The following is a 135,034-nucleotide window of genomic DNA, read 5'->3' as shown; positions in this document are numbered from 1 at the left end:
TTTGCCGCTAATTATCCCAGAGGCAAACGCTCTGCCATTCTCCCATTTTATTCATTTTCCTTCTTATATTTTGGCAACAATCAGAGATGACACTTGGCAGAAAGAACTGGGGGAAAAAAAGGGTACGAAAATGAAGGGAAAATAAAATTAATGCGTGGAAATTCATAAGCCCCCGGGACAGGCTTTGACTCCGGGCGAGTTGGCAATTTGAGGCACATTAAGCGACTTAATTACATGCGGCCATTTAATTTTATTTTTCCTTGCAGCTTTCCTCCAACGAACGGCCATGTGGAATGGCAATGAAAATGGGTTTTTCATGCGTTTAACTCACAGATTGCATTTCCGTTGCTGTGTGACAGCTGCATCAAATGGACGTTTGGACGTTTGTGTTATATACATGCCAGGCCATTTGCTATAAATCAGGCTGGACAAGCGCGAAGTCCGACTCAGAATCAGCAGCAGAAACCATCTTCTTGGCCTGACAGTAAACGACACTTGCAGCCTCTCAGGACTCGCGTCGTATTTAAATATATGGCTGGGCATAAATAAAATGCGAGGGGGAGCTCGCCACAGCGGACTCTGTCAGTTAATTTCACGCTGCCAGGCTCCGTGAGTGGGCCTTGGATGATGGAGTGTGTGTAAAAGCTCCCTTGGCCTGGACCTTTGTGGCAGGACTATTGTGTGTGTTGTGCGCACAGATAAATAAAGCATATTGCGACATAGAACATAAACATAACTGCGGATTCAACCTTTTTCATATGAGTACACTCAGAGAGAGAGATAAAGGTGGAGCACTTGTTTGAGCATTAAATATTTAAACTGAACCCTGTGCAGCTTTAAAGACGATCCTTTGGATGAACAATCCCTTCCATAGGGGAGTGGCAGCGGCTACATTTAGTTTCTCCCAGTGTATGCTTTATGGCAGTCGTAGAGGCCAGGCCGCCCCAACAATTGACAGCAATATTTGCCTATCTTAATTCCATGTCACAACCAAAATTGACACTCAAATGCCGTCTGTGTGTGTGTGTGTATGTTGTGGCAGGGCTAAAGGTCTGTGCAAACGGAACAATTAAAAGCGGAAGTACTGTGTCTCCCCATGGCTGATAAGCGTGCAGCGAAAGTCACAGCTTTGATTGCCCTTCTGTGGATGCTTATCAAAAAGCACTTTGGCAACATGCGGCAGGCAGCGAGGGTGAGAGCGAGGGCCAGGGCAAGGGCGACTGTGTGTGGCCAGAGGGTGGAAGCTTCAAACTGAAAGGAAAGTTTTTGCCAAGGTTCCACCTGTGCACTGAGCTGGCAGTAAGACGTGAGTGGAGCGCACCTGATACGACCCAACGACATGGCATGGACGACCTTGAGCTGGTGCAAGGATTCCCAGAACAAGCACACCCACACACCCACACACACAGACACACACTCACACACGTGTGCTGCTGAATTCCGCAGGCAGCGCACACAAATTAGATACAATTGCCATTGAGGCTCATTAGCAACATTTGGATTGTTGCTTCTGCTCCTCAGCTCTTCCCTGCCATTGCTTTCCTTTGCGCTTTTGTCATCAGGCAAACAGTCGCTTTAATTGTGCGTGTGTATCTTGCTGCACTTGTCGCACCCGCATAGTTCTCACCATTCAGCGTAGTATTCAGCGGCAGCGCAGGCGCTCTCTTAGATGCCAAACTGTGCTCTTTAGCTTTGCTCTTAAGTGCTGACATGAGCCAAGTTTTTGTAGCACCGAGCTTTGGACTGACAGCAATTCAAACAGCTTTCGGCTGTTACCCATGGAGCCATATTCAAACAACTTTGTTAAAATCAATTTTTCTTGTTTTATTTAGCTTGAACACAATTCTAAGTACAACTAGCTGGTCAGATGTTGAACGCAGAATGACATTGTTTAGTGGGTAGCAAACATTTGATACAAACATTCGTTTGGGTGAATCGACCTCCTGCTCCTGCCAATTTTCATTATAAATAATTTACAGCAAGCGGTTACAGCACGCGGCATAAGGGTAGGGTATGGTTGCGTATGGCAGTTGTCTGGCTAGGGCTAGGGGGTGCGACGATAGTTGGTGTTGAATGGGGTTCAGAATCGATGATGGTGCTTCAGTGGCTTTCTAATGGCACTACATAGTAGCTATTAATGGTTGGGGGGGTGGAGTGGGGAGTGGGGAGGCGCGGGCCTAATACATTGTGCGGCATACGAGTGGGTGGGGCTATACTCTCCTCTCTCTGGCTGTCTTCAGCCACGCCACGTCAAGAGGCTCCAGCCGCGACTGGGCTTCCGTGTGCTGGCTGTCTGCTCCTGCGCTTGTGCCGCTGCCTGCGCCTGTGCCTGCGCCTCTGCTGCCTCCGTTTGCTGCTGATTCTGCTCTATGTAGGTGCGTAGTATGGTGTGCTTGTGTACGGACTTCTCGAACTCGGCCGCAGATGGGCGATACGCCTCAAGCTTGTGCTTGTAGCGGCCGGACTGGTACGCCGATGGCTCCGGCTGCCTCCGCTGATTGGCCTCAGTTGTGTAGGCGTCGCTGCCGCCGCGCGTTGCGCTGCCAAACGAGCTGCCGCCGGACGTCGCTGGTGCTGCTGGTGCCGCTGCCTGTGGGTGGTTGGGATAGTTGTTGGACAGGGGATGGGGTGGAGAGGAGGATGGGTTTTTGGGATTATTGTAGAATCGATTGTGATTGTAGTTGGATTGTTGTTGTTGCGGTTGTTGCAGTTGCTGTTGGTTCTTGTTAATGTTGTTAGTCTGCTGATTGTTATTGTATTTTTGGGTGTTGCTGTTGCCACTGCTGTACTCATACGTTTCAATGGTGTTGCCTCCGTAGACGCTGTTGCTGATCGCTGGCGATGCTCCGGGAGCGGCACACAGACCCTGGTACTTGGACGAGGGCTTCATGCCGTAGGTGGAGCAGGCGGGCTTGCCCACCTCATAAGGATTGAAGCCCACCACGTTGCCACTGCAAGGAAGGAAGGAAGGAAGGAGAAAGGAATAACATAAAAAGAGAGTTCTGGGTTGGATCTGGGGTGTCTGACCCCAAACACTCACCCCGGCCCGTAGTTGCACACGTAGAGCTTGTTGTATTTGCTGGCATCCTTGTACTCCGCATAGCCGCAGCCCACGAGGCTCGTCTCACCCCAGACCAGCTGCGAGTAGTGGCCCGTCTTGGGGGACCAAGCATCGCCGAAGGAATACTTTTGCACCTCGTTGAACCAGCTCTGGATGCGCGAGGGAAAGTCACCATCGTCAGCATCCAGCGGTGCTGTGCTCCAAATGATGGCCAAATTCTGGCCCATGGTGAAGCGATCTGCGGGTGGACAGGGACACAAATTAGTTTCAAGTTTGCCTTCTTGTGGCTGATAATGAGCGACATGCAGGTGCTGTGGCGCCTTTCGGGTTAGTTTTAGTGTTTTAAAAGCATAACGTGCAGGCAGTGTATGGTAAAAGATGAGGAAACTTAAGAGCTAGGACCCTTAGGGTGCTCAGGCAAACCACAAACCAAAGGATTGCGCGCCAAATGCCATGCGGGAGAGGGGAAACTTCAAGTCCTCGTGGATGGGAAATGAAGGGAGAGAGGGAATCTCCAACTTACTTATTGTACGATGCGGATCGTGTCGGAACTGACAATTGTCTGCCCACTTTTGGGCGCGTGCTGCCAGCTCCTCATCCCAGACGATCTCGCGCATATTCTCCGCTCCTGGCTGGCCGGGGTAGCGACCGGTGGCCACGAGCTGCCTCAGGCGGTTGTGTTCCTGCAAGATGATTGATCTCTCTTCCGTCGTGATGCCCGATGCTGAAATGATTAGGTCGAGATTTGCATAAATTAAGTGTGACAGCGAAGACGAAGACGAACACGAAGACGACGCTGATGAGCAGCGAACGGTCAGCGATCTGGTGGCCAATGGCAGAATGTTATCATTTCTATTTTTGTTTGCATTAAAATCGAGTTGAACTCTGTGGAGATTTCTACGAGGCAGGAGCCGGTTTGAATTGAGTTAATATTTGATTCGGTTTCAGCTGCAAGAAAACTCAAGTGGGGTTCCAAAATGTACATTTGCCGCTTTATGTTTTACATATTTTGATGGCTAAACATTTGCTTATGTACTTATTTCACTTATGTAATGAGCCGGATCACAAGACATTATTCGTGTCACTTTCCTTAAGGCAAATGCCCAACCGGTTTCCACAATGTTTGGCCACTCAAATAGATACACAGAACATCCAAAAACTCTCCACGACAACCACAAAATGAAATGCAAATAACCAAAAAAAAAAAAAAAAAACGACTCGGCGCGTGCTATTCAAAGGCGTCAATTAAAAAAGAGCCAACCGATTGCCATTAGCCAATTTTGTTGAGCTTTTTTTGTACGTTTGTTTATGGGAAATAGATATCTTCCATCTCTTGAAGTGTGTCAGCATTTGGGATCGCTGGACTCGAGCGGTGCCGGCCCCGCGGGTGCTAATTACTTTGGGTCCACACAGAGAGCGGGGTCCTTGCCAACCGAGGGGCGTTGCCGGTTGGTTGCCCCCCATTTCATTTAAATAATTACGCGCGCTTAATAATTTTTAATAATTATAATAATGGCTGAGCCGATGGGCGCTGATTGCCCACGAGGAGACGTGACAGCATTTAGCTATGCTCCACTCCAGACAGGAGCTCCACACTGCCGCTGTCTGTGTCTGTGTCTGGGTCCCTTCTCCAATTCGGAGTCGTAGGACCCAGCTTTGACCATGGCATCTCTGCCGACCGGTCAAGTGCCGGTACGTGTCTGTCTCGAACTCGAACTCAGACAACTTGACGCGCCCAGCGACTGATCGGCGGGGTAAATAATTTGCAGCTTCGCTTTGCTGCCGTTCGCACAAATATGGGTCTAGATGTCAATACAGCTGTTGGCCAACAAAAACAAAAAGCCGAGAAGTGTTTAAGGCAGAATGTTAAACACACGGCGTTTGCTTTAGCTTAATCTTAATACGCGCCCAAGGTTGGCTGCGAGTCTGGGAAAGAGACTGGGACTGGGACTGGCACTGGCACTGGGACTGGGACTGGGCACTGCGACTAAAAATAGCAGATGAGCGATCACAAGACTCAATAACGAAAGACTCTGACTTGACCGCAGCTGTCAAATTATGCTACATTTGTATCAATATGGAAATACAAGCTGTACACACACGTCGGGAGGCATCACGCCCGAGTGGCCGAGTGGCCGAGTGGTTTGCAACTTGAGGCGCTATGCAAATTTGTGAACTACCTTCGCTGACAAATTGCACATAAAGCTGTCGATCAGTTTCCGGCACAAGCAGTTGCCACATTTACATATTCTTGACGAGACAAAACAAAGTGCTGAAGCTGAAGCTGCTGATGCCTGATGCCTGATGCCTGATGCCTGAGATAATGTTGACAACGAAACGTCAACAGCTTGCAATCATTTTGAGCCGCCTCGAAAGATTCAGGCAACGAACTTGCTGTGAAAACAGACACAGAGAGCCGAGACTGGAGAGACACCACAGCCAAATGCCGACAATATGTTAACAAGTGCTTAACTGCATTTCGTTGTGGCTGAGACTCAGGCTCAGGGCAGGCTCAGGGCAGGCGTTGACTTCACCTTGAGCGCATGTCGCTGGCCCGGAACCAGGGGACAAGGACTGGGCCCAGACGTTGAAAAATCTGAGCCGCATTTAGCGCGAGTTAATTTTCATAGTTATGCTTTATGTTTCGTTTCAGTTTCATTTATCATTCACTGATTATCACTACAACTAGTTGCAGCCACTTGTCCGTTGTCCTTTTTCGTATCTACATATTTAATTACATTATTAGCACTGGCCGCCTTTTGATGGATGCCGCAGCAAAACGCTTAAGCCACAGATACCAGAGCGGAGTTGAGCGACTTTAGCCGTGAAATTGTATACCAAAGATACGCATCAGTGAAGAAATCAATGATTTGTATTGGTAGATAACCGAAGACAAAAGCCATAAAAGCAATCATCAATCAGCCACGCACACGCGCACGCGCACTATAAAAAACTTTTTTGTTTTCGTTTTTATGACTGGAATTTTGTTTTGGACTGGGCTCCGCCTAGCCTCTGCAGCACAAAGAACATTAAAATGTTGTTTTTTTGGTCATTTTGAGGCATTTCTATGCCTGATACGACGCTGCCCGCGGCAATGACCCATTAAAATCGAATAATTTGTGTTTAATTTTTAGCACATTTTGTTTTGCCTTGGGTGGCGCCTGCGTATTTATAAAAACAAATCTGATGCAAGTATCGGTTCAATGAGCTCTTCAATCATGCTTAAAGACAGATACTTGTTAGAACGAATTGATGGGCTGCCAAAAGGGTTCTTCTGATCTGAGAAGTTGATTGGCCTCTGCCTCACTTTCCGGACAGTGGACAGTGGACAGTTCAGCCACCCAAAATACATTTACTTCGGCATTTGAGCAGAGCATTTGATATTTAGTATTATATAAACTTGAAATTTGAACCGGTTTCCTCCCTCGTTTTGGCTCCCTCGAATAGCTCTTAAGTAATATGCCGCCCGTGAGTTTGTTGCTTTTTCTAAACTATTTTATTTTATTTATTATGCAATACTACAAGCCATTAAATCCAGGCAGGCAAATCAAAGAAAGGCGACTCGTCGCTGGTTGCTATTTTTGGATTTATAGCCAGCAAACGTGCTAGGCAGCATTTACATATGAATAAAGGACTGTCTGGGGCAACTGTGTTTTCAAGCGCACCTCGCTAAAGGCATTGATGATGTGGGCAAATATTTGCCCATTACCAGGTGGCTCTTCATTCACAAACCAAATGGCAAAAACGTGTACAAACTGAACTAGAAAAAAATGAACGAACAAAGAAAAAAACAAGAACAAGAACAAACTTTCGGCGCTCTATTTATGCATGCCAGACATGCACTCGAGTGTTCTATTCTCTGTGGAAGCTTTCCGAAAGCTCCTCAAATTCCTGTGAACTGGGTGGGTGGCTCCGAGCGTGTTGTTGCTTACCAATTATCTTTCCATGGCAGGCGAGTGCCGCTCCACAGGAGACGATCAGGATGGTGGACAAAATCAAAGCACTGTGCTGCATCATTTTGGTTTTGATTTTATGAATTTTATTTGATTTAACTTTTAGATTTTTAGCACTCGTTACGCACTAGTTGGACACTTTCTTAACGACTAAATATAACCTTTTCATGTACGACAGTGTTATATTTGGGATTCATACACTTGGCATTCAATTAGAAATTTGAATTTTGGTGGGGTAAATTTTTGTATCACAATTTTGAGGCAGAAAGTGTGCTGCCAGTAACCGAAAAAGCGCCACGAAATTTTGCCGACGACTCCAACTCCACTCTCGTGTACGTGTAGCTAGACTTGAAGGCGTCGTATGTTTGGTTAGCGGCTGTTCGTCGCCGAAGCTTTTATACCGATGCCGAAGCGGTGACTCCGAAGAAGCTGCTGATCGGCACCTGCTGATTGAGTGCGTGCAGAGAAGAGAAGAGAAGTCAACGGGGGAGAGAGCGAGGGAGTGCTGGCGGGAGAGCAGCAGCCGCTGCGCAGTCGCAGTGGCGGTGTGTCAACATGCTGCGGGCAACATGTTGCTGGGGCGCCGCTCGGTTCTTTGCATAATTGCGCCCTCCCAGAGTCAAAGAGAGAAGGCGGCGGCAGCGGGAGAGCAGATTGAAGCCCAATATCAATCATTGCTGCTGGTTCGGCAACAATCACTTGGCTGCGCACATGGGGCGTGGCATTGGAACATTGAGGGAGAGACTGGGACAGCAGCAGCAGCAGCAGCAGCAGGTGCCCTGAGGCCAGGAGCATCGGAGTCCAGTCGCAGCTTCGATCATTTCGCGTATCATTAAAAACCAATAAAAACACCCAATTAAATACACAGCGCTGAGCAGCAGAACAAATGCCGCCAAGATCCTTTCACCAGTCGGCTACCAGATAAAGTGGGGCCTGTGCACATTCACATTGGTATGAGTGCGAGTATATATATTCATGCTCGTATGAGTACACTCATACACCCGTTTATACGCACCATGACCATGTCCGCATTTCCGCCTCGGTTCGATTCGCGACCGTTCGGCAATCTGACTTCTTGCCAAAATAATTACGCGTACAAAGCCATTAACAAGTACAAACGATTGAGCCGGCAGCCGCAGCCGCAGCAGTCCCAGTCCCATCCCCAGGCAGCATGGACATAACCCAACCCAGGGAGATCTTTGCCTGGCAACTGGCAAACTGCTAACTGGTTCTGTTTATTTCACCTCGTTTTTACCCATTCGGATGCCACACATGACGTTTTGTACAAGGGAACCCATGTCCCAATCCCAGTTGCAGTTCCAATCCCAGGGTCCAGCGATCAGTGATCAAGCGAGGCAGTGACGTCTCTGCTGCTCCGCTGATTTATTTTATTTCACGAAGAAACTACATAAATATTAAAAATTATGCTTTACAGAAAATATGAAATAAACATATGCCCCAGCCGAAAACACGTTCTCGGTTGTTCATTTTGATGTTGCCTGCAGCCTGCCCCCTTCGATTTCGCATTGTGTTCTGAATGGTAGCGTACATTTCCTACTCACTGTTGGTTTTTGCAGCTAAAATTTAAACAAACATTATTGGCCTTCGATTTTCGTGTGCTTCTGCGTGTGCGGCTCCAATCACAGCCCAGCCACAGCCAAAAGCAACTCCAAGTCTGCGTCCATTCTCCTGCCAATAATTTGCATTTAAAATACGTACATACAATACGTATTGAAGGTGTATCTGTCGATATGTCTGCGTATAAGCTGCGTACATTTATGCGCATGTTAAGCAAAGTAAAAAATTCCCAACACCTCATTTAACTCAATTTAACAGAACTTGGCATCATCCGACTGATATCGAAGTGCTTGTAGCCGTTCTTCTGGTTGTTGTTGTTGTTGTTGTTGTTGTTGATGTTGGTTCTCCTCTTATTACTGTTGTTCCCTCTCTCTTTGTGGCTGCCTTTGCCATTGTGCGGATTTTATGACTCAATTTAATGTCTTTGTTGCGTTGCGCGTGCTGCTGATCAGCCGCCGCCGCCGCCGCCGCCACCCATGCTGTCTCCTTTTCCTTTTCCTCTTCCCATTGACATTTTCCCGTTATCTCTGCTGAGCAACACTTTTCACTGAAATTCCGCCAAATGTATTATTTACGTGGGATACACGTAACATTTAGCAGCGTGATTCATTCGTTACAGTTATGCTGCGAAAGTGAATCGTCGCCTGAATCATGCATTGAATCTGTGTGTGACTTGCAGGTGCTAGCCAGAAGCGTTCGGTTCGGTTTTATGATGATTCTTAAGTGCTGCTCAAAATAGTATATGTTAAAAATAACTAAGAAACAAGTTTCTCTTAAGCGCTGCGCATTCTAAATATACAACTGGATATTGAGATGAAGAAAGTAAAGCAAAGACGGCATAAATTTATTGCCCAAGTCCGAGCCATACATATTCATAAGAGACAGAAATAGCTATGGCCCCGCTCCCTCACAGTTAGAAAGCCCGAGCTGCTGTCAATAAGGTCAGTCATATCTGAGACAGATGCCAACACGGGTTTCCCATTTGCTGATGATACAATAACGCACTCCGCAAGGTCGCTGATAACTTTTCTAATCAGTCATTTCTAGTGCCAACATTTTGCTCGTTGTTCGTTCGAGTTTGTTTGCGCGTATCTCAGCGATCGCCAATTAGTCAGTTTTTCCTATCTAACTGCTGCTCATGGCCCAGCAATATTGTTATTATTAATACTCTCGACTTGGCAATGCAGTTGTCAAGTGGCCACATCAACGTCACTCAAGCACATCCTTGTTGTCGATACTGTTGCTTCCGTTGCCATTAATCTTAACGCATCAACGCTCCAAGCAGCAACGCCTCCACGCCAGCCGAGAGCTTGACCGAGAGCCAGGGCTGACCAGGGATGATCACTTGAGTAGCGGACTAAATAGTGGCACTACAAATAAGTGCTCGTAAATTTGCTTTGAAAACGAAGCAGAGGAAGGGGCTACGGCAGATTTATAGAGGGAGAATATTAAGCACTCAACCAATATTAGCTGCAAATGATGTTATGTGTTATGGTTTTTATCTTACTCAAAGCTTTCACTCTGCTCCACTGTCACCCCCACACCAGCAGTCACAGCAGAGAGAGAGAGAGAGAGAGAGAGGCCTCTCTCGCTGACTCATATTTGCGCTGCTCATCTCCAGAGCAACTTGAGTCTATGACAAAACATTTCCATTTCCATTTCCAACCACATTTCAATATTTTGTTTGCACTTGAAGGCGAGCACGGTTATTATTATTAAAATATTATTAAAATAGTATTATTAATTACAATTGAAAACTGGCCGCCAGACTGTCTGGCCGGCTGTCTGACTGACTGGCAGTTTGACAGCAACATAATTAAAATGTCGTGCCGTTGGCGTTTATGATGAAGTTGTGCGCGTGAGAGAACTCCATTAACAAACGGCGCAGTCGGAAACGGAATGGGAATCGGAATCGGAATCGGAATCGGACTGAAGCTAGAGCGGCACTTTCAGCTACCTTTGGTGAGGGTTTCTCAGTCATAATTGAAAATAAGTCAATAAGCCATGTCGAACACGTGTTTGGTTGAATGAATGAATGGGTTGAGCGTTGTAAAGCTATAAACAATTTTCATTAGAGAAACGTTTTCATTCTTATGCTAAAAAGCGATTCATATGCTGATCAATGCTGATCATGGCTACGCTTGTGTGACTTTTTTTTGGTTTCTTTTCTCGTTTTTTGAACTTTTGTCGGCACAGAAACGAGCTCAATAAAATGGTGTATACGAGCGGAGGGAGGGGAGAGAGCTTTATCTGGGATATATGTATATATGTATTTATGTATGCGCACACACCTTCATTAATTCGCTTTGGTAGGGAGCGATTTTCATTAAAAAGCCGTCAGCGTACAATAAATTTTGACCATTTTTTTGCTGAACTTTTTTTCACTTTGCCAGCGCCTGCTGAGCTGATTTCGCCCCGGCTCTTTATGGGCTTCATTATGGTCCCCAATCGGCTGTATGTATTTATTCTGCCCGGCCCGATCAGGCGACAGAACATAATTTTAACGCTCTTTATCGCGCCGCTCCGCTGCGCATGCGCCGCCGAGAATCGCTTGGATCGACACCCGATGCGAATATTGATTTATGTTTTTGGGTATTATTTTTTTTGCATCTCTTGTTTGCGATTCGAGTGGAGTTCTCAGTTTCAATTCGCTTGTTAACTATATCAGCACATCCATCGAACTTCATTTGCATAGAACAAAATGCGAAACCCAACCCAACCTCAGAAGCGACCCGTCGAACGACAACTTAATCAAAGCCAATCACTGATCATCATTTATCATTATCGCTAGGACGGGAAACCAGCACACGGAATGGAAATACAATACTCAAATTAACGTTTACTTTCCGTACTACGGATTACCAGGCGACTAACTGTTACAGCCTGTTCTTCTTTAAGATTCTTTCTGATTAGACAGCAGACTCCTTCCTATTGATATTCGCTGCTAAGCTGGCAAGGTTGGCAGTCGCTCGCCTTGAGCAACGTTCCATTTAATGGCATCATAATATAACATATTTAAGCTCAGATCTGTCTAGTATTCGAATATCTTCCACGGAAGTTCAAGCAGCAAAAGCCAGAACGGGATCGGGGAATAAATACAATAGAATCAGCAGAAGAAGTGCCAAAGGTGCAGCGACTCTACCAAGCAGGCGAAAGGGTAGAACGATACACTCTGAAAGGGTGTTACGATGGTCAAACAGAAGCAGCTCTAAGACCCACGCAAACTGCACCAAAGTGCCACAATGCCCCTCCTTGGGTGAGGGTAGCGCTCAGAATCATAATTCTTAATTAGCTTTTAAACTCTGAACTAGAAGCGGTCCGCGTCTGTCCCGAATGGGGAAACTCGTTTGTCCGATCTGCAATCTGCGATCAGCTATGCTGCCCCCTGTCCGGTGAGAATGACAAATTATGCATAATCCGACGGCCAGACGTGGTAGATGTTGTAGTTTAAGTCCGAGATTCACACAATTAACGGGCAAATTTATATATTTTTCACTCAGATATCTAACAAAATAATACTGGGCATGCCTTATGCATATGCATGAGTTTTTTCTCGACACGCTGGTAAAAAAGATTGTTGGAAGATGGCAGTTGACACAGCCACAGCCACAGCCACAGCCCGGTCTGGTGGGTGGTCTCTCCTAGAAGTATGACCACATGAGATCCAAAGAGCTATTTGCCACACTAGGGGATTGCTCATTCTGCCTGGAGCTCTTTTGGGGTGCTGCAGACTTCCAGGTATGCTCACGCCACACCTTGAGGGAGCTCAGGATGAGCAATCCACTGACCAGGCTGAAGCCCGTGCAGCACAAATTTAACCTCCAATTGAATCTGACTGGAGCAGGTGACTCCCAGCCGGGTTTAGTGTTTAGCACTGCATTTTTCTCTGGCAGCCAGGTGGTCAAGGCAGTCGTTGGCCTCCACACTGCCAGTCCATTGCAGAAGGATCGCTTTTGCTTATTCCGCATCTGTGTGTGAAACTTCTGCCAGACACTGGCCACGTTCTGCTGGCATCTGTGCAGCTGGGGTTCCACTTGCTGCTTGAAGTTCATGCTGTTGTCGTAGTGCTGCCGCGAGCTGGGCCTGTGCAGCGTGTTGTATGCCTCCCACAGCCTGGAGAAACGCTCGGAGTCGCAGCTCTGACTGTTGGCATCCGGATGGTACTTCTTGGACAGCTCAAAGAAGGCGCTCTTGATCTCCTGATCGCTGGAGTTGACGGGCACATTTAGCACTTGGTAAAAGTTCTCCGACTGACGGCGCTGCATGGTTCCTCAAGTTCTACTACAAATTTTGGCAAGTCCGAAAACGATACTCAAAGAGCATAATAAATCTACAAGAGATACGCTCGCAGTTACACAGAAATTTCTAATGACATTTTAAGCTATGGCAACGGGATATTTCGGTTGGAAAATCTATGGACAAAAGGCTAGGAAAGTGTCAGCAGTGGAAGGGCATGCCAAATGGTAAATAAACCCTGACTATTGTCACTTTTTTCCTTATCTTCAGCGTTGCCCTGCCCAAAATGTGCCTGACAAGGGAGCGACAAACTTTTTGTGTCAACCTCCGAGTGCGATAAAAGATTGACCCTGGACTCGCGCTTATGTGCAGGCATGGCCAATTCTGTAAACAGTCACACAATTGTGTTATGATTTGTGGGCCATTATCTCTTTGTTTGACCTTACGGAAGTGCCAACGAACTTGGCAATGAATCTTCCACGCATGGAACAACGCGGCGACGCGTGTGCTCTGAATAAAGGCAGCGCCGGCAGCAGCAGCTTACACGGCGAATTTAACCCAGAAATGGTTTGTGTGGGTGTCAAGTCGAGGACGAGAGTGAGAGCGAGAGCGAGATAGCGGCAGGGCGGAAGAGTGGCGAGGGCGAGAGCGCGGCGAGTTGTGACGCGGCGAGAGCGAGGGCGAGGGCGAGGCTAGTGGGTCATTTCTCTTCCATTGAACTCGGCTTTTGGCTGCTGCGTCAGCGTCAGCGGATTGTTCAAAATATTTGCACAGCGAATTATCGTAATTGCAATCCTCCAATTTCGCGCGAACTTCCATGACATACAGCACAATATTTGTCCCATTGAATTACTCATGAGAGTCACTCTTAGTGGGGGTCAAAACAAATCTACGAATTAGTGCGGCCATAAATTAAATTATAAATAAAGATGCGGCCGTTTTATTGTTAGCTGGTAGTGCTCATTGAGGCAGAGAGAAGTGTCGTTGGGCAAACCCACACCTTGAGCTTGACATCAGACTCCTCTCCTGGAAGATCTGCTAATTCGTTTCAGATGAGTGCGGCCCGCTTGACACCTTCTTACAGGTCTCTCTCCCTCTTGCCGGTGACTGCCAGTGGGCCAGGAACAGTGACAGTGACAGTGACAGTGACCTCGGAGTGAAGTGGAGTCAAAGCTGCTTCCACTATCGCAAAAAGCTGTGAAAATTTAATTGGAATTGACTAAGTCGCCGGGCCGGTTATTGATGGGACTGTCATTAGTATTTTTAAATGGTTTCAAGCAGTTTCGGTGCGGATTCCCCTTCTATTGTTACTAGTTCAGAGACCCAGCAAATGCCCTCCCATCCCATTACCAACGATTGTGCGTCACTGTGCCACTGTGGATGAGCATCGGAGCATCATTCTGGCCACAGCCCATATGTTAATTGACACACACAAGCCATCGACAGGTTCTCTACACGTTTCAGCCAGAATTACCATACATAAGGTGGGTATCGGGTGGAGGTTGGTGATGCCCGTGCCTGTGCCCGTGCCCGTGGCTGTGCCTGGACCTCTTGGCGAAAGCAAAACGATAATTGGAAACAGGTTCTATTTCTATTGAAGAATTAGCTGGGTCTGCTGGGTCTGCCTTTTGTGCCGTACCAAACCAGAGATTTACGACAAGTGGTGACTGGTTGTCTCCGCCGTACGCTGGCTCATTTGTCTGCTGTGGTCTGGCCAAATAAAATTTGCGAGCTGCGACTCTTTCTTTTAACATCTCTGGCTCTGCCTGCTGGAGTTTTTCATTGGCATGTCTGATGGCCAAGTTTATGAGTGGTTCTTCTGCGGCGGGCGGCATGCTGGGTCAATGGACATGAACGCCAAGAAGTCTGCGAGTGCCATGCCTCATCGATTCGCGTTGCTTGGTTTATCGAGTCACAGCACGGCATGCCCCATACATCGAATTTTTAAATTATTCACATGCCAAGTTGAAGGTCCATTCGATTGCCAGATTAAATCCACTTGGAGATTGTCCGGTGGATCAATTAAATCTAAGTAATAGTTGCCGGAGAACCGGCTGAAAACGGAAACACTCGGCAACTTAATCAAGTGAAATATATTTATTTAGTACGTAAAATACGTATTTAACATTTGCGATTTGCTCTTTAAGGTTCAAAGTGGAAAACAAATAACGAATTTGAGTGTGTGTGTGTGAGTTGTGAGGGTCTCCAGCACACTCGCTCTCATCGAAGCACTTGGATTTGCATTCATAAACTCATTTCAAATTCAGATCCTGCAGCCTTGGGCCACGTTCTCCGCCTTATTGTCGCTCCTTTCATCACTTTAGTCATACTATTTCCAGTCCTTAGCCTTATCCTACCTATCATTCAATCAGACTTTCCGTTGCTTTTCTTGGTTTCTTGTGGAAGTGAGTATTTGGAAGGTGCATTCGGTTAACTCTTAAGTCGTAAAGGGCACAGGGTACCAACTCCATTTTAGGCACTGATCAGCCAGGTCCGCAAATAGACAAATGTTGAGGCTGCCACACGGGTTATCTGCTGCGCAAATGCTGCAAGAGAAGAGCGAGCATAAAGTTTATTAGATATGCCGGCATAAAAAGTGATTTAACGAGCGGTGTACTCAAATAAAGTTCCTGCCGAGTGCGGCGACTGCGATGACTGCAATGCTAATTTGCATTTACAGAATTGCTTTTATGCTAAGCGGCCCGCCGTGCCCCACCCCATAAGCCGCGCGTTCTGGGGTCACAACCCCCCTTAATGAAAATGAAACGTATTCATGCCAAATACTCTTACTGGAATGGAGTAAACCATGCGGCTTTGGGTAGCGAATAAAGTAAATTAAAACCAAATCCATTAAATAGGAAACAAAAACCTTTTTACTCGCTTTCTGTTAAATAAATTGCTCAAAATGTGCACAAAACTTCAGCTATTTATAGAGCATGCTTGCGTCGGTTTGCTGTAGTCCTCAGGTGTACCAAGGCTCAGCTCCCAGCTTATTACGAGCAGCGGCAGACAGTGCGGGTCCTCGTAAAACCCAACCCTGAGCCCGTGAGCCCTGACAAATTGACAAATGGACTTGTTCACGTGAAAGAGGGAAAACTATGCTGGGGCATTTGTGGGGCATCTTTCGTTTTAATATGCCTTGATTAATTTACATTTTGGCCGGCAGTCGACAAACGGCATGCGGAAGCAGCAGCACCAGCAGCGAGAGCTTACGGGCATAATTGTAAATTTATTTGCATCATAAATTAAGTTTTCTTCACTTGAGTCCATTAAATATGCGATTTTATTTGGTGTTTTTCATCTAGGTTTTTATTGATTCAATGTAGCAGCCAGTGAAGCCCGCAATTAGTAGTCACTAAAACAGAAAGTGGTAGAGCTTGTAGTCACTTAACAGAGAGTAATATAAGTTGTTGTCTCACTCTGGCGCTTCCTGAAATTGATGAACGGCAAACCAACTTAACGGTGAATACGTATGAGATGGGGTTGAGTGACGTACATATTGTACAGTTGATTGATGGTCTATCGCAGGTACTCACATGTACTCACAACAGACACGAAGTCAAAAACGTTTCTTGCTTCTCTGCCGCTGCTGCGTGAGCCGAGCAATTGTACATGGGCTTGTTGTTGCTGTGACGCTGCGGCTGATCTCTGCGCATGGGCACGAAGCTACACGAAACTTTTGCGCTGTGCAAGGGCCAAAGCCACCAGAACTTTTTACGCTGCTCTTGTGGCGACTGCGCTGCCCGAGATCTTTGCCTATGCGCAGTGCACAAATATTCACCGTTATAAAAGTTAGGTTTCGACTATTTACTGCAAATCTTTTAGGCACCATGGCCTCGTACAGACTTCACTTTGAAAGAATTTGCTGTCATATGCAGTTTTAAGTTTAGAAAGCTGAAATGGCTGAATGTCCCCACTGTACGACGCTGCCGACCTCTGCTCTATGGAAATAAAAACGGTCACGGGTTTTGTTTAGTACATGATACATGAGTTTTATTTGTATTTTTCTTATATTCATCTTGTACCGATATACAATATATTTTTCGTAATATAATTTCACTTAAATTTTGGGTTTTCTTTATGTTTGCTTTAATGCTGGTTACACATTACATTTGTTTTTGTTTTTTGTTTGGTAGTTCCTCACTTTCTCTTGAGTTTAGCAATCGTATTACATTTAGCATTTAATTTGTGTTATATTTTTGTTTTACGGCTTTCTGTTTCTTGGTTTTTAGCAGAATTTTTGGGGTTTCGATTACGAGTATATGTAGTTATAGTATGTATATATATATATATATATATATATGTATGTATATATATTCAGTAAAATGATCCCTACATTTTGTATGCTCATGTCATAATTATCAATCTATATGTATCTATATTCATACATATATGTATAGTAATATCTTAAACAGCAATTATACTCTTGCGTATGCAGCTCCGCATAACTGCATTTCCTTTAGTTTTAAAGTAAGTTCTGCGACAATAATAATTATAATTAAATTGTTAACAACGGCTCTGACAACGTACTGGTACACACATAATACATAGAACTCTGCTTTTTGCCTTTTGCCTTATGCTTTTGCTTTTGCTTTGGTTCCGCTTTTGCTGTGTTTTTGCCTTGTCGTTAAGCCGATATTCAAATTCAAAACAGAGAATGAGGACCAAAACACTGAGCTGCCATTTAAGCCGTTTAGCCAGCTGGCCATTTGGCTACGTGTGTGTATGTGTGTGTGCTTTTGTGTTTGTTAAACTTTATGAGTCTCGATTTATTAATTTTTTGTCGAACTGCTCTTGACTTTTGCTCTTTTGCGTGGGCAAAAGCTGTCGTGTCGCATATGTTATTAATATTTATTTTTATTTTTAGTTGCTCTTAACTCTGTTTAGTTGTCTGATTTGCTGGACACACTACTGGTCTTGGTTAAATACATATTACTCACTTGTTGTGTGTGTGTGTGTGTGTGTGTGTGTGTGTGAAGGCAACTACAAGCAAAAAATGAATAAATCAAAAATGGGTACGAACAAAGTCAACGCAAAATGCTTGGCATGGTTAAAAGCTAACAGCTTAATTACAGTTGGTTTACTTATGTCTTGTAATGTATTGTATGTGTTTTTTTTTTTTGTGTTTTTACAGATACGTTTACGCTTTTAAGTTTTAACTTTTGTTTTTTATTACCACTAACAAGTAAGAACACATATTTAGCCACAATTTCGTTTTGGTTTCCCCGCCATTTCGGTGCGGTTCGGTTCTGCTCGGTTTTGCCGGGTTTTAGTGTGTGGTTTTTTTTTGCTGCTTAATTTTATACAAATTTCCTACTTAAAAAGTCATAAATCAGAGCCCTCTGGTGTCCGCTAGCCCACTATCCATTATCCTCTATCCGTTTATCCATTATCCGTTAACTGCTAGCCGTAGTATATAATTAAACTAAATAAACAATAGGCCATATATTGATATGTATTTGATTTTATACATAAAAAACTTGTATTCAATTTTGCTAAATCTTCCTCTAAGGTTTTATTATTATTATTATTATTCACTTATTTGTAATGCTAAGTGTGAGAATTGGTTTTTGGTTTCAAATGCATTTCTGTGCCTGGTATTCCTTATGTTTCTTGTGTTCTTCGTATTTGGTTTCTGCTTTCGGGATATTGTATTGGTATTGTTTAGCAATCAACATATTACATTGTACAGAGAGAGGGTTTTCTTTGTCTACCACCTATATTCGATTTTATTATCAGATGTCGTAGCTGATATAATTTTTTAACTTGTTTCTTAATACACAACAAACAAAAAACTTGAACTATGTTTTGGTTTTTCTTTGCTTTTTTATGCCTATTTCTGTTTGTTTCTATACAAAAACACAAACCCGATGCTGCTCGGATACTTAATGTGTGTGTGTGTGTGTGTGTGCAGTATATAAAGTCTGATAGTGTGTGTGTGTGTGTGTGTTTCAGTGTGACCAGCATGCTTTCATTATTATCATAGATTGGAATATGTTGTGTTATATTTTTACTCGTATAAATTCTTTTACAATTGGCAGACTACTACAGCAAAAGCACACTGCAACGTGTATGTGTGTGTGTGTGTGTGTGTGTGTGTGCGTGTGTAGGTACTATGCATGTATATGTAGATGGCTTTGGAAGAACCGCAACGAAGAGTACAAATCTGTATAAATCATACGAGTGGCATTTTGGTGGCGCCTGCTTTTGCGGAATGTCCAACCATGTCCCATACAATATAAAAAATTTTAGATCTATAAGCATAACACTTGGAATTTTGTTTGTCTTTCATTCGTTTTGCTCCTTTTTTGCTTCTAAGGCGAAATATTATATTGTCAATTCTTTGGCTTGAGCCGAAAACCATGCAAAATGACAACAAAAATATTCCTATTTTTCGGTTGAGGCGAAAGGAATTGGAAAAATATGTTTTTAGTCGTAGAATGAATATAGGTTCACTTTTCTTTATCGTTTTTTTCGTTTGCTCTTGTCAAAGGCAGAAGGCATAATACACACTAAATTCATATATATCTTGCTTACTACAACATTAACCCTAGGTCTGGGCCCGAGTGGACCCAAAGCCACGACTGTCGATCGGCGACCTGCCACCCAGCCTGGCCTGGAGGTTGGGCCAAAAACTGAGTGTGGTCCAGGGCAGCCTTGGCCTGGGGCCCACTCCTCGCTACAAAATGGATTAACTATCAAAGTCTAGTCTTGGGTTTTTTTAATCGTTTAGTTTTTAGTTTTTAGTTGTTTCTTTTCTTACTTTCTTTTGAGGCGAACGTGGTGCAATCATTTGGGGAGGGTAGAGGGATTAAAGCTAGTTTTTTTGTTGGATTTTGTTCACATTTTTATTCCGGGGTGGGACTTAAACAGTCCAGTCCCAAGTTTTAGACAAAGTTTTCTCATTTTGTAGTAAAAAAAGTTAAAGTTAATTCTCGTTCATTCTTTTGTTAAATATTTGTTTAATGCAATTTCTCATATTCATATTCATATTCATATTCATATTCGTTTTTTCGTTTTCATTTCACTTCTTTGCATGGTATAAAAATATAAATGTCCACATTATACTCGTACATAAAAAATCCCATTTTTTGTTTAAGTTTTTCTTTTCTCCTCATAATAAAGTGTTTGTCGTATTTGCTGTCTATGCTTTATCGAGGGTATTTTTAGGGTAGATTGTAACTTAGGAATGCCCGTGTGGATGCTGTGGAACTACAATTCGTTTTTCGCGGTGCATTTTCGAGAGTTCTGATCGAATGTGGGAGTGTTGGCTATCGGTGCGTGGGGGTTGCGGGATTGTGTCGAGTAGTTTCGGAGACCCTGCCATTTGACCCCTACAGTGTCCTAAGTGTCATTTAATTTTTGTTTTCGTAGTGGCTACCAGTGGAAAGCGAACATCGCTCAACAATTCTTCATTCCTAATACAATTACAACATTTTAATTGTTTTTTAGATTTTAGACTTTAGTTTTGCTGTTGTTGTGTTTGGTTTTAAAACGTTTTAAATGTTTAGCAGACATTTGTTAATGTTGTTCATAAGTCTAATACTTTGTTGTTTCTAGGGTGTGGTATTTCATTTATTTATTATAATAATAGTTTGATAAAAATAACTTAATTAATATCAGTGTGGCTTACCTTAGTTTAATATCGAAAGGTTTGTTTTTCGTTTCATAGTTTTAATACATATTGATATGCCTTTAATACGATTACAGATTACACTTTACGGTTTACTTTTTACGGTTATTACATTATTACATTATTACATTTACGATTACGCATTTTGCTCTCCATTAGCTATCTCTCTCTCTCTCGGTCTCTCCTTAGTCTGCGACACACACTGAACTCTAGGGTTTTGTTGACAAATGATCTATCATTACTTTTGCTTAGCTTTCTTGGGTTTACTCTTGAACAATATATTTTATTTATTTATAGATATAGACATACCAAGTACACGCTGTTTTTTCTCATTATACAATAGTTTTCTTCTTGGATCCAATTTCACTAAGTGTATAAAATTTCTAATTACCATTACGCTTCCAGCTCCATTTTCGCTCCAATTTATTTTATTTTACTTTTTTGTTTTAGTTTTTTTTTTTTTAAATTTTCCTCTTGTCACTAAGCCAATTTGTAAAACGTTTAGTACAAATACAATATTCCGTGTATATATATTTTTTGGTTTTTGTTTTTGTATGTATATGTATATAGATATATATATATAATATACTGATATGTTTTGCCATATAAATATTTCCATCCGTAAGCTAAACTTGCTCTCTAGCCCGCGTTCGATTCTTTATTACAATTTTATCAATTTGCTTCGGTTGTTAATTTTCGCAAACAATTTGTTTTTGGGTTGTGCTGGACTTGGGTTGGGTCTTCACATTTATCTCATAATTCATTTCATTTTCAATTTGTTCCAACGCCAAGGGTTTTTGTACAATACAAATGTCTGTCTGTTCTCTTCTTTTTTGTTCGAAAAATTTCCACTTGGTTGTGCATACAATTTGTTGTTGTTGTGTGGTTTTCCCTGGGAAAGCAAATCGAAATCAAGTAAACACCTCAACCTAGTATGAAACCAATGCAATTGTTGGCCAAATATCGTTAGGCGACAAGGACGACTCCTTCGAACTGAAAACGCAACAAAAATTTGTGCCATTAAATGCGCTCAAGATGTGGCGTGGCTGGCCCCTGGCCCTCTGGCAAAAAGGTGTCTGGTTTTTAGCGAATGGAACGCAAGTCCATTCGGGTCTACAAACATTTTCAATTATCAAAAGTTCTGTGTTGGGAGACTGGTCGCGCGTCTCTGGGGGCCAGGTTCCTACAAAATCAAGCGTCCTAATACACAAAAACAATTTCTTGGTTGGGTTTTGGTTTTGGTTTTGGTTTTGGGCCCGGCCTCGCCACGGGTCCGCAGACGCTCGTGTGATATGCAAAAATTTTGTTAGCTGGCTCTAATTTCAATTTACAAATTTGTTCAGCAAATAGCAATCGTTCAGCATGTCATCAATCCATTGGATCGGCACTAGCCGATGCCACTAGGTTCCGTTTTTAACAAATTTGCTGCACCGTCTGCTGCGTGCTGCATAAACATTTTTCTGCGTTTTTCTTGCCGCTTGCTACATTTTCTTTTTTATTATTATTTAACTTTAGGTGTGTGTGTGTGTGTGTGTGTTGAGTGTGTCTTTGTGGTTTTCTTTTAGAAAACTCCTTTGGTTCCCAAGGCGGCACCAATGTAGAGCAGTCCAGCGAGCAACAGCAGCTGCAGCGTGGGTGAAATGGAAGCACTGCCCGAGTCGCCATCGCAACCTGTACCTGCCAACAGAGTGGAGAGAAATGAGTTTAGAACTGGTTGAAGATCTCCGCTCTGTCTGAATGATTGGAAACAGATGGGCAAAATGGGTTGAGAGTATGTGTTGGGGGGTTCTCCTCCAGCAGCTGCTACTTCGGCAACCGATCACAAAGCCTGCAGCCTACTGCAGTACAAAGCCAAATAAAATTACGAGTATTTATTTATGTTTACAATTGAGTAAGTAAAAGCATAAGCAGTTGGTTTTTGGTGCGTTTGTTGGTGCATTCGAAACGAAAAGGAAAAAGAAACAAAAACGAAAGAACTTTACTTTACGCGAACTTACCTTGACCAAAAATCTCCTACAAAACGTTCTGCTATGCATTAATTTTTTTGTTTGTTTTATTTTAGATATTCTGTCAAAAGCTTGAAAGTTGTTTGGCCACAACAACTTCGGATAACCCGACAATGGATACTTAACGGCAACACCTTCGAATGGGCACGGCCCGAGTGGCGGATCGGATCGGGTCGGATCGGGTCGGGTCGGATCGGATTTCAGCAAACGAAAGCCGGCCGGCAAGTGCAGCATTTGCGCACAGGCATGACTCGCTCAACGACTTAATTTCTAAACCTCACTCTAAGGGGGGGGAGGGCGGTACAAAACGTGGTGCAAAGTGTGCAAAAAGCGTCTCAACAAAAATATAAACGAAAACAAAAGCAAACGCAAGTCAATTTCAAAATCAATCTTCCAACAGTTGGGCCATAAATTGGGTATATAATGTACAAAAATTGATCATATTTATCGCTCGCGTGAATTTAATTTTTGCTAATTTGAATTTAAATGGCTGAAACAAAAGCAAAGAAATAAATTGCCACAGCGCAAACAGACTGGTGGATACACAAAACATTTGAAACACGTGTCGCTAAACACACACAAGAAAACACTCAAACGAAACGAATCGAAACCGCAGGCCCCAAGAGAAAAGGCCAACACAAAATCATACAAAAAAGATATTGTATCTGCAGCGTTTTGTATCTGTACACGCGGGCACGCTGGCACGCGGGCACGCGGGCACGCGTGCGCCTGAGTTATGACACGGCAATCGCTTATTTATCTCACACTCCCTCGGAACCCCGTTCCATTCCCCCTGCCAGCTGGTGACATTTCGCTGGCTATGCGACTCTGCGGCTGGCGGTGCCAGCGTGTCTGGTATCACAGCAGCAGCAGGACGAGAGCGACCAGTTCCAGTTCCCATTGTATAAGATTAATACAAACTAGATCGGTGAGCGGCCGGCACTCAGTGAAATTTTAAATGGCCATTAAGCCAAAATGGGAAGCATTGTTGGCAAGCGCTCTCCATAAAGTCCATAAAGAATAAACCGCTACATATAGAGATGCAAATTAATGAATACTGCCAAATCCCGAACCGGTTCGTGGCCAAACCGCTGCCAGAAAAGGGGGAGCGCCGGGGTGCTAAGTGGAAACTTTTACCTCAACCAAAAGAGCTTCAAAAGTGGAGCTTGTCATATACGAAAAGCCATCCCGGGGTGGAATGATCGATTGGAGAGATATTTTAACCCTCTCCTGCTGCTGCTTCCCCCTGGGCTCATTTGCATGCCCGTTCGCTGGGGATCAGTCGGATTTATGTAAAAACCAAAATTAGCTCGAAACCCAATAGAAAGAAACAACAAAGCAAATACAACGCAGCAAATTAACATAAATTAAGTTTTTATTAATTGGTGTGCCAGTAATTTTCTTTTGTGCTCGCTACACGCACGAGTCATCAGTGGTGCCGCTCCGGACTAGACCACACCAGACCAGACATTGTGGCGCGGTGCGAAGCGATTGCGATCTTTCACCCAAAAACCCATAAACTGTACCACTGTCCACTCATTTGAATGGCCGCAGCAAGCTTTTAGTAAGTTAAGTGCAAAACATAAAAGTCAAACGCCCAGCCCGCGCTCTGCATGCAAATTATGTATGAATGATGTACAAATGTATGTAAATATGTATCTGGCGTAGCCCTTGGACTTATCATTGATCATTGTCAGTGGGCATGTATGCATATTCACATTTCTTTCTCGGTCAGTCGTCCGAATCTCTCTAGAAGCTCATTTCGCCTGATTGATGCGCACATTTTGGGCAACTGACAGGGCCGTAAATAAAGGCCTCGGGCCGAATGCTGATGCGCATAAATGTCATAAATTAAAAAGCAAAACTATTCAATCTTTCACCGGAATGAAGCTCTGACTCATGGCATAAATCTCGTGTCCAGCTCGAATGTAACTGTAACGCAAGCTCTGCTCAAACATCAATCTTTTCGGGCAGCATGTTGCAATCGGCTTACGGCTTGTCATGCTAATTAGCAAAGAAAAAGCTGAGTATGTGGTGTGAAATGTAAAATGGGCTGGGCTGTACGGGAGATATGATCAATAACCGTTTTCCATTTCATATTTTTAAATGCTTCGCTTGACCACAGTGAACTGCAGGCCGGAGAACGCGGGAGAGCTCATCGCAGCGCACATTGAGGTGTGGCCGGCACTGTCAGACGACAGACGACAGCCATTAGCGTGGCTTAATGCCACCTTTTTTACGATATATCGTGGCGAATACGAAATTTATGTTAATGGATGGATGCTACATGGCAGAACTTACACAAACACGAAAACAACACAAAAATAACAACGAAAGAAAGATAAAAGAAACAGCAAGCAAAGTGGAAGTGGAAGTAGAAACAGCAACCACGCGCCGCTGACTGTACTTTGGATTTTGTGCCTTTGTGCCACAATCTGTCCCATCAATCTGGTGGTATCCATATGGTCGACCACTCACCTGCCCAACTCCTGACTTTCGGTAAGTAATCGTTCCAGAAGGAACAGCGTGCGGCCAGGGGGCCACGTGCCAGTTTCTCGATCTTGTCATCCGTGCTGAATATGTAGTAGACGGGATCCTCCTTGGAGAAGTTTGGCCACTCCTCACCATCTTGTGCGGGATTGCTGTAAGCAAAGAGAAAGCTTTTATTATAGCAGGCTGTGCGCTGGTTGCGGCACTCGCTGAGCGAACTCTCACGCAGGCAAAAGCTTTCGGAGCCACAAAAAGCTCTTGCTATACTCACCCGGACTTGGCAAACTCGATGACCGCACTGAGCATACGCTTGCCCAGCTCACGCTCCACAGGTCGATACTGCAGAGAGTTGTTCAGCGGCTGGCCGAAGAAGTACTCAATCTCATCGCCATGCAGCACGCCCATCCACTCACCCCACAGCGAGGTGCTTGTGCGCTGCAAAAGAGAGAGGAAGAAAATAAACAGAAAGAAACGTAAGGAAACGTAAGTCAAAGTCGCAATAAGAGTGGGAGACAGGGAAGTCGACAGTTAGACCCGGTTACCCAGTCGTCGTAAATTCGGCCAAAAATTATGCAGATAAACATCCTACCCTTTTTATTTATTTATTTGATTTTGCTCCGCTCGCTGACTGTTGGCTGTTGGCTGCTGGCTCGCTGGCAAATATTGTCGCAGCATGCCGGAGAGCGCGCGCCGCGGAAAAAAACAACCAACGAACGAACGAATGAATAAATAAATGCCTGGTTGACTGCCAGTCAGCTGAAGCTGGAAACGCTGTCGCCCTTGACAGGCACAACACGGCAGAAAATGAACTCCCTGTTCGGCCTGAATGTTTACTGTTATCCTGAATGCAGTTGCATTTCGGCGTGCAAAGAGGGCCACAACAGCACGTAAATGTATGACGGGATGCAGAAGTTAATTTGTAGCATTGGGACATGCCACTTAATACCTAACAGCTGACGCGACAACAAATGCAATTATGCCTAGCAGGCAAAGACTTATTTTGCTTTGAAATATTAACCATTACCGGGAGAAGCCTTAATTATTGCTTATTTTCACATTAATTAAATATGATTCAGCATTCAGTCTCAAACAGTCCAATGAGATTCAGCTGACCGTAAGTCTGTTCTTAGGGTGAACGTAAGCCCAGCTCCAGGTCCACTTAGCCATTCAGCCCAAGTTGGCCGCAATCGGGTTTTGCATGAGCTGCACCTTGACAGGCCGGCTGGCAAGTGGCCATTGCCGTAGCTGCCAAGTCGCATAATGAATAGTGTCAGGGATCCGAGCAAGGCTGGAAGGCTGGAAGGCTGATAATGTGGAAGCCGTGGAGCTCGAAGTTGCTCGAAAATGTATGCAACTGTTGGCACACACACGTCGGCACATGCAAGTCCTACTGCTCCTTCCGCCATTTCGTACAAATAATGAAAAACTGTACGCAGCCATGGCGGAGAAAAGAAACTTTTTTGATTTAAGCGCAGAGCAAGTTGGACACTGAGGTCATAATGGGAAACGCCACGGTCGAGACGAGTCGAGACGAGTTGGCAGAGAGAAGAGGAGAGCAAAGTGAAGTGGCGGCGAATGGAGTGGGGAGTAAAGAGTGGAGAGTGGAGAGTGGAGAGTACAGCGGAGTGGAATATGAAAACTTATTTAAGTGCCAGGCACGTTGCACGCTGCAGTAGTCAGGCGAAGAAGGAGCTACAGCCGGAGTAGCTCTGGCTGGTCACTCGGGCAGCCAAGCAGATAGACAATCTGGCAGGCACTTTAGCAGCTGGCGACCCCATTTGCCATGCTTCGTCGCCCCATCGTGGCCGCCGTCAGTCTTATTGGACCCCGGGTCAGATCCCCTCTCTTCGTCTCGTTTATGGGCAAAGTGAGTTACGAGTTTTGTTGCGGCAACTTGACTTGGTTGTAATTAAAACTAATTTCATTTGCTTTCATTTCCATTCAGGAGCCAGCAGCTACCAAATTTCTCTGCATCTCCTGCTGCTGCTCCTGGCCAATGGATTATTAACAGACGATTGGATTTAAACAATGCAACGGACACACACACACACCCGGCAGCGCCAATCAGTACGGCTTATTGTGACATCAATTGGAAAGAGCAGCGAGGGAGCAGCAGCCCAGCACTGTACACTATTGATTTTATTTTCGTAATTTCCTGTTTTGTGTTGGCCAAAATTGCATTCAAATGGCCATTTATCAGCAGCCAATATCGACTAATTATATTCATACGTACGAGAAATCAATAATCGTACGCATTGTGTGTGTGTCGCTGCGTATTGGTTAATCATTAGGAAAGTTCAATCGGGAATCGGGACAAACCGCAGGGCAAAGTCGTTTAAACAAATAACTGAGGGAAATTATGCCCCACACGTGCAGGCCATGCCGGGCCGTGACCTCGTAAATTGAAGTTTCATTAGTCGACACGGACTAGTCCTCCTCCGCTTCTGGTACTGTTCCCTCTCCGCTGTCCCGTCCCTTAGCTTGTTGTTTCTGTTTCTTGCCCCACTGTCTGCCTTCTTGGCACAGGCAGTGCGTGTAGTTTAATTGGCGCTAGGCGACCGAGAGTGTGTGAGTGGCCCGGAGTGGCAGGGTGGCAGGTGGCAGGTCTGTTTGTATACATTTTGTGGGTGTGTATTGCGTGAAACTTTTGGTTACCATAATTATGGCGGCCAAGGTTGCCGCAGGAAAGGACACTCTTGCCCCACCCACCCTCCGCCTAGCTGGAGACACCCAATGAAGTCCAATCAAATGGATTGCACGCGTTCTGTGGCTGTCTTCAGCAAATTGCTTGATTAATTGAAAATGCCGCACGGACAGGACAGGTGGCATGGCAGAGTTGCAACCGGACAGCACGCGCTGTCCGTGGGCCCAATATCTTCATCAAATGGCGGTGATTTTTCAATCATAACAATCAAACAAAATACTATAATTTAAGGGTAAATACACACGAGCAGACTGCAGCATTATCGTAATCCAAGCGCTTGACGGTTTAATTGGATAATCAAATTGTTTCGCGGCTTGACTGGAGATCACGCAACATTCAGTTAGGGATTATTAAGTGGAAACCTAAGGCACTGTGGAAAATCGAGCATTAACTGTCTATTTCCCCTTTAAATTGCTTTTTTCAAGTGCCTCCGATAGTTCATCAAAAGCTTTAAAAGTTAAACTTTAACCTTAGCGCTGGCCAAAGGTTCCAGAACTTTTGCCCAAACAATTTTACAATAATTATGTAGCGGCGGGGCGGGGGGGTGTTGGCCATAAATAACACGAATCGTCTTCTATGCTTGAGCTATTCTTAGCCAGTGGCTCACACTCGACTGTGTGACATGCACCTGACCCCATTTGCGGGGCTAGAGAAACTTTCGCTTTCTGTGCTGCAGATTAACCGCAACGTGGCCCTCCCCCTGCGGCAGCCCTGTCCCGACATTAATAATTAAGGCAGACACACAGTCACGTTGACATTTTGCTCTGCCGCTGCTGCGTAGGCAACTCTCACTGGTACGTGGAACCTGCTGCGGGAGGCATGTTCTGCCATTAGCCTTGTGTGCAATTTTAATGACAAACAAATTGCAGTCGGCCAGGCCCAGCCCAGCCCAGCATTTCGTTTCGTTTCGTTTCGAGCATTTTTGCCTTTCGCGCCACTTGCGCCCCATTTGACCGCATTTCGATTGGACGAACGCAGGCGCTTCAACGCCATCTCACGTGTCAGAGCCTGAGAAATATTTAATGATTTGCCGGCAGTCTACAGTGGGCAGCAAAGGGAGAAAAGCACTGTGCAGTGCAGTTTGGTTCGTCGTAATCTTTTCTTTATGCTGGACAATGTTTGCCAATTGCGATCTGTAGAGAACGTAAAAATGAGCACGGACGAACTTGCTTTAACGCGAATGGCACGCACGACAGCAGAGCGCAAAGCAAAAACGACCGAGAGCGAATTCAGGCGGCAGCGAATTCAGAAGGGAGCGAATTTAAACGAGAGCGAAGAGCAGATCGCCGATAGAGAGTCCGGGAGAGATTCACTCCAGATAAAAGCTTTTGATGAGAGAATGCATTTACTTTGCATTTCAACACTTATTAACTGTTACTTGTAACAATGTCCCAAGCCACCACATAAATACATTTTGTTTGATAAAAATCAATATTTTCTAGGCAATATATGCAACGGTACTTACATGTGTAAAGTAATAGTAGTGCACGGAGGCGCCTCGCTCGGCTAGCGCCTGGGCATACTCGTTGGTGGGGCAGGTGAAGAAGTGATCGCCCACAGCGCGTCCGATTTGCTGCTGGTTCTGATAGCCCGGATTGCCCTCCCAGCTGGTGTACTGCAAAATAGAGAGCGCGAAGAGAGAGAGAGAGGTGGAGAGAGGAGAGGTTAGTTACTCAATCATGGGAATTAAGTTAGCTGTCAGTTTTGTCAACTTCCGCTCGATTAATCTCAGCTCTCTACGATGCGGACAGCTAATCCTGGATGCTGTCAAATCCATAGCTACAAGTGACGCATGGAATCGCAAAATTAGCTTTTCTGCTGAAGGCACAGACTAAATGGATAAAGCAACCAATCCCCCACCCTCCCTGAATGCAATTCAATCAGGCTGCCAGCGTTGCAGTCGCAGCAGTCGCAGCAGTCGTCAATGGAGTCCACACGTCAAACCGGCTCTGCGATTTGCATATGAATTTCGTTGGAATTGCAGTTTTCGGGCTGCTGCTCCATTGCACTTCTTACCTGGAATATGATGGCCTCTCGCTCCGCCTGCGTTGCCTTGCCGAAAATGTTGTTCATAATCTCCAGATACTTGTCGCGTGGCAGGGCTGTGGCATCGTCCTTATCGAAGTAATCGATGAAATCGTACAGCAAGAAGTAGGTACCTGCAACGACAACGGGATGCAGCTAGTGAGCAAAAGCGAGGTCATGCCACCACAATGTGCAGCCTGTGTGGCATGGATGTGTGTGTGTTTGTGCGTATGGGGGCACTGTTACTGCCACTGGAGCTCGATGAGGGTTCTGCTGGCGAATTCTAAAAAACAATTACCACTGCAGGCCGCTGAGGGCGCGGCAGTGGAAGCGGCTGCGGCGGCAGCGGCGGCGGCGGCGCTTCAAGATTCCGACTCACAATAGACGGGTCGTGCCAAGGACGTTGAGTGCAGCATTAACCCCACGACCTGCCAGCAGCCACAACAGCAATCACAGAATGGGCATGGGTGAAATACGAGTATGGAAAACAAAAACAAGAGGAACAAGCACACACTCGGAGACTCGGAGACACAACAACAGCAGCAGCGTAGAACCACAGCGAGAACAAAGCGTCTCCTTTGCGGCCTTTTATTAAGTTAATTTTTATGGGGCACTTGTTGTTGCACTGTCGCTGTCGTCAGGCCTTGTCTTTGTGCCACACTTCAAATATGAACACACTAACGAACCATAATTGCTCAACAGCCACAGCAGCAGCTGCAGAATCCATAAGGACATGCACACGTGTGTGTGTGTTTTTATTTGTGTGTTTGTTCGTTTCCATATGTTGATTTTTGCTGGCATTCAAGTAAATCCCAAACATTATGCAACAATTTGGCATTTGGCTAAATCTTACTCAAAATGTGCCCAAGTCACGTTCAAAATTGTATTCTTTTGTGCATTAGTTTCTCGGGGAATGATTTCTAGATATTCTAAATATCCATCGGGATCATCAGAGAGAAAAGTTGGAAGTCAAAATGTCCTGAGTCTCACTTAAATGATTACTAAAGGCAACAAACTGCTGTGGTTTCATGCTCCCACTTTTAATTAAATTGCCAGAAACACACACTCTGTGGCCACAAATTGTTCGACTCTCCCCAAACGAGTACACACAGACAGCCATGTAAATATGCTTTTAATGAGTGTATAATTGAGTTAGAAGCAGCAGCAGCAGCAGCAGCAGCAGCAACAGCAACATGAATATAAGCGGAAACATCGGGCTGATTCGATGGAGCACAGCAATGGCCAGGCCCGAGGCAGCTGCGACGACTCCGCAACGCGAAGCAATTAACAGGCAGACAAGCGATGGCTGGCAGAGGCATTTCCACAGCCGAGCAACAGAGACAACCAGAATAGGAAGTAGAAACCAAATTTAAATTATTTAAAACGCCAAGAAATCGTCGAGCTGCAGTGGATACATTTTTCATGCCATACTTGTGTGTACAATATGTATTTCTGGTTGGCACTCGGCGGTTCAGCGGGAAATGCTAGGAAATTTGCTTTATTTGGGGCCTCAACTTTAGGTTCCAGCAGCAACTATATTTTGGATTTACTTCGAACAAATTAATAAAAAAAAGTGGCAAAAATGTAACTTTTAGAATTTTAGATTCTGCTCTACTAGACCTTCTTGAATAAATCTCAGGACAATGCTTAAAATTTGAAATTTATACCAAAAATCATTTTTATTTTTGTTTTTTTCTGAAAAAAAAGTTATTTTACCTACAATTTGCCATTACTTCCCAATCCTAAATTTCACTACCATCACAAAGTTTCGTAGCACTTCCCGGTCAATACATACTTAGCTCGTCGTAAATTTAGCTGAGCAAATATTTTATTTAGAATAAAAATTAAGGACATACACACCACAGGCACACAAACACACACACAAATGCACGTACATGTGGCAGTAAATGTGAAGTCTGAAGGGGGAGAGGCAACCGAATTTGTCAAACACAAACAGAAAAGGATGCTTTCATGTGCGCGGCATAGCGCAATGTATTTGAGTTTGTATTCGTATTGTTGCAAATGCTAGATGACCTTGAACTCACAAACACAAACACAAACACAAACCCAAACCCAACACTCACACAAATACCAAAGCAAAGCTGCCAGGCCAGGCACGGTATCCCCTCATCGTGGTGGCAGTCGCCTGGCGGGCACGCACGCACACCTTTGGCCAAGAGAACGGCGGAGAAACAGGCAACGAACGTATAAAAATGTAAGCTGCAACAGGAATACAAAAAGAGCGACAGAGAGAATGAACGAAAGACAGAAAGAGAGAGAGAGAGAGAGGAGAGAGAGAGAGCGAGAGAGCGAGTGAGCGAGTGAGGGCAGAATAACAGCAGCTGTGAGCAATGAGTGAAAGTGAGCAGAAAGCACACGTGCCTGTTGGCAAGACGGCGACGGTGACAGGAACAAGAAATCGAAAGCGGACCAAAAGCACGAAGTAAACCAACGGACACAAAAGCACCGAGAATCTTCTTCAATCTGTTATACGAGAATAACAAAAGCAACACATAATACCCACTCCCCACCCCCACCACGTTCTGTGGTGGCTCGCGAAATAATAAGAAAAGGAAACACGCAAAAACCCAAAAGTTGTTCCAAGTGCGCCATTTTTCTCTGACCTGGGAGGGGAAGAAGCAGCAGCAGCCACGCAAATGTCCAGAAAGAAAGAAGGAGGGGGTAAGGGGAAGCCAAACAGATATTATATGAAGAGGGATTCTCATTGAATTGTACAACGAATCTTCACTTCATATTTATGTAGTTTAAACTAAATTTAGTGCCGGGTATGCTCTCTACGACTTTCTCTCTCCGCTCCGTGGATTTATCTAAACCTAAAAGAGTGCGCTGCAATGCTAAAAATATAGTTAACGTGCTTAAGGAAAGTCTATGAACATATTATGGACTGAACACATAACGATAACAAGTTTGCAGAGTTTCAGCAGAATCTTCGAAGATTCCTCTTTAAACTGCATGAAAACATTTAAATATTAACATAGGATCTTAAGCACATAAAACGCTAAACAGTGTCCTGCAAAAGTGTATTACTTTGCGGACTGCAAATATTTCGTGTTTCCTGCGTGTTTCAAGCTTCTGCGCTAAATCGGAAACCCTTTCTGCAAGGGTAAAATAATTACGACCAAACTTTAAGTCTGCTTGAAATAATACACGTAGCTGCCACAGTCCCCTTCCCTGTCCCAGGATGGTAACCCCTTAATAATAAGGCCATGGACGTAAAACCCCCTGCCAGTCTCTCTGTGTGTACGACAATGCTGCGGCACGTGTGGCACTCACGCGTCCCGTTCCGCCCATCAAGATGGAGGCCTCGCTTTTTGCTGCCTGCTGCCTGCTACCTGCTGCTTTCTGCTTGCCAGCCCCAGCCTGGCCAGCCCCTTGTCACCTGAGCGAAATATATTTAAATAATTTATGATGCCGTCCTGCACAGCTGAGCGCTCTCCGCCTCCCTCTCTGTCACTCTCTCTCTCTCTCTCTTCCACTGACGAACCGCATGCTTGACTTGGACTGTGTGTGTGTACCTGTGCCTGTACCTGTGTGTTGGTGTGCTGGTTTGTGCGTTCGTTGCTCGATTTTTGTTCTCTATTTTGTACTTTTTTCTTTCCCGTTATTTACGTGGGCAAGTCTGGCGCGTTCAGCTAGCGGCGCTTCAGGGTCTGCCCCTGGCTGTGGGTCTAGCTTTGGCTCTGCTTCTTATTCTGACTCTGCTCCGCTTACAATATTAAGACATAAGACCAACGACACTGCGGAGCTTTGACACGCACCACAATTGGAGTTTAAAGTTTGTATAATTCGTTTGCGTAGACAAAAGCCTCAAAAGCTGCAGCTACAGCTAGAGCCGGAGCGAAAGCCGCAGTCACAGTTAGAGGCAGAGCGGGAGCCACAGCCAGAGATAGAGCTACAGTTAGAGTCAGAGCGAGAGAGCGAGAGCCAAAGCCAGAGTCAGTGCGAGAGCCACAGCCACAGTTACAGTTAGAGCGAGAGCCAAAGCCGCAGTCACAATAAGAATAGGAGAGAGAGGGAGAGCGAGAGCCACAGTCAGAGACAGAGACCGAAGCCCAAAGCCGGGCAGAGCCAGCAGTGCCGAAACATTATACAAAGTGCAGTTTTGTGACAGCAGCAGCAGTTGGACGGGGGGAACCACAATAGTTGCTGGAACAGCATCCCAAGCAACTAAGCCCCCACCACAGTGTCATGCAATAAACCATAAAAATTAAGCACTCGAGCCAACAGCAAAAGCAGCAAAATGCATTACGAGCAACGGTACTCAGCAGTGTACAGAGAAAAATTTTCTAGGGGGGGTGGGAGGGGAGCACGGTTAAGCCGCACCTCCAAAGCGTGTACGAGTGTAGCCATGGCAACCGCCATAAAACGACAAGAACAAGAATAAAATGCAGGCAACAACTATTGTGCACAGCAGAAAATATAGATATGTACGAGTATAATGCCAGTGTACAGTAGTGGCAGAAAAGTAATAAAATCACAACAACAAAATAAAGGATGAAGAGCGAACTGCAGCAAAAAGTTTGCAGCAAAGTGCAGGAGGAAGGGCATGGGGCGATGGCTGAGGGCTGAGAGCTTGGCAAACAACATTGGCAATGGGTAGTACTTTGTTTCGGATAAAGTTTAGCGCTGACGTCAGCCGCAGAGGATGCAACAATGGCGGATGCGACAAGGATAACAGCAGCAAGAGAGATAGAGCGGTGGACAGGATGGGAGCGAAATGAGGCTGCTGCTCTTGATAAAGTCGCGACCCAAAAGGAAAAATTGAAGCAAAGTCTTTGGCCAACCCAAGAGAGATTCATTGCCTCGGGGGAGTGGGAGCAGGGACTGAGACTTACCCTCATCCCTGACATTTCCCATTAGTATGTCGTAGTCCTTGAGATCCGCCGTCTTCATCAGTGTCATGGGATCCGCGGGCAGAAAGGCACCATCAATGGTCGGTGCCGATGGGAAGCTGAGGATGCCGGAGTACGAGTTCCATTGCTGCACCGAAATGGTTTTGGCATCGACGCCACGCATGCAGCTCATCACATGAGCGGGATTGGTCTGCAGGAGAAGAAAAAGTTGCCAAAAATCGAAGCAGATAAAATGCAAGGACTCCTAACTCACCTTCAGCATGGAGGCATTGCAGTTGCAATCATTAATCAGCGCCTTGCCAATCTCCACAGCCTTCTCGCTGGTCATGTGACTCCAGGGTGCATTCATGGTGCCGGACTGCATCATGCCACGCTTGACCACGCCCCGCGTCACCGGCGACATTAGCTGAGCATTCACCGAACTGGACCCGGCCGACTCCCCAAACAGCGTCAGCCACTCGGGATTGCCGCCAAAGGCGTGCGCATTATCCTTGATCCAGCGTATGGCCAGCGCCTGATCCCACAGGCCCACATTGCCGGGTGCCTCCTCGGCAAAGTCTGCGGGCATTTCCGGGGCCAAATGCAGAAAGCCAAACGCACCCACGCGATACTGAAAGGACGCGACTATCACATTGCCCACCGCTGCCATAATATCAGCATTGTAGATCTCCAGGGTGGCCGAGCCGGTCATGAATCCGCCGCCATAGATCCAAATCAAAATGGGCAAGCCATTGGTCGTGTTCTGTGGATTACCATTGTGGATGAGATGATCCGTGTCCGCTGGCTTGGCGCCCGAGTGCTGTGGGATTGTCAAAGTTACGCTCTGTGGGGAAAGTCCTGGAACACTCACCTCTGCCCCATTGGCGCCTCTGCCATGTCGTAGACGCGCCTTGGCCGGCGCCCAAACATTGATGTACAGACAATCTTCAGAGACATTTGTGTTGGGATTCCAAATCTCCTCACCGGAGAAGCCCGGAAAGTATTCGTAGCTAAAGAGGGGAAGAGGAAGTTGCTTGATTACTGACTGACCCATATGCAAATCAAAGCTTCGTTGGTCTCTCTCTCTCTCTCTCTCACTCTCTGCCGTCACCCCACAGCTGGAATTCGGTCACGCCAATTACGACAAAAGCGAACCCAGCTGTGTGTTATTTATTTTACGAGTATTTGCTCATCCCCCTCTGGCCACACTGTCGCTTCTCACTGCCCCCCCCCCCCCCCCCCCCCCCCCCCCCCCCCCCCCCCCTCTGGCCACACTGGCCTGGCCTACCATTTGACATAGTTTTTTGCGCCTTATAAATGTTTGAAATGCCTCGGAATCGATATCCTCTCTACGCATTCGTACAAAGCTCAGCATTTGTCTGTGCGTTTCTATAGATACCTTTTGTGCAGATACACACACACACACACACACACACACACACACAGATGTATGTCTAGGTGTGTTTGGCTTCGTGTCCATTAAAATTAACTTTTGCCCGTTTCGCATAAAAGTAATTTATCACAGAGAGAGCGAGAGAGAGAGAGAGAGCGAGAGCGAGAGCTGCCTTTATCTCTTTATTTTTCTAATTTCCTTTTGCCACACACACACATCGATGACTGTGTGTGTGTGTGTGTGTGTGTGTGAGGCAATTATTTCAAGAGCAGAAACCGGCAGAGACCTGCCAAGCTCGGACTGATTGAAAGCGGCAGCGAAAACAGGAAGCTGCCAGCCCCAGGGGCAGCAGCACAACCCCCCAAGAATGTCTCTACACTTCCTTCCATCTGCCGTAGATGTTTTATTAAATATTTATAGCTGCTAATTGCAACATTAAAGAAGAAAGTTGAAGCCAGACAATGGAAAATAGGGCATACAAACAAACGGAACACATTTAATGCGTGAATTTGGAACATTTGAGAGATATTTCTGCCAAGAAGGAAGTAGTGATAGAAGCTCTCATCTGGGTATTTATGTATACCTTCAGTGTCATAATTTACTCTTCTGAAAGCTATAACTAAAATCTAAAACATCGCTGACTCGTATCTCCAAAAGAATCCCTTATGATAGTCCCCCAAGTTCATAGAAGTTCAACTATGTTAACAATGGAAAACTGAAGGCTCTTTTTTCACCACTCTTGGGACTCTTCGATGAGTCTACTCTCTCCACTTTGAGACCTCCTCAAAGGCAATCTTTCTACTCATTAACAGTTTTCTTCTACAATTTTCTAGCCCAACCAACGGACAACAAAGAGATAATTAAATGCAATTGCAGAGCTGGCTGGTGCTGACTTCTGGTTCTGTTTCGGTTTCTGTTTGACCGGCATTTTAGCATGCGGCATGACGTCACTAGCAACAGTTAGGTCAACAGCGTGAACAGTTGCAAAAGTGCAGCCGGGCTCCAGCTTGGTTTCTGGGTCAACTGCAGAAGTGGAACGACCCCCCGCTCGACTTACCGCTCTTGGACGCAGGTTGCCGATAGACGTGTGGCGTCTAGGACGCCGTGCCAGGGCTCCGCCGGTACCGGTTTGCGAAAGCGCAGGTCCTCCACCGGCGGCTTGGCATAGGGGATGCCCGTGTAGACATGCACCTCGCGGCCCTGCACTGTGACGGAGCGGCCGCGCACCGGGCCGGATGATGTCTGCACCACCAGGCGATCGATGACGCCGCAGACGCCGGAGAGCTGCAGCGAAAGTATGAGCAGCAGCGCCGCGGGGAGCGCATTGAGGAGGCTGCTGTGCTGTGTGGAGGATGCCATGACGCGGATGCGCGACAGCGCCGGAAGCGTATGCGCCGTGCGGTGTCCTACTTGACGCTGTGACGTCACACCAAAGTGGCCAGCAGCTGGCAGCTGGCAGCAGATTTGGCTCTGATTACGTCTGCGGCGTAAGGGCTTAAGGCTTCGGTTTCTCCTTGCGGCTTGCTGTGGTTTTTGGTGAATTTTTCTTATGCTTTGACGCGACTGTTGCTCTCTGCTACAACTGCAACCAGCAACCATCGGCGCAGGAATACTACAATTGCCGCAGGACTATTATCCAGTTGTGCTTGCTGCTGCTGTTGCTGCTGCTGCTGCCACAGTTGCCACTTGAAGCTGCCGTATGTGTCTTGCACTGAACATTCTTCCACAGCCTCAGCTCGGTCTCGCCTGGGCCTGGCCTGGGACTCGGCACTGGCTGTTGCACTTTTTGCAGCTGCAATTTGTCTCTACGCTTCCTGCTCGGGTTGCCTTTTGCCTTTTGCCTTTTGCCTTTTTCTTTCCTTTTCCGTTCCGGTGTGGTCTGCCTTCTGCCTTCTGCCTTCTGGCTGCTGCTGCTGCTGCTGTTCCTCCTCCTCGCTGTGTTTAAACTGCAAATAGAAAGGACAGGCATTAGGGTATTTGTCTTAGTTTCCTGCCAGTGTGCTTTGAGCTTTGTTTAATTTTTGTTTTTGCTGCCTCTATCACAAGTTGACTTCTCCTCTGCTGCTGCCCCCATTTCTATGCTACAATATTTAAGTGTGTTTGCATTTGTGTCGGTCGTATGTCTCTGCAACAGTGTGTGTGTGTGTGTGTGTGTGTTTACCACTTCAACAGAGATGCAAAGGCACAGAGAAAGTCACCTGCCTCGGTTTCGCATTCACAAGTTTCCCCCCACATGCACATTGGGGCCGGGGCCACTCACATCTGCTCTCGAGTTGTCGCTCTCTCATATCGTTTGCCAAGTCTCCTTAGTCTTCACATAATTTCTCAGATTTCTCATACATTTATGGCTGTCGTTAAAGTCACTTGACCGATTTATGCAGAATATATATTTGCAAACATGCAGAACTCCATTCAGCAATCGTAAGTTGCGGGTTCTTAGCGTAATTGGAACTCTTTGAGATACACCTAAACATGGGTAACTAATTGGCAACTAAATGTTACTTTTTCCTGCCGGTTTCTTAATGCATTTTCTACAATTTTTCTGCCATTTTTCTTTACTTTTTCTACAATTTTTGTCTAATATTTCTACAATCTAAAATTGTTCTGCAACAGAAATAGACAGAATTTTGAATACTTCTACCAACCACTTCTAATTCCCCAAAGTTCTAGACATATGTCCTTGAGTTTAAGTTTATTTTGCACATTTTAATATCACTTTTTGTACTGGTTTATTCGGGCTACAATAAATGGCGATACTTCCTTGAAAACTTTACATTTTGAAGTGAGTTTTCCCTGTGGAGTGTATGCACTGCTAATGGAAAGTTAACAGACAACACTTGTGCCACAAATATCATTCGAAAGAGCCCAACTATCTGTCCCACACACACACACACACACAAATTAGGCGATGCCATTTCATTGGTTGGCAAAAGTTTTCTGTGTGTGTGTTTTGCTCTATAAATATGGCATTTGATGCCAGCTGTCGTCCTGGGGAGGCTGCAGCTTGATGGGAAACAAGACAAACAAAAGAATGAGCAAACATTTTGCCGCAGCAAATAGCTTAACCCTGTCCTGTCCTTGATGCGCTGCCAGCTCCGCGTTGCAGCGGAACTTTCGATGCCAAATTGAGCCGCGACCCGGACATGCCCGATCCGGCCCCGTGCCAGTGGCTTGCATGCTGGAGGCCCATTAAACGGGGCCCGTATAATAAACTCCAAAGCTGCCACACCCCCCACACTACGTGCGCCCAACTGCACTGCACCTTATGCTAAGCAGCTCTCTCTCTCTCTCTCTCTCTCTCTCATTGCTGGCGCCGCAGTAATTTAAATGTTATTTTGTGGCACAATTAAAGTGGCATTAAGACGCCACCGAAATGCGGCTTACAGGCTGCCAATTTAATTCCCTGCTCCTGCTCCTGCTCCTGCGGCCCCTCTGCACATTTCAAGCTAAATTAGCTCAATTTTCTACATGTTCTTTGCATTTTCATTTCTCCTCTTTGTTGCTCACACTTTTCCCTTCTGCTGTGGCAGTCTTTGCACAGTTCTCTCCCATCCCCCGTCCAGGCTCTGTCAACAGCGCCTGCTGCTGTGCAGATAAGACCCGAGTCCGGACCTAAGTGAATATTTTCTTAATTTTTTGCGGCTGCAGCAGTTTACTGCCAGCCCCAGCCCCAACCCCAGGCCGCTTTTACTGGAAACTTTCCATGGAAACGAGTCAGTTTTTAATGCGACATGGAGGCGGAGTGGGCGTGGCACACTCTTCTTTCGTCTTTTCGCTTAGTTTCAGCTGACACGGCGACATTTTTCCTTTGCCAACTGTTTTCATAAAGTGCCAGCTTCAAAGTTGTCTGAAGGAGCAGCTAAAAGCTTCCAAAGTATAAGTACTCCATGGAGTTCTGTCAGAGCTTAGGTCAGAAATTGTCCACAATTTTCCTGACTCAAATCTGAATTCATCTGCCGGGAATGTCAAAATTCGAGCTCGTAATTATTTTTGCAGCTTTTATCTAGTCACAAAGTGAATCAAACCTCAAAAATAATTTAAATATTGCAAATAATTTAAATTGATTTTTGTTTTTTTTTTTAATTCAATTTTTAGTGTTTTTAATGTGATTTTTAGTCTTTTTTTAATATAATTTCTAGTTTTTTTGCTGTGATTTTTTAATTAAAATTCTGTTGACGCTGTGGCAGGATTTTCCTCATAAACATTTCATAGTTTTTCTTGTGGCTTTTTGGTTTTCTGTGCTTTTCCATGGAAATCACATGAATACCCCGTTTGGCGAGCGACACCCTCAGCAATGGTGTCATGGATATGATAACAGACAAAGAAAAACAGAGACAGAGCAAGTGGGAGACAGAGAGGGGCAGAGAGAGAGCTAGAAGGATAAGCGCGAACAATTTTAATGACATTCAAATGAAATTATAATTTCAAAAGTTTCGCCAGCGCGCCATGAGAACGTTTGTGATGACGATGATGACAAGGACATGACCAGCACCAGGTGAAAAGCGAGCGGGCGACACTAGTGCCCCTCCAACACCCTCTCAACACTCCACCCTCTCTGTCTTTCTCTTTTAGCGCCCTGCCTGGGTCAGTATTCGTTGGCCAAAGGTCAAAAGGGGGAACACAGAAACAACGATAAAGGTTTGGCTGCCTTCCACGACCTCGGCGCTGCTCCCATTCAACTCTCTCTGGCTCTCTCCATCTCCTCCCCCGCACCTTCTTTTGTTTTCAAAATTTGGCGAATGCTAAAAAACTTTGCTAACGACAAAACGAACGGTAAAAGCCAAAGGGTAAACAACACAAAGGCAAAACGAAACAAAAACAAAGATGAGAGACACCAGAGGGTGAGCGAGGTTGCTGGCTGAGGAGAGCAACGTAACGGGATGGGACGGCACGGAACGGAACGGTACGAAACGAAACGAAACGAAGCTTACGGGTTTTTGATGTTTGCCGTGAATGTTGTTTCTACCACACATACACATAGGAAATATTGTACGTGCCTATTAGAGATGGGAAGTGGGAGGACGACAACGAACGACATCACGCACGATTATTGGATATAATACATATTTGTAGTTGAGCAAAGTCAGGCAGGAATAAGTGCGAATATCTCGAGAATTTCTGTAAGTTCTCCTCGTTCTTTATTAATATTGAAACATTTTGCAAAGAGATCTCTTTGGCTGGCTTAAACCAGCTCGAAAGCGATGTGCACGAAGTGTCACGTGTCACGCACCCTATCAACGTATACCTCCAACCTGATACATATCCGTCTATGTCGATGTAAAAATGTGCTGTTTAATTGGTAGGTTGAAGAGGGTAGTGGCAGGCAGTTTGGAAAGAGCAGGGCTGAGGGCAAAGCAGGCTGAAGGCAGCGCAGTGGCAGAGGGCAGAGCAGTCGAAGGGCTGGCAATCGGATGGCAGTTGGCGACGCTTAATTGATACCCAAAACGGCAGAGGTGTGCGAGACAGGTGTCTATTATGGTGCTGAATACCTAAAGGACTATTGGCTAATAGTGTGACAGGCACAGTTGACTGGGAACTTAATGGTGGTGTGGCATCCAAGGAGCAGCTTCAAATCATCTAAAGATTCAAATATCTCGTTGAACACATTCTGTTTAATCTTTTCCAGGCCATTTCCCTGTGCTCGCTCCCTTCCGGTTAATAAACTTCCGCACAATCATTAAACCTCGCCTCGCCATGGGCCCCCTAAAAATATGACCATCTGCTTTAATGGGGGGCACAATCTTCGTCAACTTGCCACTGACCGTTTGACCTTTTGGGGCCACAGCAAGTGTCGGCAGTCCGATCACAGGCATCAGCGCCATTAGGCGAATGTCTGGCGCCAGCCAAACTATAAAATAAATGCACAGGCGTGGCGCCAAATCGTAGCCAGGGGTGCCGGACCACACGACAAGCAAATGACCCAAACAACGACTAGCAGAACAGAGAAGAGACGGAGAATGTGACAAGAAGTTTCGCCTCTGACAGAAGCTGAAGCTGAAATCAGAAGCTGATTTTATTTTCTAGTTGGATTTTGAGTTGATAAAAGTGCAACGCAGCGGGAGGAGTTTTCATGAATTTTACGCTAATATTGTTGAGGTATAAAAACTTTTTAAAAGTGCAAGCACATGGAGTATTGAACTCAGATTTCTTGATTCTGCTCTGTGTAATTATTCTCCCATCAAAAATGCTTTAACTTCATTTAACACAACCAATAAACTGCATCACCGACTTGCACTTCAAGCTGCTGAGTGTGAGTCAGACGCTGACTTTTAGTGGAGGTTTGTAACGGTAAAACTTATATGAAGACCAAAAGAAAATGCAAACTACGCACCGCTGCAGCGCTGGCCGAAAGGGAGAATGGTGCAGCGAGAGAAAAATAACAGTGCACGCAGCAGAGGCGCAGAGTGCGGAGCTCGTAGCAGACGAGCAGAGAGCAGAGCTCGCAGCAGAGGAGTTGGGAGCAGAGATCACAAGAGAGGAGTGGGGAGCAGAGATCACAACAAAGCAGAGCAGAGCCCGAAGAGGAGAGCAGAGCAGAGGATAACAGAGCAAAGCAGGTAGCAGAAAATGTCATCGCAGCGCAGCCCGTGAAGAGAAGACTGCGCTTAGTTTTTGTTTTATTGCACGTCGCTGCATGTGGTGGCTCTCGGGGGGTGAGTGCCGGTACAGCCCCACCCCCACAACATTAAACAAGTGCCGCGTGGCCACGTCCGGTGCACGACTTTGGTTTTTAGTGGCGGCATTCGCCCGTCAGCGGGTACGTCGTTAACGCGGAGACGCTCAATTTGGCGCTACGCTTGCCTGCGCCTCGGTCGGTGCGACTGACCTTGATGATATCACCGGCAGTCCTCCCTCCCCCCTGTCCACACACTTTCAGTTCCTGTTTCGGGCCAAGAACTAGTCGAAGACATGTGCGAATCTCTCGCTCAAAACTCACACGTGCCACCCTGCCTGCACCCACACTTACACACACACACAGCCCGACACTCCTCTTCTCCGCTCCCCTTCTGTGCTGCCCTTGGTGTCGATGTCTTGGGGTTCTCGGGTTACCCCATGGGTGTGCTGCACTTAAAGCCCAAATAAAAATCAATAATCGGGCAAATGACAAGTCAACCAGCTGAGCTGAGCCGAGCTAAACGGGCGGAGCCGACAATTCTGAATCGTCTTGCGGCCCAAAAAAAAAAAAACCTTATACATATATGTACCTACATACATAAGTACATACTCTCTCTGTGTGTGTGTGTGTTGGCATGTTTGTCAGGAAAAAAGTTGTATATTAAGTAACCTGACTGCGAGATTTCCCGTGTTGCTGGCATGCACCGAAAGTCTCCTTGTCGACTTGACTCGAATTTATGGCATTTTCACTTTTTATTTATGTATTTTTTTCTGGGTTTTTGGCTGCATTTGGTGGTACGAAATACATAGAGTCATTAACCCACAGAGAATGCCAGAATTTGCAAAAGAAAATGGCACACGAGAAGGCGGCATAAAAGTGGGAGATCGTAGATTATTTGGTCTTGTGTGCATGGTTTTTGGAAAAGAGTTTAGCACATGATTTAAACAAACAAACAAGAGAAAGACCGCAAAATGAATTATACATTTTCTGCAACGTAGACACATTAAAAACCGAGGAAGAGTCGAACAAATTTCAAAAGTTTAACTATTAAAACGCTGTTGAAGTTGTCGTTGCCCGGTCAGAGATTGCATATACGAATATATCTTATGCCACACATCTGAATCCTGAGATTCCCACTTAAATTCTCCTATTGCCCACTCCCCTGCGGATGCTGTATAAAATGTCAAACGTGAATGCTTTGTTTTCGCATGAAATGACGCAAGAAAGGAAATCATTTGCCCTAAGGGCGCCGCTGCCAAAGGGCATCCAACACAGACACGATACCCAGCAAGTGACGTCACAATAAGTACATACATTTACATACATATGTACATACATATATGTACGTAGAAATGTACTCGAATAGTGTGTGCTGTGTGCTGAGTCCTGGCCCTGTGCTGACCACAAAATCTACACAAAAGGCCGCAGGCTGGTTAATTATATGAAACAATAACATCATCATCGATGACAACAACCAGGGTTGGGGCCAGGGCACCTGGCACATGTGCAACATTGCCTCGGCATAATGAAGACTGTGCAACAGCAACAAGGGGGCCACAATCAATATTGATGCTTTTGCGAGGCTCTGATGCTAATATACGATAGTCGACGCCAATAATTAAGTTCATAACAGCGTAAGAGTTTTAATTGGGCTGCTTATTACAATAATCAGTGCGCAGGGAGCAGTTGGGTTGGTTGGGGGTTCACTGGGGCTGTGTGCGCTCGTGTGCACTTTCCTGAGTTATTCAATTTGTGGCAGCAACCAAATTGCAGCCAGCCACCACAACAGCAACAATGACTGCAATCACGGTATGTATGACAGCAGCGAAAAATTAAGTGGAAAACGCGCTGGAACTTAAATGGAAATTTAATTGGCATACGCATCGATAATTTTGTGTACAACTTTTTCTACAACAATAATTGCCAACGTTTTATTATGTATGCGGAGTCGGGGCTTGTCAATTAGTCAGACTGCTATAATTATGCTTGATTATGCATAAATACTGCGCACATTCCATAGATAATTCAGCAGCATCAAAACTTAGCGATTTAAAACGCATTTGCTATCAGCTCATTAGTACTGATCATTATCAGAATTAAGCGGCCGCAGCGGAATGCATTTTTGGTTAAATTTTGTAAATATTAAACGAGCAATTGGTAAGGTAATCGATGAATAAAGGTGTACGTAAAATAAATATATATTAGCAGACATCTAAGGACTCTCGCGATCCCAATAGTGCTCGCTGGTTTATGGCGGGTTTTTGCTCATTCAAAGAGCCCACCAATATGGCGAATGGTTAGCTTTAATCTTTGCATGGTTAAAGCAAAGATCAAACGGGCGAACAGCGAGCGATTTACAGTCAAAGTCTGAGCATTGTACAATCACACTAAAATCGCGCATACGCCGCGTATTCCCAGAGACGCAGCAGAACCTCGCATTTGTTTGCCTTTGAGTGGCACATGCGCCGCGCCAGTGCCCAAGCCCGTGCCACACTTGGCACTTGCTTTTATTTTACCCTGGGTTACTTTTAATGCCCGGCCATGGAGGACAAGGCGGCAACACACATCGAGCGGCTTATTCCCAGTGCACGTTCCGGGTACTGTGTGTGTGTGTGTGTGTGTGTGCTTGTAAGTGATTATCTACCTGTAAAAATGGCGCAGAAAACAAGAGCCTATATTCACATATGCGATGCTCATTTGAAGGGGCCCAAAAGGCTTGCCACTAATCAGAGAGAAACAATTTGTGCGTTAAGGCAATCTCGGGGCAGGCCAGAACTATTCTTTTCTGAAAGAAATTTACTGAAAGTTTAACACAAACATCGGAAACTATCAAAACACATTCTCCACCTTTAAAGACAACTTCTGCCAGAGCTTTAAGTGCAGCTGCCTGGCTATCCCCAGTAAAATCTAATGAGACTGCAGCAGACAACAAATCGCGTTATTATCGCCCGGCAATGACCAGAGGGGCGAAGGTACACACACAAAACAGCAGCAAACGGCAACCAAGAACCAATAAAAGTAGCCAAAGTACAGACAAATAAAAACCAACCGCATAAAACTAATGTTAAACAATTCCCTTTTTGCTTTCCGTTTTTGTGTTGCGTGAGTTTTGCTTTGGTTTTGGCTCCACAGCTCTACGATTGGCAGGGGCTGTCATCGCCCATCGCCCATCGCCCCATCGTCATCGCAGGGCCCCTTATAGACACAATGATGGCTGCCCCAGGGCCCCCGAGGGTATGCAATAAAATTGCGTTTTAATGCTGCTCAAACGGTCGAGCAAGAACACATTTACAATGCTCCTCGAGTGGCTGTCTGTTCGGAGTCGGGTGTTGGCACTTGGCTGAGGCTGAGGCTGAGTCAAGAATGAGAAAGAAGAGAAAATCGTGAAATTAAAAAGAAGACAACTCAGATAGATTTAATTTCAACGTTGAAATCTGTTGTTGAAATATCTGTGGCAAGCCCGACTGGGACCTAGCTGTCTGCAAATCTCAAACGAACTGTGGATGTAAATCCTTCAGCTCGACATTCAATATTCATATTAGCCCAGGGTATAACACTGTCCCCGCTTTTCTTTCAATTTTATAGCTCATTTTTTATGCGCTTTTCTGTTTGTCCTTCGCATTGTTTTATGGCATTTTATTTGCATATTTTGCGTGTTTCCTGCTGAGAGTTCGTGTGTGTGTGTGTGTGTGTGTGTGTATCGCATGATTTTCGATTCCTTAGCGAGAGCGGCAGAGTGCAAGGCGCAAAGAATGATACTCCCAACGGACCCACTGTGGCCATGATCGCAGAGCGAACTCCTTGGTGGCTTTCATTTTGCATTCAGAAGTTGCTGCCCTGCCCCCCCACCGAAAAATAAAGGAAATTCTCAAGTGCTTCACGCTTTAAGCTCTTGCTGTGTTTCCTTTGTGTGTGTTCCGTGGATTCCGTTTGTTCCGCGATGTTCACACACACAAAACACGGCGAGAGTTCACGGCTCCGTGCTTGAGCTGCAGGCCGGAGTTCCCACGCCACACGGCTTCCTTTGTAAGTTAATCATATATTTTGTATTTTGTTGTTGAAACTGATTCAATTAACTCCAGTCCCCACCATGCCCCCCACTCCCAACCCAGTCATGCTCTCACTTTATCCCAGTGGCAGAGTCTACCGTGCCCTATGCAGTGGACACAAAATTGCATTCGAGTGCTGATTGGATGCATTGTGTGTGCGAAATTGATGGATATGGATGGATGAATGCGCTGTTGGATGGATGGTTGGCTGGATAAGCTGGTGCTAACCGGAAGCTACATGCCGCCGCATTCGTTTTCAATTAATTTTAATTTTCAATGCCCAAAGGCAATCAACTGTCACATTAGCTTGAGTCTGGAATAGTTTTGGTGGCATTTAAAGCTGCCTTTTGCCCAGGAAATATGCGAAATGAGTAAAAATATTAAGCAGGATTCATTATTTGTACGTTCAATTCAGAATAATTAGTAAGTATTCAGAGCGCATAAAATCCTACGCAGGCTTTTATTTAATTATTCAAATGCAAAGCATAAATCTCTTCGATCTTTTGGGCACCAAAAAAAATAGTTAAAAAAAATTAAACTGCAATCAAAATATGCCAAATTTTTAAGGCAATAAAATTAAAATATATTTGACAAATTCTATTTGCATATTTAGGCCCAAAATACATGCCTTTTATGAGCACAGAAACATTTTTAATTCTATTTTCAAACATTTTGTTTTTACACGGAAAAGGAAAAGCAACAAAAAGGGTTATTAAATGTGCAATGTATACAGATGTGTGTATGTGTGTGTGTGTGTGTGTGTGTGTTGCATATGCAACATAAATCTCAATCTAAAATGCAGTGCACAGAAAAAAAGAGCAGAAACAAAAGCCGTATCGGCGGGCATCAAAATAGTTGAACACATTTAAGCGCGCTCATAGATACAGCACTAGATACAACTGCGAGATACAAATGTATCTATGATGTGCGAGTTATCTGGGTATGTGAAAATAATCCCCCATGATTGAAGCCGCACCGAAGCGAACTGAACTCAAACTGCACTGAGCCGGGAGCCGAGAGCCAGTGGTCGGTGGTCGGTGGTCGGTGGCCGGTGGCCGGGTCCGGCACGCAATCTCATGAATCTGGGCAACTAATCAGCGTTTGTATCTAATAAGCCGCTTGTGGAGGAGGGCGATGATCGTCGTGTGTGCTGATGATGCTATACACTATGATGCTATGAATGTTTGGGGCAGGGGCGGCGGGTCTATGCATGGGTTAAGTGTGATAAATCGACAGTTGAGTTAAGCGAGAGCTCCCCAGCATGGGATGGCATGGCATCTGGCATCTGGCATGTGGACTGGACTGAGGGAATGTGTCACAGCAAATCTAGAAAAATATTTATACGCAGCACTGCTGCAAATTAAGCAAAAGTGATGCCACACACACACACAGACATAAGCTTATGTGTGTATTCGTGCCCCACTTGGGGACACCATAATCAGGAGAAATGAAAGTGGAAGCAAAGAAAGAGGAGCGCCATGCAGACAGACAGAGGCCAGAGACAGGGAAATAAAATAAAAGTGTCTTTTCATCAGAATTTTAAATGTGTTCCAGCTCTCAGGGCCAGAGTTCTCTCAGTGTGGGTTGCCAAAAAGAATGTGTGTGTGTGTGTGTGTGAGAGTGGGTACAGGTGTGCGCGTGAGCCGACCGAGCGGAAGTTATGGAGCCTACGTGCCCCACAAAATACATTTTCGCCGCCGCTCGATGGATGGTGCCTCAAAAAAATATATGGGCCAAGCGGGCAGACATTGAGGCAGCGCCAGAAAACAGCAAAAGAGCTCAACAGGGGGGAGAGGACGATAAACCACCAATACCAATGACCAGACCCATATGTGTGTGTGTTTGTGTCAACACACAAGTTATGAATTTTGCAAGACACTCCTGGCCCACCCAGCTTTTTTCGCGCTGTTGTTGCTGAAGACTTTACGGATCACGGCGCTCATCAAAAATCGTTAAATGCGAAAATCGAACAACAAAAACAACAACAACAACAAAATATGGTGAAAAGGAGCAAAAAGTTTGAGGCAGCAAAACAATGCTGAAAGTCTCCTCAACTCACCTTTTGTGCGCTGCTCGCAGCTGTAGGATGCTGAAGATAATTTCACCTCCCCCACACTCTCACCACAATTCACTGCTTCTTTTTTTTTTTCTCAAATATATCCAATATTTTGCTCAGCTTGTTTTTCGAAAACTGCAAGTGATTAGTAGAGATTCATTTTGGGAACACTTCACTTGGGTTCAAATTTCAGCTAATGAATGTCTTTCCTCTGCCTATGTTATGCCATATGCATGCAGGCAACTACTTATACATATGCACATACATATAAGTAGTTGTGTATATGTGTGTGTGTGTGTGTTTGAGAGCTGGCCAACACAAAGGCAGAAAGAGAAACACTCTGGTGTGCTGGTGCTAGTGCTGATTCGGATGCCTGTGGCTCTCCTTTGAAATGGAATTGTTGTAGTCTTCGTTTTGCTTTACTTTATGTTGTTGCTGCCTGCTTTCTTCTTGCTTTCTGCGTTCTCCTTTGCCTTATCTGAAATTCGTTTGCTTGTATTTTGCGCACTGAAAACTACTGCCGCCGCGCTACGTGGCTTGAAGCTTGAAGCATCATGGCTAGCATCATTGAATATCAATTCATGTCAAGATTTGCATAAGATATTTTAAGTTTATTTTTTTCTTCGCGAAAGTATTCAATGATTGTTAGTTTTTGTGCCGAACTTCAATCAGAATTCAGTGGAAACGCCAACCGCCTAGATTCAAGCAAAACTTATGTTGTGTCGTTTTCCGCGGCCGAGAAAATATTGAAAGATTGAGGCGAGCCCACCAATATACCCACTGTCGGAGCCGAGCGAAAACGAAGCCTAGAGAGCTGAGTCGTTTCGTTGAGTGATTTCGTTTGTGATTCCTATTTCGGTTGAGTGTGATTTTTAAGGGACGAAACTCAAGCCCGATTGGGATGGAACAAAAGAGAGCGGCGCCAAGAGCGAGAGCGAGCTAAATATATTAAAATGGAATGGACTGAATGGAATAATATAACGGAGATAAAAATCTACTGCGACTGTTACACGGTAACGCTCGCTCTCTCTCTCTCTCTCTCTCTTTACATTTTTGGCAAAAAGCTCATGGCGTAAGCTTGGAGCTTGGGTACGCGCTCTCGGCGCCCCTCTTCGACGCTTTGCGGCATTTACTGTTGGTTGTTGTTGTTGTTGCTGCTGTTGGTGTTGTTTTTCTGCCCCACGAAATTTCATTATCTCGAGTGGTCGTTTGTTTATTTATTTGTCAAGCACGCTCTCGTCTCGGTAAATGTTATTAATGCCCTATTGTTCTATTGGTTTGTCAATGGGCAGGCTCTAATGATGTTTAAACAATTGAATTCGCACTACTTCTACTCGAAGACTGCTACATCTCCTTCTCCATCCACTTGTGCGAGTACAACTGGATCTAAGATTACAGTCTGTGGATTAAACACGTATTATCATGCAAACACAGGTGCACAGGTCTTATCAGCAATTGTTTGTTTTTGGGGCTGTAACACAGTAAGAGCCCCCAAAAATCGATCACGATGTTCTGTAAATATTCAATCCGTACCCATGCCAGCTCTCTCCCACACACGTAAACAAGCAGACACACACAGACGCAAGCACAAACACAATCCTTCAGCTTCAGCTGTTTTGTGCCGCAAAGTATGCCATACCCACAACATGTACAAGTATTTACCGTATTTATTTTGCAAGCACTTGCCACTGAACTGATCTGCTCGATTCGAAGCTAACCGTCACTGAAAATGTCACTGGCAATCACCTCCTTTTCTCTACAACGGCTCTACTCTGCACTTTTCGGAGAGGACCGTACAGACCGCCAGCTAGGAATCAGAGCCCCCAATCGGAATTACCGTTCTCTGTGCGGTGCGACAACGAAATGCGGAGAAAGTAAGCGTCGGCGTCCGGGATGAAACTTTTTTTCGTTTTGTTGTACATGGAGGAAATTTGATATGAAAACATTGAGAAGCACCGCAATGAGCTTTCAGCCTTCAGCTGTGTGCAAAAGTTGCCAGTAACGAAGCGCTCCGCTCTCTTTCTGTGTTCTCTCTTTCACTCTGGCATTCTGTTATATGCAGCAAACGAAAGCTTACACGATTTAAGTACAATCAAGTTTTGTATTCAGACTCGACTAAAGAAACGTTATGCCAGAATTCTCAAAATAAGTCACTAGGGAGTTAACGAAAGAAATGATAAGAGACATGAGTGTGTATTTGAACTGATAAAAAATCTTTATGCACACGTAATACATACTGATATTTAATGGCCTTTTTATCTTACAACCTATAAACGTGTTGATCAACTCTCGGTATCTGGCTGAAAGCTCTTCGAGAGAGAGCAATCTCATGAGCTGTATAACGGTCGAAGAGACCGGGAGACAGGTTGCAGCTGGAAAATGCTTGAACTTTGGTGTCTGGGCTTTTATTTCAATAGAGTTTATTAATATTAATCATTAGTAAACAATGAAAAGAACTATAAAAATGTAATGCTCAAAATTTAATGTTTTTCGATTAAAAACTTAATGCTAGCAAAACTGTAAGATTAATTAATAAATTCGCTTTTCAGAATTACACCGCTGAAAAAAACCCTGAAAGTAACAAAAAAAATATTTTGTGTGCTTAAGAAAAAGTTTACAATTGAATCAGTTAGTTTCTTGAGCACCCTAAATATTTATACCATGCGATCGCTTGCAGTTATTTACACATATTGTACATATGTACATATTTACATACATACTATGTACAAACGTATGCATGTACAGTTTGAGTTACTTGTTGCGCCGGTTTGTGTTGACTCTGCCCAAAACATTCTCTCAGTTGCTGTTGAATCTTTTGGTTGGTTGGTTTGATTTGATCTTGCCGTGCTCTTGGCTGTGTTGTATTGCATTGTTTTTGATTGCCTTACGTGGGTGCGCAGCGGTAGATTATTTATAAATTTCACGCATATTTGGGCGTACAGCGATTAATTGCCTGAATAACAGCACATGTGCGATCCTCCAAATACGCACTGGCGTTTGCCTGATTAATTGAAATATACGTATAGAATCACTCCAAGTGTTAATTGTGCCAACCGGTTTGTTGTTGTTGCTCCACAATTGTTCCACTGATGACTTAAGTCGGACTGGGAAGACACACCCCACCAACTACATAAAATATGAGTACTATTTGCATAATGACGACATCTAATTGGAGGGGATCAGCATGTAATCAGCAACGAAAAACAAAACGCTGGAATGTCGCCCTGACCTCAGAGCTCCCTCCTGGGGGAGACCTTCCCCACTTTCAAGCTGCCTTCTTTGGGCAGAATCAAAATCAGCTCTGACGCTCGAAAGCGATACCCAAATAGGTCGCTCGAATGCTTGTCACGAACTCGAAGCATACAAAAGTGAAATCTAACTGATAGAAAGCAGCCATTCAAATGCAGTTGCGTGGAGAAAAAAAAAACATTAAGAAATGCATTCCAGGAATGCCAGACAAGTGGAAGAATAACAGAAGTTCCATTCAGAGTCTTGCATTTTGATGTGTTGTGTGTGGATCTCTGATAAGAATCGCAATATGTTCAGAAACATCTGTTTCATTTATCGTATCTTGCAGCTTGAATTGCGCCGAAGAAGCAAACTTTACACATCAAGATGCCCAATCCATTGTGGTTTATTTTCTGGCTGCTGGTCTTCTGGTTCGTCTCCTTCTTCGTGGCCTTCTTCTGTGCCTTCTTCTACATTTGGGTGTATGCATTTGCCTCCTGCATACCCGCACTGTCGGTGAGTATGAGTATGGGGCCAGAATTATCTGGGGTAGGGTCTCGGTCTCGGTCTCGGGTGAGGTCATCGCCACTGAACAGGTGCTGCATGCGGCCTGTTGCTTATCGCAGACAAGTAGATTTCTTCACAATTACTCATGTGCCATAACTGTGTGGGGGCCTTACGGAAAATGTGTGATAACATTTAGGGGAGATATGCTCCTACACTCCACTCCTACACGCCGCTTACTCAGCAAGGAATTTGTTTATCATTCGCAGGGCATAGCGGATATGCTGCTCCAGGGCGTGCAGTTTCCGTTTTTCTGCGGCAAGGCCATGCTGGAGGGAAAGCCCGCCTTCTAGAGACGATTACTTATTTATAAATAAATACATTTTACGACTAAGTGAATAATAATAATTTATAACACTTGCTTTGGACAATATTTTACGATTAAATGTAATTAATTACTGTTTATAAAAACCGAAAGAACATTCACTCTATGTTCTATGTAGAAAATTCATTTGCGGATTAAAATAACAATTAATAAATAAATTTATTAATGAAAATCGATTAACAAACTTATAAAATGTAACCTGATGAAAGCACCAGAAAGCAAGCAGCTGCTCGACTTGAGCCTTGTTTTGAACTGATTCCATGGGTTGAGTGTGGTCGCTGGCGCGCTACTTTGTCGTGGATGCCACTGTTGCATTTTGCTGGCTGCTGCCGGGCGTATCAGGCGTAGCCACTGCACTGGCGGCGAGATCGAGACTAGATTGAGCGGCAAGCGAGCATTCCTGGTCGCTGAATGCGCGAAGCTCCAGCTCTCCGATCAACTGCATGACACGGATCTTGCCCTCGGTGGCTAGCTTTGGCGGTAGCGACTTGACGGTGGCGCAGACGCTGTCGAAAAACAGCTCCAGGGAGTCGCGCGGCGGGGTAGGGGTGGAGAAATGCTGCAGCTGGTACGACTGCGGCTGCCGGGATGCGTACGACTGCGGCAGACGCGTGGCTGGTGTGAAGCAGCTGCCGGAGGCTGCTATGGGCGTGATGGTAGCCTTGGACGTAATCTCATTCGCCTGAGCCATGTTTGGTGGCGTGGACTGTGCAGCCATTTGCGCCACGAGCGCCGGCACCTGCTTGATGGTGATGCGGCATGGCTGCGGCACCGTGGCAGCTGGAGGGTGCGGAGCGCCGGGCTCATTGATGGTCACGTGGAGTGGCAAGTAGTCCAGCATGCCGGAATGTTGCGAATCACTTTCGGATATGTGGCGCTGCTTCTTGGATGCTGGCTCTGTCTCGTTATCGTTCTGGGCACCTGCATCTGCATCGCCATCTCCATTTGGGTCGGTTTCATCATCCTCGACCTCTGCATCGGCATCGCCATCTCCATCGGCATCGGCATCGCGAATCTCGGCGTCGGCGTCTTCATCATCATTCTCTTCCTTTTCTTGGCCTGTACCATACGACGTCGGACCCTCCTCGAAGTCGGAATAATCCCACTTTATGGCCCCGGACGACTCCTCTGCATATGTCTCAGTATTTTGCACCAGGGACTTGCGGGTCGCGTTCTCCGAGTGCTTGATGCTGCCCTCGTGCTTGCCCAGATCGGAGCGCTTGCAACTGAGGCGGCACTCGCACACCGCGCAGAACACAAAGTGTGGATCCGTCTCGTCCGGCAGCAGCCATGGATATATCGCTTGGTATTCCGGTTTTGTTTTCGGTCTCGGGTACTTCAGAAGGGCGCACGGTCTGCGCGGTCTGTACTCTGAGCGCAGTGCATCGCTGTGGAGAAATGTGGACACGGATTAGCGACAATCGAGTGGCGGCTGGTTATGAGTACTCACAGTTTTTCCTGAGTTAACTGTAGGTTGGCCATTAATGCAGTTTTTGCAAAATATAAACAAATTTGAGTGCAGTATTAGGGTTGCAAAACCAATGATGGCACTATCGATCAAATATGGTGTCGCAAATAAATATGCGATTAATTGATTGACAGAAAACGTAGTTTTTAGAAATACACAAAACTTATACAATTAGAGAACAGCCTTGCCCAAGCGGGATATCAGAGACAACTATTATTAACAAAATTACTTTAGATATTTTCGATAAAAATTTACATATATCGATGGCATTCGCAGCCCTGCTCAGTATGACCGTGCGTGGTATACAGCCAAAATACCGCAACGTGGTTTTTTTTCGAAAATTAAACTTCTTTTAGCGAGCTGTTGCTAAAATGATTTCTATAACATTAGAAGTATAGCCATCCTAAAATGCATCTTTTGCACGCACATTTTTCGTACAAAATAACTATACATGCATGCGTTCAAATTAAGCGCGAAGAGTGGAAGCCAAATATCGATGCATATGCGATTTGGCAGAGTGACCATATCGATGGTTACTGTTTTTCCCCCCTCTACCCAAACGGATTCGCGAGTGCAAAAAGTTTGATTTTTTGTTTGTTTGTTTGTTTGTTGAAGACGACTTGCTGTGATTTAAGAATTATTTAATTATACAACTGCGAGTGCCTGCAGGCTTCTCTGAATTCTAATGGATGAGCAAAGTGCACTGGATGTAAAAATTTACCCGGCGTCAGACCCAGGCAACAAAATGGCGTCGACGGATGCCGACTTAAAGACGATGCGACACGAGCTGAAAATCATGGATGTCGAAGGACCGACGAACACAGTCGCTCCTATTATTATTGAGGTGGAAGACTCAGATATGGAGGACACGGACAGCCATGCGCCCGTGGCTGGAGAACAGCCGACGGCGCTAAACAATTGCGCGCCAGATGAGAAGCTACTTCACGATCCACTGCTGGATGACAAAGACAATGTGTCCGCCAAAACGGAGCTCAGCAGCGATGTGGAGAGCAACAACTCGTACGTCGACCCCATGGGGCTGCTCGAGCGCCTGGATAATTATGGAGACGCAGACAGCCAGGAAGAGGAGGATGACTTCAGTGTGGACGAGGGCACGCCTGTCAGCACGTCCCACAAGCGTTCGAGAGCAGGCCGCTGGATCATTTGGATGAAGCGCTGGCCCTGGCTGCTGCACGAGGACAGGGACAAGGACTACGCCTACTGCCTCTACTGCAACATCAAACTAAACGTGAACAAGCGCTCCAAGTACATTCAGCAGCACAACTTATCGCTCTACCATCAAGAGCGGGAGACCAACTATCTCGCCTTCATGGCGAGCCAGAAGCTGAACGCGTGAGTATTCCCCCAGAGCATTTTTGTGGCGCCAAAATGTTTGACTTGTTGACTTTCCCACAGCACCGGCGAGCATAGCACCGAAATAAAGCACGAGATCGGCACCAGCAGCTATGTGGCGGCCATGAAAAAGAAGCGAGTCAGGGAGAAAGATGCATTCAGCGAGTTCAATTGGTCGCGTTGGCTGGTCATGCACAGCTGGCTGGAGCGCACGGGGCAGCAGGGTACAATTGGCTTGTGTAAACTGTGCAACGTGAAGATGAATGTGGAGTTTGAGTATCTGCGCAGGCGGCACGAGGGCACCAAAGGCCATCTGGAGGCTATGCGATCGCACGGAATAACAGCCTCGGGGCAGCAGGCACTTAAGCGCAAGCGCAGGGCCAGCACGTACCAGGCACCTGTCCCTGTGGAGGAAGAGATCGACGACGAGGAGGAGCAAGCGCCTGCGTCTCGGCGAGCCAGCACCGTTGGGACTGTCGTTGGCGGGGATGTCGATGCCAGTAAATGGTGCGAACTCATTGCCGACACGAGTCCCCAGCAATGTCGCTGCACCCTGTGCAACAGCCAGATGGTATTAACTAGCTTCCTGCGCCACAGCAAGACGAATGCTCACTGCCAGAATCTCCATCTCCATCTCCATCAGAATTTAAAGGGGTGAGTCCTTTGCCTTGAATTATGCATGCCCCAGCCCCAACTTTACACCCGTTTTTGTTGTCTTTTTAGCTCTGGGACTGATCGCGGAGCTTGGTCGCGTTTTTCCGAGCTGCATCCCTGGCTGGTGGCGGATCCTGAAGACCCCAACTTTGCTTATTGCAGCATCTGCTTAAAGCGCTTCATGTACGGACACTCGGAGATCAAGCGCAAGAACCACGAAAACTCTGAGAAGCATCTGGCAGCAGCTGCCGCCAATAGAGCGGCACTTGTTACAGTCACCAACAATGCGGTGGAGGGGGAGAATCAGGAGGAGCAGCAGCAGCAGCCCAGCGAGCCAGCACCATCGTTGGCACTCACCGAAAGCGAGCGCAGCTATGGGCAGTCCCAAATTGATGAAGATGATGATGATAATTGGTCCGAAGCGCCTAATCGGTGAGTTTTGCGCCATCAATAACACCAAAAGCGTCTCTGTCTAACCCTTTTGGTGTACCCTCAGACACGATGCAGAGCCATCGCACCCGTGGAAGCACACAACCACCAGACCCGCGCCTCGATTTTATTCGTGGCTGCGCCTCTCCAAAGATCGCAAGACACAGCTGTGCCGTTACTGTCGCGTGCGCTTCCATAACGAGTCGGGCAAGGCGCGACACGAGCTCAGTGCGCGCCACAACAGGCTGGTTATGCAGCAAAAGCTGAGCCAGGGAATGCTGCGGGAGGCGAAAAAGCAGCAGCACCGACTGCAGCAGGCCGAAGGCTCCGAGGAGCAGAGCAACACGGACTCTGGCACCGTGGCGGAAAAGTCAGCGGAACCAGCTATTAGGAGTGTCAGCGCCATTCCGGCCACAATGAAGGGCAAGGTGATGGTGTGGAAGGAGCGTTATCCCTGGCTCTCGTACAAGCGCAGCGAGAAGCGCAGAAACTACGGATGGTGCAAGCTCTGCGAAGTGTCCGTCTTCCTGCCCACCTCCAAGTACGCATCGAAACATCAGCGCTCCACGCGCCACGTGCGGCTGCGCATTGAGAGGAAACGAACGGGTGGCAAACCGCCAGCCGCAGCGGTCATGTCCGCGGCAGTCTCTGCGGCAGCGCTGACGAGTGCCGAGGCCAGGCAGAAGGCTGCCATGACCGAGCTGCAGGCGAAGTACGATTGGTTGGATCCCGATGGCACCGATGAGAATCACTGCCACTGCCGCATCTGCGACACGCGGCTGCCCATCAAAGTGTTCTTTCTGCGCCAGCACGACGGCTCGCGCAAGCATGCCGATAATCTCGAGAAATACAAAATCAGCGATGCGGCCGCGAGCCTCTCCTCCAGCGGGCCTGTGGCCGAGGTGCAGGCGGATGCCTTGGATCTGGACAGCGATGGGGCGTTGAGCGTCAAGTAAGTGAATTGAAAATGCTACAAAGGAAAACCTCACTCATCGGTTGGCTCTCTTCTTCCCAGATCTGAGGGCAGCACAACGGGTGAGCCACCGTCTAAGCGTTCACGCCGCTCGACGGAGATGCGGCACATCTTGCGCGCCCTGCGCGACTCCGTGGGCAAACGTTCGGACGAGCGCAGACAAATGGACATGGCCAAGGACATGATCTGCTCCTCCTTCGACATTGTGACGCGCCTGCGCAACCTCGAGCGTGGTGCGGGACAGCCGCAGCAGGATTCCACGGCGCTGGCGCCGGTTTCGCCCAATGTTTCGATAACCTCCGTGCCACCTGGGCCACGGCATGTAATGGATCTTTTCTTTGACAGTATTTCGCCGACAATGAAAGCGCTGCCTGCCGATCTGGCTGCGGAAGGCAAAGCTAAAATCATGCAGCTCGTCTGTGGGCTGGAAGTGCGCGCCATGCAGCGCATTGTGGGTCCTCCAGCTCCTGCGGCAGCCAACGGTGTCGCCAGCAACACGGAGACAGTGAGCTCTGATGCTTCGCCCAACAGCGGGGCTGACTCTTCGTCGCCAGCGCACTCCAACTCCACCACCATAACCATAAGCGATCAAATCGATGAGCACACTGCACAGCAGAACAGCAACGAAGTGGAGAAGGCTAGCCAGCAGGCCAGCCCCATGGCGTGTCAGACGACAGTCAGTGTCAATGGATCCACCAAGGAACTGTTGAGCAATGTGCGCCGCTTTTTGCCCAACTCGCTGCAGGTGTCCACCCGCCCCGAAGACGCCGACGCTTTGCGCTGTGTGCCACTCAACAAGCTGACCACAACGAACAGCCTCAATGGCGGCGCAGAGACCACCTGCACGTACACGCCAGTGAGGTCAAACTCTCCACACCAAACGGATGTCAATCCCCTGGCTATGATGCGTCAGATACGTGTGAACAATGGCAATCAGTCCAAGATGATAACCATTTCAAAGACACCGACACCACTAGTGCGACATTCCGCAGCCAACAGCAGCAGCATCATCAATGGTGGGGCGCCGATACAGTACTACAAGGCGGTCCACAGCGGCAGCAGCAGCACCAGCAGCAGCAATAGCAACCATAATCGGAAGAGTCAGCCGCTGGCAATGAGTAGACCATCGCAGTAGGACATCACACACACTCCTTAGTGTACTCCCCCCATTCATCATAGTCTTAGCTTACTGTGTACTACCCCCCCACGACTAGATGTTGCCTTCATTGGTCACGTCTCCTCCCCCACGTATTTCATATTCATGTATAATTATTGCAGTTTAAAGAACTTATGTGTTAAAGTTTTAATGCTGATGCCGAGAGTGAGCCTTCACCCAGGCATGATTATGATTAGTTTATTTCAAATGCAGTGAGTTGATACCAGTTACATCCCCTTTAAAGTGAATGAATGTCAGCTGAGACAGAATTTACAGAACATTATTTAAGCACTTCAAAATCATTTCTTTTTATTTCTCCAAGATTACAGTTCAGCAGAGCCACTTCGTGGTTGTTGTTTCATCTTAATTAAGTTCTTGTTCAGTCGATGGGTTGCTCCTTTCAGCGCAGATCATTGATTGGGGTGTGGTGATGCGGCTGCTGCGGCTCGGCCGCTGGCAAACCATTCTGGACAACTGCACCCGGCTTCTCGTCGCTCGTTATCGTTGACAACTCAATTTCGCGCAATTCACCCAACAGACGACGCATCGAGCTGTGCATGAACGCATTCTCGGGCATCTCATAGCCACTGGAGACGGCTGCCGCAGGCGTGGGAGTGTATGAGGGCGATGGCGTTACTCTGTTTACTTCCTGTTTTGCCTTGGTTCCACTCCTGTTTAGTTGCTTTTGCTCGTTAGCCTCCAGTGCCTCATCGATGGGCGCCGAGCGCGTGTGCAGCGGAAACATGAACTTCACGTCGAGGAAACTGCACAGCTCCTCAATGCCATCCAGCGTGCGGCTGAGCTCCTCATTGCACTGCCTGGGCGCCACATGCTGACGCACAGTTTGCAGGTAATTGTGCAGCTTGCTGCGGGCGATTTTGATGACAGTTTGGGCATTCTTCAGCTCCAGGCGCAGCAGCTCGGGGCTCTGTAAAAAACATCAAGCAGCGTTAGATGGAAACGATGGGGATTTATTTACATTTTCCAGATAGCCATCCATGGCAACACGATGGGCATCCTGCAGCTTGGCCAGAGCAGAGGAATCAGCAGCATTGCGCTCCTGCATGTAGGTGATTTGTCGATCGATTTGACTGCCACTCGATGACGTTTCTGAGTTGGTGCGTAGGCGTTGCGGCGGGGCTGTCGCAGACGTTGAGGATGAGGCTGGAAGATTGTTGGCAAAGGAGACACACGTGAAGGCATTCGCTGGGTAATCAAACTGTTTGGGGTTGAGCATGAAGAGCGCATGGCGCAGCACCAAATTAACGTCAACGTTGCCCGGGTATCGCATGAGATAAGTCAGCGTCGTTGTGTAGTCACTGAGCAGCACTGCAATCGAAGAGGGTGAATTACAAAGAGAAGCAGACGCTGGGGAAATACCCACGCTTATCTCGTATGTGCACCAGCATGGCCACCAGAATGTAGTTGGGCAAGTCAAATCGATCGCTGTCCGCGAAAATGGCATCCCAAAGCAGCAGCAGATCCAGCAGCATGAACTCACGTCCAAACAGAAGGCGTAGCCAGCGACTGCAAAGCGAAATATTAAAATTTCTATAGATGGAAATGACTCGCGCACGTACATGCCAAATATGTGCAGCGGGATCTCCATTTTGAGCAGATAATGGTGCAAGTGTTGATCCTGCTTGGCCAGTATTTTGTCCCGTATGCGATTCAGCTGGCTGATAACCTCCACCTCAGTTTGCTGCTCCGTATCGCTGCAGGCCTGAAAAGGGAGAGACACAGCGATAAGATTCTTTGTCTGCTGTCTTTTGTCGCTTGCAGACTGCACCTCGTTTAGCTGCTCGATGTGGCCGCCAGGAGTGGAGACAAGATTCGATACGCGATAGTACGACTCCACGGAGGCCATGAGACGCGAGAAAATGGAGCTGCAACATGGAAACAGATTAAAACGAATAGTGGGCGGGCAATAGATGGACCTACTATGTGTCCGCCTCCAGATAGGCGGGATCGAGCACGTTCAACAGAGTCTCGTTTATGTCAGTCTTGGCAATCTCGCTGAAGTGCAGCAGCGACTGATGATCGCTGTAGATCACAAAGATAATGGGCGCCAATATCTCGTGCATGCCCTGGCGATAGCACATGTAGGGATGCTCCCTGGCGTAGTAGAACAAAATGTTGACCATTGCATTCTGAATCAGCTCCTTGCGGAAGAAGTCAACGCCGGGAAAGGTGCGCACCACGTCCTGCCGTATGACAGCGAACAGCTCCTGGTCACTGAAGTACTGATTCCACACGCTCTTCGTGGACTGCGACAGGGGATCGTCGTCGGGCACTGCCAGCTCGTGGGGATTGCGCACATAGTCCAAGCGGAATTTGTCGTATCTGCTGCGCTGCTGCTGCCGCTGGGTGTGCCAGCTCCTGTGCTCCGCATTGAGAACGCGCAACAAGAGCGCCCAGTAGACGCTGCGGAACTTGGACATCTTCAGGTCGCCATTGAAGGCGGCCAGTCGCAGTGACTCCGGATTCTCATCCAGATTGGACAGCAGCTGCGTCCACTCCAGTCTATAACGCTCCACGGACGTCATTGTGCTGCCACTTGCTGCTGCGTGGGGTCCAGGTTCAATGGCTTGACCCCGCTCCTCACGAATGTTTGTTTTGATCTCTGATGCGTCGCCCTTTGCCTTTGGCATATACAATTTGATTGCCTCTATGCCGCGCACTGTCATCGCTTGTTGCTTCTCTCTGACACTAAATTGATGTGCACGCCCTTCTGGTTGCCATATCAACGCCACCAACACATGCGAACTTCAAAATAAACTTATTAAATCAAAAAATTATTTATTTAATAATTGTTCTACGCGGTAATTACACATTGGCGACGTATCAACTACATATTTACGTAATTAGCAACAGAGCCATCTGGCGAGGAAATGTGTACAGTTGTTTGTTGTCAAGTTTGTCCGTTATATTTTCATACAACGCTGGTGAAAGCGCCAGATAACATCCGTTATTCACTTTCGACATATTCTTTGTACTGAAATTGTTTAAATAATAGAGATGTTGATGGCAAACAATCAGACACTAATTTGTATTCGATGTGGCTCTAAATGGCATTTCCACACGTTTTCTACATTGCTGCATTGGCCCAGCGGTGGTGCATAACGCGTCTTTTAAAATACTGCAATAAGAAAATACTTTAAAATACTTCGAAAATATTTGTTGATCATGAAAAGTACACGGTCACCCTGAATCTAGTAGGAAAAAAATACTGTAACTCGCACTCAAACGGTACCACCAAAAGGGGCTTGCATATTTTTTGCAGATGTGGCAGCCACAAATCAACAGCCGGCCAAATGGCCTTTGCACAGTGGGGCAGATGTCAGAAAGCTGCCATTAAATTCATTATTAATATTTTACTGGAAAACCTTTAACACTGAGATATTTGTGTGCATAAAAATAGATGAAGGGACATGCACAAATCAATGCTTTAAACTTCCGCACCGCAGATTCTAATTGAATGTATGTAAATATGTACGCACTTCCTTGCATGCCGAGCCTTGCTCATGAATTGTTCACAATTGTCATAATTTCTGATTTCACCAAACACATTTCAAAGGATCTGTTGGCGGAAAACGAAAAAGTTTAATTCATTTGATTTCACATTTAGCTGCGGGAAAAACTGAATCTTGCGATCCCCTCCCTCTTACACATACTGACATGTTACGATTTTTTGAACTTGTGAGATTTTCGTAACACATTTTTATAAATTTCATACAATTAGATTTAGGAGTTGAAAAGATTACTTGGAAGTACTGACTGATAACGAACTGGAAAAAGTCGGGTGGGAATCGCTGGGAATGTGAAATTAATCAAATGAACAAATTCACCAGGAAAAAATTACGCCAAGTTTTAAATATGGTTATAAAGAGGCTGTACTTCCCTGGATCCATGTGGTACTTAATTATGCATTCACTTCATACAGAAATAAGTATAAAAAGTTCTGCAAACATTGATGTTTTGTTCTGAAAATAAATTTCTCCGCGTTGCTCGATATGTGCTCTGCTTCACGTAGTTTCCGAAATATCAATATTTTGTGGGTCTCGATAAACCCATTATACAGTCGCGCACACACACACTGTCTTATTGAGGTCAAGTCGCTGAGTATAATATGCAACAATTAATTCATGATAATGCCAAATCAACCCCAACCAGGAAGTAGAAGACAAAACGACAAACAAAACGAGAAGACGCGTTGCCGCATTAGCTCCATCCGATCCAATCCGCTCTGTCCGTCTGATTCGGTTTGGTGTCGGGCCGGGCCGGGCCGGGCCGACACTGAGTGGCGCTCTGCTATCAGCGGCAGAAGTTTTGACCCTATGCTATGCTAAAAATTGCAAATAAACCAACCGACTTTTTGCTAATGGCTATAAAGTTTTCTATTTTGATTGTGTTTATGCCTTGGTAATGCCATGACATGCCGGTCAATGCCGTTTTTTGATCTAGTCTTGAGTAATTTTTCTAATATTCGGCATTTTGCCATTTCTGTTTTTGAACTTGAGCGCGCTCTTTGGCTTTGACCCAATGACTGAGCTACAGCCAGTCGAATGTCGAGTTTCGAATGCCGATCGTCGACTTTGGTGGGTGGCGGTGACCAATCGTGTGTGTCCAGCGTAATAATTGCAGCAGCATTCGGTCAGCCATCCATCCATCCATCCATCATCCATGATGTATTGTCGCCAGAGTTTGCTCAATGCATTCCGCATAAAACCATATAAATTCGATAAACAGCAATTGCACTTTCTTGCATGCAAATGCTGGAACCCGGTGCAGTCCCTACAGCAAACACACGTAAACATTTCCCCCCATTCTGCACCAATGTCCCAGTACAAGGTGAATTNGGTTATAAAGAGGCTGTACTTCCCTGGATCCATGTGGTACTTAATTATGCATTCACTTCATACAGAAATAAGTATAAAAAGTTCTGCAAACATTGATGTTTTGTTCTGAAAATAAATTTCTCCGCGTTGCTCGATATGTGCTCTGCTTCACGTAGTTTCCGAAATATCAATATTTTGTGGGTCTCGATAAACCCATTATACAGTCGCGCACACACACACTGTCTTATTGAGGTCAAGTCGCTGAGTATAATATGCAACAATTAATTCATGATAATGCCAAATCAACCCCAACCAGGAAGTAGAAGACAAAACGACAAACAAAACGAGAAGACGCGTTGCCGCATTAGCTCCATCCGATCCAATCCGCTCTGTCCGTCTGATTCGGTTTGGTGTCGGGCCGGGCCGGGCCGGGCCGACACTGAGTGGCGCTCTGCTATCAGCGGCAGAAGTTTTGACCCTATGCTATGCTAAAAATTGCAAATAAACCAACCGACTTTTTGCTAATGGCTATAAAGTTTTCTATTTTGATTGTGTTTATGCCTTGGTAATGCCATGACATGCCGGTCAATGCCGTTTTTTGATCTAGTCTTGAGTAATTTTTCTAATATTCGGCATTTTGCCATTTCTGTTTTTGAACTTGAGCGCGCTCTTTGGCTTTGACCCAATGACTGAGCTACAGCCAGTCGAATGTCGAGTTTCGAATGCCGATCGTCGACTTTGGTGGGTGGCGGTGACCAATCGTGTGTGTCCAGCGTAATAATTGCAGCAGCATTCGGTCAGCCATCCATCCATCCATCCATCATCCATGATGTATTGCATATTGCATAAAACCATATAAATTCGATAAACAGCAATTGCACTTTCTTGCATGCAAATGCTGGAACCCGCTGCAGTCCCTACAGCAAACACACGTAAACATTTCCGCCCTTCTGCACCAATGTCCCAGTACAAGGTGAATTTACTTACAAGGTTCTGTTTTGCTCTGTGGGGAGTACCAACAACATATTCACCACAAAGCGCTAGAAAGGGATAGAGATGGAGAAACAGATTTCCCTGTAGTGAAGACGTCACCTTGTAAGTAAAGTACCGTACTAGCGTACAGTGTGTCGAATAAGTGTTTTTACATGGTTACAGTTCGCCCAAGCGAAGAAGCCATTTCGTCACGAAAAAAACCCTAAAGAGTTAGTGGCGCATTTTACACGTGCTGAATAGCTTTCAGGAAATCTGACGGTAGTTTCGTTACACAGTCAAATCTTTCAAAATTTCTGCTGGTACATAAAACTTACATAAATGTGTACATATGTGTACTGCAATTTGGCAAAGTTACATCCAGAGTGTTTATCCCTTATCCCACCTTAGAGTGATACGACCCACCCGCTGACAAGCCTTGAAATTTTGTGTCAATCGCCTCCACCGATGTTTACAAGTAAAACACTTCTTTGACATACTGTATACACGCAATCGCCTGCATGCATGTATAATACACACGTTGTATGTACGTGTATGCGTCACGTTGGCTTCGATTTATAATTTCTCGGTCAAAGTCAATGTCAATGCAAATGGCAAAAACCAGCGGGCAGGCAGGCAGGCAGCGTCCGTATTCGCAATCGTTGCGCTGCGTCGCCAGCCAGCCAGCCAGCCAGCCAGCATCGCATTATTAACGATAATCAGTCAATGGGGCTATCTGGCCCAGTACCAGCGTCCCGCAGACTGGGCAGCCATGGGCCGTGCAACGGTTCGAATGCGAACAAGTTTTGGCCACACTCGGAACGCTTATCAATATGCGTCTGCCTGCCTTTGGGACAAGAACTCGTTTGCTGGTGGGGCCCTGTTACAAATTTGCTTTTGGGCTGCTTAGCATTTTGTATTTCCTGAAATTCAATCAGCCAGCCGAGACAGCAACTTGTTTTCGGGGTTCCCTTTTTTTTCGTACCCTACACGGAGGGTACCACGATTGCGGTGCAAGCTCTGGAACATATCAAGATGCCAAAAGAATCAGGAACCATTAGAATAAAATTAGTATGCGGATGCAACAAACTCGTTCAGCAAAGCTTAAGCTTTGTTTATTCGTAATTAATTATACTTTTTGGCCACAAGGGTGTTTGCAGCTTCGCAGAGTTCCTTTCCTTCGAGCTACACTTTGGCTTTTGGTTTTGATTTTAATTTTGGTTTTGGTTTTGGTTATGGTTTCGGTTTCTTCTGCCACTCGAGGTTAGGCTTGGAGTTTGGGTGGTGTTGTCTTTGTTTGGCGTTTTCTTTTTTTCGCGCAACATTGGCCTTTTTTTGTGTTTGTGTTTTTGTTTGACTTTGTTTTCCATTTACATATTTTAATTGAGTCGGCTGGTCGGAACTGGTTTACTGTTACATCTATGCGGAAGTCTGACAAGCGGAAGTCCAAAAATCACTGACCAGACAGTCTGCAATGAGCCGTGATAAATTAAATATCCAATTTTAATTACATTGGCATCTAACTTCAAAGTCAAAGGTCGAGAGGTTAAATGTAAATGGAAGTTTGGTTTAGCTCTCCCAATATTTCATGTTTGCTGGGTCCGACCGCGTGTATTAATACAGTCTGAGCTCAGATTGGGCCAGTCTCGTGTTGGCCAAAAACTTGTTCTCCACCCAAAAGAATTTATTCTAAAGAATTATCTTATGCTATAAATAAATTGAATTTGTATTAAAAGCCTTCTTCTATCATGCCGCTAGCTAGTATTAGAAGTTCTACGTGTGGCGTGTGGGGACAGGAAAATATATATTTACATTTTCCCTTTTAAAATTACCAAAATTTAATGTGCATTTTCGCTGTTGATCTCTTAAACGAGCTCAGGTTATAGCGCCTAGGCCTAGATCTATCTCTCGTGTTAGCCTTGACTGATTATCATAGCCCTCATGAAGTTTATGAAGCTGACCAACTGGTTTTCAATCGGTAAGGGCTGCCCCCCCCCCCCTCGAGAATCTATTTTCAGACTGGGAATGAATTCAAAATTAGCGTGTACATTGAAGACCGATCTGTGGCTGGACCAATAGAAATATGTACATGCATATTTATGCAAATTTCTTACACACAGTAACAGAAAGCTGAAGAATAGAAAACCAAAAAAAAAAAAAACAAAAAAGATTTATATAAAAACTTACAATATATCTGCGACCTGGTCGAAGGCATTTTTTAAAACGCGAAGCAGGTTTGTGATCCCCACACGGAATTCTAAGCAGGCTGCTCTCGGTTCTTATCGATGCCGATCATGATCGAGTTGTTAATGAAAAAATGAAGCGAGCATTTTGGTGACGAGTTCTTAGTCCAGCCAACTTCCCCGGGGACACGCCGAGAATCTGCCAGAAATCGAACTTCTCCCCAGGCATACGGAAATGCCAAAATAGAAAATCTGAAAAATTTCGGGTGTGGGCGTACAGAGAAAACAAGTGACTGTGAGGCACGTGAGCAATTTTGCTAATTTCTACAGCAACAATTTGGTTCCATTTCGGTTCCATTTCGGCTTATGGCTTATCAATGTTTTTGCATTGTTTTACAGAATGATAAGTTACCCGACTTGGGCTAACGAATGGGTAATGCTCTGTAGGTTCCTGCCACTAATTTCGTTACTTTGTCGTTTTCGTTTTGCAATTGGGCAACTTCGTTGGTGTGCTAACTAGTTGTAATGGGCCATAAACTTTGTGTTTATGTGCAGGCAGCAACATAAGTCATTCTAAGGCTGGACAACACTCAACCTTCAACGTTCAGACAGTAGTACGTTTTGTTTTCTTTTTGGTAATTATAATATTTACATAATATACATAATATTAAATATTTAAATGAAGAGATTTGAACACGCTTCCTCTTCTCCTCAGCAACGCCTCTTATTAATCACCTAAAAAGTTAACTAAATGAATCTCCAACAGCTTCAATTACCCAAGTAAATATGCTTAAAATATGCTTTAAATAATTATGCTATTAAATGCCACAAAGATCAGCAATAAACACAAACATTTGCCCCCAAAGCTCCCGCCAAATAGTCGCCAACCCATTGAGTTAGTTTGAATGCCGCAAGAATTGTTAATAAATAGCTGTACAGTTTTATTATCTTGCGTTGAGCACTAATGGATTTGGGTTGTACGAGTACTCGGATACTGGCCAACAAGCACCTCAAAGTCGTAAAAGCAATGTTTGATGAATTGGACAAAACGAACGGCCTGAGAATCGCAAAGAGCGGCCAATGGCCAGAGCTACAAAAAAAAAAGAACATAAAAAAAGAACAAAACAAAAGAGAAGAACAAAACTCCAATGGACGCGTGTGCTGGAGTGAAATGTGGATTTGAAAACAGATTTATACGATTATATTTTATGCCGATTCTCGTTGTTGGGGTTTTGTGACAAGTGACAATGAGATTGCCGATAGCTTTGGGTATTCCAAAGTCTATATATCTGCCCTGAGAATCCATTTAGGCCGTGCTCCTTATCCGTACAGCAATCTTTATCGGTGTGCCAGTTGCTGTATCTGTATCTGAGACCGTGTACGCTTTAACGGACATGTAATGAGGCTTTTGTTTGTGTTTATTTTTCTATTTTTTTCATGGCACATTTGATGCGAATGTTGACTTGACATTGCCTTCTTCCTGTGGCATGTTTGCATAAATATTTGGTTAAAGCTGTGTGGAGACCGCACCTGGAGGAGCGTAGCCACGAAATGTTTCCATTTTTCACGCACTTTGCACTTGAAATCTTTTGACTTTGCCTCCGCCTCAGCCAGCCTGTCACTTGACTTGAGTTACTTCGACAACAAAATGTCGAAAGACTCGCCAGGCATGCATTTCAATTAGCTGCAATTAGTTCGGGCATCACATATCACATCACAACAGCGCAGAGTGAGAAATTTTATTTAAGTTAGTTGAGGCAAAAGTTTCGTTAACCACGGGCCAAAAGGTTGGGGCCGAAAGGCTGGGCCATGCTCGGTTAGTCAGTGAGCCAACAAAACTGCTCGAGACCCTGGCACTTAATTGTGTAATTTGTGGTTACTCAAGATTCTGCCAAGAACACGGCATGGCCTTGACTGCAGCACGACACACAATCCCTGTGTCATTCCGAGATGCCACTGCCTGTCTGCCACTTTGCAAGTCATGTGTGTCATTTTAGTCTCAATGCAGAAACCCCTCAATGACAATCATTTAGCCACAATGTTTTTATTTTTCCCACAATTACACAGAAGAGATTTTCGATTACAGGTAACTTATCGTTCTGCATTCTGACACTTGGCTGTCCACATTTGAAAACTGCAGTGCACAGTGGGCCAAGAACATGGGGAATTCCTCTAGCTGAATCAGAAGAAATACCTCTGATTCAGTATGCAAATAAATATCAATAATGTCACACTAGGTGCACTTCGCCGGATGTTACTTTTGCAGTAAAGGAAATGTTTATAAGTTCCGAGAAAATTGCATGTTTTTATTTTTTTTGCACTATTATCTTGCCTTCCCATAAACAAACCTAAATTTACTTTGCTAAATTCTGTCTCAAAGCTAAATCTTTTCAGCATTATCCATAAAATATTTATGGTATTTCTATTGCATAAACATCACGTACACTTGAGGCGTTTCGTCAAAATGCCATTCATGATTTTTGCAGCTAAATCGTACTCGGAAATGAGTAAAATTCATTTTGAAATTATAACAATTAATCGTGTTGAGTTCTCGCGCTGAATGGCACATTTGGGGGTGTGTGTAGCCTGTGATTAAAATGTTCCCATTCAGCAAATGGCTCGACAGATATTGCAATTTTACGACCATTTAGTGGGGCACGTGTTGAAAATAAACTCTCGGGTTATGTTGATTTATATTGAAAGCAATCAAATCATCACATTCACGTAGTATGCGAAGTCTAGTGCTAGTGCAAGTGGACTTGGATTTGGATTTGTCTTCAGGCAAAACGTGATACAAATCGAATTGAAAAATCATCTTTGAATCGTATTTCAGTGCGGAAACTTCTTAAAATCTCTGTTAAAACTCCCAGCCAAAGAGATCCACAGTTCCATTAGCATTACATTCAAATATAATTATATTTTCACTGCTACTTTCCATATGACTGGAAAAACCTGACTTTGGGCCCGCTATCATTAAATATTTATATCCAAAATCCTATTACATCAAAAGGTTGAAAAATATTCTAATAGTATAGGAAATTCCGACCTATCCTAAACATGTTTGACCTTTGCTGACATTGAGGTAATTTTTAGTAATTTTTAACACAACAAATTATAGAATTTTAATAATTAATCAGAATTTCTGGTTCTGGCGTTCAAGGCAACTGAGTCCGTTTGCTTATGGAACCTTTGTGCAGCGATATGGGAATATTTCGAGCTAGTAATTCTTACTTAGCGATGGTAGTTTTTCGATACATTGTAGCCACAACACTTGTCACTTTGTGGTTAGCTGATTCAACCACAAAGCAATGATGCATGATGGCCCGGTTTGACCTTCAGGCCATGTTGCCACAAGTGGCCAAGATATGAAGCCTTCGCTGCGAGGTTTTTGACATCGCAACGCCGAGTTGTCTGTCGGCCAAAAGATGGCAAACAATTTTAGTTGCCGCCACTAAAAACGAAACAAGAAATTAGACACAACTCATTTCAACTTTACGTTGGGTGTGAACATCCAATAACAGCAACAGCAACAGCAACAACAAAAACGCAAAACTGTAAACATATTTTCGGGTTGCTGGGCCACACAGGTCTTGGTCGGTATGCGGTAATTGCTGTTTGTCCACAAACCTCTGAGAACTGAGGGCGACTAAGCCAATTATTGGCCTATTTTTAATCGTGTGTGTCACTTCGCTAGCCAAATATTGGTGCGGACTAAACAGCAATTAAAAGTTTGTAGGAAAAATAAGCCATTTAGAATCTGTTTATGATGGTGATGAGGCATGACGCTTTGAACGTCAGGGTGGATGGAATATGCATGGAGCATGGCAAGGTCAAAGTGTGCAAAAACTGGTTAAACTTTTGCTTTTGGCATCTGACACACATCGGAGTTATATATGGCCCAGATACGGAGCGAATTAAGAACATTATATAATGCGGATAATGCGACTGATAACATGTTTTCATAGAAACAGTAGTATGCAGTGGATAACTTCATTAGTAAGCAGCACGAACAAAAAAAGAAATCACCGCCGAAATGCGCAAGACGTGCTCGCTTGACCGACAGTTTGATCTGCTTGACCCGAGCGACTGTCTGCGTTGAGCAAGTACGAAGAAGCGCACGAAAAGCAGGCCAAAAAGTTGCAGGGCAAGTTCAGTTCGCGAAAGAGAGGGAGAGGGAGAGGTAGAGGGAGAGAGAACGGTCTACGTGAACTTGTGCGCGGCTCCCTGTTGGTATTTCCCCTTTCCTCTTGGTGAAAAGTGTAAGTGATCTGAAAACGGCAACTAGATTATTCTCGGACAGAGCCACGCGCCGCTCATCGCCAAAAAATTACACAAACACACACACACACACACAGCCGCAGCCGCAGCCGCAGAAGCACATGCTGCAGCAAAGGCGACCCCGTCTTAACGAAACGAACCGAACCGAACGTCACAGCAAAAGAATCGCAAGCGACGAGAGACAGAGAGAGACGGCTTTAAATTTCGGTGTTGGTAAACTTTGGAGACACTGTACAACCAGCCGAGTGCTCTCTCATCTCAGCTCAGCTCAGCTCAGCGGCGGCGCGTCTAACAACTCGGCTGTGGCCTGTGTGCGAATTCTTTGAACTAGGCGCTTAAAAAGCACTGCCACTCGATCCGTACCCTCATACGCCGTGCATTCATCGCGCCTCGTGGACGTGCCGTGTGCGTGTGGCCGAAAGCAGACTTAAACTTGACTAATTATAAAGAACCCCCCAAGACACCCTCTCTAACCAAACCGAACGAGCCTGAGTATCCTTAGTGACTGGATACGGAACGAACTCTTGTGTGCCCCCACCCCGTGTGCATTTCGGTGTAGTGCCAAAAACGAACCCAAAAGTGCGTCAATTTTTTCATTCGCTTCATCTTGGATTTCCCCCAGTTGTTGCTACACAATCCTTAAAGGTGAGTGTGAGGTGTGAGAGTACTCCCAACTAATGTAGGAGGTCGTCTCTGCGTTCACTTTGCGGAAGTCAATCGAGTCAGGAAACCAAAATCGAAACTATCGTAAAAGTTTGAGCCGAAATTCAACAGAAAACCCGCTCAAAACCACTTCAAACAAACAGACAATTAATCCGAGGGGGTCTTTGTGATTCATCTATAGTATAGGAATAAGTATTTATGAAAGAACCATTTTGGTTGGGTGCTTACGCAAATCCAAATCCAAATCGAAACTCAAGCAGAAGCACGTACTCCTCATAATACAATAATTATGCTATCCTTAAAAAGTTCGAGTGGAATTTGCTGGATAAATACTTAGAATGGTCCAAGGCGAGTAGGCATTGTGTTTCTATGGGGGAGAATTCCCCGGAGAATCTCTCTTTTTGCCGCACGCGCTAATTGCGAATGCGGCAGAAGTAACCAAGAATGAATATGGATGCCACGCATAATGCGAACTGCTATTGCCATGAGCGTATTGAAGCTCCCAACCGCATATAGAACAGTAACCACCAGGCCAAAGTCACGTTCCCAATCCCAATACCCCCAGTCTAAGTCTGACTCCGAGCACAGATTCTGAGTCCCAATGATTGGGGTTTTTGTTATGCGACAGGCGTCGCGGGTTGCGTGCGCAGAACGAATCGATCAATGGAAGCTTTCTCGGTATCGAATCACTACAGAGCCACCGTAGCGAGTCACAGTAGACGGCATTAGATTTGAGTCAGGTTCCATAACAATTCAATTTTTGTATTATATTTATTACTATTGGTTATCGTCTCCGGCTACGGCTCAGTCTCCCTCGATGTCTGCGTTTTGTCCGCCTATGACGTGGTTCGTGTCGCACAGCCAAAGTTCGTCACAAGATATGTTGGAGTCAGAACAGCAAACCCTGAAAAGATTGCTCAGAGAATCTAGAACCGCAAAAACCAAAACCAAAACCAAAAGCAACACCCAAAACCCCCCAGAACTTGTTGTAGAAACCTTGGCCGTCGGAGACGTCGGAGAACCCGAAACAAAAGCAGTTCTATACATAAATTTATCGTGGTTACTTAACTATGCTAATATTCCGGTAAGGATGATTAGACGTCGTGCCTGATCCGAGCAAAAGTTAAATACAATACGAATAGGTTCTTCTGCCTCTCGTGGGGCCCGTGGCGAAACAAGTTTGCTTATGGCAGCGCGTGGCTGCTGCATGAAATTATCCATGGCTCGACTTGAACTAAGGCCACTACGTATTCCTCAATGGATGACGATGCTGAATTCAGTACCTCCTTCCCGTCGATCGAACTGTAATCAGCAGTTTATTCTAATTCTAATAAGCTGGAAAAATTATTCAATGGTATAGCTGGATGCACAGCCACAGCCTATTCACGAATCTTGAATTGAACGGCGGCCCCAGCCAGTGCCGTCAGCGAATAAATTCAAGGCACGCTACTTGACATTGAACCATGGCAACAAGTTATTGGCTCGAAATCTATGCGCAAAGCTTGACGAACAGCCACAACCACAGCCAATAAGAATACTTTTGTTTGGTTCAATAAAAACATGCACAGGCAGAGAGGTCAACCGGTTGTCTATTCTAGAGATTCTAGAGATTCTAGAGATTCTAGAGGAGGTGAAGATCAGCCATTTAGGCAGCTGGCAACTGAAACTGGCTTCTCGCAAAGTCGGTTATTTATGTTGCACTCGCAAAAAGATACAAAATTGCATGGCATGGAGACAAATGACAAATGCAGAGGCAGCAACTTAAGTGGCTGCTGGTGTGTTGCCTTTCAAAGTGCGCAAAGGGCGCATGAGGCCCGAGGTGCAAGTATCACAGGTATTAACGAAACCTCAAGGGTATAGCTGTATAGCTTGAACCCTGTGGCATGAGTCCATTCCTGAATTAATTCACCGTCTCATTAACTTCAAAGAAATTCAAATGTGTGTTTATCAGACTACACCAATGGCTTATGTTTTGAGCACGCTTTCCGTAAATGTTTAATCCATTTTTGCACTTTGATTTCGATTCGTACTTCCATTATTTTCCACTTGTCTTTCCTTTGTTCTTGCGAGGCGCTTTCTAGATCTTTTCGAAACAGACCAAACGGACTCATAGAGGAAGACGATCGTAGAAGAATGGTTATGCAAATACAAGTTCAAGCGAATTATTGATGGTTTTTTTGGGGGGGATTTTGTTTTTGACTTTTCGTATTTTTCGGCATTCTCTTTGCGCTTCCGGCTTGTTATCTTTGTATCAGCTTCAAGTATCATTGAAGCTGGCTGGCTAACGGCGAAGGTCGCGCTGATGAGGCAGCCGTCACCTCAATATGGTCCATAATTAGTCGTGTGCTATGCGATGCGGTGTGGTGCAGCTGGGGATGCCTTTTACGTATCTGTGGAAAGCCAAAGGAACCTGCCTCGCATACCAAATGAGTTTGGTGCTGAGTTGTAGCAACACCCATACGTTCGACACAATGATTTGCATCTCTAAGGTGCCCAGATTGAGACGACAAAGGCGGCAGCCGGCGGTGACAGGCCATAAATCAGGAAGCAACCTCTGGGAATGTCAATACTAATGGGTGCGTGCTTTCCGATTGCTTTGCAGATGACGCCCAACATAATAGGCAGCACCTTCATACTGGCCGAAACGGCCATTGCTGATGGCAACAACAACAAGAGGGCCGCCGCGCCCGCTGCCTCAGCCACGAAGACGACAACCCCAAAGGCGCCCGTCAAACAGGCGCTGGCCAAGAAGGCGGCGGCCGAGGCTGGTGCCACCAAGCCCTTCCAAATGGAGATTGTCTGGCGCAACGTGGGACTCTTCGTTGTCCTGCACTCGATGGCGCTTTATGGTCTCTATCTGGTCTTTGCCGAGAACGCCTACCTGGAGCTCCTGCCCGGTGAGTACAGCCAGAATTGTGGTAGAAATTGTGTGACTTTTACTGATTTCTGGCGATGTCTTCTTTGCAGTGTACGCGACTATGTTCCTGGGCGGTCTGGGCATCACGGCCGGTGTGCATCGTCTGTGGTCCCACAAGGCCTACAAGGCTAAGCTGCCGCTGCGCATCTTCTTGATGCTGTGCCAGTCGCTGGCCTTCCAGAACAGCATCTGGGAGTGGACCCGTGACCATCGTGTGCACCACAAGTTCACGGACACACACGCCGATCCCCACAACTCGCGACGTGGCTTCTTCTTCGCCCACATGGGCTGGCTGATGTGCAAGAAGCATCCCGATGTGACCAGCAAGGGCAAGCAGATCTCGATGGGCGATATTGAACAGGATCCCGTGGTGATGTTCCAGAAGAAGTAAGTTCAGGAACTTTACACCGATCCTTCATAAATCCTTGCTAAGCTTACGATCCTTTTTACCATTGCAGATTCTACTTTGTGGTTATGCCCATCTGCTGCTTCGTTGTGCCCATGCTCTTCCCCTACTATTTTATGGGCAGCTCTCTGCGCGTTTGCTTCTTCACGTGTTCGATGCTCCGATTCTGTCTGTCGCTGCACTTCACCTGGCTGGTGAACAGCGCCGCCCACTTCTACGGCATGAAGGCCTACGACGTGAATTTTAGTGCGCGAAACAACAAGCTGGTGTCGACTCTGACCATCGGCGAGGGTTGGCACAACTATCACCACGTCTTCCCCTGGGACTACAAAGCAGCCGAGCTGGGCACCTACAGCTTCAACTGGACCACTGCCTTCATTGATGTGATGGCCAGAATCGGTACGTACTCGCCAATCTCCCCCTCAAATCAGGGGTCGGCACGCAGGTAGTCAAATTTCGCAATGCACGAACAGAAACGAAGTTACAAATAGTTTCTTGCTTCTCTGTCGCTGCAGCAGCCGATCAATTGTGAATAGGCTACATACGAAGTGGCTTCTCTGCCGCTGCGGCTGTTCGCTTTTACGCTGCGCGTGTGCTGACTGCGCTGCCCGTGACCTTTTCGCATGCACATTGCACAGGAACAGTAAACAGAAACAGTTATTTTAATGTTGTCCCTCTCTTCTCACTGCTTTCAACAGGTCAAGCATATGATCTGAAGTTCGTCTCGCAGGAGATGGTGTACAAGCGTGCGCTGCGCACTGGCGATGGCTCTCATATTGCCGCTCTGTTGGATGCCAACAACAACAATGCCATACCCACCAGCGAGCTGGTGGCCCATTTGGATCACGAGAAGGAGGAGCACGCCATCTGGGGCTGGGACGACAACGACATTAGCGAGGAGGATCGCAAGGGCGCCACCGTTGTGAACAAGGAGTCCGACCTCAAGCGAGACTAGGCGAGGGCGCAGCGGTCGACCCATCGAGTGGGTTACCCAATTACCAAGCAGTTACCAGTCCTAACTAAGCGAGCGAACGAACGAAATTTCTTATTTCACAATCGGGTAATAGTAGCAATTAATGAATGCTCTGCCCATGCTGCCTACTCATAAGTGGTGTGTGTGTCAGTCTGTTAATACGAGTGTGTATGGGGAAAGTCCGAGCAGGGGAGCGACGGGAGACCCGATGGCCAAGCAGCGTCTTACAAATCAATGGCTTCAATTCCAAATACAAAAACAAACTACAAGAAGAAAACTATTCGAGATTAGTCAAAACAAAACAACACAAAAAGTGCACACACGAAATTGGTAACACAAAATCTGTTGCACATTTATTAATTCTTTACACAACCTTATCTCGCACTTGTCGTTCAAGGACGAACGCATCTGCCAACCCCCCCTTTCTCTCTATCACTATATCTACATATTTTTAATTGTATATTTACGCAAGAGGTTCTAGCATTAAGTGTACCCCCTAAGATCTACTCTAAGCATCGACTTTTATGCGTTTGTACATTGTGTTAGTCATATAGGTCCAAACTGTACATTCCAGTCCAACGAATTCAGTTGCGAAACTCTCTTCCAACAACAATATATAAAAACTTACAAAAACCCACCCAATTGTGTTGTATTTCTTTTGTATAAATTATAAATTTCGCAGGTAAATCATTTTAAAAAATTAACAAATAGAACTGAAATGTACAGCACTCAGAAGCAACAATATATTTTGAAAATCTTTCAATCAACAAGTGTTTCCGATGGAACCTTCAACTGGTATTCGTATTCCATAATTTGCATTGTGTATTCAGAAAGTTAATGTTCGAAAGTTACCAAAACTCGCAGAAGTAACAGATGCAGAAGGATAACTTTGAAGAAATCGATTAAATGACCCAAGCTTAGGCCACTTTTAGATGCTTTAGGAAAGAACAAAACATTATTAAAATATGTAGCACTCAGCAACATATTTATCTCTGCTAAGTCCATCAATCATCAAGTGTTTTTGGGGGAGACAGTAACTGGTATTCGTTTTCAATAATTTGTATTGTGCATATAGGAAGTATTTCTCTCGCCAACAACTCAACCTTCTAATTGTTCCAAAAATACCATCAAAAAGAGTCAAATAGAGGTCATGTATTCCTTTCCCTTTCTCGTAGAAAGCCACCCACATAATTTAAGTTTCTAAGTTTTTCTTTAATCATTTTCTAATCTATAAAAATCTATAAAGATCTATAAAAATGAAACCATAACACAAGAGACAGTCTTTATTGCAGGAAAGTGAGAAGAACAGTGAAAAGAGATGGAGTGAATAAGTGAAAAAGTGCATGAAGTTTCTTCCACATCTGTTCATAGCTAACTGTAGCTAATGTGCTGCTGCTGTTCCTCATGTGTGTTGAACTGTGTGCGTGCGGCGTAGAGCAGGGCGGCCATGAAGGCGCCATTGTTCATCAGCAGCGACATAATGGTGGCCATCTTTAGGGCGGGCAGTATAAAGGGCAGCAGGCTGCCCAGCAGTACAACGGGCAGGATCAGCATGGGCACGGCCACCTGCATGATGGTCAGCTTGTTGGAGCTGTGCTTCTTCTTGCGACGCCTCAAGAGTCCACCGACGCCGATGCCGCCGCCACCATCCTCCGAAGCACCACCACCACCACCACCGAGAAGACCCTGCTTGGAGTCACCCTCCGCCTCGGGTTCATAGTTCTCCACGCTGCCGCTGTTGCCGCCCACACCGCCCATCGCAGGGATGTTCATCAGATTTAGCTCCAGGTCCTCCGTTTCGCGGCGTCTGGCACGGCCCACGCGAGACTTGCCAGCTGCAAGGGGTGAAGCATCAATCATCAATCGGTGCTGGGCAGGACAGGGCTCACTACTTACCCTTCTTGAGGGAGAACCTCAGCTTGTTGTCCTTGCTGGGCACAATCTTCAACAGCATTCCTGACAGAAAGTGCAGCTTGAGATCGCGATGCTTGAAGAATCTTTGAAAGTTCACGACCAGCCGCTGATTCAGCTCCTTCTCGGACATTTGCTGATACTTCTGTGAGATGAGGCTGCCCATTTGGGTCTCCTCGCCGAAGAACTGATCGAGAAAGTCTCTGGTCAGGTTGCCCGAGCTGGCCATGTGGCGGCGTTCCTCCATTTTTTGCAGCACATACAACTTGGTGCAGTGCAGCATGCTGGACTCGCGCAGGCACTCGTAGATACGCATTGGAATCGACGCCCTAAAGTATGACACACTATTCGCCGAGTGCCCACGGGGCTGCTGCTCCGATGGGTTCGTGTCTTCGCTAGCCGCTGCCTGAAGCTGCGCTGAGGCCCGATTGAGGCTCAGGCAGAGGCAAAGTCCGAGCAGGACACTCAAGGCTCTGTTGCTCGTGGAGTTGGCATGCATTTTCCTGCAGTTTATTTTTCACGGCTTAACAACACAACTGCACCTGAGCAGTGACAGTGCAGAACTGAATTCAATGCCAAGATCGTACCAGCAGCAATCCTTAGCCAGTGGATTTCTTGGCCGCTTTCCTCTGGCCAACTGGTTTCGACCAACTCGCCAACGCTCGCACAGACATTCGAGATTTAGTTTAGCGGGTCAAGTTGCAGTTTTGCTTTTGCTTTTGCTTTTGCCGCATGTCGCTCGCCGCCTTGCCCCATTTGCCTGACTTATGGCCAGCCAATCCGTTTGTTTACCGCCGTAGTCAAAACATTTATCCATTTACACCTGGCTACAGCATCCATTTCATTGGATCGCTAATCCCATTTGTTCTGGGAGCAATTCGGCGGTGCATCAAGCCGGGTTAACTGTGTCACCAGCAAGTAAGAGTAAACCGCTTCTCTTTCTAAACATTAGAAATTTGTGTACACTATCTAAGAGAGGAATATTTGCGGGAGTGGATATGAAGGGAACCCCTTTTAGAACACAATTTCCATTAACACAATTTTAATTTTACACTTAAACTTCAGTTTTCAATACAGCAAAAAATGTTTAAGAACCATTTTTAATTGGTTTTAAAAACTTAAATTTTTCCCCTTAAACTTATTTTTCTTATTGCAGCTGACAATCCCAATTGGAATTTACTTCTGAGGTGCCGTTGTCCGCTGTGGTGAGGAGCTAGCACTAATTCACCACGCTCTCTCGATGCACAGAGAGACAAGCGCTAGAAAGAGAGACAGCAGCTTTCGTTTGTTGTTGTTTGCATGTGCACTGAGGGATGAACCCCGAAAGCGCCTTGTCTGCTTTGTCTCTCTGCTTTGACACTTATTCCAGCTCTCTCGATAATTACTAAGAGTATCCAATAGTCTGTGCAGGATCACCGTCCCGCTATTCTTCGCTGACAGCGCACAAAGTTGTTCAATTGGCGCACAAAGTGGAACAATTGAAGCCGGATTCGAGATGATTGAGTGGCTAGAAAAGTGATGTGTCTGTCTCTTTTCAATTAAGTGACTGTCGCACTGATTAAGTGAGAGTCTAATTAATTAGTCTTTAACCATAATGAGACAAAAGTGATATTCATCACATCAGCAAGGAGAGAAATTCAATCCAATCCCAGCTAGATGACCCATTTCCACAGCGCTGGAGGAACTCTTTACTTTGCCTTGCTTTCTATGCCTGAGTGTGGGTGCGCACGTCCAAGTCGGGGGAACTGGCACTGCGGAAGGGCAGTTAAAAGAACCGTAAATCAGCGACGCCCTCAGCTGCATAGGCAATGAGGCGCAGGTTTCACTTTCTATGGGCACAGTGACAGAAATCAATGCTTTCCATTCTTTACTTTGTAATAAATAAATAAATAATTTAAACTAAACTTAAATTATTATTTGGTTGCATGCTCGCTGAGGTTGTGGTATTATAACATGGCCTGCTATCAGCTAGCTCTCTCGCCCCGAACTCTGATCCACTTCTACCACTCCTTCTCCAGCCACACGGGCTGCTGGGTGTGCGAATGCGAGTAGACGACGGGCACGGGAGCTGCCACGGGTGCGGCGGCATAAGCAGCTGCCTGCACTGGCAGCGCACGCGACAGCATTTGTCCGATGGCCAGCACCAGCAGAATGACGCCCACGCCCAGTCCCTTCATGGAGACGACAGTCAAAGCTGCCAGCAGCGTGGTGATGACGCCCACCACGAAGGCTCCAGGCACCAGAGCGAAGCTTATGCGGCGCAGAAAATGATGCCCAAAGGTGCGACTCTCTGCAAAAGAACAAAGAGCTGATTAGCTGCTGAAGATTCTTTGTGTTCCTTTTCTTCCGTACTAACCAGCTACATCCGTGGCGTTGTCCGAGCTATTGGCGGGCTGCTGCTGGCCCAAGACCACATTGAAGCCCAGACACAGGCAGACGAGGGCGAAGACAATTTTCTGATTGGCGGCCATTTCGAGTTGGTTCGTTTTTAGTCCTTTTGGTAATCCGTTGGGCACTGCTCTGCTCTGCTCAGCTCAGCTCTGGCACCGATCGACAATTGAATGCTTGGCCCACACAGACATTGGCTTTTATCGAAGTGATACGTGGGCCAGCCCTCTCTGGGGCGGCTACTTGACATGCGACAGTCGGACAGACAACGGCACGAACGTGCGCCAAAACAAGCAAATCGTGCCACAGTCTGTGGCTGGCTGACTGATGCCGAATCTGATGGGGCACTGCCGACATGTCGTTGGCCCTTTTTTGGGAGCGCAACGCAAACGCAAACGCATTTGGTGGCACATAGGAACACTCGCAGCTGGACTTGGACTTGGACTTGGGACATGGGACATGGGACTTGGGCATTCTTTCACGACGCGTGTCTATATTGAGGGCAGGCCAGCCCAGCCGATCGAAACGCTTTCATTTTTCGTCGATAATGATTTATCAGCTAATTAATAAACAGGCAATGCATTTTAATTTTTAATCTACGCCTGTGCCTAAAGAAAGAGACAACGGAAAATGCTTTACTCCACGGCATAGTAACGGTCGTCCATTGATGAGTGTCCGGCAACTCAACCTGACGATTCACTTTCATTCACGGCCTAGCCAAAAATGATAATAGTACGAGTTCATTTCTGGCTTTCAGGTTTACGCTGCACAGCAGAAGGTTCTTTATCTGATAGGCAATAAATAATGGCAGTGCAGAGATAAAGGAAATAAGTTTTCACTTTAGAAGAGAGTGAAAAATTAGCCAGGAATGCAGTGGAAGTGATTACAATTCTGCTTAGAACTTGTTGCATCTTTGGGTCATATTATATCATAGATAGAACTATCGTGGAACTTCCTTTAACGCCGATGAATCATTCTCTGTGTTTAAGTTTGTAGCTCCCAGTAGTTCCCCGATGGATCCAATATTTATTGTTGATTATCTGCACTTTTTACGGATAAGATTGGGCTGAAAACGTTGTGTTTATAGGAACATAAATAAATTTGTAACTTTGTTTCTTTTATTGTATTTGCTAATTGGCTGCTAATTGTGCGAAAGTAAATGAAGCTGCCTAATATGTGTTGCGGATTTTTCAAGGCGACCAGCGATAGAATTTACTTTCTACTCTGGATTTTCAGTCGCCAGAAGATCAGCTCTCTGTGCGCCAGTTTTGTCAACAACTTTCTCATGCAATTGCCGTCAGAGTTAATTGAAGGCGTCTCTGTCTCTGTCTCTGGCAGTGTCTCCTCCGCTGTCCCTGTGTCCAGAACCAAGTCATGAACCGTTAGCAGGCTACTTAAAGATTCGGTATTATTTATGGCTAATGCTGGCGATGCTCTGGTGTTGGCGGTGGGGCCAGCAGCGGCAATTACAGCTAAAAGAAATCAATGAGCGAGATCAGTGAGAAATTGCGGGCCAGGCCTACTCTAGATATTTTCCTCTTTCGAACTAACACTCGCAGCGGTTCAAGACACAGACTAAGACATCGACATCGACGTGGACATGGACTGGCAATTTAATTGAAGAGGATTCTGTTGTGCAAAATCCAGCACAAGAATCGTGTTCTATCGGTGGTTGGGGGCAGGCAACCTGTTGGCAGCTGTGTCCCCGGCTGGCTGGCTGCTTGTTGTTGCTGCCGTTTCTTGGCTTGGCTGTGCTCAATTCCAATGCCAATTCCAGCAAACAGAATGCACACTCGTCTGGCAGCCACCAGGCTCCGTCCGCTGCTCCAGCCGCTGCTCTTTCTGCTTTCTTCTTAGTTGATAAAACGCTTGGCCACCGCTGTTCGTGCCACATTTTGTGGCTGTCCAGTGCAGCGTGCACACATCGAGCGGAGCAGCAAAATCAACACAGCAGCAGCAGCCGAGATGAGCAGCCTAGTGAGATTCCTTTTGTTGAGTGTACTCTGCACCGCTCTGAGCTGGGCGCAGGAGACCAGCAGCGAGGCGGGGCCTGGCACGGAAGCGGCTCGTGGGCTGGCCAGCAGCTACGAGCCAGAGGATAAGCAGCAGTCACTGCGGAAGAACTCGCACATCTTCATGGGCATCTACAAGAACTACAAGAGCACCTATCTGGGCAACAAGACGACCAGTGAGTACAAGAAGCGACTGAGGGATCGCGTGAGTGCTTCGCAGTTGCCCAACAATGAGGCTGGGGCCGAGGGCCAACAGGAGCAACTGGAGGCTGCAGATGTTCTCGCACAGGAGCTGCGCCAGGAGGCCAATGCGGAGGCCTTGCTGGAGGCACAAACTGGAACGCCCATCTATGATGACAATGAGACGGCGGCGGGCAAGAAGCGACGCAAACGCAAGCGCAAGGATCGCAACAAGAGGCGCGAGGACACGGGCTCAGCAGAGGCGGCAACAGAGAGAGAAAGAGAGACAGAGACGGGGACGGGGACGGGGACAGAGCAGCCAGAGCTGCAGTCGGCGAATGAGAATGAGACCATCAAACGGTACTTTGTGGGACCCGGCCTCAATGTCAGCCTGGACATGAGCAACGACATTATACACGTGAAGCTGGATGGCGAGAATCTCAAGGAGATTATGGCAGCTCGTTGGATGAACACGGATGACAGCGAAGAGGGTGAGTCCGCTGCTAGTCTGGGAGCCAAAGCTCAACCCACTTAAAACCCAATTGACACCTTCTAGGTCGCGGCAAGAAGTACGATATGATTACCAAAGTGCTGCCCCTCTTCATACTGCCGTTCCTCATTCAGTCCGCCATTGTGCCGTTTCTGGTGACGAAGCTTAAGCTGTTGCTGGTCAAGTCAATTTTGGTGGGCAAGCTGGCCATTTTCCTGCTCATTATCTCGGCCATCAAGAACGGCAACAAGATGGTGCAGAGCTACGAGGTTCCATCGTACTGGGCCGGCGAGCCGAGCCGAAGATCCGAGCTGGCAGCTGCCGCCTCCTCAGCAGCGGCCGCCTACAATGGATATCGGGTGGAGGGCAAGCCAGCCGCTTGGATTAGCTAAAAAAGCACAGCTGCTCAGTTAGTACAACCAACTCAAAATGCATTAAGTTTCAGTTATAGGTTCTAAGTCCATTGGAATAAACATATAGACATCGGGGTTGATTGCGTGTTTTTTGCGTTGATTGATTGGTGCGTGGGGGTTTAAAGCAGTGCAAGAAAACAATTCCGGGCAGCGCAGTCGGCGTAAGCACAGCGTAAAAGCTTCGTGTGGTAGTCAAATATTTTAGTGCGTTTGCATGCACACACAACAGACACGAAGTCAAAAACATTTCTTGCTGCTCTGCCGCTGCGGCAGCAGTGCAATTGTGAATGGGCCACATGCGCAGTTGTTTTTGTGCAGCTGCGTCGGTTCGCTGTACATGTGCCGAAAGTACACGAAGTTTTTAAGCTGCGCTGCGCTGCACGACTGCGCTGACTGAAAACTTTTTCTATGCACGCGCAAATTTGCTGCTTAGCTCAGATGAAAGCTCTGCCAGCGCTCAAGCATGCTTGTTTTTGTCAACAAGCTTTGAGCTAGTAAATCGTAATCGAAACCCAGTGGGTGATTCTATTTCTTTCGGAGTCCATGAAATATTCTAATTTATGGCGTCGCAAGTGCTTCTTTCTTTAGTTTTTAGAAAGGCACAAATAGTTTTCAAATTTAAATCTTCTTCGTGTACAGGCACTTTGGCAATCAGCTGAAATGACTTTCACGTGCAGCAAATCAGAAACCATTACAAATGCTCCTATCTGACTAAATAAATCATTCCGACTGACTGTAAAAAGTTTTGTCAAAGAAGTGGTAAATGCAGTTGCACAGTTTCAAGTATGTTTAAATCGTAAATTATGTATTTTTATTGTTGGTATTTTAGGTGGAAATAAATAAACGTTGCAAACAAATAAATTAATTTAAATCTAAGTTTTTCGTGAGGCTTGACCAGCGCCCCAGTCCACAGTCTGCTGCTTGGCTCTAGTAGCAGGTGTACTGACGTTCCAGCTGGACACAAACTTCGCACTGGAGACGGAATCCCCAGACCAGTTTGCAGTTGCAGCGACGCTCGCTGCGCACGTGCTGGGTGCGCACGCGGTAGCCGCAGACGCGGCAGAGCTGCTGGCAGGAGAGGCGCTCCTCCACGGATCCGCTGCCATCCCTAGAGCACTGGCGGCCTCGTGTGCCTGTCCAGCGGCCGCTGGCCTCGGGCTCGCAGTAGTTCGGCGAGTCCTGCATGAAGACGAGCGAGTCGAGGGGAATGTTCTGCCACATGATCTTCAGATTGCTGGCAGTGCTGTCCAGCTGAATGGCATCGTCGTACATCTGCAGCAGATCCTGGGCCACCGCTTCGAATGGTTTCAGCACCTTGACGCACTCCTCCTCGAGGCACTTGCCCTGCGGTCCGGGTTGCTTGCAGCGGCACTCCTGCACCAGGGACTGCTGCAGTAGCGAGCCAATCACCCGCTGATTGTGTGCAGCGGCATCCGAGCCGGCACCAAAGCGCTTCTCATACAGCTCCACGGACTTAGCTGGCTCATGGGCACAGGGCACATTGAGAGCGTTTCCCGTGCAGCCGCAGCCAGCGATGATTCCATTGGCGCAATCTTTGGTCAGCTTGTGCACGATGGAGGCCATGGAGATGGCTGCCACATAGACATCCTCTCGCTCCGGCGTTTCCGTAGCCGGTGCCGTGTGCCGCTTGACAAAGTCCGTGCTGGGGCAGTTCCAACGCTGCCACTTGAAGCTATCCTGGCAGCTGGAGAGCGCCTGCTTCAGTCCCGCACCGGTGATGGCCTCCCACGAGAGCGGCGCCTGGAACTGTGTGTACTGGTAGTAGTTCATGTTCATGGGCTCAATGACACCCGCCGAGGAGCCGGCAATGGCCAGGAATAAATTCAGTATGAAGAACATTTTTTGTGTAGATTCTGTGTTCTGTGTGTGATTTTGTGTGTTGTCTCCGTTGTGTCTCTGGATTGACTGAATGGTTGAGGTTCATGGCTGTTCGCATTTATACCAGGAGCCAATGACAATCCTGGGCCGTACCCGTGGGAAATTCGGGCCTGGCCGAAAAACCGGAAATTTGTCTTGGGTTGGGATTTTGTGGAGAGACAAAAAGTCCCAGCGGCCGGCGCGCACACAAATAACCCACTGGTGGTCCCAAATTGCGGAGCAGCCCAACAGCTCTCATCCGGACAGCTAGCTACCTGCTGCGCTTTGGATCTTTGCTCTCTCGCTCTCTTTGCGACGCTCTCTCAACTTTCCCACGCTTAAGCAGGTAGACGTCATGTGGCGCCCTGACGTGCGCTCATGAATGAAATGTGCCCGAACTCATTCAGTCCGTTCGGTAATTCCCGTTACCCACTGGACAATATCAATGCCCCGATGCGCGCTGCTCGTTGCGCGCTGCCCTGATGATTCGTTAGATCGGGTTTGTTTGGGTTTTGTTTCGGGGATATTTGATCGCACGTTGTTGATCCTGGCCAAGCCAATTATATAACAAAACATATGACAAATAGTTTTTAGTGCTGCTGCTGCTGCTGCTGCTGCTCTCGAGCATATACATATAATTTGGGAAATTAATTGCGCTTTGTGGTAAGCTGTTTTGGGCAGAAGAATACCCCAGGGAAAGGGACAGTACAGAAAAGGACTGTGGCTGTGTTTGGTTTGGTTTGGTTTGGTTTGGTATTTACGCGCAAAAGTTAATACGCACGGATTAGGCCAAATGGCGCTTAATGCCAAAGATAAGAAGTGAAGCGAGATAAGAGGAAAAATAAGATAATTCTGTGAGATAAGAAATGTACTTTGAGGCATGTACCAGCAAAAGCAATGAATAATGAATGGAATTATAATGTAATAAAAATCAATCGAAACCTATCAATTCACTTGTCATATTCGCGGCACTCTAAAGATAATTGCGATAATTATGTTAAAGGAGACAACAACTTTGAGCGTCGATTGCGATGTACTTAGCAGGGAACTGTGCACAGGCAAAGTCATTATAAATATAGTTCCATGAGGTACTTGGGCCAGGCGTTTACGTTTTGCAACAAAATGTGTTGCGGAAATTTGCTTGATTGGGTTTTAACACAATGAAAATACCGTTTGCGCGTCTCTAATTAGGTCGAAAATCGTTTGCGGCACCGGAAAAGGGTTTTTTAGGCCTAAGCGCCGGATAATACAGGGAGAAACAGCACCGCGTAGGTAGGTAGGCTTCAAAATTGCTCAATTGGTCTTCACACATGGACGGGCATTTGTTGGAAACTTTCGGAGCTGAGCACTGGGACTTTCTGGTCTCGGCTCGTCTCGGCTCGGCTCGGCTCAGTAGCCCAGATTGGAAATTCGACTGGAAGCAGGAAAAACGCAACCGATCTTTTTTGGCATTTCTAACTTTAATCAAAGCGATGCCCAGCGCCATGACAGGCCCATAAATTTGTTAACGATCCTCAGCCGACTAATACCCAGTCGATGAGCCGTGCCCGCGATTAGATTAGCAATCAGCAACACACGCGGTATCACACATCACACATGTCCAATTAAGATATAGTGGAGCCACTTGAGGCTCGCCTGCCTGCCAGTTTACCTCGCTCCCAGCCCCATGGGACAAGGCTTAGTAGCGCATTGGATGCGGCCCGTGTTGGATTAGCTTTAGAAAGATCGAGCATGATTGTCACCGCCAAATTGGTGGCCATTGGGCTGAGCCTTGCCCTGACCGCGTTTACCGTTTCCACCATTGTGCTGGCCGTGCAAAAGTCCAGTTTGACGAATGATTTGCGCGAGGCACAGGAGAAACTTGATATGCTGGAGGCGGGTCTGCAAACGACGAGCACGAGCACGGTAGCGCCGCCTGCGAGCCCTACAGCAGCGCCAGGCACCACAGCAGAACCAGAACCCTCAGCAGCGCCAGGCACCACGGCAGCTCCTGCCACCACGGCAGCTCCTGAGCAAAAGATTGACTATCGTCTGCCCAGCCACCTGGAGCCCACACACTACGATTTGTACCTCTTTCCAAACGTGGAGACGGGCGTGTTTGATGGCCAGGAAACGATTAAACTGAACGTGCACGAGGCCACCGATACGATTGTGCTGCACTCGCTCAACCTCAACATTTCCGGCGTGTCCGTGCTGAAGCCGGACTCTTCCAGCGTGGAGGTCTCCGAGATCAGCTTCGATGCGGTGCGAGAGTTTCTGGTGCTGCAGCTGGCCGAGCAGCTGACAGCGGGCACTGAGGTGGAGCTCCATTTGGGCTTCGGTGGCTCCATGGCCAACAAGATTGTGGGCCTGTACAGTTCGTCGTATGTGAAGGCGGATGAGAGTCGCAAGTGGATTGCCACCTCCAAATTCGAGCCCACCTATGCCCGCCAGGCCTTTCCCTGCTTCGATGAGCCAGCGCTGAAGGCCACCTTCCAGATAACCCTCGTGCATCCCGTGGATGGGGATTACCATGCGCTGTCCAACATGAACATCGAGTCGCAGGCCAATCAGGGCGCCTACACGGAGGTCACCTTCGCCAAGAGTGTGCCCATGAGCACGTATCTGGCCTGCTTCATTGTCTCTGACTTTACGGCAAAGTTTGTGGAGGTGGACACCAGGGGCATTGGCGAGACCTTCACCATGGGCGTCTATGCCACGCCCGAGCAGATTGGCAAAGTGGACTTCGCCGTGGAGGTGGGCAAGGGTGTGATTGAGTACTACATCGATTACTTCCAAATTGAGTATCCGCTGCCCAAGCTGGACATGGCAGCCATACCCGACTTTGTCTCCGGCGCCATGGAGCACTGGGGTTTGGTCACCTACCGCGAGACCAGTCTGCTCTACGATGCAGAGACAAGTTCGGCCGCGAACAAGCAGCGCATTGCCTCGGTCATTGCTCACGAGTTTGCTCACATGTGGTTCGGCAATTTGGGTGAGTAAAGTTCAAACTTTGACCCCAACCACAAGCTCATCAGCTTTCGACTCTTTCCAGTAACCATGAATTGGTGGAACGATTTGTGGCTAAACGAGGGCTTTGCCAGCTTTATCGAGTACCTGGGCGTGGACTCTGTCTTTCCCGAGTGGAAAATGGCAAGTTGGCAGGGGAACAACTGGGGGAGTTCCAGTCCAGCTAATGTTTTACCTTTACCTTTCCACAGCGCGATCAATTCATTGTGAGCACTTTGCATGGCGTGTTAACCTTAGACGGCACCTTGGGCTCCCATCCCATCATCCAGACCGTGGAGAATCCAGATCAGATTACGGAAATCTTTGACACCATCACCTACTCGAAGGGTTCCTCGCTGGTGCGCATGGTGGAGGATTTTCTGGGCGAGGCCCTCTTCCGGGAAGCGGTGACCAATTACTTGAATGAATACAAATACACGACGGCGGAGACTTCCAATTTCTTTACGGAAATTGATAAGCTGGGACTGGACCACAATGTGACGGCCATTATGCTGACATGGACAGTGCAGGTGAAGAGCTCAAGGCGCTGCCCAAGGCAAAAATATTTCTAAATATTTGCATGAAACTCACTTTCCAGATGGGTCTGCCAGTTGTCACGGTGGAGCAGCTATCCGACACTGAATACAAATTGACGCAAAAGCGCTTCTTGTCCAATCCCAACGACTATGACGCAGAGCACGAGAGTTCGGAATACAAGTGAGTGCCAGCATAATGAACTTCCAACTGGTATCTGATTGAATTATTTCGCACATACATTACCCACAGCTACCGCTGGACAATACCCATCACATACACCACCAGCGCGGAGTCCAGTGTGCAGCGGGTTTGGTTTTACCATGACCAAAGCGAAGGTAAGTCGAGGCATCTGTATGCGCGGCAGACAGTGCTCCATTTAACGATCTTCTATTCCGTTTGCAGTCATCATAACTCTGCCCGCTGCTGTGCAGTGGATCAAATTGAACGCGGAGCAAGTGGGCTACTATCGGGTCAACTATGCTGCGGCGTTGTGGGAATCGCTGGCCACGCAGCTGGTGGCCACGCCGGGCACCTTCAGCTCGGGCGACCGCGCCTCCCTGCTCAACGATGCCTTTGCGCTGGCTGACTCCACGCAGCTGCCGTACGAGATTGCCTTTGACATGACCAAGTATCTGGACAAGGAGCAGGACTATGTGCCCTGGAGTGTGGCTGCCTCAAAGCTGACATCGCTGAAGCGCACGCTCTACTACACGTCCAGCTACGTGAAGTACAAGAAGTATGCCACGGCGCTGATCGAGCCCATCTACACGGCACTCACGTGGACAGTGGGCGAGGATCACTTGGACAAGTGAGTGGCAAGGGACGATCCCTCTCTGGTGCCTCCATTTACATTCCTCCTTTCTTTTCAGTCGCCTGCGTGTCACTGCCCTGAGTGCCGCCTGTTCGTTGGGCCTCGAGTCCTGCCTCAGCGAGGTGGGCGCACAGTTCAACAGTTGGCTGGCCCAGCCCAATGAGCGACCCAAGCCGGATGTCCGCGAAACCATCTACTACTACGGCATGTTGTCCGTGGGCGATCAGCAGATCTGGGAGCAGGTCTGGCAGCTGTTCGTCGACGAGGCGGATGCCAGCGAGAAGTCCAAGCTGATGTACGGCCTGTCCGCTGTGCAGGAGCCGTGGATACTCCAGCGCTACATTGACCTCGCCTGGAATGAGGATTACGTGCGCGGTCAGGATTACTTCACGTGCCTGACTTACATTGCCTCGAATCCCGTGGGTGAGCCGCTGGTCTGGGAATATGTGCGCGAGAACTGGCAGAAGCTGGTCGACCGCTTCGGACTGAATGAACGTTATTTGGGCAATCTGATACCCTCGATCACGGCTCGCTTCAACACCCAAACGAAGCTCGAGGAGATGGAGTACTTCTTTGAGAAGTATCCCGAGGCAGGAGCTGGCACTGCGGCACGTGTACGTGCCCTCGAAACGGTGAAGAACAATATTGTGTGGCTGGCCGAGAATCTCGAGAGCGTCGACGCCTGGCTGGACGAGCAGCAACTGTAGCTGGCCATTCCCTTGGGTTTTTTTCCTTATGTTTATTAAGTTTTTGGCCATAAAGAACGACCAATGGGAATAAAGATAAGCTCAACATTACAGCTCCATAAATGAGCGCAATTATCCATTTGCCACGATAAGGTGGGGTTTTGTGTGGGGATACGATTTGATTTAATGGCAAAAGTACGAATGCAGATCCACTGACGTGCCCCGTCATGTGGTGGCCATAATCGAACTTATTTTGCCAATTATCGCTGCCTGTACTGAACATAAACTTTGAGGGCAAACCACAATCGGCATTAGTTTTTATAACAGCTAATCGCTGAAGTTGGCGTTGGCGTTGGCTCGGACCGGGGCCGGGGCCGGTATTCTTGGCTGGTAGTTTCAGTCGCTAACGATTGTTGGCATTGCGAGGATGTTCTGGACGCATAATTTGCTGCAAGTGGCACTGGCCTGGGCGGTGGCGGCTTTTGCCACAGCCACTGTGGTGGTGGCCGTGCAAAACGCAAAGTTGGAGGCAAATCTGAGGGATGTGCAGGAAAAGATTGACATATACAAGGAGGTAGATGGGGAGCAGATCAACCAAAGGCACAGACGCGACGATGAGGTGAGTCATCAGAGATATTTCACACAATTTTCAACTACATTTTTATCTCTAGCTTAATTATCGCCTGCCCACGGCACTGCGGCCTGTGCACTACGAACTCTACTGGCATCCGGACCTCGACACAGGCACCTTTACGGGGCAGGAACGAATCACCATTAGTGTGTTGGAGGCCACCAATCAAATAGTTTTGCACGCTTACCTGCTGGATGTGACAAATGTTTATGTTTTGAACCAAGACGCTGTGGAATGGGAACTGGAACTGGAGCGACAGCTGCTGATTATCACGTTAAACACTGAACTGACAGTCGGTTCCAGCATCACTTTGGGTGTGCTCTTCAATGGCAAGATGACCGATAAGCTGGTGGGTTTGTATAGCAGCACCTACAAGTCGGAGGCGGGTGATCAACGGTAAGTCACGTTTTGAGTTTTGCACGCAGCAGACACTGCACGACAGCAGTTACAAGACATTCGCTACATGACAGAAGCTGTAAGACATCTACAAGGGACATCTGCATCTCAAGCAGAGAGCTTTAGACAGAGACCTCTGGCGATGGAAATGTTTACCATTGGCGCCACTGTTTTCCGCTTATGCTTTTTATTTTTTGAATGTAATTTTATTTGAAGAATTTTTATTTTTCCAGTAACATTTCCTCCACACAATTCGAGCCAGTTTATGCCCGTCAGGCCTTCCCCTGCTTCGATGAGCCAGCAATGAAGGCCACCTTTGCCATCACTGTGGTACATCCCACGGGTTCATATCATGCAGTTTCCAACATGAAGCAAACGGTAGGTCCAGCCTTAAGTTAAATACTCTCCAGCTATTAAAACCCTTCCATCAGGACTCCACCTACTTGGGCGAGTACACGGAGGCGGTGTTCGAAACCACCGTATCCATGAGCACCTACCTCGTGTGCATTATTGTTTCCGATTTTGCCTCCGAGTCCACGACTGTCCAAGCCAATGGCATTGGCGAGGACTTTAGCATGGAGGCTTTTGCCACGCCCCATCAGCTGAGCAAGGTGGCATTCGCCTTGGAGTTTGGAGCTGCCGTCACCGAGTATTACATTCAGTACTACAAAGTGCCGTATCCACTGACCAAGCTTGATATGGCTGCCATTCCGGATTTCTCTTCCAATGCCATGGAGCACTGGGGTCTGGTCACATACCGCGAGACTGCACTGCTTTACGACGAGAACTACAGTTCGACGCTCAACAAGCAGTCGATTGCTGCCGTCTTGGCCCACGAGATTGCCCATCAATGGTTCGGTAATCTGGTGACCATGCAATGGTGGAATGACATTTGGCTGAATGAGGGCTTCGCACGCTACATGCAGTATAAGGGAGTGAATGCTGTGTATCCCGATTGGGGAATGGTAGGTGATTCATGGGAAAGCTTTTCGAGACTTATCTACATCTCTAGTCTTCCCTTTAGCTGGAGCAATTCCAAATAATTGCACTGCATCCAGTCATGGTCTATGATGGCAAACTCTCCTCGCACCCTATTGTCCAACAGGTGGAGACACCCGCGGAGATTTCTGCCATTTTCGATACAATCAGCTATGAGAAGGGAGGATCGGTTATCCGCATGCTGGAGACGCTCGTGGGCGCTGATACCTTTGAGCAGGCTGTGACCAATTATTTGGTCAAGTATCAGTACCAAAACACCGTCACGGATGACTTCCTCAGCGAGGTGGCCGCTCTGGTCACTGCCTACGATGTGAAGCTGCTGATGCGCACTTGGACGGAGCAGATGGGCTACCCGGTGCTCAATGTGTCCCGTGCAGAAGCTGGTTTCCGCATCACTCAGCAGCGCTTCCTCTCAAACCAAGCCAGCTATGAGGAGGCGCCGCAGGACAGCGAATTCCAGTACAAATGGAGCGTGCCCATCACCTACACCCTGGACTCTTGGGCGGATAGAGAGACCGGTAGCTTGGTCTTTCCCTATGACCAACCTGCAGCGGACATAGATCTGGTCAGTAAATCCACGGTGCAGTGGATTAAGTTGAATGTCCATCAATTGGGTTACTATCGGGTCAACTATGAGGAGAGTCTGTGGACTGCACTCATCCAGCAATTGATCGCCGATCCATCCCGCTTGGATGTCGCCGATCGTGCGCATCTGTTGAACGATGCCTTTGCCCTGGCCGATGCCAGTCAACTGTCCTACAAGGTGCCACTGGAGATGACCGCCTATCTGGGGCAGGAGCGTGACTTTGTGCCCTGGTATGTGGCAGCGCAGAAGCTCAAGGCGCTGCAACGCAGTCTGATGTTCAACGAGGGCTACGTGTCCTACTTGACCTATGCGAGGACTCTAGTTGAGAGCGTCTACCAGGAAGTGGGCTGGACTGTGGATGCCAACAATCATTTGAATAAGTAGGCATTGTCCCTCAACCTTTTCCTAGGCCAAAAATTCCTCTCTGATGACTAATTTCTCTTCCCTCAGTCGCCTTCGCGTGTCCCTGCTCTCTGCCGCCTGTTCCCTCGGCCTGCCCGACTGCCTGAACCAGGCTGCTCTCCGTTTCAACACCTGGCTGCAGAACCCTACAGCTGCCAACCGGCCAGCGCCCGATCTGCGCGAGATTGTCTACTACTACGGCATGCAGCAGTCGACCAGCGAGTCCAACTGGCAGAAGCTCTTCGAGCTCTTCCTGGCGGAGACGGATGCCAGCGAGAAGCTGAAGCTGATGTACGGTTTGGCGGGTGTGCAGGATGCACAGCTGCTGTTTAGCTTCCTGGAACTGGCCGGAGACGAGAGCATTGTGCGCTCCCAGGATTATTTCACGCTCGTGCAGAACATTGCAGGGAATCCCGTGGGCGAGCCCGTCGTCTGGGATTACTACCGGGAGCAGTGGCCACAGCTGAGCGCTCGCTTTGGGCTGACTAATCGCAACTTTGGGCGATTGATTGCGCAGATTACAAAGAACTTTGCCAGCCAGGTGAAGCTGGAGGAAGTGCAGCAATTCTTTGCCAAATATCCCGAGTCTGGTGCCGGGGCAAACTCGCGCCTGGAGGCGGTGGAGACCATCAAGTACAACATCGAATGGCTGAAGCAGAACACCAATGACATCAGCGACTGGCTGGATGGCACCTCCGTTCCCTTGACCAAGTAAAAACCCATTGTAAACGCGGTCTTTAGAGTACAATAAATAATCATACGTATGTCCAAGTTCATGTTTTAGAGCCAATTGGCAGGCAATTAGCTGGCGAAAAATTGCATAAGAAACGTAACAAAATTTCCGCTCAAGTTCAATAAAATAAAGTTCCAAAATCAAACCATAAATAAAACCAAGAATTTCCTTTATTTGTTTATCCAAGAAATGTGACCAAGCAAATGCTGATGGTCATGCAGGCAATCTAGTGAGCAATCATCCTGGTTCTGTGACTGTCCGGCCATAAACTCCGATGTACAACCGCTGCGAAAATAAAAACATAAATGTCCGTCCGTCTTATGGCCCAGGCATAAACCTAAACCTAAAGACTATTTATCTGGCCATCGTTGGAGCTATATGGCTGTGGCATGTCTAGATATCGTATCGTCCAGCAATCTGGACAAGTTTATCAAGTCCAACTTGTTTGGTCAGATTCGAAGTTTGCATTTAGTTTCCAATTTGGCGCACAGCGCAGTGGAAGCATAATTCGAAAGTTCTCCGCAAAAGTGCAAGGATAAACGACCACAAAAATGGTTGCCTGTGAGTAGTCCAAAGTTTGATAGTTGGTGCGGAGATTATACAACCCAAAAACCCTTTCAGGGCTGACTGTCAAGTTTGTGGCCATCTTTCTGGGTCTGGCTACCACAGCCTTTTGCATTTCCACCATTGTGCTGGCCGTGCAGAACACCGATCTGGAGAATGATCTGCAGGATGCGCTGAACAAGATTGATGCGCTTACAGCGGACACCACTTCCACCTCGACGACTACTACAACAGCCATTCCTGGTGGCACTACGCCCAATCCTGGAGGCACTACACCCAGTGGCGGTGCGACAACGCCTGGCAGCGGTTCGGGTACCACTCCTGGGGGACAGACAAGTCCTGGAGGTGGAACCACTCCTGGAAGTGGCGGAACCACTCCTGGAGGCGGCACAACCCCTGCACCTGGAGTTGATCCTATTTACCCCACACTGCCCACAGGACTTCCCGATCCCGAAGCGGTAAGTAAAGCAACAAAACCCAAGCCCAAACCCAATTGGGAAAGTACAAATTGTGCCCTCCATAAAGTCGGCATTGCCACCAATTCACGTTTTATCATGTGTCCGAACTGGTCAATTGGTCATTTCAAGTGCTTATCGCTGGGGCTAAATGATTGTGCCTTGTTTTTGTTTTATCACATTGAAACACGGTCTTTGGGCGCAGTCAGAATCTCGAGTGTTGGTTCAGTTGAGGCAGTTTAATTGAGTTGTCAAGATCAGAAATGGGCAACTGGTGGCAGAATATAAAGGGTATGCATTGGCAGTAGATGTCACCTAATGGTCAGAAATCATCAATTCTTGTGTGTGTCTTAGACTGGATCACAGCGGAGCGTGTGGCCATATTCTTTGGCCTGCTGTCCACCTGTCTGATTGTGGCTCTTGTGGTGGTGCTGGTGCACCGCGACAATTTGTGGCTGCAGCTGGACGAGGCGCAGCGGAAATTGAATGTGCTCGAGGACTACATACAGAACCATTTAAGGACTGCCTCTGCCGACCAACTATTGAACTCAAGCGAATTCTTAGGTTTATCTTAGTTTAGTTTTCTTTTCGATGGCGTCAATAAACAAATCATTTCACAAGTAAACGAGCTCACAAATGCACTCAAAATCGTATAATGACCGATCAAGCCCATTTATTTTACGATCTGACCAATCAATCCGTATCGTCTGGCCTTATCAGTCATTCGTTTCCTTTATGAAAAATGCTTATTATCGTTGCTGGATATTGAATAATCTTTACAACACCCCCGCTCCCCAGATTCAATGGCGTCTGCCCACCGAGCTGCGGCCCATCAAGTACAAAATCTACATTCATCCCGATCTGCAGACTGGCGGCTGCGAGGGCACCGTCTCCATTCAGTTCCAGCTGAATGCGGTGACCAATCTGATTGTGTTGCATGCCAAGGATCTGAATGTGCACAGCATCAGCATACTCAATATGATGGCTCGCATGCGCATTGCCATTGAGGAGTACTACCTGGATGACACGCGGGAGCTGCTCATGATTAAGCTGAAGGAGGTGCTCAGCATGAACAAGGCGTACACGCTGTCCGCCAGCTTTGACTGCAATCTGGAGAGTCTCACGGGCAGCTATAGAAGCAGCTACACAGATGCGGCAGGAAATCAAAAGTGAGTAGTGAATACCCCTAGTGCATGCTCTTGGAGTTGGGTTGTTGCTTTGCAGCTTTTGTTTCAAGCCGGTCTCAGCTGTTACGGCAAGCTTTCACGCAGTGCGAGCTTTCGCCGCGTGCCCGGCCACAGCTTTGGTCACTGTTGGAAGTTTCAAGCTGAGCGCGACGGTTGTGAATGCGCGTCGCGTCTGTTATTCCCGATCTCATCTCTCGTCGTGCGCGCGCGCGCTGCTCTTTGCCGATTTGAATCACGAGTACGAGTACGATATGGCTGCAGGCAGTAGAGCCAAATGAATAGCTGGACATTAAATTAACAATTAACTCCGACCGCACTGAGATCTCGCGCTGTCACTGTCACAGAAGCTGTAACTGCCGTTGTAACTGTAAATGAAGCGCAGCTGCCGAAAGAGCAGGTGCCAATAAAGCAGGCGACATAGTGCAAAATGTGAAAATAATACGCGTATTTGGAGGGGATTATAACATATACCGTTGGAAGCTACAACGGACCGCTATCATTGTCATTGAACTGTTCCGTTATGTGGCTCTCCGTGTGTTTGCGCTTTGCGTTCTAATTGGGCGCATTGAGGCGGCAACTAATTTTAATATTCGCGCCCGTAATACGAGTATTTTGTATCGTCCATTGAAATGCGGCCACGGAACTCCAATGGAATTCTATGCCAACTTTGACTTTCAACAATGAACACGATAAACAAGAGCCGCCGATAAATAACAACGGGCAGCAGCAGCAGCGGCAGAACACCGCATGGGCATGGGAAAACAGGTTGCAACAGCGCATGCGTCCCATCACCACGGCACCTCCACTACACGTCCTCCTATTCCTCCTCTGTTGCAAACTGGCTTGGAGTCAGTCCCCAGCCTCGTGCATACACATAGTTCACTTGCCGCACAAGTTCTTGGCCTTAAATCGGCCAATACACTCTTGGAGCCAAGATGTTCCGTCCGCCTCAATGGCTGAAGAGTCTTTGGCTCTGTCTCTGCCCGATGGCCGCCTGAGAAATTACTTTCTTCCAAAAGGCAAAACGAAATGGGTCGACATCATTGACTGCCAGCGACTTGTCGTAGTATTTCTCTTCGTCTGCTCTGTCTCTGTCTCTTTCTCATTTCTGGTTTTTGTTTTGTTCTTCCGAACGCGCGGCACACTGGTCAAATATTTTTAATATTTTTTGCTTTTTCATTTTCATTGACACTGATTTCTTTTTTGTTTTGGGCGAAATTTCTAGTTTGTGTTTAATGTGGGAAAAGAACCACCGAAGAATGGTTAGAAAAGTTTGCTTGAATGGGATTTAAGTGCTAATAAGCGGAATCAATGGATATTTAACACCTTTTGAAGTGCGAAATTATTCAAATGTTCATTCAACTTTTAGGAGTTCCAGAAAGCTTTCCTAATTCATTTTCTGATATTTCTTTAGTAATAGCCCATTCAAAATTGATGGATGTAGCTTATGCAACATCCTTGATTGATAAAATTGCGATATTTTGCATTTCAAACCATACAAACTGTGGCAATCATTTTGTTGTCTTTGCCCACTATCTCTCTTTGTGATATTTATTGTCGCTTTTGTTTGATTTTTGTTTAAATATCAGACATTTCAAGCACGTAGACCCGACCTTTGTCATGTGTCACTCCCCATCTCCCATTTGCGGGAGTTGCGGGTTGCTTTTTTTTTGGTTAATTTTTTATCTGGGTTGCACTTGTCACGTAAATGCCAAACGATTTGCATTTGTGCTGCCATCAGATGTGTAGGTGCCGTTTTTGTTTTGTTTCGTGAAAGTTATGACCTTAAAAAAGACGCAGGCACGCGTGTTTCATATAAACATTTTTCAAATTTATAAACACCAAACCATAAACCTAGAATGCTGCTCGAAGTGCATTCAACTGGTTGACTTAGTCATTAGAAGCGAAACTTTTTTGTTTGACAACTGCACGCGTTGGTGGGCGAGCGATCATCATGATGAACACACATACAAGATGCCTATGCATTCTGGTTGATGCGATGAGGCGTGTCAGATTATGCAGCCAGAGATACGAGTACTGGTAATACTCCGCAGCTGCCATTGTCTTTTGATGCTCATAAGGTAGAGTCTCATGAAATTGCTGCGGCGGCGGCGGTGGCTTCGGCTTTGGCTTTGTGTGCGCCTTAATTGAGTCAGCGGCAGAGTCGCTGCATTGCATCATCGTCACCATCATCATCATGGCAGGGCAAGAGACAATTGCCTGGCAGCTGCTACAAATTAGCATATTCTACAGTCTTGAATTCCTCATTTCGCACACAATTTGGTGCAATCTGAAACGAATACTCTGCATAAATAACGAGCACACCTACGAGTAAATGTTTCTCTCGGTTGCATCCCGACATAATTGTCAGTGGAGCTGCATGGGTTTATGGCCAATTCAATTCATCTGCAACTGCTTCCCATGCCACAAATCGGAGTATAGAGACTGCCATAGAGATGATGCCAATAACCTTTGGCATGCATCCGTCAATCAATCGCAACACCAACGCCCCTATAGAAAGTGGCCTGTGGTGGACTCGACGGATCATTGCAACAAACCTGGAGGGGGATTTTTGTAATGCGACTTTGCGGTTAACCAGCTCCAACTCTGAGCTGTGGAATCGTGTTGCTCCAACTATTTGAAGTAACAATTTTCTTGAAATGACCAACTTCATTACGTGACCATGCGAGGGGGCAGAAGTGGCGGCCAGCCTGCCATCTGATTGATCTGCAGCGAGACAAGCTCCAATGCGGAGAGGAATAAGTTGTAACTGATGGACTCTCTCTCTCTCTCTCTCTCTCTCTATCCCCCCCTGTACCGCACCATAAAAAGCTATGAAAATAAACCCGAGTTTGTTTATAAGTAGCTCAGAGATCATAAAAAAAAGTGATGATGGTAACGGCGAGGCATGTAATTCGGTTTCTGCTGTTTATTGCGCTCTCGAATTACCTCCCTGTCGATGACACAATGGGATCGGAGTGCTGGGAGATAAAAATACAGTTAAAAATGTGATTTAAAGCAGAGCAATGCCAGTGACAGCTTCTGACAGTGACAATTTGCGATAGTGCGGGCTTAACATAAAATAAAACCAAGTTCAAAAGTAACATCCACAGCTTTTCGCTTTTCGTAGCTCGTCGTCGCGTCATTCGTCATTCAGTGTGAACGAGTCTTAGAGTTGAAAGCTTAAATTTAATCACCAGAACAAACAGTCAACCGTTGGCATGTATGCAACAAAAAACGTGCGCCCACGCAGCAGCCTCTCCACAGACGACAATCACCGCATCAAGGACACCAATCGGCCGCACAAGGCACCAGGGAACACCATCCTCACTCTGGTCGCCTTCTGTGTGTTCCTGCTGGTGCTGTGCGGCTTCCTGCTGGGCGCACTCGTCTATGTGGGCAAGAATATAGCCGATGAGCACCAGCGACAGCAGGCGGCAAACAGCACGCAGGCGGCACTGAATGGGACCATACGCACTGTCTATGTGGATCGTGATCAGTTGTTGTCCACCAAACCGATTCTGAGTGTTTTTTCAGGTTGGTTCAACATAAAGTCTTGATATACGAGTCGCGAGAAGTTTTTACTAGAATGACGGATATATTTTGTATGGGATATAATGGGTTAACAACAACTATTACAGCCAAAGAACAGCTATTCCAGTGGGAAGCAAAAAGCAGATGAAACAGAGTTAAATACAGAAATAATATCAATTTATTAGATATTATTTGAAGTCAGTTTAGACAACATAATTGTAGCAATATTTAACGAAAATAGAGCACACATCTTCAGCTGTATAAATAAAGGGGTTCGAAGTGGGTTAAGTTCAGTCAGTATATTCGGTATATTTCCGCAAGTCTGGCATGACAAATACCGTATTTCAACGATTGCTCCGCGGTCACACTAATGCTAAAATAAACTAAAACGAATTTTTATAAATTAAATTGCATATTATCGCTAGATAATCGTGCACCCACCACCACTCAAGTGCCTTCCAATACCAAATCACGAGCCATGTCCACCGTCGCGCCCGCCATTAGAGCAGCCAGCAAGGTGTTGCAGAAACTCGGCTACCGGCTGCCAAAGGAAATGAAGCCGAGCAAATACAAGCTGCAACTGCGTCCAGATCTCAACCAGAAGAACTACACAGGCAATATAAGCATCAGCCTGGAGGTACTCGAGCCGATAGCCTTCATACCCGTACACGTGAAGCAGCTGAATGTGAGCACCGTCGATGTGCAGCACTTGGACGAGTCGGGTGCGCCGCTGAAGAGCGTAACGCCAACACTGACGTTCTCCTATCCCGAATTTGAGTACTGGGTCACCGAGTTCGAGAAGCCGCTGGATGTGGGCAACTATACGCTGCGCCTGAACTTTAACGGTTCGCTGACGGATCGCATTACAGGCCTCTATCAGAGCTCCTACTGGGACAAGCTGAAGAATCGCAACAGGTAGCAAAGCTACTAACAACCGACATACCCCCTGCCCCTTGCATGCAACCAATTTAATTAACATAAAATGAGTCTTTTGCCATGTAGTAATTCCTTCCTTGTTGCCTTACAGATGGATTGCCAGCACCAAATTCGAGCCTACGTATGCCCGCTGGGCCTTCCCCTGCTTCGATGAGCCTGCCCTGAAGGCACAGTTCACCATAACCATTGCCCGTCCCAGCGGCGATGAGTATCATGTGCTGTCGAACATGCCCGTGGCCGCGGAGTACATTGATGGAGATCTGACTGAAGTGACGTTCCAGGAGACTGTGCCCATGAGCACATATCTGGCTGCCTTTGTCGTCTCAGACTTTGCCCACAAGACGACAACATCGTCAGTCAATCCTTCCATTGAAGTGCGCACTTTCGCGCCAGCAGCACAAGTGGAGAAGACCCAATATGCTTTGGACATCGGTGTGGGCGTGCTCGACTATTACATTAACTACTTCAACATCTCCTACCCGCTGCCCAAGCTGGATTTGGTTGCCATTCCTGATTTTGTGTCCGGCGCCATGGAGAACTGGGGTCTGGTGACCTTCCGCGAAACGGCACTGCTGTACGATGAGGCCACCAGCTCGAGCGTGAACAAGCAGCGTGTGGCTGTTGTTGTGGCGCATGAACTGGCGCATCAGTGGTTCGGCAATCTCGTCACCATGAACTGGTGGAGTGATCTCTGGCTGAATGAGGGCTTTGCCTCGTTCATTGAGTACAAGGGCACGAAGCACATGCATGCGGACTGGGATATGGACAATCAGTTTGTCATCGAGGAGCTCCATCCAGTGCTGATCATCGACGCCACTTTGGCCTCCCATCCCATTGTTAAATCAATTGAAAGTCCCGCTGAGATTACCGAATATTTCGATACAATTACCTACTCGAAGGGCGCCGCTTTGGTGCGCATGCTGGAGAACCTTGTGGGCGAGGCCAAGTTCAAGAATGGCACAACTCGCTATCTGAAGAATAACATTTACTCCACTGCCACCACGGAGGATTATCTCACAGCCATTGAGGAGGAGGAGGGACTCGAATTTGATGTCAAGTGAGTGTCCGATAGCTGCTGATGCTTTTGCACCCACTAATTGGTTTCCAAACTCACAGACAAATCATGCAAACGTGGACAGAGCAAATGGGTTTGCCAGTTGTCGAGGTGGAGAAGAATGGCAACAGCTACAAGCTCACGCAGAAACGATTCCTGGCCAATGCGGACGATTACGAGGCCAGCGCTGAGGCCTCTTCTTTCAAGTAAGTTTCGGAATAACTCTCTCAGCTTTGCCTCATTGACTCAACGTTTTGTTCTTTGCAGTTACCGCTGGTCCATTCCCATCACCTACACGAGCAGCATCAACAGCGAGGTGCAGTCGCTGATCTTCAATCACAACGACAATGAGGCCAGCATCACGCTGACTGGCGATGCCAGCTGGATCAAGTTCAACAAGGATCAGGTTGGCTACTATCGCGTCAACTATGCGGCCGAGCAGTGGGCTGCACTGACCGCAGCGCTCAAGGCATCGCGGGAGGACTTCAGCACCGCTGATCGTGCACATTTGCTGAACGATGCCAACACCCTGGCCGCTGCTGGACAGTTGAACTATGCCGTGGCCCTCGATCTGAGCACGTATTTGGAGAGCGAACAGGACTATGTGCCCTGGAGTGTTGGCACCTCGTCGCTGGCCTCGCTGCGCAATCGCGTTTACTACACCGATTTGTACAGCAACTTTACCACCTACGCCCGCAAGCTGCTCACGCCCATTGTGGAGAAGGTTACGTTCACCGTTGGCACCAATCATTTGGAGAAGTAAGACAACACGGACAAGACCCCCTGCTACAATTAGAGATTAACTTTTGTGCATTTTGCAGCCGCCTGCGCATCAAGGTTCTGAGCTCCGCCTGCGCCGTGGGACACGTGGCCTCGCTGCAGCAGGCTGTCACGCTGTTCAATCAGTGGTTGGTCGCACCTGAAACACGTCCCAGTCCTGACATTCGGGACGTCGTCTACTACTACGGTCTGCAGCAGGTCAACACGGAAGCCGCCTGGGACCAGGTCTGGCAGCTGTATCTGGCCGAGGCCGATGCACAGGAGAAGGTGCGGCTTATGAACGCCTTGGCTGCCGTCAAGGTGCCATGGCTGTTGCAGCGCTACATCAATCTGGCTGCGGATGAGAGCAACGTGCGTCGCCAGGACTACTTCACGCTGCTGGGCTATGTGTCGGTCAATCCTGTGGGCCAGAGCCTTGTCTGGGATTATGTGCGCGAGCACTGGGAGCAGCTGGTCGAGCGCTTTGGCATCAACGAGCGTACACTGGGTCGTCTGATTCCCACGATCACATCGCGCTTCTACACACAAACGAAGGTCGAGGAGATGCAGCACTTCTTTGAGAAGTATCCCGAAGCAGGAGCTGGCACCGCAGCACGCCAACAGGCACTGGAAACGGTCAAGGCCAACATCAAGTGGCTGTCACTGAACAAGCAGCAAGTGGGCGAATGGTTGGCCAACTACGCGGAACAGTCCACCGTCACCAATAGCATCAAATGATTGAGCCACGGCCAATCCACACTGTAAAATATAATTATGTATAAAAAACAACAACAACCAATGGAATTGAACATAGTCTTACTTTGTAGCCAACCAAAAGCAGCCAGAATGCTTTTCCAAAATGTGAATGAAGAATTGTGAATACACGTATAGATATTTTGAAGAACTAAAAACTGGAGAATTGTGCTGATAATAAGGCAGAGCTACCTATGGCAGGGCAGCGTATATTTAGTTAACTTTCAGTCTGCCAGATGGTTAAACATTTGTGCCGGGCATTACTACGGTACAAGCGGTATGCCAGGGTATGTTGTGCTAGAAGCACAGTAGAACAGTTGTTAAATGGCAGAGGTTTGTTGGCATTAATGTACACAATTGCATAATTATTATTTGTGTAATTTGACAACGTGAACTTATGTTCCAAAATGTAGGCGATGCAACTGGAGATACTCTGCTGCATATACCCCAAAACTCTCTGTCAAAGGGTACAATTACACAATTAATAGCAGCTACTCTTCATTCCTAGTACAAATACTAATTACAACCTCACAACTATTGAGTCTCTCCCAGCCAAACGGGACCAGCTTTCAATTCGCTTCAGTTGACTTTAGATTCTGCAGCTGCACCATGCTCCCATCGGGCAAACTAAACTTAAATTCCGCATTTAAGTGGAAGCTAAACAAATGCCACAGAGCAACGCCAATCTATTTATGTCGTGCTTGCTTTTACATCCTGACAGCGCTCCTGCTGTACACGATGTATCACGTTTACCAGCTGAATAATTATCTTGAATTGCTCAAGCGAAATAGTACGGGACACACACCTATACACCTGCCATTGAAAGTGAATTAAGGGTTAACTTCTGCTCTTTTTAGCGCCACTTGCGGATTGGACTTTAAACACTTCCCGCAACCTGAGGGACTACATCTGGCCTTTGGAGGACACCGCGCTAATTGTGCCTCGAGACTTTTGTGGACAGAAAACTCTGCTGCTGATTGTCGTGGAGTCGCGCGTGATTGACTTCGCTCAGCGGCAGCTCATTCGAGAGACTTGGGGCAATACGACAAACTTTAATTATCCAGTTTTTGCCAAGCTGCATGGCCACCGCAAGGGATCTTATTTGCCGCCCCTGAAGAGCCGCTTGCGTCTCTACACGGATTACCTCAGTGGTGAGGGTGAGACGCTGATGGCCTCGGTGCAAGTTGTATTTATGCTTGGCCGCAGCAAATCTAACCTGCAGCCAGACCAGTCAACGCAACTGCAGCAGGAGGCACATCGATACAATGACATCATTCAGGAGGACTTTATCGACACCTACAACAATCTGACGCTCAAGTCCGTGCTGGCCCTGAAGCATGTCAGCAAAAGTTGCTCCAACAGCACCGCCTTTTTCTTCAAGTGTGACGACGACACCTTTGTTAATGTGCCCAATCTGCTGCACTTTATACTCGGCGGCACTGTGCCCCTATACAATGACACCATTAATTATACGTCCAGTTGGCAGTCACGCATGGGCGGCACCACGGAAGTGATGCGTGGTTACAAGTTCAGCAAATCCAAACCCATAATAGACACAATTAGCAAGTGGTACATGCCCCACTACATGTATCCCCGCAGCACATATCCAGAGTACCTTTCGGGTGGCGGCTATTTGCTCTCCATTGATGTGGTGCAGCGCCTGTACGATGCTGCCTGGTCCACCAAAATGGTTTACTTGGAGGACCTCTATGTCACGGGGCTCTGCGCGAAGCGCGCACATCTGAAACCCCTTCACAGTTCACTTTTCTACATTAAATACTCCATTAAGTTATGCGCGTACAAAGCGATGATCACGCTGCATAATGCCAAGGGACGCAGATTAAAGAGAGTGTGGAAATTTCTCACTGACCATAGCAGTAAACAGTGCGCAGCGCCAGATATTATTGTTAGTTAGAAATGTGCCTAAAATTATGCATACATATGGGACAAATAATACGAAAGTTCTAAGAGTTACGAAGAGTTTTATACAAATAGAAATATGCTTAACTAGTGCAAATATTTCACTGCCCCTAGCATTGCTAGCGCACGGTGGCAGCTCCTAGAATAAGGTTGGAAATTCATAGGATATCATATATAAATATTAACTAAATAAAACATATATTTTATGACACTTCAAATGGAATTTTTACACATTATTTCCACCCAAATATGTCCAAATTAATTCCTAATAATAATATTTCTAGGCAACAAATTAAAAATACTTTCTATAAATTTCAAAGTGATTTATGGACGTTTTTTATAGATTAACATAATCTAAATAAATAAATCCAATTGATCGTAATATTTAACCAACATTTTCCAATTCTATCAGCATAGACTCCAAATATTGTCATACATTGTAGATCTTTCTCACATTTACTCTCGTCATTTAGGAGTTCATTCTTCTGTGCAAGCAATTAGTTAAATATCAACTATAGAATAATAAATGCTCATAATGATAACTACAACCCAATCGCGGACCACACAAACAATATTTTGTTGCCTAAGCAAGTTGCACCTAAGCAAACATTTTCCCACAAATAGCTTACAATTGTTTTGTCATTACATAACACTGACCAATGCGTCAAAAGTGTCTGGTGGCAGCTCGTATAAATAGCAGGAACTTCGCATCGTTAATTAGTTCTGAGTTAAGCAGCGTAAAGTAGCAATACAAGCATCATGCAGTCCACAACCTTCCTGATGGCCATCCTGGTGGTGGCTTTGCTCATGCTATTGAGTGCCCCAGCCACTGAGGCCACCTTCCTGCTCATCGCCTGCATGATGAGGTCGTCACTGTGCCCATGGAACACAGTTGCCAGCACTGCCACAACATAGAACAACATTGACAACTCGCATGAAAACTCGATAACAGACATCCTTGGCATACAATCAATTGGAAATCGCATATATGTATAATAAATGAAAGGCTGCTTTTTTTTTGCATTGAACTGGAAGTATGATTTAATAAAATGTTATGGAAATATTGCGAAAAAAGGCAAAGAAATCATTAACAAACATTAATGAATGAAATGTAAAATGTGCATTGGCCAAAAATTTCCAAAAATGAGTATAAACTCCTTCCGGCATAACATCACATCAAATAATTTCTGTTGCACATTTTTGTAGTTGTGTTATTAAGTTCAAAGTGTAACCCAACCCAAGGTAGTGGCGTAGTGTGCAGCTCAAAAGAACTTTTACCAAACTTTAGCTAAAGTGTAACCACGTTAAAATATACTCAAACTATGTGTGCACTCAGGCAGCTATCTAAGTTTGTCACGTTGCCGTGCTCAACATATTTTTGAGCAGAGTTTGAGTCCAGCTCTGATGCCACTAAACCGATTGAAATAAAGCTGCAAACTATTTGGAACTCAATTATTGAGCGGCTCAATGCCATAAATAGAACTTTGAGATGCTCCGAAAAAAAGTTGAACCTGAACCTTACTGCAATTTTTGTCATAGAAACAGGAATCAGCATCAGAATCAGGAAAGCTAACATTGGCAAAGGAATCTTTCTCTGATTCCGAACTTCTTTGAGGATGATTTTGTAGTTAGATACAGCAAAAAAGTCATACAATAAGTTTGCATTAATATGTATGAACATATCTACTACGTACATCTTTTGTAATTCAAATATAACTCCTTTTTGTTATGCTCTCAGAACTACCACGATCCAGCAAAAAACTTCCACAAAACATTAAACAGCCGCTATGAGCGCCTAATGGTGCGTAAAGTCGACCCGGTCCTGGTCTCTTCTCATGGACATTGATTGTATTTCTTAATCATTCCACAGATTGATTGGTTCCACAGGGAACTATGTATGTAGATACTCCTATAACTCCTGATTAATGTGCAACCTTGAACAACAACTTGGCCAATTTCTACATGTTTTTGTTTATTCTTCCAAACATAGAAAGTGCTGAAAGTAAGCTACGATTCCACTGAAATTGCGGAAACGGAAACAACTAAGAACAGGCCAGCCAGCCAGTGTTTCGCTTAATTCCCATTTGCTGTACGATTTTATGGACACGATTTTATGAGGCCTAAAAGTGTTTGCGGACCACAGGCCTAAGCAATGACGTAAACAGGACATTGTCAGAAATTGTTTACGGCTGGCATTGATAACATTGAGCAGCGATCAGATGGCTCAGCTGGGAGATGGGCGCTCGAAAGTCAATCAGAATCACTCAAATGGCGCGTATCCAATAGGCAAAAATGATGACGACAATTCCGATTTGCCAACGCTGAGTTATCGCCCAGCATTTCGCACAACAAATGACAGAGTTTCTTCTCATTTTTTTTTGGCAGCATTCGTGGCAGCAATAATCCATGTGCTGCCATGGCAACGATTTATCTTTATGTTCGAGTGTTTCCGATTTGATTTGGCTCCTCAATTTCGGTATAGTTGAAGTACAGGCGGAGCGCAACCACAATTTAAGGTGAAGTCTCTTTAAGCGGAGGGACTCCGGCTGAGCCCAAGGTCAGTCGAATTGAGTCGTCTCCACTATTAGTGCAATTGAGACAAGATAATGAACATTAGGCCACATCAAGCAGACGAGCAGAACAACCTCTAGAGCTGTAACAGCTGCAGGCGTTTCAATTGGCAACCAGGCAGGGACCGTGCCTTTGTCTCTATGCCCCCTGTGTGCCATAAAGTTTACCATTTGTGCCGCAGATACGAGTGCGCTCCGAGTATCCCGCACGATTAGTTGGCCCTGGGCCAGGCCAGACACAAACGAACGCAAAACGAGAGCCATTTGTAATCAGAATAAAAGCAACTTTAAGCTAAAACTCTTTCTAATTTATAATGCAAAATATTTATGCGCACAATTTCACTTGGCAACATTTAGACTTATTTTTCGTTGAGCTTTTTTTGTGTAGAGTTTTCCATTTTGTGGCAGCAACGAGCAAGCGGTCTGACTGCTGGCTTATTTCTGCTGCTGATTTGCCACTCAATGCGTCTGTTTGGTCAATAAAACATAATTGTGATGCTGCCGAAATGTCATAAAATCTTAGTGTCATGAGGCTGCCGCAAAATCTCAGCACGCAGGAGTCGTCCTGACCGGCACGTTGTCGTCAAGTGTTGATGTCTCTGCCCTCGGCGCTGGCTGCGTGGGAATTTTGTATCTGCTGCAGTGACATTTTTCATGACCACAAAACCTGTTGAGGCTTGAGCCGTGTAATGGCTTGAGAATAAAATAAATTAATTGGCGACCTGATGAAATTACTTCATTAGCTGCTAATTGAATTGAGTGAGTCCCGTGGAGTGTGCCAGGGAATTGTGGCAGGGAGTTTGGGCTCTCGACATGATTTATATTGCCTTTTGGCAGCGCCTTAACAACAAAGGAGCTCCGACTTCGAACAAGGGACAAGACAACAGAGTTGTAGCACCACCGGCATCCATCGTTCATTGTATTTGAAGGAAAGCTTCTGTTTTCCGGTCCGGCAGCTCCCACCCACGCGCGGCATTAATCTCAATTTGTAGGGCAAACATTCAATCAACCCAGCTAGAGGCGGCCTTACTAATTAAAGACACATTAAGGGCTCGTTAAAATTAAAGTGGCACTTAAAGGGATCCCGCTGTCATGGCTGCCAATACTAAGAGGATATGCACACTCAGTGTGCACCTCGGAAACTATTTATAATGCACAGCCAGGGTGCACCTGAAGCGTGAAAACAGTTTAATGATGCATACCAATGGCAAGAATGCAGCCATGTGCACGTGACTAAAGGCGATTGCAATAATATCTGTTGGCCAATTAAGCCACTCGAAGAATGTTTATTCGAATTTTGGCAACATAACAAAACAAAGAACCAAAAATAGAAAATCAATAGAAAAACTCATGTGTAGAAATTGTGCACAACAGAAAACGTTGTTTATCCACAAACATTTTTCTTCATTTTGGTCGGTATTTCTTTCTCTCTCTCTGTGATTTTTTTATGTATATTGTTGAGGAATTTTCCATTGAGTCTCTGTGGCAAGCGCAAAGCAAAAAGAATTCACAAATCTCAATTGAAAAACCATTAAGGCATTACCAAATGGACTTGAAATGCACACACAAAAAATAGAGAGAAAAAGTCAATCGAAAACGACAGAGACAGAGACAGAAAGAAGTTCTACGAATTTTAAATATTTTAAGTAGCAATTTGCAATGTCACTTCGGGCAACGTTTGGCTCTGGTCACAGGCAGATTAATTCAACGGGTAGCGAGCGACCGAGCGATTCTGCTATCTGTCTGATCCTGGTTGGTGCATGAAATTTCTCTGGCAGTTAAATTGTTGCTGAAGAAGTGCCATAAAAATGCGTTTAATGGCGCGACGGATTGTAATTAAAAACCCACACGCGCCGCCGCATCCCGCCACTGGCTCTACCCACACACACACATGTCGTATGCGTAATGTGAGTGAACTCTAAGCCACAACTTCAAGTTGCACATCAAGTCTTTTACTTAAATGGTTACCATTTGCATTGCCTTTATTGGATTTACCCTTTAATACGTTGCTAAACCTGCCCTTCTGCCACTTTTTTGTGGCCTTTTTTGTTAGTTTGTCCACCGCTTTTACATGGTGGAACATTGTCTGTGGCCGGAATATGACACTTGATTTATGGCCATTTGTTTTTCGCTTTCAAAAACAGGCTCATAAATACAACAGAAATGGCAAACAAATGGCAAATAGTGAGTAACAAATGGGAAATGGCGCGAGCCAAATAAAAGTGGAAAAAAGGAGTCGAGTGCCGCTGTTATGCAACGCTCTCAGTGCAGTGGCTGTCAAACGGTTGGCTAATTTTAGCTGCGCTCTACGCGTATACTTAATATTGTCTGTGGTAAATAATGGCAAAGAGATTTTGGTCGCTGCATATTTGGGGAGTGCCGAGAGCGTAAGCAATATCCGTTAACACGTTTTCCATCGCAAACAGTTCGCTTCTCTGTTGTTTCTCTTGCCGAGTTACGGGTCCATGTCCGGTGCTCCAGGTAAGCCGCTTTTATTGGAAAACTTTAGCTCAAGGCACCCCACGGCGTTCGGCACTGATTTAAATTTATATCCGCACAAATTGTGCTGGGGCCTGGGCTGTAGCTGCGCTTGTTGCATTTTAATTAGAAGCATCGATGCAGCGGAAAATCGCTGTTCAAAGTAGAAGCGGGCGTATAAATAACGCTCATAAATCCCAGATCCGAAGCTGCTGCGGCCACAATTTGACAACTTGTGGTCACGCCTGTCGGGGCTCTGACAACTGCGGGTGGTGTTTCATTCACGGGAAAATTCATTAACGTTTACAAACGTTTCATTTTTAATGAACTGACAAATCTGGGCGGGCGGCTGCCCTGACCTCTCGCCAGCCCATAAATAAATCCGCACTCGCGCACAGACCCCAAGCCGTCGCATAAATCTTGTTTAAAAATTACACAGAATTTTCTCATGCGTATTTATATGCAAATTAAGATGTTTACAATACTCCCGATTTTGTACACTTTGATCCGGGCCAAAAATGCGACGGCACTCGCTATTGCACGGGCAACCGCGAGAGTGAGTCGCCGGGACACAATGAATCATAATTTTATTGACGGATGAGGTATTTGACTCTAGCGACAGAGACTGTGGTGCTGGCGGTGACGACGCCGGCAAAGTCTCCTCTTCCACGGAAAATGTCGCGAAAACATGCGAAGATATGTACGCACATACAGACGTAAATATGTATAGAAATGCATGCAAAATTTAACAACACAATTATGTTTGTTTGTATTTTGGAATGCGGCCAGTGAGTCAAGTGGAATTCGGAATTCTCTTTAATGGGTAAAGAGACGCGTGCTAGCATAGCAAGAGACACAAGCTAAAAGTTTTTAAAATATTTTTTGGGGGGGATTGTGTCTCAAAATGAATTATAGTTTGGACTCAAAATGTATTACAGTACTTAAGTTTCCGTATAATTAAAATTTGTTATATTTCTCCTTAAAAGAAAATCAAGTTTGTCGTGTGTTCCAGTGTTTCCCAAATGCATAAATTACATACAGCCCAATCAATACACCCCTAATCACTGTTCGCTATATTGCAATGCTCACTGTACATACGCATAGTTCTAGCATGTGCTTACGGGCGGCAGCGACCGTTTTTACGCCTCTCTCTATCTCGCCTTCTTCCTTGCTGCACTTTTCGGTCGCTCTAGATAAGTTTCGTGCTTTACTTAGCAGTCGCAGCTACCTGCTCCAGCGCTCTTTTTCGATCGCTTCTTCTCGCTCGACCGTTCTTTCGTCTCTCTATCCCCGCCGCCTTCTGTGTTGCTGCACTTCTCTCGCGCTCGAGGTAAGCTTTGTGCTCAGCTTAGCAGCCGCTGCTACCTGCGCTAACGCTCGCTTTATGTCGCTCTCTCTCGATCGCTTATGAATGGGGTGCGGCCAATTTTGTTTTTGCTTTTGTTTGCAAAATTAACTGTAAATTTACAGTTGCATCGAACCTCTTGAACATTTGCTGTAAATACAAAACCAACAACTACTAAAAACGCTTAATAGCTTTACACAATCACACACACAAATATCGGTTAATATCTCACTCCCAAAGATTTTCTCAATAAATAATTTATTAAAATAATTTCCCAAAGCACAAACGGCATGCCGTAATAGTCATTGCCGACAATTCGACTAAACGTTTCTGGAATCGGCTTGACTTAACAGCTTGTTTTCCGTGTCGACGTAAATCAAATGCCACTTTGTTGAACTGCCAAGACTCTGCGAACTTTCAGTCAGCCCTTCTCCTCTTTTAACGGCACCCGATGTGGGGAAAATTCAATCAAAATATTATTGCTCGTGGTACAAATGGGAAGTGTCGACGAAGTCGTCACTCTTGGCTCCCTCACACGCACGCAGACATCCGACCAGCACAGTGCAGTGGGAAGGGTGGCTATGCCTTCGGTACGGTACCCACCGTCCCGTCCGACGCCCCTCCCCCTACGACATGACGTGAATGTGCTCGTAGATGAACTGTACTGCGTCGGGGTTTTCATGGCTTGTTTACAATTAATTAGGATTGTTATGTCGCCGTTTGATTCAATCATTTCTTTGTGCTTTACGCTACTTTTTAACAGCCAGTCATAAATTTGCGGTCTGTTTTGGTAGCGAGGAATTATGGGCAGGCGGAACCGCCTGCATTTATAGCCCACGTCACGCCCACGCAGATACTTCGCATTCGCATTGGTTTCCCATTCGATACACAATCCCACAAGTTGAATGCGCCAGCGTTTCCATTAATTAGCAATTTTGATTTCAAAAGAAACTTTTGTTTCTGAACTTTGAGCTAAACTTTGCTTTGCTTCGTATTCCCCAGAATATGCTTCAGGTGTTTTTGCACAACGAAATCATTGATAATTTCTCAGCATTCCTTAGATTACGAGACTGAAACAAAGCCTTCCCACCTTAACTGCAAAAAGTGACAGTTTAATGCCTTAAGCTTCTTGTATATGTTCCATGAATCATAACATTTCTGGCTGTCAGCAATTTTTGCCTGGTCTACTAATAAACATATTTTGAAGCTATTAGTCGGTGTCACTGCACGAGCATCTGTGCAAAACTTGATTGGATATATTAAAACCGAATGAAAACAAAATATACTTCAACATTTGTATGTTAATAATCAATAACACGTGCCATTTGATGAGCTGTCTTGATTTTTGTTTGGTCTTTTTTGTTTGAATTGACTTGCCCCACCCTCGATTTTGTTGTGTATACTTTTTGTACACAATTTCAATAACTAAATTAAAAATTCATCGCACGATTTGTGTCAGAGAATAAGTTTTTATAGTTTTTTAAGCCGTTATTTATTTGTTGGCACATTTTTTGTTGTTTAATTTTTGGTTATCAATTTGCAAGGCAATACAAATATTTCGAGGTCTGAAAAAATATAATTTATAAAGGTGGCAAAGAAAATTAAATAAAATGTACAACTGGTTCAAGAACGTGCGAAATTCAAATCTGACCTGACATCTGTGCACATATGGGACAAGGCAAACAGGTATTTCGGTAGCAAGCATAAGTAATTTAACCAAAATCACATACTAAACTCAGAACATTTTTCAGAAAATACTCTTGGCCACGTACTGGTGCTGTGGGCTTGCTGTTGTCAATGAAACCCATTGCGGACTAGGACTTGAAGCAAAGGAACGAAAAGTGAGTAAAAATATTCCGAAATATGTAGAAAGCTCTAATGAATTGATTCGTAAGCTATGCCTAATCCCTGGTGTATTTCACAGGAAGTAGCACTCCTTCCGACCATCTGCACTGTGGGAAAAATCAATTGCTCAATTTCTATCAAATATGTTCGATTTTGTATACCTCAATCGGAGCGGTGTTTATTTTTTTCCCAATACGGCCATCGACTGGTGGGGCACGAGTAGGCAATTGAATTTCGTTTAGTTGGTTCCTTGGCAATCTAAACGCATTGTACTCGATTTTTCCCTGTCAAACCCGATCAAATTTCCACATTTATGAGCCACACCCACGAGCTCTAACTACGTGCGAAATGCCGACAACAATGCCACTTCCCAACGCCAGGACACCGCCCACGGGTGTAGCAAGTCGGGAGAGCCAGACAGGGAACTGTATCGAGTAAATCTCAAATGGATGCACACTCCGAGCCCAGGCCAAAAAGTCAAACATATCAAATCGTAGCCACATGCCTCGCCTTAGCATAAGTCCCGAATGGCAGCAGCCAGCCGCACGTGCCAGGCGGAGAGGGAGGGAGCAACCCAGACATCAAGTTGGAACATCTTCACATAAAGTGTCATGGCAAACGCACTGCCTGACATGTTCGGCATCCCGAATATTCGTACGTGTAAAGTCATGTGTTGTCTTTTTCACGTTGCGACTTGTTTAAGTGGATATCGAACAAACTGCCAAGGACACAAGGAAATGGCAGCTTAATTGATAGAGTGTTATGCAAAGCCATCAGTGCCCCGTTAAGTGGTTCAGTTATTTTTTCAGCTACTCGCATACACATAAATTCTGTTTAATTTTCCCATCGATTGAGAGAGACCAAGGCCCTTGCAAGGGCCCGCGGGCTGGCCGCGAAAAGTAGGCAACGATATTTTACGGCTTAATTGCCGCCGACACAGCACCACGCCCACCTCATAACGGCCACATGTGTGTGTAAAGGTTTAGTGTAGTGTATCGCACATCGTCCATTTGAATTGCAAACATGGCTCATACATATAAATGAAATTGAGAGTTTATGGCATAGTCACGGGCTTATTCGGCTGCCAACGCATCCCGTCCCCAGAATTGCTTATTTATATCGTATTTATGCGTTATGAGGGTCTCTCGGCCATGTGTGTGTGTGTGTGTGTGGTAGCTCGTGAAACGAACAAAGACTTATTAGTGGGTTTAAAGTAAGAGGCAATGGCGTTTTAGGCCGGCGCGTAAATTGAATGCCTCAATTGCTTTCAGTCTGCAGTCTGCCAGTCTGCCAGTCTGCCAGTCTGGTGGTGCCATCGAGACAAGTGATAGTAAATTTGCACAAATGAAACGCACTCAAATTTATTGTGTGGTTTGCTCAGAAATGGATATCTATCCTGTATCTCTTTCGCTCTCACTCTCTGTCTGGGTGCTGTTTTTGGCCAGGCCATAAAAATGATGAAGTTCATCGAAACTATTTGACAGGGTTTGACTTTTATGTCGCACAAATGATGTCCACCCTAACCTACCGTTTGGTGGGGAAAAGGTCTTGGCCAAGGCAGCGACCTAGACCCCAATGAGGACCCCAACCACGAGTCGTTATCGTTGACGGCCATAAAAAAGTAGAGCGTATGGGCGGGCGTGTGTAGCCGATTAGCATCTTGTCTCTTTACAATATTGCCTAAACACCGAATTTCTGCTATCAAAGCAATTGGCTTGTTTATCAATTTAGCTATAAATAAACACAAGTCTATAGACTTACCTAATATTTAATATTAAAATAGTTTCGCTCCATGGAGCATAGAAGTTAGAGGATGACAAACTGCCAGACAAACTAATCTGTTGGCTGGGAGTAGGGAAAATCTGGCTACTAAAGTTGCTATTAAATGTTGTGGCAAAACTTTTGAAGTGCCTTTTACCACAACATGCTTACTACTAAAGAGATGAGAGAAGTTTGGCAACTGAAACATAATCAATGGAGTTGATGGAGTCAATGGAGAAAATATATTTAATTACAAGGAGCGGAAAACTCCACAAAATTTTGATGAAAAGTGATTTAAAAAAGCGAAAGGGAAATTAAAATAAAACCAACCTCCGATTTGTCAGCACAACCTGTGCAATGTGTTACACCATATTCCACCCACTAGTTAGCCCCTGAAGTGCAGCTGTAACATGCACATTAATTACCAAAAATGAGTGTAAATTACGTGAGCTTTGTGTGGTTACAGTTATTCATGGACGTCACATCCTGCCCGGCGTATGCTGCCTGCAGTTTATGAATGAAATGTCATTTATATCTTTTAGCTGCTGTCTGGGGCTAATTAATTGCATTTGCTGAAATTAAAAACAAATGCGACGCTATGCTAATTAGTCAGACACTCACTCACTCACCCACCCACACACACATACACACAGTCGTAACCGTACTCATACTCATTCCTTGCGTGAACATGCACTCAGCAGTTTTTTGTGTCGTTTTGGGCGTCTAGACTGCAGAATCCGGAGCATAGAGCTTACTTGTGCGCTTGATAGACATCTTAATTGCTCATCGGGATTATGATGCGGAGAGAGCATCCCACTCTCCCTCTCTGCACGCTTTTTTAAGTGCAGCACGCGCTCGCCTTCGTCCGAGTGGGACACATTAGTCAGAGAGGCGTGCGTTGAACTTGCTCTTTGATAATCCAAATGCAAACCCCACAGCTCCACCGCCAAAGGCAAACAAGAAGTAAAAGACAAAGCTGGAGGAAAATTTAACAGGCTACTTTATTGAGACTTGCAGTGGTCTGACTATCTATAGCAGCGATCGGCACGCAGCCACTCATATGATTGTGTGCATGCACGGACATGCACAGAAGCCAAAAACGTTTCTTGCTTCGCTGCCGCTGCAGCAGCAGATCAGCTTGTTGTTGTTTCTCTGTCACTGCGGCGGCCGAAGCCACACGAAGCTTTTGCGCTGTGCAGAAGCCGAGGCCACACGAACTTTCTACGCTGCGCGTGTGCCGACTGCGCTGCACTAGAGCTTTTTCAATGCACAAAGCATGTGACGCTGCCGATCGCTGTTCTATGAATGTACATTTATGTTTCTACTATTTGCGTAAATTATGACTATGGGCAACTAATTGACCGAACTTGGAATATTTTTCTAGCCACTCTCATAGCAAGCTGAAGAGTACTTGCTGCTCTTATCACAGTTGTGTGCCACTCACGAGCGGTCTCAGGAATCTACTTTAAGCGGCTGCTCTTAGTAAGCGGCTCTCTCACTTGGGACCTCGCTGGCGCCCGTCCTGGCGCGTGGCTTGTGGCTGCCTTTGCGTCTGGCACGCCAATTGAATTTGGCCCTGAGAGTCTTGAGGGCACTGGAGCTCTTCAGCGCTTTCGCCTTTGCCTTTCGCACTTTGCCATTTGCCTCGTGTGCCGCAACGCCCACAGCCACGCCCCCAGCCCCAGCCCCAGGCCCGCCCCGCGTAATGCGCGTCAGTTTGAGGCGTGAGCGGGAGACTCCCCCCACATCGTCTGGCCCCGACGACTGACAGCTCAGCTCATCAATGGAGCACATGGGGGGTTGCAGTTTCAGCTGCTGCTGCAGCGTTGAGTGTTGTTCCTCTGGCCATTGTATGTCCGCCTCCAGCAGCGAGTGCGCATCGCCCACTGATGACAACTGCGATATTTGCGATTGCAGAATGCGACGTGGAGGGGGATGAGATTGCTGTTCAAACAGATCCTGCCTGCTGCGGTTTTGACTCTGACTCTGACTCTGTGCGCTGTCCAGTGAGACGCGATTCAGGCGCAGCGAGGAGCGAGCCAAATTGGCAGCCACGGCCGCTGCCCCACCATTGTTGTTGCCGCTGCCATTTAGCACGGTTGTCGTGGTTGTCGTTGTGGATGTCATGGTTGTGCGAACGCTGTCCTGCAGGGGGAAAGGAAGAAGAAAAAACCTGCAATAGATATTCCCGTGGCAACTGCATTAATATTCACCGTTGTGTGCAGCCGCAGAGAACCCGTTTGATTGCGTCGCAGCGCGCTGTAGGTGTGCGGCAGTCCACGGTTGGGGTTCTTGCCCGAGAGTCCAAAGTGACGAGCCAAGGTTACCTGAGGGAGAGGGTGGAGTCACTCAGGGGGAAAGCAATCAAGTTGAAGCTCACCTTAAAGGCCTCACGGAACTTGTGGCTCATGATGTTGTACAGCAGCGGATTGATGCAGGTGGAGAGGAAGTAGAGCACACCGGATGTATAGTCGAGGACGCTGAATACATCGTTGAACCACTGCGACTCAATGCCCGAGGAGGAGCCATAAACCGCCATCAATCGCTGTGCATGAAAGGGAGCCCAGCAGATGAAGAACGCCACCGCAACCGCCACTGTCGAAGGCCCAAGGAGGAAGGAGGAAACAGAAAACCCATACATTACTTGGCCGTTTTGCCCGTTTGCCTCCACAAAGATGCCAACGGCAGCGCTTACCCAGCATACGGATGACGCGCGTCTGGGCGCTTATGCCGCGGTTAACGTCGAAGCAGCGCCGTGGCAGTGCCTGCAGCAGACGGCTCCGCTTGAGCTTCACCCCGATGAGGACATACAGCACACAGATGGCTGTCATGGGACCGCCAAAGAAGAGGAAGCCCGACACGGCAAACACATGGGCAAAGAAGTCGTTTTTCATCTGTCACAGAAACGCGAGAGTGTAACAAAAAAATATATATAAAATATTTCATGCAAAAACGATGTAAAAGACACACTCGAGATAGTGTTACAGCCAAGGCCCGTTGGCAAGCGTGGGCCATCAATTTTGTTTGCAGCTAATTGAGTCAACCCACATAAAATGAGGATTTAAAGCGAAGTGTGAAACGTCTGTGGGCACAGAGAAAGTGGAACTAAAACAATTAAATCTGAAATATATTTCAGCTGCACTACTTTTCAGCTACTTTTCTACTTTTCCCTCCACTACTTTTCAGCTCAAAGCTTTGAGTTTGAGAGTTCCTGATGTTTTCCCTCAATTTACAGTCTAAAGTAGTGTCAAATATTTTTCTGAAAATCACGACCTTTCCATGGCTACTTTTCAGCCCATCAATCATACCGTGCACGAGGAGCCCACGCCCTGCAGCACCACCGAGAATTGGATGGCTTGTGGCAGGGCCAGCAGCAGCGCTGCAATCCAGATGGCAAATATGAACTTTATGGCGCGCGACAGCTTGGACATTGTGTGTTGCCTGTGTGGGAGAATTTAAAAGCAATTAAACGTGCCGGAATGACGAGTGGCAGTGGATTGGGGTAATGAAGCTCACCTGAACGGATGACAAATGGCAATGTAGCGCTCCACGGTAAACGCGGTGATGGTGAGGACCGTGGCATTGGCTGCCGTTTCCGAGACAACGCTCTCCAGCACGCAGATAGTATCGCTGAAGGGGTAACTGTCAGGATGCCAGAGATTATACAGATCCTGGGGCATGCCTACAACAGAATTCAATAAGTGCCAGCCGGACCACAGGACTCTGTGCAGACCCACCTGAACACAGCAGGATCATGTCGGACACCGCCAAATTAAACAAATAAAAGTTCGTCGCAGTGTGCATGAAGTTATTTCGAGAGATCACAATGCAGGTGATGAGATTGCCCAACACCCCAGCGATGAAGATCAAGGCATAGCCCACACTCAGAGCAGCCAGCAGGGACATTGGAGGCAGCAGCTCCTGTGGCCCGAGGCCCTGCAGCAGACTCGACAGATTGTCCGCCGAAATGTTCAGCTCTTGTGTCAAATTAAAGAGGAACTTTTCGTTTTGAAAGATCTGAAAGTCGGAGGCTGCCAGGAGGCTGGGGGTTGTAGTGTTCATCGGCAACATCTTGACGACTGCCATGGACAAGAGTTTGTTTTTGATTTTGTTTTCCTTTTGTATTGCTTTAAATTCGAATTGGTGTGGGCTGCTGATTCTGCTTATGTCTTTCCGATTGAAGGTTAAGCGCAAACAATGTTTTCATTATGCCCCCACCAGAACTGGGGCTCATCAAATTCGTCTTAGGCCGGAGCAGAGCCACTGACAACCTGTTGTCATGGATGCGGGATTAGTAGCTTGAGAGGGGCGCGTGAGTGTCGTGAGTGTTCTCCTTGTGCTCCAGTCATCATCCTGGGGGTCAGTCAGGTGCCTCCCAGAGCTTCTGCCGGCTGTAAATTAATTTGAATTGCTAAGTGGCATTTAGTCAAAATATTTGTGCGCAACTTTGGGGAGTTTGGGGCAGGATTGTCTCTCCCAGGAGGTGTACTCCAGCAGGGAGTAAACAATTTAAGCTGCGCGGCACGCTGTCAAGGTCATTTGAGTGGAGGTGAAGCACAGCTAATGGGGCGACTAAAGCGACTAAAGCATTTACATAGTTTCCATTTAATTTCATTCCATTCCATTCCATTCCATTCATGATGAGTGACCGCTGTTGACCGTTTTTGGCGGTTTTTATTATCATTATCATACGAGCAGAGAGGCTGTGGCTGCCACACACAAAATATGCACAGTTCAAAAATGCTGTCGAATTTGGTTTTATTATTTTTGCATATTCAATCAAACTGGTTTTTTCGTTTTTTTTCACTGTTTTTTCTCTGGCTGTCTGTTTTGTGTTTTTGTGTGGCTCGTCTGTGGCGACTGTGTAGCATCTCAGCAACAAAAATTATGCACTGCCACCGCCCATAAAGTGTATGTTCTCGAATAGATTTGCACATGAAATACAATATTTAAAGCTCGTATGATTAGGCCTTGCACTGGAGACACGAGCTGTCATTACTGTCATGGTCATTGGGCTGCAGAGTCCGAATTTTCTTTCTGCATTTAAAACTCTCACACATCTCCGCTCCCCTGCTGGGGTTTTCACTCCACCTAATGACAATTAATTATGGCTTTTTGATGCCTTTTTATTTTTGTTTTTTTTTTTTTTTGTGGGCTATCGCTTGTGCATTTAAAACACGTTTAATTGAAATTTATCAAACGTTGACTGCCTGCCACATTTTTGCAAAATGCATTTATTTTTTATGGCCGTAAACTTTTTGGGTTTTTTTGTTATTTTTTGGTTAATTATTTTTGTTTTTGTTTTTGTTTTCTTGCACGTTCATTGCACTCCACTTGCTGCCTCTCCACCTCCCTGTGTCTTTTGTTTATTAAACTCTAATGCATTATTGCTAATCAATTGTTACCATGTGCTAAATTAATTACCACGCGCTTTGGGGTTTTGTTTACACGCACTTGCAATTATATTGGCCAACTAAATGATCGACGATCTTCTCCGGCGCACAATTAATCCACGGACAACACGCGCGTATCCACTACGCCGCAATTCGTACGGTTCTTTCCCTCTGTTTGGTAAAACGTAACAGCAACAGAAACTGGCCGCAGCATCCGAGAGACTGAATTTGTCCAAAAAAATCTTTGCCGGCACGGTACGGCACGCACGGTTCGGGCCAAGGCGTTAACAGCGGCGTAACAGAGATGTCGCTGCCGCAGTCGCAGTCGCTGTCACTGTTGACGCAGCAGCCAAGAACTACCGGTTGCTTTTCGGTTGCTTTTCGGCTCTCTGTGGCGTCGCTCTCTTCGCGTGGTGGGGGAGTGTTAAGACCGAGAGCGAAAGCGAAAGCGAAAGCGAGGGCGATGGTAACGGTAACGGCAATAAAAATGCAAATACTATCAGAGTGCCATGCACTTTATCTTATTTAGTGGCATATTAATTTGCACAAGGCGACAAATTGTTTGATTATAATGTAAACAAAAATCAAAAAGGACAATGCAAAAGGGCAACCCGAAGGGGGAAAGGTGAAATGGCAACACCTACAGGGCCTAAAGAATTAATTTCAGAGAATCCACTTGGACTGCTGGGGGCCATGTCCGTGGCTTCACTTCGTTTTATGATCAGTCAAAAAGAGAGATTTTATTAGGCCCTTGGGGTGCCTTGGCATGGCTTTTATGGCCATGTGCGATGAAATCTATCAGAGCTTTTGCGGCCCATAAAAGTCGTTGTTTGCCCTGTCAATGTCAGACCTACGGCTAGTGGTATCTATTTTTGTGCTGCGCGTATTCCATCTATAAAAGAGAAGAAAATAGCCAAACAAACAAACAAACAAACAAAATCAAATGAAATCAAATCCATTGCAGGCCATTCAATTTCTCAATTTTTCATGCAAATAATAAGAAACAATTTTTCTGGCACTTCATCAAAACAAAGACCTAAGCAAACAGAGTGGAGGGCGGGGCAAACATCGAGCACGTGCTGCAAAGGGCATTCCCAGTGGAAAGTTTGACTGCCGAGTGGAAGTCCTGAGTGGGCGGGGGGCAGTGCGTCTTTCACTTGTTTTCAGTTGAACTGTGGAATTTTGTTTGCTTTTGCTCTTTATGAACAAACGACATGACATCGGATTCAAGGCGCCGCTTCGAACTTTCTTTGGCATTTTTGAAGTTCTGGCCGGGAGACCCTGTCATCAGGCGGCGGCGGCGGCGGCGGCGGCATCCTCGTCAGCAGTTTGGCTGAATTCTCTTGCAAGTTTCCAATTCATTTAGTTTTTATTGCATGCCTCCCCCTCCCCAAAGGACAAGCCGAAAGTCATTCGCAGTTCGACCAACCCATGTAACCCGCTCGTACTGGTAGAGAGCGAGTAACATTATTTTCCCATGTTATTTGAGCTTAAAAAGTGGGCACATTAGGAGGGGGAAAGGCTGCTCAAACTCCGTTAGGTGCTTTCGACTTCGACCTCAATTTATTGAACTCTTGCACGCGCTCAACAAGTCGTTGACAAACACACAAAAAAAAATGTTCAGTTTCTACTCGCTAATTGTAGACATCGATTTTGGGGCACAACCTTTCAAATAATTGAATTCACTGGAAAAAGCAAGGGGTGTGCGTGTCCGGTTGGGTTTCATTTGCTTAAAAGCGTTGCCCCAGCCTCTGTGCCACTCGGGATGACCAATTTCGAACTTTTTCGGCACATAAACTACAATCCACGGGGTTTCGTATGAGTAATGATGGTGAAATAAACTTCCCACAACTATGAAAAGGGATACGTTGCTGCCGGTTCAATGTACGCCCAGAAACTCGAAAGGCCAAGGACACTCGCTCGCATTTAAGTTTAATTTAAGTTAATTAGCAGCAGCGTCAAATGACTTTGACGCATTCAAAGTCGCTCTAAATGACATTTGCAGGCATCGTTCATCAGGCTAAAGACGCAATCAGTAGCTGTGCTTGGAGCCTAGACCAACTGCTGTGCCCTCAAAGCCTGTGGTCGGACCCTTTTCGATTAGACCCCCATCATTTGTCTCTCACTCTCAGTCATGTGTGTGTGTCCTGGTACATTATGCTAATCAGCAGTTGCCACAATCTGCTGGCCAATAGAATTATCTCCACTGACAGACATGGCAACACGGCAGTGCGCAGCGAGAGGTCTGCCATTGTATCACTATTATTGATGGTGATTACGCTTTCAGTATTCACCCTGCATGCATTCAACCAGGAGCAACCCTCGACCAACAGATTATGAGCCTGAGATTACTTTGGGGGGCGCCCCGTTTAATCGTTTTTATGGCAGATCAAAGTGTGTGTGTCTCCATTGTGGTTCATTCATTTTTCGCTGCAAATTACTTTTAAGGGCACTCGTGTAAGCGGGATTTACTCAACGGACACTATGCGAGGGGTTTCCCTAATAGCTTAAGGAGCTTAAGGCTGCTCCAGGCATAAAGCAGAGAAGGGCGCAGAGAGAGGCCCCAGGCCAGACCCCGAGCCCATCCGTTTTGTGGTCACGCTTCAGTTACTGTGCATATTTACCGCGACCAGACAACCATGCTGAAATTACACCCAAAATTCTACGGCGCTTGAAGCTCTTGAAGCAAGCCACAAGAAGGCGTCAGCCAGCAGCTCCACCATTTTCCGCATTTCAATTGAATTCGAGGCACGAGTCGCGATGCCCCAAGGCAGTCAGGGAAAAATCAAAACAAATCCACAAATCTGCGAGCGATGGCCAAGGCCTGAATTGACATTAATATGCGGTTGTTTATCCTCTCCCTTACAATAAATACGAGCCGCATGCGGCTTCTCCTGCCTTCTTACAATAAACACGAGGGGCGGGAGCAGCGTCCGTATCCGGCAATGGCTCATGTACTGCAAAAACAAACACATTTGGCCCACGACTTTACGAGCGCTGAGGGGCCTGTCCGGACAATGGCTTAGATTTCGCGTTGCGTTGATTGCTTCACCTAAACAATGTCCAACCCGCCTGCAGGCCCACACTCCATCGATTGTCAAAGGTCAAGTTCAAATCTTGCCAGGGGCGGCGCCAACAACGATAAATGTTAAAAGTAAGTGCAAGTGGTTCGGGCCATTTGCACTTTCAATTAGCAAACTCGGCGCTCAGAAACTAGCCATTACAGTGTCATTTCAGACAATTCGATTGACTGGCCATTTATGGGCGCGCTCCGGGAGCAGCTGCCCCGGACATTACTCATGCGACAAGTAAAACACAAACTGCAGGGCAGGCGGACGAGTTCATCGTTGGTGCGGGCCACAAAGTGAAGGTACATGAATTTATGAATGAAATTAAATCGCAATGTTTGTGTACCTCCGACACAGCAGAGAGCGAGAGAGAGAGAGAGAGTGAGCGACAGTCGTAACAGTGGTGTAACAGTAACAGCGGCCGAGCTGGGTTTCGGCTGTTAGCTGTTAGTTAACAGAGCCCGCAGTGTTGCTAACAGCAAACGGCGAATGCTGCCGCCATGGCCGCAAGGCAACTCAGTCTTCAACCATACACCGGACGTGCGCGACGTGCCAGACGAAGGAGCAGTCAAAAGGAAGAACCGAAACAAAGATCGCAAATGTGAACAGAGAAAGTGAAAATAAATTAAGGAGAAAGAAAAAATAGGTGCAGAAAGTGTTGAAATTTATGCTGCAAAAAAACACAATTAATAAGGAAATTCAAATTAATGAATAATTATAATTATATATTCCAAAGTATTCCAAGAGTGCTTGCAGGAAATGCAAAAATATTTTAACAACAAAAATTAACAAAAAATTAAGAAATTAATTTAAATAAATTTAATTTATTTAACCAAAAAAAAAGCTTAAAAAGTGTATGTGATTAATTATAGTGCATTATATTTAAATAATGCAAATTTATCCATAAAAAGTACATAAATCTAGAAAAAGTTTTAAAAACAAAATTATCGAGCAAATGCAAACTGGAAAAAGTGTATTAAAATAATTACAATAACAATTAATACAAAATGTAATAAAATGCAATAAAATACAATTAACATTGCTTAAAACAAATGACAAATATAATCAACACAATCAACCAGAAATTTCCCCACAATTGATTGAAAAATAAATATGCCTTAAGCACACGAATAAATTAACATAAAATCGGAACGCAGCAAAAACATGAATGAATAAAACAACATATAAATAAATAAATAAAACAAATTGTTGTAAGGGCCCCAGGGAAATGGTGAAATAAATGCATCAATGAATGAATTAAGTGATTGATATTTGATGTAAAAAACATGTAATGAAAATTAAGATAAATGAAAAAAATGGAAAAGAAAAGTTAACATTTCATTGCTGAATTAAGTTAAAATAAATTTAAAGGAAAAGTTCATAAAGAGTGCAAATATTAAATACAGCAAAAAAGTGCAGTTTGCTGTTAACAATTCCAGCATTCAGTCCCAAGCGATTGACAACTGATTGAATCGCTCTTGCTGATTGCCCAGCAAAGTGCAAAACTAATTTTCCATTCAGTGACTCCATTATAACGAGAAAAGGGGCAACCAGCGAGTCACTTGAGCACACCTTTGTGGGTGTGTGCAAACTCCAACAAAAGCATATCCTGAACAAATAGCAAAGCAAACGCAGGTGAGCATCGTCAGCTCTGAATATGGGAACTTCCCTTGATTGAAATTTACTCAACAGCTGCATGCTCTCTGTTGTTGTCCAAAACATGCTCAATATTTTGGGTAGCCGCAAAGTTTAATTAAAAATTGTTAAAGCTGCGGCTTTACGTTGTCACCTGCTCATTCGCGTTCTGCGGCTTGGGGCTAACACGAGAACTAAAATGAGAATTGGCAGCAATAATATGGTGGGCCATTGGGATTGCTTTGGCTGATTGGCTAAGCATGCCGGTCCATGGCAAATCGCTGGGCAAATATTTGGCACGCCCGCTTCTCGTAATGCCGAATCATATCTAAATCAACTTTCACACCTCAGCTGGCAATTCAATTACTCTTTCCAATTAGTTGGCATCGGCAGGAAATGAGCAAAAGTGAGATAAAGTGAGCAAAAGTGACCGCTGCCGCAGCCTGAAGTTCTGTCCAAGTTCTGCTCAAAGCGTAGCATACTTTTCAGGGCACTTTAAATGCGGCTCAGCGAAGAAACACAACATAAGCAAGCAAGTAGATCCCCTGCAGAAACGGCAAATATAATTAATTAGTCGCATCAAGCAGCAAACATTCCAGGCTGGAAGCCAATAAGCCAGCCTGGCTTTGCGCCCAACATGCTGTTTCCTCTGTTTCCATTGACTCTTGACTCTTGACTGCCAACCCTGGGGCCTGGGCCCATTCAAAGCGTGTCGCTGACATAATGAGTGAAATATTAGCTCGTCGCCCGTTAGTCATTTCTCAAAGCATCTTTTAAAGCGTCGCACACTTGTGTGGGTGCGTAGGAAAGTTTCGCCATTTGGCAAAAGTTTTTTTGGCACACATGCAATCAGTTTTCACTTGAGTTCGAGTCCAAGCCCGAGTCCGAGTAAATGGAAAAAGTTTGAGAGCACGCAAAACGTATTGATTGCCAGAAATCTAGATAGACTTCGAGACGCAGTATTAATAGAGAAGAGGGTGGAAGTGGGTAGAAGGAAGTGCCCGACAGGCAGCCACCTGTCGCCTTTACTTGTAGGGTTATATGCCGCTCCGTTTCAATTTAAATTCATTCGCCAGTCTAATGACTTTTAATGTTGTTTGCTTCACAGGCGAGTGCACAATTTTTGGGCCTGCTTATCAGCCATGTGGCACCGCAGCAGGGGCACAAGCGCCGCCAGACGACAGCATTAATAACGCATTGACACAAGGGCGAAGGGAGTGCGAGTAGGAGTAGGAGTTGGAGTTGGAATTGGAGCTGCCACACCCCACAATTAATTGAGCAGCGACTCCGCTAGCATGTTGCAAGGCAACGACACCAACGATGATGGCCTCAATCAATCATTCATGGCTCATGTGTCCGCACCCCCCAGTCAGAGCCCTGCCGCCGCCGCCATGCTGCAGAATGACAAATTCCTAACACATGTCGCCCATCTGCTCAACATAACAACGGAGAATCTCTCGAATTTGCTCAGCTCCGACAAGGCCAGCAATGGCAGCGGCATCTCGGCCGACACGCCCGCGGACAATTCCCTGGCGCTGCTCACCATCCTCACCGTCTGCTATGCGCTCATCTTTGTCGCCGGAGTGCTGGGCAATCTCATCACCTGCATTGTGATCTCTCGCAATAACTTCATGCACACGGCTACGAATTTTTACTTGTTCAATTTGGCAGTGTCCGATCTGATTCTGTTGGTGTCAGGTAAGCGCTGGTCTGCCCTGGGCTGCTCTGGTCGCTGCGTATACGTAACATTCAATTTGTTCCCCTAGGCATTCCACAGGAGCTGTACAATTTGTGGTACCCCGACATGTATCCCTTCACCGATGTCATGTGCATCATGGAGAGCGTGCTCTCGGAGATGGCGGCCAATGCCACAGTCCTAACCATCACCGCCTTCACCGTGGAGCGCTACATTGCCATCTGTCATCCATTTCGGTGAGTTTTGCCCATGACATCAATTACACTCAACCAATCATACGTGCACCATTCATTAAGTTTTAGTTCATTAACAAAGGGAATCTAGAACATAAAAGAGATCGATAGCCCCGAATACATTTGCGATAAGGCTGGCATCAAAATGATGGCCATAATAATTATAATTATAACTATTTATTGTGTTCAACCGACAAGTTATGAAAGGATAATAAAAGGTCTATTATTAGGTGTCATTTTGGTATAGGAAAATTAACTAATAATATTGATAGACAGCGATAAGGTAAGCGACTAAGAGTCATATTTCTCCGTGTACTTTTCCAAGGGGCAGGATAATCACTTTTTCCATAATATTTACAACAATTTATAAAGTAAAAGCTTTAACATTACTCGAACATTTGTGAATTATTTAGAGCTCAGGCGGCCATTCAAAAAATAAAATCTGAAACCATTTCAAGTGTCATTCGGGGGAAATGACTTGGACTTCACTTTGAAAATATAAACACGAGTACAACGGGACTTGGGATTTTCCAGGAACATCCCAATGGCCATGAAAACGTTTCAAGGAATTCCTAAACTTGCCAAAGAGACTCGCATTTTGTGTGGGTTTCGGCGCGGGGCGATGGCTTTCAGTTGGTAACTCTGGGAAAAGGCCTTTAAGTTCATGTCTTCGCCTTACCATAAACATTTACATTCAATACACTTTTAATATTCTTTACATACACTCCATGAACATTTTGGGTTCTTGTTTTTTGCAGGCAGCACACCATGTCGAAGCTGTCGCGGGCCATTAAGTTTATATTTGCCATTTGGCTGGCGGCCTTTTTGCTGGCCCTGCCCCAGGCTATGCAATTTTCGGTGGTCTACCAGAACAATGGCTACTCCTGCACGGTGCGTGTACACAGAGGCAGACAGCGAGTCTCGGACTGAACTGACTTTATGTTTTTTGCACCTTCCCACCACAGATGGAAAACGACTTCTATGCCCACGTGTTTGCCGTGTCCGGCTTCATCTTCTTCTGTGGACCCATGACAGCCATTTGTGTGCTCTACGTACTCATTGGTGTCAAGCTGAAGCGAAGTCGCCTGCTGCAATCGCTGCCGAGACGCGCCTACGATGCCAATCGCGGCCTCAACGCCCAGGGACGAGTCATCAGAATGTTGGGTAGGTGAGTTGTGTGTTTGGAGGAGAGACGGGAGAGCCTGTCAAAACGTAAATTGAAAATTGACTGTCAACAATTTGCGTTGGCGACATCAAACAGGAGCAAGTCCCACACGCCTTTGCAGCTCTTTTCATTTAGCATTTGCGATGTGTGTGGGTGCCCCATGGTGGGTGGCAGCTCCTGCGGTGTCGTTAATTTTTGTAGGATGCATCCATTAAGCCGCCCCTCCGCTGACTGTGCACAAATTTCGGTGGTGCTAGGTGGGCAGGTGGCACCTCAAAGTAATCAGCTGAGGGCGCACTTAAAGCGAGTCTCAAGGGTCGTGAAGTCTATGCCAATAAATCTCGTTGGGGTGCCCTGGGCCTAGGCCTAATGGGTGTTAATAGAGCAGCTCGCAGGCACCTCTTTGCCAAATCAATCACGGGGGAGACACTTTGATAAGAGTAAAAAATGAGTACAAAAAAAGAAGTATGCAAGAATCATTTTGTGAGCATTTTGTGGTGGATTTTAGGCAACTTTTTCATACTTTTTGCAAGTGCAAAGTCATTTAATGCGACGCTTAGGCATAGAAAAATGTTTTAAAAATATAAAAGAGACTGAGTAATATTTATGTTTAATCTAAATCTAGATTGAAGCTTTGAAATGTGACTCAATTTAATGATTTTACTTCGCAACTTTTTGGCTTTTTTATTGAATTAAAATGTGAAGCAACTTTAAACAATTTGCATTGAAATCAATCGATAGACGTGCAGCAAACTCAACAGTCTAAAGGCTTTCTTTTAATTCAGTTAAATTGAAATAAATTAATTGAATTACCCACCAACTGGCGGCCTTGTGGCACGTCCAGAGAAACCAATTTTGGTCAGAAGTGGGGTGTTGCCACGAAGCTTGTCTCTGGTCTGCGTTAATTACTGTCATGCCAGGCAGGGATAAGTTCAGATTACCCAAATGGGAAAGGACTTCCTTCTGCCTTCTTTGGCATTTGGCAAGAGTATGTTTAATATTTGCTTACTTATATTTCTTTGCAGTAGCTGTAGCCGTCGCCTTCTTCCTCTGCTGGGCTCCTTTTCACGCGCAGCGTCTGATGGCCGTGTATGGCTTGTCGCTGATTAACATTGGGATCAGTCGGGATGCCTTTAACGATTACTTCCGCATACTTGATTACACGTCCGGCGTGCTCTACTTTCTCTCCACCTGCATCAATCCGCTGCTGTACAACATTATGAGCCACAAGTTTCGTGAGGCCTTCAAGGTGAGTGCCGTCATCCGCCGCCTGCTGGCCCCTAATTTCCCCTCAAATGTGTGTGGTTTAACGCAGATCACGCTGACGCGGCAGTTTGGGCTGGCCAGGAACCATCACCATCAGCAGAGCCAGCATCATCAGCACAACTACAGTGCGCTGCTACGGCAGAATGGTTCGATGCGGCTGCAGCCGGCTGCCAGTTGCAACAACAATGCCCTGGAGCCCTACGGCTCGTACCGCGTGGTGCAGTTTCGCTGCCGTGATGCCAGCCATCAGCTGTCGCTGCAGGACAGCATACGCACCACCACCACGACGACAACTATTAACAGCAGCAGCATGGGCGGAGGCACAGCCAATGGCCCGGGAAGACGCATCCGCAAACAGGATTTCTATGGCACAGGAAGTGCCGTGCCCCACCGCATGCTGGCGGCTCAGGTCTCGCAATTGTCCTCGCTGGGCGATGCCAACTCGCTGCTGGAGTCCGATGTGATGGATGTGGGTCGACACTATGCTTCGGGGCGTGCCAAGCGCGCCCTGCTGGCCACCAAAAGCGGTGCCATGCTCGTGACGCCCGCGACAACGGAGCAGCCCGAGAACAGCCAGCCGGCCACACGCCTCAAGCTATCGCGGGTAATCAGTCGTCGCGATGAGGCAGTGGCAGCAGCCACAGCTGCCACAGCGCCCTACAGCAGCGGTAGCCACAGCCTGCCCGATCCGGACACCCTGCAGGCTGGCGGCACGTTGCGCGAATCGCGAAAGTTCCCCTGGCGAAAGCGGCGACAAAAGCAGGACGATGCGCCCTCCTCCCAGTGAGAATGTCGACAGATAGCCCTGGCTATGCATAGTTTAGGCATTGTTTAGTTAGCACAATACAACTTTCTGATCTGAGCAAACTTTTTACGGCTCAAAAACGTGAGCTCCGGCGATTTGCATGCAAATTTCGCTGTATTTTTTTGTTTTGCCAATTGGCCATAAAAATAAAATCAACGACGAGGAAGGAGACGCCGGTGACTGGCCCAGACGATTTATGAGTGGGATTTATAAGCGCGGCTAATGAGGCAACAAAGTGACGTGGGGAGCGAAGTGGCGAGCCGCCCCTCGAGGCAAGCTTCGCCTCCTCCTCTAGTGCAGAGTCGTAAATTAAGTGTTAAGCGTTGAGCTGCGAGTAAATAACACGCATTAAAAAAAAAACTAAATAAAAAACTGAATAAAAACTTGTTGCAACAGAAAAAACAACTCTTTTCTTGACTGCAAACAATGCGTGCCAAAAACATGCGCAACATTCAAGAAAAAAGTAAGCAAAAGTAAGCAAAAGTAAGAACCATAACATGGGAGCAAAGGAGACTAAAGGTTACCCTAACAGTTCGTAGGAACTCTACAAGCAGGAAAAATATTGCTAAATTTGAAAGGAAAAACACTTGCTTGATGCATGAACCCCCTGCGAATATTATGCACCCACAAACGCAGCTCCTGCCGCGTATAAAAAACAACTTCCCACCTGTGTACTCCGGGCACTTTGTTGCCATTTGGCTGCTGCCATTGTGCCTGGCAGGGATTGGCAGGCGTTTTGCCTTGCGCCTTGAATTCTAAAGGCATGCTCGCATCCTTCGCAACCTGCAGCTGCCAGCTTTTTAGTCAGCTTCAGTCTGCACTCGACCCCATTACTCAAGAAGTGGGCTTACAGCAAAAAGTCTCTGTTGAGTGCAGTGTCAGGGAATGGGATGATAAGCCAAAGTATTGGCACGTGTTGGATGTGCCGGCCAAAATCAGTTAATAAATCAAGTTAAGTCTTGAACGAATGGCTGAGAATTATGGCCAGCAGACTTTTCAGGCGTTCAAGAGAAAGATTTTTGGATATTTAAATCGGTACAGGATGTTCCGAAAGTGATTTTCGAACCTGGAAATGTGCTCGTCCATGCTCGTCCATCAACGCAATGGAGTGCTGCTCTTTCATCAATAAATTGTGTGGCCTGCCGCCTAGTCAATCATAATCTGACACAATAAAGATATTAATCAGAGTCATAAATTTACTCCATGGTCTAGACAAGGCAGTTTAATGGCCAACAAGGCGGACAAGCACAAAGCGCCCTACTACGAAGATGAAGAGTTCTCTGTTTCCTTCAGGCAGGACTTTAATAAGCTCTGTAGTCCCTCCTCCATATTGTGCCGGTCATTACGCACAGACATTCCAGATTACTCTTCCAGTTTATGAGCGAACAAACTTTCACTTTTCCAAAGCGACAGATTCATTTTTTCTTTTGTGGTACAACAAATAACCATGACTCAGAGTGACAGTGGCAGTGGCAGACTGTCAAAAGACAAGTCCATGTCTATGTCCATGTCCATGTGGAGATTTTAAAGCCAGCTCCCGCTCGGTCCCGTCTGCACCTAACGAGCCCGCAAAGCCTTCGACCTTTCCTTACCCATTGTTAGCCAAGCCAAACACTGCTCAACTTATGCCAATGGCAAGCAAATTAGAAGCTCTACTCTCAACTCTCAACTAGCTCAACTTCAATTAAAAATTTACACTGCGGTCCAACAAGAATTCGCTTCAAATTTCTCCGTGTACAAGTGTTCGATTCAAGCAGTGCGAAACGGAACCCAGTCACCTCCTGGCACTGCTTGCTGCTTGTTCAAATATTTTGATGAACTCAATTGATTCTTTTGTTGTCGTTAGCCACGAGGTCAACTCTGATGTGTGTGTGTGTGTGTGTGTGTGTGTGTGTGGGAGGAGTTCTGATTTCGGGTTAGCCATTCGATTTCGAGTGTGTTGCTTTAGGGCATTTCGGCACTCGAGAGTGCCACATTCATATTGTCGGAATTCGATTTCGAATTTTAATTAAATCAAAAATGTGCATACCCGAAAGGCAACAACAATTGGCGGCAGCCCTGCGCAGTACAAATGGTAAATATCGAAGGGGCGTAGGAGGCCAGCGGCTGTCCATGGCCGCAGAACAATACTGCAAATTAAAATGAAACGTGGGCAAAGGGAGAACAAAATGTTTAAATCCGAGCAGCAGGCAGCAGGCAACAGCTGGCGCTGGCAGCCAAGAATTTGACAACAAATTAGACGGGCGGTGTCCTGCTCTGTGCTCTGTGCTCTGTGCGCTCTGCCCTCCGACCCGGTCACAGTTCAACAAACGAAAAGTGCTTGCTTTATGGCCTCGGCTTCGATGTACTCGACGACGCACTTGAGGGAAGGGCTTCCCGAGCCGAAACAAAAGTCGCAATTCCCCCCCGCCACGAAAAAGCAGACAACTCGAGATTAGCTGCAGCCCAGGACCAGGCCACAAGTCGAGAGCCAAAAATAACTCGGGAATACCAGTATTTGCCCCAATTGCAGCCAGCAAAACAATAAAGTGTCTTAGTACGGACGGTTCTTGGACATGGAGCATTGAGCATTGAGCAGCCACACAGATGCCCGCACACAGACTCAAAGACAGTCCCAGACTTGAGGTCTGTCTATGTTTTGTTTGCCGTTGCCCCGAGCGCACAACCAAACAATTTAAGGATTCGCCAGATATGTTGCCACAACTGCAGTTTAATCGCAATTGCCCTTGGATGTGTGCGAGTCCACTGCGTGCACGTACGTGTCCGGGCTAATTTGTTTGGGATTTAGCGGCATTGTCATCGTTCTGCTGGAGGTGCAGCTGACGTCAGTGGAACCTAAACTATAGTGATGGAAAAATGGCATTGTTAAATCAATTTGTTTTTAAATATTAGTTAATAGCAAAGCAGATCATTCTACAGCAGATCATTTACCAATAACATTCAATCGATTTGGGACAGATCCAACAAAGCAAATAACGGTAACTAACTAGCTGTTATTCTTTTGCGTTGTTTACGTGCATGCAAGGCGTGCAAGCGAAATGTGGATAACCGTTATCACCGAACATTCTATCCCGCTCGTACTCGTGTCGCAAAGCTGTGCAGGTGACGAATCGTCGCCTGAGAGAAAGCATAGTTGAAAAGAGAATGCAAAACTCATCAAATTGGCTGTGAGAGCAAGGCGAGCTATTGCTGTCCCGCTCGTACTCGACTCGTATACGGGCAAAGCTGTGCGAGTAGACGTCCGCAGTCGGAGACGAAGCATAGATGACAAGATAATGCAAAACACATCAAATTGGCTGCGAGTGCCTGTCGATCTGTTGCTCTGCGCTTCAGCTGCAATTGCAAGCCAGCGCACAGTGGGTCCTCAGCCGAAATACGTAGGCAAATATGCACCGAAATCTCAGCTCATGTTTGACAATATATTGTAAAGCTTCTAGATATCTTAGCACCGTGTAGCGGTATATCTAAATGTTGTAATATTTCCAATTCAAACTCACTTTATTTCACTATCGGATCATTATTATTATAGTCGAAATGAGCAATTGAAACGAAGCCAATTTGCATAGCGCAGCTCAGCGTCTCAGCGACAGTTGAGAATTCTCCGCAAGTTGGAAACAAAAACAAAGTTTATTAATTAGCAGTCGCCTGGGAACCAGACAAAGTGCGTCCTCTTCCCGGACACTTTCCAAATGGCCAACAAAAATGCTTTATGTAAAAGTGTTCTTGTCTGCCTATTGAATTAAATTATTGCAATGATTTTCAGTCGGTGGCGTTTTTTGCAATGATTTTTCACTTAGTGGCACTTTTTGCATTCAACTGGTTTGCCTTTTATTTTTTTGCAATTTTCCAATTGCATTTCCCATTGAAATTTGGTTTTATTTATAATTGAATGAATTGAATGAATCTGTCACTATAAATAAATTACTACCTCCACAAAAAAGGCAATTGGCATTTCACTAATTTAAAAATGAGCTTTGGAACTTATTTAATTTATTATTCCAATTATTGGCCATTGACCAGCAATCAGACTGTCAGCTGCAGTTAAAGAGTTTCCGGACCTCTGGTTAATATTCTACAGAAAGCCACTGAACTATTTATATATTGCAGTTTCTAATTAGTGAACAAGTTTTGGATTTGCTGGGGCATGCCACTATAATTGTCATGCATCAAGGATTAACACAAACTTTTATTTAATTCATGGGAAATGCTAAATTTCACAACAATTAATTGCCTTCAATATATATTTTTGTAAGGGGACTTGTATCATGGGATTAGTATAATCGTTTAAAATTAAAACGAAATTAGTCTGACTGCTGTATCCTTTTTTTCAATAAAAGAAAAAAAGGGAAAAATGTAGCATACACACAGCAGATAGATTAATGCAACAACTTTTATTTAAACCATAAGCCATTGGCTTTTTCCAAGGCCGTTGACTCTGAAATAGGAGTTCATCTTCGCATTCCACTCATTGCTTTTATTTCAACTGAATGCTTTGGCTAACCCCAAAAAGTAATAAGTGAAATGAGCAATAATTTCGACAA

The 135,034-nt window shown here is 46.1% G+C and overlaps 20 protein-coding genes across 29 annotated transcripts; 11 read left to right on the top strand and 9 right to left on the bottom strand.

The window, feature by feature from the left end:
• Nucleotides 1-1,822: 1,822 nt before the first annotated feature.
• LOC117589512 lies at nucleotides 1,823-7,405 on the bottom strand. 2 transcript variants are annotated; one of them, XM_034281499.1, is made up of 5 exons: nucleotides 6,994-7,405; nucleotides 3,585-3,785; nucleotides 3,041-3,299; nucleotides 2,716-2,951; nucleotides 1,823-2,685 (listed from the first exon to the last, which is right to left on the bottom strand). In XM_034281499.1, exons 1-5 carry the CDS (start codon nucleotides 7,076-7,078, stop codon nucleotides 2,237-2,239), a joined length of 1,230 nt encoding a protein of 409 aa, XP_034137390.1. In that variant the 5' UTR covers nucleotides 7,079-7,405; the 3' UTR covers nucleotides 1,823-2,236. The 2 variants fall into 2 exon arrangements, with proteins under 2 accessions (XP_034137390.1, XP_034137389.1); XM_034281498.1 differs by having other exon boundaries at nucleotides 1,823-2,951.
• A 4,655-nt stretch (nucleotides 7,406-12,060) lies between these two features.
• LOC117589513 lies at nucleotides 12,061-12,946 on the bottom strand. The gene has a single exon (XM_034281500.1). The coding sequence runs from the start codon at nucleotides 12,855-12,857 to the stop codon at nucleotides 12,234-12,236; it is 624 nt and encodes a 207-aa protein (XP_034137391.1). The 5' UTR covers nucleotides 12,858-12,946; the 3' UTR covers nucleotides 12,061-12,233.
• Nucleotides 12,947-15,156: 2,210 nt separating this feature from the next.
• Nucleotides 15,157-37,823, bottom strand: LOC117589511 (acetylcholinesterase). 3 transcript variants are annotated; one of them, XM_034281497.1, is made up of 9 exons: nucleotides 36,990-37,823; nucleotides 35,411-35,549; nucleotides 34,814-35,359; nucleotides 34,543-34,750; nucleotides 29,678-29,820; nucleotides 29,127-29,276; nucleotides 25,229-25,392; nucleotides 24,946-25,109; nucleotides 15,157-15,374 (listed from the first exon to the last, which is right to left on the bottom strand). In XM_034281497.1, exons 1-9 carry the CDS (start codon nucleotides 37,529-37,531, stop codon nucleotides 15,301-15,303), a joined length of 2,130 nt encoding a protein of 709 aa, XP_034137388.1. In that variant the 5' UTR covers nucleotides 37,532-37,823; the 3' UTR covers nucleotides 15,157-15,300. The 3 variants fall into 3 exon arrangements, with proteins under 3 accessions (XP_034137388.1, XP_034137387.1, XP_034137386.1); XM_034281496.1 differs by lacking the exon at nucleotides 15,157-15,374 and adding an exon at nucleotides 21,977-22,132 and having other exon boundaries at nucleotides 36,990-37,821; XM_034281495.1 differs by lacking the exon at nucleotides 15,157-15,374 and adding an exon at nucleotides 21,978-22,138 and having other exon boundaries at nucleotides 36,990-37,820.
• A 13,710-nt stretch (nucleotides 37,824-51,533) lies between these two features.
• On the top strand, nucleotides 51,534-52,856 carry LOC117589525. The gene is made up of 3 exons (XM_034281516.1): nucleotides 51,534-51,552; nucleotides 52,231-52,397; nucleotides 52,655-52,856. The coding sequence occupies exons 2-3, from the start codon at nucleotides 52,269-52,271 to the stop codon at nucleotides 52,736-52,738; spliced, it is 213 nt and encodes a 70-aa protein (XP_034137407.1). The 5' UTR covers nucleotides 51,534-51,552; nucleotides 52,231-52,268; the 3' UTR covers nucleotides 52,739-52,856.
• A 48-nt stretch (nucleotides 52,857-52,904) lies between these two features.
• Nucleotides 52,905-54,414, bottom strand: LOC117589524 (protein suppressor of variegation 3-7). Its single transcript, XM_034281515.1, has 2 exons — nucleotides 54,221-54,414; nucleotides 52,905-54,158 (listed from the first exon to the last, which is right to left on the bottom strand). The coding sequence occupies exons 1-2, from the start codon at nucleotides 54,250-54,252 to the stop codon at nucleotides 53,057-53,059; spliced, it is 1,134 nt and encodes a 377-aa protein (XP_034137406.1). The 5' UTR covers nucleotides 54,253-54,414; the 3' UTR covers nucleotides 52,905-53,056.
• A 359-nt stretch (nucleotides 54,415-54,773) lies between these two features.
• On the top strand, nucleotides 54,774-59,086 carry LOC117589521 (protein suppressor of variegation 3-7). 2 transcript variants are annotated; one of them, XM_034281513.1, is made up of 6 exons: nucleotides 54,774-55,131; nucleotides 55,165-55,591; nucleotides 55,655-56,245; nucleotides 56,315-56,677; nucleotides 56,742-57,626; nucleotides 57,690-59,086. In XM_034281513.1, the coding sequence occupies exons 1-6, from the start codon at nucleotides 54,924-54,926 to the stop codon at nucleotides 58,780-58,782; spliced, it is 3,567 nt and encodes a 1,188-aa protein (XP_034137404.1). In that variant the 5' UTR covers nucleotides 54,774-54,923; the 3' UTR covers nucleotides 58,783-59,086. The 2 variants fall into 2 exon arrangements, with proteins under 2 accessions (XP_034137404.1, XP_034137403.1); XM_034281512.1 differs by having other exon boundaries at nucleotides 54,774-55,591.
• Nucleotides 59,087-61,599, bottom strand: LOC117589523 (TBC1 domain family member 5). Its single transcript, XM_034281514.1, has 6 exons — nucleotides 60,745-61,599; nucleotides 60,593-60,689; nucleotides 60,384-60,526; nucleotides 60,188-60,330; nucleotides 59,783-60,132; nucleotides 59,087-59,731 (listed from the first exon to the last, which is right to left on the bottom strand). The coding sequence occupies exons 1-6, from the start codon at nucleotides 61,488-61,490 to the stop codon at nucleotides 59,204-59,206; spliced, it is 2,007 nt and encodes a 668-aa protein (XP_034137405.1). The 5' UTR covers nucleotides 61,491-61,599; the 3' UTR covers nucleotides 59,087-59,203.
• Nucleotides 61,600-71,414: 9,815 nt separating this feature from the next.
• LOC117589726 (stearoyl-CoA desaturase 5) lies at nucleotides 71,415-76,667 on the top strand. The gene is made up of 5 exons (XM_034281898.1): nucleotides 71,415-71,716; nucleotides 74,337-74,631; nucleotides 74,702-75,038; nucleotides 75,110-75,456; nucleotides 75,756-76,667. The coding sequence occupies exons 2-5, from the start codon at nucleotides 74,337-74,339 to the stop codon at nucleotides 76,010-76,012; spliced, it is 1,236 nt and encodes a 411-aa protein (XP_034137789.1). The 5' UTR covers nucleotides 71,415-71,716; the 3' UTR covers nucleotides 76,013-76,667.
• A 734-nt stretch (nucleotides 76,668-77,401) lies between these two features.
• LOC117589747 lies at nucleotides 77,402-78,440 on the bottom strand. The gene is made up of 2 exons (XM_034281928.1): nucleotides 77,927-78,440; nucleotides 77,402-77,865 (listed from the first exon to the last, which is right to left on the bottom strand). The coding sequence occupies exons 1-2, from the start codon at nucleotides 78,438-78,440 to the stop codon at nucleotides 77,402-77,404; spliced, it is 978 nt and encodes a 325-aa protein (XP_034137819.1).
• A 1,381-nt stretch (nucleotides 78,441-79,821) lies between these two features.
• LOC117589708 (protein apnoia) lies at nucleotides 79,822-80,484 on the bottom strand. The gene is made up of 2 exons (XM_034281873.1): nucleotides 80,298-80,484; nucleotides 79,822-80,231 (listed from the first exon to the last, which is right to left on the bottom strand). Exons 1-2 carry the CDS (start codon nucleotides 80,410-80,412, stop codon nucleotides 79,942-79,944), a joined length of 405 nt encoding a protein of 134 aa, XP_034137764.1. The 5' UTR covers nucleotides 80,413-80,484; the 3' UTR covers nucleotides 79,822-79,941.
• Nucleotides 80,485-82,294: 1,810 nt separating this feature from the next.
• On the top strand, nucleotides 82,295-83,434 carry LOC117589671. Its single transcript, XM_034281814.1, has 2 exons — nucleotides 82,295-83,012; nucleotides 83,078-83,434. The coding sequence occupies exons 1-2, from the start codon at nucleotides 82,295-82,297 to the stop codon at nucleotides 83,401-83,403; spliced, it is 1,044 nt and encodes a 347-aa protein (XP_034137705.1). The 3' UTR covers nucleotides 83,404-83,434.
• An 815-nt stretch (nucleotides 83,435-84,249) lies between these two features.
• Nucleotides 84,250-85,468, bottom strand: LOC117589610 (wnt inhibitor of Dorsal protein). Its single transcript, XM_034281686.1, has one exon. It carries the CDS (start codon nucleotides 85,282-85,284, stop codon nucleotides 84,352-84,354), a length of 933 nt encoding a protein of 310 aa, XP_034137577.1. The 5' UTR covers nucleotides 85,285-85,468; the 3' UTR covers nucleotides 84,250-84,351.
• A 1,508-nt stretch (nucleotides 85,469-86,976) lies between these two features.
• LOC117589589 (glutamyl aminopeptidase) lies at nucleotides 86,977-90,447 on the top strand. Its single transcript, XM_034281655.1, has 7 exons — nucleotides 86,977-88,276; nucleotides 88,337-88,434; nucleotides 88,503-88,820; nucleotides 88,889-89,007; nucleotides 89,077-89,162; nucleotides 89,230-89,635; nucleotides 89,697-90,447. Exons 1-7 carry the CDS (start codon nucleotides 87,034-87,036, stop codon nucleotides 90,343-90,345), a joined length of 2,919 nt encoding a protein of 972 aa, XP_034137546.1. The 5' UTR covers nucleotides 86,977-87,033; the 3' UTR covers nucleotides 90,346-90,447.
• Nucleotides 90,448-90,720: 273 nt separating this feature from the next.
• Nucleotides 90,721-94,102, top strand: LOC117589590 (glutamyl aminopeptidase). Its single transcript, XM_034281656.1, has 6 exons — nucleotides 90,721-90,943; nucleotides 90,996-91,351; nucleotides 91,585-91,729; nucleotides 91,783-92,316; nucleotides 92,376-93,316; nucleotides 93,387-94,102. Exons 1-6 carry the CDS (start codon nucleotides 90,752-90,754, stop codon nucleotides 94,051-94,053), a joined length of 2,835 nt encoding a protein of 944 aa, XP_034137547.1. The 5' UTR covers nucleotides 90,721-90,751; the 3' UTR covers nucleotides 94,054-94,102.
• A 430-nt stretch (nucleotides 94,103-94,532) lies between these two features.
• Nucleotides 94,533-103,471, top strand: LOC117589561 (glutamyl aminopeptidase). 4 transcript variants are annotated; one of them, XM_034281599.1, is made up of 7 exons: nucleotides 94,533-94,632; nucleotides 94,693-95,093; nucleotides 95,889-96,259; nucleotides 100,839-101,804; nucleotides 101,864-102,007; nucleotides 102,069-102,560; nucleotides 102,623-103,471. In XM_034281599.1, exons 1-7 carry the CDS (start codon nucleotides 94,623-94,625, stop codon nucleotides 103,296-103,298), a joined length of 3,060 nt encoding a protein of 1,019 aa, XP_034137490.1. In that variant the 5' UTR covers nucleotides 94,533-94,622; the 3' UTR covers nucleotides 103,299-103,471. The 4 variants fall into 4 exon arrangements, with proteins under 4 accessions (XP_034137490.1, XP_034137487.1, XP_034137488.1 ...); XM_034281596.1 differs by lacking the exons at nucleotides 94,533-94,632; nucleotides 94,693-95,093; nucleotides 95,889-96,259 and adding exons at nucleotides 96,402-96,515; nucleotides 99,408-99,814; nucleotides 100,237-100,726; XM_034281597.1 differs by lacking the exons at nucleotides 94,533-94,632; nucleotides 94,693-95,093; nucleotides 95,889-96,259 and adding exons at nucleotides 96,405-96,521; nucleotides 99,408-99,814; nucleotides 100,237-100,726.
• LOC117589562 lies at nucleotides 95,296-95,715 on the top strand. Its single transcript, XM_034281601.1, has 2 exons — nucleotides 95,296-95,381; nucleotides 95,445-95,715. Exons 1-2 carry the CDS (start codon nucleotides 95,354-95,356, stop codon nucleotides 95,663-95,665), a joined length of 249 nt encoding a protein of 82 aa, XP_034137492.1. The 5' UTR covers nucleotides 95,296-95,353; the 3' UTR covers nucleotides 95,666-95,715.
• Nucleotides 103,472-103,883: 412 nt separating the features above from the next.
• Nucleotides 103,884-105,413, top strand: LOC117589625 (beta-1,3-galactosyltransferase 1-like). Its single transcript, XM_034281712.1, has 2 exons — nucleotides 103,884-104,103; nucleotides 104,171-105,413. The coding sequence occupies exons 1-2, from the start codon at nucleotides 103,923-103,925 to the stop codon at nucleotides 105,226-105,228; spliced, it is 1,239 nt and encodes a 412-aa protein (XP_034137603.1). The 5' UTR covers nucleotides 103,884-103,922; the 3' UTR covers nucleotides 105,229-105,413.
• Nucleotides 105,414-105,947: 534 nt separating this feature from the next.
• On the top strand, nucleotides 105,948-106,261 carry LOC117589646. Its single transcript, XM_034281778.1, has one exon. The coding sequence runs from the start codon at nucleotides 105,993-105,995 to the stop codon at nucleotides 106,146-106,148; it is 156 nt and encodes a 51-aa protein (XP_034137669.1). The 5' UTR covers nucleotides 105,948-105,992; the 3' UTR covers nucleotides 106,149-106,261.
• Nucleotides 106,262-116,241: 9,980 nt separating this feature from the next.
• LOC117589788 (pyrokinin-1 receptor) lies at nucleotides 116,242-120,821 on the bottom strand. Its single transcript, XM_034281989.1, has 8 exons — nucleotides 120,687-120,821; nucleotides 118,970-119,623; nucleotides 118,749-118,914; nucleotides 118,541-118,673; nucleotides 117,928-118,126; nucleotides 117,613-117,827; nucleotides 117,446-117,559; nucleotides 116,242-117,377 (listed from the first exon to the last, which is right to left on the bottom strand). Exons 2-8 carry the CDS (start codon nucleotides 119,316-119,318, stop codon nucleotides 116,712-116,714), a joined length of 1,842 nt encoding a protein of 613 aa, XP_034137880.1. The 5' UTR covers nucleotides 119,319-119,623; nucleotides 120,687-120,821; the 3' UTR covers nucleotides 116,242-116,711.
• Nucleotides 120,822-125,126: 4,305 nt separating this feature from the next.
• LOC117589795 (pyrokinin-1 receptor) lies at nucleotides 125,127-130,878 on the top strand. 3 transcript variants are annotated; one of them, XM_034281995.1, is made up of 7 exons: nucleotides 125,127-125,328; nucleotides 126,437-127,026; nucleotides 127,095-127,260; nucleotides 128,016-128,148; nucleotides 128,223-128,421; nucleotides 129,448-129,671; nucleotides 129,738-130,878. In XM_034281995.1, exons 2-7 carry the CDS (start codon nucleotides 126,624-126,626, stop codon nucleotides 130,473-130,475), a joined length of 1,863 nt encoding a protein of 620 aa, XP_034137886.1. In that variant the 5' UTR covers nucleotides 125,127-125,328; nucleotides 126,437-126,623; the 3' UTR covers nucleotides 130,476-130,878. The 3 variants fall into 3 exon arrangements, with proteins under 3 accessions (XP_034137886.1, XP_034137889.1, XP_034137887.1); XM_034281998.1 differs by lacking the exon at nucleotides 129,738-130,878 and having other exon boundaries at nucleotides 128,223-128,425; nucleotides 129,448-129,650; XM_034281996.1 differs by lacking the exons at nucleotides 125,127-125,328; nucleotides 126,437-127,026; nucleotides 127,095-127,260; nucleotides 128,016-128,148 and having other exon boundaries at nucleotides 128,250-128,425.
• The last annotated feature ends 4,156 nt before the right edge of the window (nucleotides 130,879-135,034 follow it).

Source organism: Drosophila guanche, unplaced genomic scaffold (assembly GCF_900245975.1).
Source record: "Drosophila guanche unplaced genomic scaffold, DGUA_6, whole genome shotgun sequence".
In the NCBI taxonomy this organism is placed as follows: Eukaryota; Metazoa; Arthropoda; class Insecta; order Diptera; family Drosophilidae; genus Drosophila; species Drosophila guanche.
Note: the sequence above shows the minus strand (reverse complement) of the source record. Positions and strands in the feature narration are given on the sequence as shown.

Excerpts from the sequence above, each read along its gene's own strand:
- LOC117589747 (XM_034281928.1), bottom strand. The coding sequence starts at position 78,440 with ATGCATGCCAACTCCACGAGCAACAGAGCCTTGAGTGTCCTGCTCGGA. Across the intron at positions 77,866-77,926 it reads GAGGTTCTCCCTCAAGAAGG|CTGGCAAGTCTCGCGTGGGC; the intron begins GTAAGTAGTGAG and ends CACCCCTTGCAG.
- LOC117589525 (XM_034281516.1), top strand. The coding sequence starts at position 52,269 with ATGCCCAATCCATTGTGGTTTATTTTCTGGCTGCTGGTCTTCTGGTTC. Across the intron at positions 52,398-52,654 it reads CCTGCATACCCGCACTGTCG|GGCATAGCGGATATGCTGCT; the intron begins GTGAGTATGAGT and ends TATCATTCGCAG.
- LOC117589511 (XM_034281495.1), bottom strand. The coding sequence starts at position 37,531 with ATGGTTGCTGGTTGCAGTTGTAGCAGAGAGCAACAGTCGCGTCAAAGC. Across the intron at positions 29,277-29,677 it reads GAGAGGCCATCATATTCCAG|TACACCAGCTGGGAGGGCAA; the intron begins GTAAGAAGTGCA and ends TCTATTTTGCAG. Across the intron at positions 25,110-25,228 it reads ATCGAGTTTGCCAAGTCCGG|CAATCCCGCACAAGATGGTG; the intron begins GTGAGTATAGCA and ends CTTTGCTTACAG.
- LOC117589590 (XM_034281656.1), top strand. The coding sequence starts at position 90,752 with ATGTTCTGGACGCATAATTTGCTGCAAGTGGCACTGGCCTGGGCGGTG. Across the intron at positions 90,944-90,995 it reads GGCACAGACGCGACGATGAG|CTTAATTATCGCCTGCCCAC; the intron begins GTGAGTCATCAG and ends TTTTATCTCTAG. Across the intron at positions 92,317-92,375 it reads TGTATCCCGATTGGGGAATG|CTGGAGCAATTCCAAATAAT; the intron begins GTAGGTGATTCA and ends TCTTCCCTTTAG.
- LOC117589523 (XM_034281514.1), bottom strand. The coding sequence starts at position 61,490 with ATGACAGTGCGCGGCATAGAGGCAATCAAATTGTATATGCCAAAGGCA. Across the intron at positions 60,690-60,744 it reads TATCTGGAGGCGGACACATA|CTCCATTTTCTCGCGTCTCA; the intron begins GTAGGTCCATCT and ends TCCATGTTGCAG. Across the intron at positions 60,331-60,383 it reads CCGCTGCACATATTTGGCAT|TCGCTGGCTACGCCTTCTGT; the intron begins GTACGTGCGCGA and ends TTCGCTTTGCAG.
- LOC117589625 (XM_034281712.1), top strand. The coding sequence starts at position 103,923 with ATGCTCCCATCGGGCAAACTAAACTTAAATTCCGCATTTAAGTGGAAG. Across the intron at positions 104,104-104,170 it reads TGAATTGCTCAAGCGAAATA|CGCCACTTGCGGATTGGACT; the intron begins GTACGGGACACA and ends TGCTCTTTTTAG.
- LOC117589726 (XM_034281898.1), top strand. The coding sequence starts at position 74,337 with ATGACGCCCAACATAATAGGCAGCACCTTCATACTGGCCGAAACGGCC. Across the intron at positions 74,632-74,701 it reads CTACCTGGAGCTCCTGCCCG|TGTACGCGACTATGTTCCTG; the intron begins GTGAGTACAGCC and ends TCTTCTTTGCAG. Across the intron at positions 75,039-75,109 it reads GTGGTGATGTTCCAGAAGAA|ATTCTACTTTGTGGTTATGC; the intron begins GTAAGTTCAGGA and ends TTACCATTGCAG.
- LOC117589513 (XM_034281500.1), bottom strand. The coding sequence starts at position 12,857 with ATGCAGCGCCGTCAGTCGGAGAACTTTTACCAAGTGCTAAATGTGCCC.
- LOC117589795 (XM_034281995.1), top strand. The coding sequence starts at position 126,624 with ATGTTGCAAGGCAACGACACCAACGATGATGGCCTCAATCAATCATTC. Across the intron at positions 127,027-127,094 it reads TCTGATTCTGTTGGTGTCAG|GCATTCCACAGGAGCTGTAC; the intron begins GTAAGCGCTGGT and ends TTGTTCCCCTAG. Across the intron at positions 128,149-128,222 it reads ACAATGGCTACTCCTGCACG|ATGGAAAACGACTTCTATGC; the intron begins GTGCGTGTACAC and ends TTCCCACCACAG.
- LOC117589610 (XM_034281686.1), bottom strand. The coding sequence starts at position 85,284 with ATGTTCTTCATACTGAATTTATTCCTGGCCATTGCCGGCTCCTCGGCG.
- LOC117589512 (XM_034281498.1), bottom strand. The coding sequence starts at position 7,078 with ATGATGCAGCACAGTGCTTTGATTTTGTCCACCATCCTGATCGTCTCC. Across the intron at positions 3,786-6,993 it reads CTGCCATGGAAAGATAATTG|CATCGGGCATCACGACGGAA; the intron begins GTAAGCAACAAC and ends TAATCATTTCAG. Across the intron at positions 2,952-3,040 it reads GTGTGCAACTACGGGCCGGG|TGGCAACGTGGTGGGCTTCA; the intron begins GTGAGTGTTTGG and ends CCTTCCTTGCAG.
- LOC117589671 (XM_034281814.1), top strand. The coding sequence starts at position 82,295 with ATGAGCAGCCTAGTGAGATTCCTTTTGTTGAGTGTACTCTGCACCGCT. Across the intron at positions 83,013-83,077 it reads CACGGATGACAGCGAAGAGG|GTCGCGGCAAGAAGTACGAT; the intron begins GTGAGTCCGCTG and ends GACACCTTCTAG.
- LOC117589521 (XM_034281512.1), top strand. The coding sequence starts at position 54,924 with ATGGATGAGCAAAGTGCACTGGATGTAAAAATTTACCCGGCGTCAGAC. Across the intron at positions 56,678-56,741 it reads TGGTCCGAAGCGCCTAATCG|ACACGATGCAGAGCCATCGC; the intron begins GTGAGTTTTGCG and ends GTGTACCCTCAG. Across the intron at positions 57,627-57,689 it reads GATGGGGCGTTGAGCGTCAA|ATCTGAGGGCAGCACAACGG; the intron begins GTAAGTGAATTG and ends TCTTCTTCCCAG.
- LOC117589646 (XM_034281778.1), top strand. The coding sequence starts at position 105,993 with ATGCAGTCCACAACCTTCCTGATGGCCATCCTGGTGGTGGCTTTGCTC.
- LOC117589589 (XM_034281655.1), top strand. The coding sequence starts at position 87,034 with ATGATTGTCACCGCCAAATTGGTGGCCATTGGGCTGAGCCTTGCCCTG. Across the intron at positions 88,277-88,336 it reads CATGTGGTTCGGCAATTTGG|TAACCATGAATTGGTGGAAC; the intron begins GTGAGTAAAGTT and ends GACTCTTTCCAG. Across the intron at positions 89,636-89,696 it reads GGCGAGGATCACTTGGACAA|TCGCCTGCGTGTCACTGCCC; the intron begins GTGAGTGGCAAG and ends CTTTCTTTTCAG.
- LOC117589524 (XM_034281515.1), bottom strand. The coding sequence starts at position 54,252 with ATGGCCAACCTACAGTTAACTCAGGAAAAACT. Across the intron at positions 54,159-54,220 it reads CAGTTAACTCAGGAAAAACT|CGATGCACTGCGCTCAGAGT; the intron begins GTGAGTACTCAT and ends ATTTCTCCACAG.
- LOC117589708 (XM_034281873.1), bottom strand. The coding sequence starts at position 80,412 with ATGGCCGCCAATCAGAAAATTGTCTTCGCCCTCGTCTGCCTGTGTCTG. Across the intron at positions 80,232-80,297 it reads CAACGCCACGGATGTAGCTG|AGAGTCGCACCTTTGGGCAT; the intron begins GTTAGTACGGAA and ends GTTCTTTTGCAG.
- LOC117589788 (XM_034281989.1), bottom strand. The coding sequence starts at position 119,318 with ATGGCAGTCGTCAAGATGTTGCCGATGAACACTACAACCCCCAGCCTC. Across the intron at positions 118,915-118,969 it reads CATGATCCTGCTGTGTTCAG|GCATGCCCCAGGATCTGTAT; the intron begins GTGGGTCTGCAC and ends ATTCTGTTGTAG. Across the intron at positions 117,560-117,612 it reads AGTTCCGTGAGGCCTTTAAG|GTAACCTTGGCTCGTCACTT; the intron begins GTGAGCTTCAAC and ends CCTCTCCCTCAG.
- LOC117589561 (XM_034281596.1), top strand. The coding sequence starts at position 99,499 with ATGTATGCAACAAAAAACGTGCGCCCACGCAGCAGCCTCTCCACAGAC. Across the intron at positions 100,727-100,838 it reads AAGCTGAAGAATCGCAACAG|ATGGATTGCCAGCACCAAAT; the intron begins GTAGCAAAGCTA and ends GTTGCCTTACAG. Across the intron at positions 102,008-102,068 it reads GCTGAGGCCTCTTCTTTCAA|TTACCGCTGGTCCATTCCCA; the intron begins GTAAGTTTCGGA and ends TGTTCTTTGCAG.
- LOC117589562 (XM_034281601.1), top strand. The coding sequence starts at position 95,354 with ATGGGCAACTGGTGGCAGAATATAAAGG. Across the intron at positions 95,382-95,444 it reads CTGGTGGCAGAATATAAAGG|ACTGGATCACAGCGGAGCGT; the intron begins GTATGCATTGGC and ends TGTGTGTCTTAG.